This window comes from Oreochromis aureus, linkage group 11, assembly GCF_013358895.1.
Source record: "Oreochromis aureus strain Israel breed Guangdong linkage group 11, ZZ_aureus, whole genome shotgun sequence".
Taxonomy (NCBI): domain Eukaryota; kingdom Metazoa; phylum Chordata; class Actinopteri; order Cichliformes; family Cichlidae; genus Oreochromis; species Oreochromis aureus.
Window position 1 is genome coordinate 16,900,258 of NC_052952.1, and position 104,673 is coordinate 17,004,930.

The 104,673-nt window shown below is 38.9% G+C and overlaps 8 protein-coding genes and 1 long non-coding RNA gene across 15 annotated transcripts in view; all 9 read left to right on the forward strand.

Annotated features, from left to right (window-relative positions):
- LOC120442541 (myelin-associated glycoprotein-like) overlaps window positions 1–666 on the forward strand; it is a 7,457-nt gene extending 6,791 nt beyond the window's left edge. Inside the window, exons 5-8 of the mRNA XM_039619157.1 lie at window positions 1–16; window positions 101–193; window positions 326–383; window positions 459–666. The exon at window positions 1–16 is cut by the window's left edge and continues 72 nt beyond it. Of these exons, the coding sequence (XP_039475091.1) occupies window positions 1–16; window positions 101–193; window positions 326–383; window positions 459–494 (203 nt within the window). The 3' untranslated portion in view covers window positions 495–666. The remainder of the gene's footprint in view (window positions 17–100; window positions 194–325; window positions 384–458) is intronic.
- Window positions 667–10,650: 9,984 nt separating this feature from the next.
- On the forward strand, window positions 10,651–15,143 carry LOC116335439 (myelin-associated glycoprotein-like). Of its 3 annotated transcripts, XM_039619961.1 has the most exons (9): window positions 10,651–10,832; window positions 11,073–11,438; window positions 11,758–12,048; window positions 12,618–12,866; window positions 13,012–13,272; window positions 13,385–13,475; window positions 14,553–14,645; window positions 14,751–14,814; window positions 14,904–15,143. In XM_039619961.1, exons 1-9 carry the CDS (start codon window positions 10,787–10,789, stop codon window positions 14,937–14,939), a joined length of 1,497 nt encoding a protein of 498 aa, XP_039475895.1. In that variant the 5' UTR covers window positions 10,651–10,786; the 3' UTR covers window positions 14,940–15,143. The 3 variants fall into 3 exon arrangements, with proteins under 3 accessions (XP_039475895.1, XP_039475893.1, XP_039475894.1); XM_039619959.1 differs by having other exon boundaries at window positions 14,751–15,143; XM_039619960.1 differs by having other exon boundaries at window positions 14,556–14,645; window positions 14,751–15,143.
- Window positions 15,144–32,994: 17,851 nt separating this feature from the next.
- Window positions 32,995–38,991, forward strand: LOC120442829 (myelin-associated glycoprotein-like). The gene is made up of 8 exons (XM_039620137.1): window positions 32,995–33,015; window positions 33,236–33,586; window positions 34,574–34,864; window positions 35,543–35,794; window positions 35,906–36,163; window positions 36,325–36,352; window positions 38,550–38,619; window positions 38,694–38,991. The coding sequence occupies exons 1-8, from the start codon at window positions 32,997–32,999 to the stop codon at window positions 38,727–38,729; spliced, it is 1,305 nt and encodes a 434-aa protein (XP_039476071.1). The 5' UTR covers window positions 32,995–32,996; the 3' UTR covers window positions 38,730–38,991.
- A 6,607-nt stretch (window positions 38,992–45,598) lies between these two features.
- Window positions 45,599–47,090, forward strand: LOC120442846. Its single transcript, XR_005614979.1, has 3 exons — window positions 45,599–46,116; window positions 46,812–46,937; window positions 47,021–47,090. It is a non-coding gene; the product is annotated as an uncharacterized LOC120442846 (long non-coding RNA).
- A 5,497-nt stretch (window positions 47,091–52,587) lies between these two features.
- On the forward strand, window positions 52,588–55,487 carry LOC120442753. 2 transcript variants are annotated; one of them, XM_039619927.1, is made up of 4 exons: window positions 52,588–53,634; window positions 53,956–54,114; window positions 54,193–54,249; window positions 55,058–55,487. In XM_039619927.1, the coding sequence occupies exons 1-4, from the start codon at window positions 52,602–52,604 to the stop codon at window positions 55,303–55,305; spliced, it is 1,497 nt and encodes a 498-aa protein (XP_039475861.1). In that variant the 5' UTR covers window positions 52,588–52,601; the 3' UTR covers window positions 55,306–55,487. The 2 variants fall into 2 exon arrangements, with proteins under 2 accessions (XP_039475861.1, XP_039475862.1); XM_039619928.1 differs by having other exon boundaries at window positions 54,196–54,249.
- A 272-nt stretch (window positions 55,488–55,759) lies between these two features.
- Window positions 55,760–59,731, forward strand: LOC120442830 (myelin-associated glycoprotein-like). Its single transcript, XM_039620139.1, has 7 exons — window positions 55,760–55,850; window positions 56,059–56,418; window positions 57,286–57,567; window positions 58,725–58,985; window positions 59,063–59,153; window positions 59,407–59,470; window positions 59,558–59,731. Exons 1-7 carry the CDS (start codon window positions 55,799–55,801, stop codon window positions 59,564–59,566), a joined length of 1,119 nt encoding a protein of 372 aa, XP_039476073.1. The 5' UTR covers window positions 55,760–55,798; the 3' UTR covers window positions 59,567–59,731.
- Window positions 59,732–64,029: 4,298 nt separating this feature from the next.
- LOC120442779 (sialic acid-binding Ig-like lectin 12) lies at window positions 64,030–68,576 on the forward strand. Of its 3 annotated transcripts, XM_039620025.1 has the most exons (8): window positions 64,030–64,197; window positions 65,206–65,553; window positions 66,268–66,549; window positions 67,118–67,378; window positions 67,450–67,540; window positions 67,762–67,854; window positions 67,961–68,024; window positions 68,114–68,576. In XM_039620025.1, the coding sequence occupies exons 1-8, from the start codon at window positions 64,086–64,088 to the stop codon at window positions 68,147–68,149; spliced, it is 1,287 nt and encodes a 428-aa protein (XP_039475959.1). In that variant the 5' UTR covers window positions 64,030–64,085; the 3' UTR covers window positions 68,150–68,576. The 3 variants fall into 3 exon arrangements, with proteins under 3 accessions (XP_039475959.1, XP_039475957.1, XP_039475958.1); XM_039620023.1 differs by having other exon boundaries at window positions 67,961–68,576; XM_039620024.1 differs by having other exon boundaries at window positions 67,765–67,854; window positions 67,961–68,576.
- An 11,701-nt stretch (window positions 68,577–80,277) lies between these two features.
- Window positions 80,278–84,883, forward strand: LOC120442596 (myelin-associated glycoprotein-like). Of its 2 annotated transcripts, none has more exons than XM_039619328.1 (8): window positions 80,278–80,674; window positions 80,878–81,237; window positions 81,944–82,225; window positions 82,955–83,215; window positions 83,294–83,384; window positions 83,608–83,700; window positions 83,803–83,866; window positions 83,955–84,883. In XM_039619328.1, the coding sequence occupies exons 1-8, from the start codon at window positions 80,629–80,631 to the stop codon at window positions 83,988–83,990; spliced, it is 1,233 nt and encodes a 410-aa protein (XP_039475262.1). In that variant the 5' UTR covers window positions 80,278–80,628; the 3' UTR covers window positions 83,991–84,883. The 2 variants fall into 2 exon arrangements, with proteins under 2 accessions (XP_039475262.1, XP_039475263.1); XM_039619329.1 differs by having other exon boundaries at window positions 83,611–83,700.
- A 4,573-nt stretch (window positions 84,884–89,456) lies between these two features.
- LOC116335431 (sialic acid-binding Ig-like lectin 12) lies at window positions 89,457–98,201 on the forward strand. The gene is made up of 9 exons (XM_039620073.1): window positions 89,457–89,562; window positions 91,533–91,744; window positions 91,939–92,298; window positions 93,974–94,255; window positions 95,190–95,450; window positions 95,529–95,619; window positions 97,541–97,633; window positions 97,735–97,798; window positions 97,888–98,201. The coding sequence occupies exons 2-9, from the start codon at window positions 91,699–91,701 to the stop codon at window positions 97,921–97,923; spliced, it is 1,233 nt and encodes a 410-aa protein (XP_039476007.1). The 5' UTR covers window positions 89,457–89,562; window positions 91,533–91,698; the 3' UTR covers window positions 97,924–98,201.
- Window positions 98,202–104,673: the final 6,472 nt, after the last annotated feature.

Here is a 104,673-nt window from a genome sequence, read left to right on the forward strand (position 1 = left end):
TTGGAGTTAAAAAATGGTGAGTTATTAAACAAATTATGTAATATCATTAAAGGTAATGCCAAAAAACTCAAACAAAAACACCCAAACATATTTCTGCTAGCACGTGGAGATCAGGAGAGACACCACCATCTGACCTGAGCACAATGAAGTCAGAGAGACCTGTAGCGATCCCTCATCATGCCCCAGCAAAAAGGTATAAATTCTTCACCTCAATTAGCAAACAAACAAAACTTTTGATTAAATGTAACTGAAGAAGGAGCGACTGAACTTCATTTTCATGTAGATAAGAAAAAAACCTTGTATGCTTTTTTCATTGTTTCTGCAGGAAAGAGAACTATGAGGATGCCCATTACACCAATTATCATGTATATGGCAACGTAGGGGTGAGTTAGGTTTTCTTCATTTGTTATGTGCCTGCATCAAACAATGGAGTGAATTAAACTTATTTTTCTATGCAGACTGACTTGGATGAATCAGTATATGCCAATGTGTAACATCTGTGAAAGACCAGCTGCAGTCCATGTTTGTGTCTTCAGATGGAAGTCAAGGAAAATGTTTAAAAAAAATCCTTATGCTATTTTCATCTTATATCACATATGTTATTCCAGTTGTTCATTAAGTGTTTTATCATCAGTCTTCTCCCAAAGTAAAGGGAGTATGTAGTTGATTCTGTCTGTCTGTCTGTCTCATTTCCACTCTAGCTTCCAGTTTTAAATATACTATTTGCAAATATGTGTGATGGTAGATACCAATAAAAGCACAAGCTGATTTCATTTTTGTGAAAATGGGGTCAAGGTCAAACAAAATCGGTTCCCCATCTAATGAACATTTCTGGACAGCCATCATTCACCAACTCTGTACCAGAGAGCCTCTTCTATGCTTTTCTCACCAACCAGCTGGATTATGGTAATGAGATCCAGGATTTTCAGCAAAGACCTGGACATGCTGTCGTATGTCCAGAACTTTGCCAGGATGCTGAGATGCACTTAGATCTGGCAACATATTATCCCCATGCTCATAAATCTCCACTGTCATACAGTGCCACAGTGTCACATGATCCAGTGACTGAATTCACTGTGGACAATTTAATCAACACAAAAGCTCCACAAGAAGAAACTCATTGTGATGAGTGAAACCCTTACAGGGTTAGTGCAAGTACTGTATGTAAGTAAAGGCATTTTGCTCTCTCAGCTTGTGAAGAGGAGACATCCAAATTTGAAATAGACTGGGATTTTTTTTAAATAGGGAGTTTTTAGTGGTTGTGAAATTAAAGCAATTTGTCTATCTGGGATTGTGTACCAACTTCAACACAGAGTGCACAAAAGCACACTGTAATGTATGAGTGTGATTGGTATTCTTGGTGTCTAATATCTTTAGGCAAATCTTTAGGGAAATTCTGTATTGACTATAACCTGAGGTGCAGTCATTCTGCTTAAAAAAATAAAACAACCAAAAAAAAAGTAAAGTGTTTAAAATGTTACATATTTTTTATTTTTTAAATCAAACTCATCATTTACAGTGGTTTGAAAAAAATCTTTGCTCCCTTCCTGATTTCCTATTTTTTGTGAGTTTTCCACACTTAAATGTTTCAGATCAAACAAATGTAAATATTAAACAAAGGTAACATATGTGCTAGCAGCACAGATGGAGCAGTGGGTGAGACACAGGAGGTAGCTGACCACAGGCAGTAAATGTGACATGAAAGACTCCACCCAGACCCAGTCTATGAGTTTTGCCCAGGAGACTCGTGTCATTCAGGGCAGAGACTTGCAATGATTCAGACAAGGTGATGAGAAGATTAGAATAATGCTTTTGCTAATGATTGATCAAGGAACCTTTGTTCAGCTCCAGAGTCAATCAGGACATGACAAAAGTGAGTGTGAGTGTTAAAGGTGAGTTCGACCAGGCGCCTAGGTCGTGGTAGGGAAGCTTAGTTTATTTTGCCCGCTAGTGTCTCTACAGTTACTGGCAAGCAAAATCTTCTGGCCACAAGGGACAGGTGGCAATGACGTGCCCCTTTCTGCCACCATAAATACTCACTGACCATCAGCCACCTTCTCCTTACTGATGGTCAGAGACAAGCCCACCAAGCTGCATGGGCCGCGCTTCGGCATTTGTAGGCTCACTTCTCCCTGGGCTGTGCTCCTCCCAAGTCAGTTCCTCCAAACTCCAGAGGAGAACCCGCTAACTAGTTGCTGGAACAGGACAGGAATCTGCTGGGTCCATTAATGGCTGGATTTCTTCATCAGTTTTGCTGACTGGTGGAAAAACAGGACCCAAAACCAGGACTTCCTCAACAGGGACTGTGAGTTTATTTACAGTGTAAAACCAAAATGAAAACAGTCCAGAAAACGTGATTCCCTCCGTAGTGATCGTCCCAGCTTCTTTCCCAAACACATACTCTCCACAGTCCCCTCAGAAATATTTACAAAAACTAAGAGGTCTCTCCAAAACTCCACGGTTTTCATGGGCACACAAGGAGACAGAAGTTAGTTTTCTTTACCAAGACAAGACATGATAAGGTCACCTTTTGCTAAAGCCAAGGTTTCATTAACTATTGTCACTCAATGTTCCAACATCAACTGAAGATGAGCCACTTTGTTAAATAGTGCCCAGCGATGGGTTCATCACCTGCAGGTGAGTGTGATTATCAGTAGGTTCAAGGAAACAGAAACAGAAATGGCAGGTCAAGCCAGCAAGAACAGAGGGGCCATGACAAGTGCTCATGTTTAATTTGTGAATCTGTGAGTTCAGTCAAAACTAAGGGCAGTGCAGATCTGTGTAGAGTCAGAAAAGAGAAAGAATTTAAACAACCAACTAGCTAAAAATCAACTGAACTCTCGAGAAGAAAAGTCACCCTATAAAGAGCCAGGCCAAAGCAAAGCAATCTACTGTAAGTGTAGCCACTAAAACTGGTGGATGTAAATCTTCACCTCCAAGTCTGTTCACAGACAAGAGGAAGGGGAGTGAGTGGGTCAGCGCGCCGGGCACAGAGGCTAAGTTGGCCTTAAACACCATTTATTTCCATGGAAACAGACAACCAGAATTACAAATACCATTTAAAATCTCCCTATACAATAAAAAGAGTGTTCTCAATATAGGGCTGTTCGATATAACGATATATATCGGATGACGATAGAAAAACGTCTATCGTTTCATTTTACGCTATCGTTTGTTTCGTGGTGTCGCAAAATAAACTGTTTACGGCAATATTTTTTCATTATTTTGATGGTCACTGTAGTGGCTATATTAATTTCCTAAAGTTCTCTCTTTCTCTTATATTTAATATAACCACACTACAGACGGACAAGCGCTTGTTTTTATGCATTGTCGTTAGCAACAACGACGGTAAAACCACCTCGTGTCTGCTTGTTTATTTTCCACATAAACCTTTCACAATAAAGCTCAAGATCCTGTTGAGACTTTTCAAAATAAACTGAATCACGTGAAAGATGCAGAGTATTTACGGATGAGAAGCAAAAAGAGCCGTCAGGTGCTAAAAATAAACCTTAGACTCAAACGTTAGAACAGGCTTTTCCCGCAGCACGCTGTGTAATAAATACTCACAAAGAAAACGGCGGCCGTTACAACCTATGTCTAAAAATGTATGGTTTCATGCATCAGTTAAAACACTCGACTCCAGGTACGCGACGCCCAGCTGGAAACACTTCACGCAAGTCGAGCTGCCCGACATTCACAGAATTTACAGAAAATGTTACATTTTTGTGATTTATATCGTTATCGGACGATAGATGTCTTAATATCGGGATATGAGATTTTGGTCATATCGCACAGCCCTATCTCAATAAGCTAAAAACCCTGCCGGCAGAAATAACTATACACTATTAAAACAAAGCTAAACAAATGTTTCCCATATGCTAAAATTCCCCCCCACAGTCCCATAATCCCACAGTCCAGCCACACGCGGGCGAATGTTCCTTATCTGAAACAGGAGAGGAATTTCTCTTCCGGGATGGAAACCACGCTGGCCAGAAGAACAAGGAGGGGGCTCCTGTCGCAGACCTGTCTCCTCCTGACAGCGCGTCGCCGCACAGTCCCGCCCCACTCCACACCTGAACACGGCCTCCCTCGTAGCACCACCAGATGCAGGCAGAGGGGCACCCCTGCCCTGCTGTGAATTGCGGCCATCGCCACCCACTGTTGCTGTTCCCGCCGTTGGGACTGGATCGCCAAACGACTCGTGGCACGCCACAGTCAGGCAGCAGTTCCTCCAACACATGTGCGGGCTTACACACGTTTCTTTTTCTCCTGCTCACCTTTCGTGCATCGCTCTCCTTGTCTCTTCTTCTTCTTCTTCGTATTATTGGCGGTTGGCAAACAATTGCATGGTGCATTACCGCCACCACTGGTATGGAGTGTGGACAGAAATCATGCTAAAAAAACAACAAGAAACAAACAAAAAAAAAACCCACTTCATATCCTCCCAAACAATCTTCCTTCTCTCAAAAACTGAAACAATGCCTGATAACATTTATCCCCCGACTCCTTCTGTAGCAACCCTACAAGATCAAGTTTCATAGCAGTGCTACTGAGATTTTGGACCAACCGTCTCCTCTCTACCGTATAATTCCGACACTGCAAAATAACATGCTCCAAGGTTTCATCCACTCCACAATAATCACATTTCCCTGAGGCACGTTTCCCTATCAAGAACAGTGTGGAATTCAAACCCGTATGCCCAAATCTCAATCTTGACACCACCACCTCCTCTCGCCTGCTCCTTCTTGTGGCTCTCCTCACTCCCACCCCCCTTTGAATTTTATATAACCACCTTCCCCTCCTGTCTTCTTCCCACTGTTTCTGCCATCTACCCCTCATTTCTAGCTTAATAATACTCTTTACTTCCTCCTGACCAAAATTCACCACCAGATCAACTGTCTCATGATTAGTGGCTTCCTTTGCTAACCTGTCCGCTGCTTCATTCCCCCTTACCCCATAGTGAGCCGGGACCCATACAAACACTACCGATAGACCCATCATATATATCCTGTAAAGACTCTCCTTGTCTCTGCGCTCACTATCCCCTTTAACAGGTCAGTCTGGCGGCTGATAGGCCACCTCGGGGAACGCCCCCACCTCACAGGTGCCTACAATTGTCTGCTTAGTCCACAGTGGATTAAAGGAATATGGTACAACAACACTAAAACACATAATATAAATATGAGGATAAAACCATGCAATATAAATATCAATAAACAAATATGCAATATAAATATCACAATAAAATCATGCAAATAAAATCAACACTATGTACCAATACACAGATTGATAAAACATAAAAACACAAATTTCCACTGCGTGACATAAGAGCTCACGTTCAGGTCACTCGTCAAGCTGGATTTTGTTTCAGGTGTATTTGCTGAAAAAAAGCTTCTAGCACTGGTTACAGTAGTGAGCACAACACATTGTGATCTAGAACAGTGGCTGTCAAACTGTGGGATGCATAACACTGGTGGTATGTGGGCTCCCTCTAGTGGTATGCAGGAAGCCTCCCAAAAAAATTTAAGATTAAATAATATACCATGTTCTGATTGAGGGATTTCTGAAAAATTAAAACGTACAGCTCTGCTATCACTTCTGACATAAATGAACACAGGAAACTAAACAGCAGTGACATTTGTAGGGTTACTGAAGTTGGGCTAGCTGGTATATAATGATGTGCTATGTGGTGGCTAGCTACACAGCTATGGTTAGCATAATATAAACACATTAGCACACTGAAGCTGGAGGATGAACGCTAACTTTTTTCCACTCAATAAAAGTTAATGTGAGGGTTCCCGATGGTTAGGGACAAATGCAATCGCATGTCAGGATGATGTAAACAGACCAAACTTCAGTCAGGAGAACTGACACGATAGACGAGACCAAAAAGCGCCACACACCCCTAGTTGGTCGCGTGCACATTCGCACCTCAAAGCGCGTCCAAAGCGAACTGGTTGCGCTTTAAAATATGCAATTTTCACATACGTGAAGCAGAAATGTGGGAGGAAGTAGTGCCAGGCGGAATGTTTGCAAGACGGCAGCTGTCGATCTAGTGTTTGAAGAGAGAGTCTCCCTTCTCTATTCACTGTGGAGAGCAGAGCAGTGGCTTAAAGGACGCTTTACACATTTGTCATTACAAAAATTTATTTGAAATAACATTAAGATGCTCAAACAGAAAAACATTAAACATAAATATATAAAATATAACTATTTACAGAGAGACAGGAATAAAAAGGACCCAGCTTAAAGTGGAAGAACCTCAGGGAGAAGGAGGAGAAAAATAAGAACATTGTTTGAGAGCCTGCTGCCTCATCAGAAAACTACTGATTGCTAGAATGAATGGCTTTGGCTGGACCTGCTCCTTTGAACTAGGTCAGAGCAACACGTCACCAGGCTCCTGATTGGTTGTCGCGGCGTGACTTGACGCTGGAGTTCAGATTTTTCCAACTCGAGCGGTAGACGCGATAAGCGCGAATGCACAAAATGCACCACACAAACTGCAGCGCGTATTTTACTTTGCGCTTCAAACGTGTCAGTTGCGCTACTTGGTCGTGCGAATCAGGCAGAAAAGCATTTTCGCGACGCAAATCTGCTTCTGAAGTTTCACCCGACCCTCAGTCGCGCTTCATCGCGCTCCTCCATTGACTTTACATGTAAACCTGAAGCTCTGGTCGCGTCTATCGCGCTCGGTGTGAACGCACCCTCAGATAATCCATCCACAATATGAGGTTAGTCATTAATATACTGCTGCATGGGCTGGGCTGTAGTTACACTGTAAGGTTTTAAAAACTGACCTTTAAAATGAACAGTGGTACTATAAACTAAGATAGGCTGACAGTGATCACTGACTGTTTTTATGAGCTTGTTGAGATTAAATAGAACACGATGCAAAGCATTAAAACATGTTAAAATCACAACATGTTAAAAACACAACAGACCGGATATCCCACCTGCTGTGAATGTTTTAATGCAGTACAGTTGTTATTATTATCACTTGTCACATCCTGTTTATGACGGTTAAAATAAATAACATTCATATAAGACATAAAATTGTCTTGTGTAAATTGTATGTGGTGTTAAATAAACCTATACTTCTGTACTTTAATGTCGGTCATAAGGTAAGGTCATAAGGTTATGTACTTAAGTAAAAGTACATAATTCTTCTGTACTTTTACTTAAGTATACTTTTAGAATACTTAATTTAATCAGGCATTATTCAATTTGTCCTTTTACTCAGAAGTGAGAAATGTTTATAAGCATGTTGAGGCCGTCACAGAGCAGCTGTATTTGTACTGACATTAGATTATACACAGGTGCACTCTATGTAGTCATTAGCACTCATCAGGCAATGTCTATGGGCAACTGACTGCACTCAGACCAAAGGGGGCTGAATAATTACACACACCCCACTTTGCAGTTATTTATTTGTAAAACATGTTTGGAATCATGTATGATTTTCGTTCCACTTCTCACATGTACACCACTTTGTATTGGTCTTTCACCTGGAATTTCAATAAAATTGATTCATGTTTGTGGCTGTAATGTGACAAAATGTGGGAAAGTTCAAGGGGGCCGAATACTTTTGCAAGCCACTGTATATGAAAATGTTTATGTTCCTGTAAGAAGCAGTTAAACACTCAAAGCGAATCACCCACAACAATGTAAAATTTCTAGAGCGAAACAATGACTTGAAAAATTGTCCTGTCTTTCTGGGCTAAAGCTTTGCAGTTGTCTTTGTAAGGCTGTTTCCCCTCAAGGTTGGTGACTATGGTTTTGATGGACTCGATCATGAACAGTTCAGAAAAGGATTTGATGTCATCAAGGATATGGCACATTGTGTAGGTCCTCTGGTCATCATTATGACACTTTCAGCCAAAGGCCTAACTTGATTTTCAGGTGGGCAGAAGTTCCTATTCTTTGACTTAATGTGGCATCAGCCTCAGTACAGCCATCCTCTTCTGGCATTTCTTGATCTGGATCATATTTTGTGCCGTCTTCAACTTCTAACACCTTCTCCTCTAATCCATGGTGTCTATATGTGTGTGCATATGTCCATCTGACAAATGAAGATTAACCAAAACTCAGTTGTTTTTTTGTTTATTTTTCAGCGATAAAACTTTTAAAGTGCTCCAATTTGACTGGAACACAACATGAAAGTTAAGGTACAGTCATGATCCTTCATAAGACACAACAAAAACTATAACTGCACATTTTCATTCTCATTACATTCTATAGATATCGTATATTGTTGCTTTCAGTGTTAGGAGAGATAGTACATCCTCCTGTAACATCAACCTAATATTGCTTGATTGATTCCTCTTGACAAAACAATATCGCATAAACTATTAACAAAATTATCAATTTCTTGATGCATGCTCAATCATCCAGGTAAGTAAATCTCCAAAAGTTGATTCTGTTCATCTGGATGTAGCATTTTCAGTGGGAGAAACATTTCGTCACTCATCCAAGTGACTCCCCGATTTATACATCGGGGAAACCAAACAGCCTCTGGCAAAGCGGATGGCACAACACAGAAGAGCTACCTCGTCAGGCCAGGACTCTGGAATCTATTTACACCTACAGGCCAGTGGACACTCTTTCAATGATGAGGATGTAAACATCCTGGACAGGGAAGAACCTGAAAAGAGAAAGACCATCTCTGAATCGAGGAGGGGGGCCTAAGGGTACATCTTTCGCCATCGTACAATGCTGTGATTGCAGCTATTCCCCAACTCTCTGTGAATGGTACTCATGGCGGTTAATCAGTGGGCTTTGATCAGTGGTTGTTAATCAATGGTCATGAGAATTTGCATAATTATGATGAAGGAACTGACCTCCCAGCCCATTATTCCTTCAGTGGGCTGGTTTCAGTCATTATGCAAATGTACTGTTTATAAGATTGGGGAAACCTGCAGTCAGCTGAGACTGAAGAAGTCACTTGCATGGGTGATGAAGTGTTTCTTCCACTGAAGACGCTACCTCCAGATGAACAGAATCAACTTTTGGAGAAAACTATCAATTGTTTTTTCATGTTATCTTCTTTCACGTAATAAATTTATGTTCACGCTCATTATGGCACTAAATTAGGGCGTAACCATTTCAACCATGCTCTCTCTTATTCAACTTTGCTTGTACTTATAAATAGTTGTACATGAGTACTACATGAGTACTTAGAAGTAAATAGGTCTATATGCTTTATTATTTCCATTTTTTATATACTTGTTTACTGACTAAGCCACAACTTGGCATTTTACAGTATCAGAGAAAGAACCCCAACAATTCAACAACTCAAAACACTTCATGTTGGTAGCTAGGAAAAAAAAATCCTGTTTAACAGGTAAGAAGCTCTGGCAGAACCAGGCTCGAATGAGAGAGACATATGCTGTGACTCATTAGCAATGTTCCCTCTAATTTTTCATGTGTCTGAGCGAACACACAAACTCCCTGAGCGATCTCGTGGACCACTGTGAGCGACATCAGACGTGTGCACTGTGGTCACGCCAGCGTCGAATCCATCCAAGTTACATGTTTATTAAAATAATAAAATTACAGCATTTACATTTCTGTTGGACTACTTTTAATTAACTGCTTTAGCCCACTTACAATGAAAATATATATAAAAAAAAAAATCTTGTTCATGACCTGTGTAGTATGTTAACACTATTGGAAGTAAAAATAACTTGAACTCCAATTTTGAAAACACAACTTTCTTTCTTTTTTAAAAAATAAAATAAAATAAAATAAAATAAATAAAACTCTGACAACAAAGTTCTTTGCAGCTCTTTACCTAAAAATGCAGCCAAGGCTTTTTTTAAAACAAACATTTCAAAAATATTTACAGAACAATCAGGTGTTCTGCATCAAATCTGATGCCACTCCAAAAAATTATTTCTGTCCACTATGAGATAAAGGAGAACAACAGCCTGATACCTGCAGGCCTGACAACAGGAGATGTATCACTCCTGTAACACCTGTAACATTCATCAGTCGCCTCATTGTTCTGACACACACAACAAAACTATTGACTACACTACACACTAACTACACAAGATTTGCGCTAAACGTTGCAAATCTCTCACGTCTCAAAACACCATCGTCACTCCTAAAACTTCCTTCCGTTTCTTAACAACTAAATGCCGTGTTTTGATTGGTCGACATGGTACATTTTTCGACCAATGGGAAAGGGTGGAGTGTTTTGGTTTCGTCTTTGCTCACAGGCGGAGAGTGCTTTCGAGCGTTTTCCTTATAAAACCCTGTTTTTACCGTTTCTTCCCACAGTAAATATGAACAACAGTAGTATTCAGGAAGAAAACCAAACATTGCATTTTTTTTTTATCATAACTCTGGTTTTACGTGGCCTATCAACACAATTTAAAAACTGGTATAAAGTCCACACTTTTTCCGTCAATTGTTCGTCTGTCCTGCTCACATCTCCAAAGGTTGTACACGTTGTCATTAACGTGGCTTCACTCCACATCAGCCACGATGCTTTGCTAGCTAAAACACCGGTGTTGGCACATATTTACTTTAATTTCAATTCAGGTTAGAATTTTTTTTGTGTGCGCAACGCAGATTTTCTCTGCGCAGAGACCGTGCCAACAGTGCGCAATTGCGCACGTGCGCAGCTTAGAGGGAACATTGCTCATTAGTGGGTAGCAGAAACTGAATGTGTCAAATATATACAGAATGGAAAGTACGCAAGTCACTTCACAGGAAACAGAAACACCCACGCATATATATCACTTTTTAAAATTTTTTTTAGACCTGGCAGTCAGAAGAAGAGATGGACGCTTTAGAGTGGCTTTTGTTTTTGTGCATTTACTCCAAAGGTATGATATATTCTGTAAAATGTACACAATTAATTGTAATATTTATTTTTAATATGCTCTAGAAGTGAGCACTCTTACAGTCGTATAGTAGACAGTTATTTGTTTTATGATGTGCTGTTTTTCTCCAGTAAAATGTCTAATTTTCAGACGCTTTCATACTTTGTTTTATGCATTTATACTTTTCTTCTGTGCTACTTTTATGTTTAATTTTGACACATTGTATTGTTCAATTTATGACAGTGACTCAAATAGCGGAATTATCTTGGACCGCTGATGTGCCAAACGAAGTAAAAGGTCTCCTTGGCTCATGTGTGGTGATCCCCTGCTCTTATAACTACCCAGATCCACAAGGGAAGGCCAAAAGCTTCACAGGGATTTGGATGACCACTGAGGGGGATCGAGTCATCTATCATCCAACTCAGTCAAAAATTGTCAAGCAGTATCAGAGTCGAACAAAACTTCTTGAAGACGCCAGCAGCAAGAACTGCTCTCTGATGATTGAAAAGCTTCAACAAAATGACAGAGGACCTTTTTATTTCAGGATTGAAATTGAAGGTTATGACAGAGCTTCTTACAGAAAGAACAAAGTCTCCATTTCAGTGATGGGTAAGTAAAGTCAACAAATTTGAGGGAACACACTTTGTAGTTTTTATCATCCTTGCACTGTATTTTTAACCAAAACTGATTGCGGGGTAGGCCTTGAATAAATTATGAAATACTATTCTTCTTATTCTTTCTTTTCATGTTTCCTTGTGATGTATATTATTAATGCAACTATGTTCTGTGTTAGTAACCTCAGTAGAGCATCAGTAGACCCTTATTCATGTTTTACCAACAAAGACTTCAACTTACCAGTACACTAACCGCCACACATTTTGGATTACATTAAACTTAGATATATTTATAATCTTTCTTGTTAACACAGGTGAACCAAATCCCACTGATTTCTCTGTGCAAGAGGAGGTAAAGGAGGGTCAAACTGTATCTGCATCCTGCTCTGTGTCTCACTCCTGCCCCACATATCCACCTGATTTCCACTGGAGTCACCCTGGAGTGCAACATTTTCAAGCACAGAAGCTCCAAAATGGGCAGTGGAATTCAACATCTACTTTGACCTTTCGCTCAAACCGCACTGATCACAATAAATCTTTACAATGCAGAGTTACATACCACGAAGGAAAGCACCAAGAAACATCAAAGACCATTCAAGTAAAATGTAAGTGTGCAGCTTCGAATACATGTTGATGATAAAGGAAGAGTACAGTATAAGTAAAAGTATCTTTATTACAGTCTAACTGTTGCAGTATCACCAGGGCTAGTTTGATGATGATGATTATTATTGACTTATCTACATTATCACCAGAGTCAACACTAAGTTCTTTGTTATTTATAGTGAATGAGCTTTTGGGCACAAAGACGATTAAATCCTGTCTGATTCTATGTTTTTCCACTTGCAACATTTTTAAGTGGCTTCACAAATTAAAATTTATTTATTTATTATTAATTTTGTCATGGTACTTTTACTTTTCTGTAATGTTGCTTACTTGATACTGATGTCAGTCTCGTGGTCTCACAATGAACCACTAACTAAAATGTATTAACTAAACTACTGGATGGATTTTCTCAGTACATTTATGTTTCTAACTTGGGCAACTCCCCAGAGTTCTCATTAAGCACCACAGTTAGAGTATATGAAAATGTTTAATGAAACTCAGCTTTGAACACACTGCATCGTTTACTAAAATAATACAGAATAAACATGAAGGATTAAATGTTTCTATGCAGATGCTCCAGTGAATGTGAAGGTTGAGTACCAGTCAGATATGAATGAGGGAGAGACTGCACACCTGAAGTGCTCCAGTGATGCAAACCCTGTCAGCAGCTACGAGTGGCACAGTGAAGCTGGTGCTCTGCTGAATAAGGGACAAACCTACACAATGTCAAATGTGTCCAGACACTCAGAGGCTGTGTACTGCACTGCTGTCAATGAGGAAGGACGAGTCAGATCAAGCACCGTAAAGCTCAATGTGTTATGTAAGTAAGTAATAGAACAAACATAGCAGCAAAAGATATTTTTATTTTCATTCAAATACTCACACACCCATTTCACACACACATCTGTGTATGTATATATGTGTAGTTCTATGTTATTTTCTAATGATATTTGTTATTCTTACAGATGCCCCTGACATTAAAAGTTCCTCTAAGTGCTTCTCAGAGAGGGGCAAAGTAATGTGTGAGTGCATCGTGGAGTCCAGGCCTCCCAGCATGCTCCATTTTGTTCTTGGTGACAGAGTTGTGCAAAACAGCAAAGTGCAGACAGTTGGCTCTGTTACTACTGGGACTCTGCAGACAGACTTTGGGTCCTTTAAGTTTGTTCACTGCCTGGCAAACAACACGCTGGGAAATGCTAACCTCACACTCTCTTTACCTCTCGTTGGTAAGAAATTCCATCAAGAAATTTCAATCTCAAGATTACAGCATTAATTATTTTCACTTTATATTTACATGGCAAAACAAATAAATATTCAATGTGCTTTCTTTTTGAACAGACAACATGCAGAATATTTTCATAGCCTCTGGAGCAGGTGTGATTTTTCTGATTGTTTTGATAGCCACTGGAGTGGGAGTTGTTAAAAAATGGTGAGTTGTAGAAAGTATTTGTATTCCTGAAATGGTGGGCAGAAAAATCTACACAATAACAGACATTTTTAGGTTTTGACAGCCAGACAACCTAAACAAGGCATCTTGCCTATGCAAATCAAACAATATTAAAGAAAAATGTTTCCCTTGTTATTCAGTCAATAGAAAAATCAGCACATAACACAGGAGTTTAAAAAAAGTATTCAGAGTAGCAAAAGAAGAAGCAGAGCACCATGTCTCTTGGAGAGTACAGAGGTGATTAACTATGAAGTCAGAGCTACAAATAAAACACAGACACAATCCTGTAGCTTGAAAGAAGAAGTCACACACATGCATTTCTTACTTCTGCTTTGGTGAGTTATAACAGTCAATACTTTTCTGAAATCCATCTCTGATGTTATTTTCATCTTTTCTGAGTATCAGCACAGAGAGAGAGGCTGCAGCTGTGAGGATCAGCTTTTCCTTTAGATGTGTGTTATGGTGTTGAATTCTTTGTTATTTTCATTTATAGAAAGACTGTGTTAAATGAGCAGCACAGCAACATGAACAACTAGTATCAAAGACAACTATGGTATTTAAAAATGTTCCTTTCACACACCCCTCTTCCTCTCTCTTCATGTTTAGTTGGGGGAAAAAGAAAAAAAAAACAGGCTAATTGCGTTCTTCTTCTTTTTAATAAAAACAAAATCTGCTGATTATATTCATTGTGCTTTTACTTCAGTAGCATTACTCATGAGAAGTATGTTGACAAAAATAAAAAATAAAAATGTTCAAAATATAGTCTCTTTTATATAAATGAAACATGCACACATTGACTCCTCCTGAAACTGCTGCTGCTGCTCTTTCAGTACAGACCATCATAGGCTGCTATGTTCAATGAAATAATTGTAATGATGCTTATTTTTGTCACCCAACATGTACAAAAAAACTTATCTCAGAGCTTGCATCTGAAATTCATTTATTTTTGTTTTATCTGCCTATCCAAATATAGCAGCCAAATTTGGCTCTACTTAAGAGGTTGCCAAAACTGACAGCTGTCTTTCTCATGTTCTTATTTATTGTATTGTTTTCTGCCAGCAGGGGGAGATCAGGGGAGACACCAACATCTGACTTGGGCATCATGAAAGCAGAGAGATCCGTGGAGCTCCATCATTATGCCCCAACAAAAAGGTTTTAATTCTTCATCTTAAGTTTAAACAAACAATCTCACTTGTGATTAAATATGATTTTAAAAGATGTGTAACTAGATTTAATGTTTTTGCATTCTTTCTGCAGGAAAGAGGACAGGAAGGATATGTCTTGCTCTGACATTTATGCCAATGATCATGTCTATGGCAATGTGGGGATAAGTAATGATTTCATCAATAATTCATTCATAATGTGCATGCATAAACAAAGTGAGTGAGTGAATCTTGTTTCTCTGTCCAGACTGACTGCGATGAGTCAATATACAACAATGTGTAGCGTGTGGAAGACCAGCTTCAGTCCATGTTGTTATGTGAGTCAAGAAAAAAGAAAAACCTTAAACAATTTAATTTAATTGCATATTTCTGTCATCTGTCATTTTCTTTCTAAAACACAATTAAGTACATAATCTTTAAAATTGTGCTTGTTGCTCTCTGAGGTTTTCTTTATTTGTTTTCAAATGATGTGCTTTGAATTATTACCAATAAAGTACTCTAATAATACCAAAGTTGTCTGGTTACTAAACATATTAAAACTTTGATTTTTATTTAACTCATTATATAAATGAGTATATATATATATTTTTTTAAGGCTGACACATAGAGACAGACAACCATTCACACTCACATTCACACCTACGGGTAATTTAGACCGACCCCACTAACTTTGGACTGTGAGAGGAAGCCAGAGAGAACCCATGCAAACACAGGGAGAACATGCAACCTGGTGGACCTTCTTGCTGTGAGGCAACAGTACTAGCCACTCCACCACAGTGCTGCACTAAATAAATTCTTATGTAACAAAATATAAGAAATAGATCGTGTTTAATAATAACTAATAATAATAATTCTGAGTTATTAATGCAGCATAGTGTCTGACTCAATTGTGTGCTATCAAAATTTACACTTAAGAAGAATTATAAAGTTAGTTTAGTCAATAACTATTTTGTTCATTATTTAAGTTCACTTACATTTTTTATTATTTGTGTCATGGGTTATCAAAAACCAGTCAAGGTGGATAATGCTGGTCTGTCAGCACAGGTTCCGCTAAAGGATGTTTGGCCTTCATGCCATCCTCTTGGAGCCTGTTTCTAATAACTTGATCATAAACATGACCAAGCAGAATAGAAAGGAAGAGATGCCAGTCCTGCTGCTAGGTCGATGCACTTTTATGGCTGCCTAGCTTTCTTTGTGTAACAGCCTGTCTTCTGGTATCTCATCCTTCATTCTTGAGGCTGTCTTGGGAGAGGCAGCAGTAACACCACCCGTGATTGTATTCAGAGATTTGACTGACCTATATTATTTGAGTGAGACCAGTGGAGAGTGTAGCAGTTTGGAGTCATGATGCTGATACATGACTTTGTGTTTTCAGAACTGTGTGCCTAATTTCAATGTTTGTGTATAAAATGGGGCACATTTAATAATAGACTTGAAACATTTGGCTATTTTGAAGATAGCCTGATTGGAACTAAAAGTAATGGTTCCTGGGTCTCCTGAGTCTTGGACCCAGCATTTTGAGTTTCTTGTGAATTTTGGGGGATTTTGTTCATGCAGTTTTCAAAAGAGCGGGTGAACCAAAAAATCAAAATGTTTATTTTTTTTCCTCAAAACCTTTCAGACTTTGGAAACAGTTCTGCAAAGGTGCAGGCCTAATATAAATTGTTGTGTGATGTGGGGTCATGCTTGAAGTCGCCCCACCCGTCTGTAAAAGTTGATCTGAAGGCTGCAACAGAACCATTTTCATGTATTATTTTTCCATATATCCTAATGGTAGATTAAGATCTTTACTCTTAATCAAAACCATAAGAAAAATCAAAAATATAAGCCTGATCAATATTTTAACTGAGGAATGTGGTTGGAGTAGTGAACATGTCTGGTCTAATGTCTGGATTTTGTGTGTGGACATGATCCAGCTTTTATATTCACACCTGGGACTGAGAAGATAGGAACTGTGTCACCAATCCATTCATGCCCATCATTATAGATGATTTTGAATGACAGAAATAGCATTAAGTGTTGTAATGCTCAAACAAAGAATAGTTCATATGAGATTTTGCTGATGGTTAATTATGCTTCTACTGATCAGAATATAACTAGGTAAATATAAATCTGGTTAACCTGACCAAAAGATTCATGCAGTCCTTCTCAAATAGTGGGGCGCACCCTGTGTGACCCCAGGGAGCATGGTTTTTTATTGGGGTTTTTTGCCATCCTAGAATAAAGTGTAATTGCACATCCAGTACAGTAAGTTTGGTTTAAGAGGGAATACAATAAATAACAAATGGCAAAATAAATATTCTTCTGAAAATGTGCTAAGGACAAATCTAAGCAAAGTAACATAAAATGAAGACATGAAATAACTTTTGAGATGAGCAAAGGTGTGAGAGATGTCAAACCTAAAATGAGGATGTGGTCTCAGCTAGTGAACTGTATGTTACTTCTTGGTATGTTGTTTCAGCCGTGCCACCCCACGCACCACATTCCAACTTCACTCATTGCCTCTTGTACATATTGTCCCGTGCTTCCTTTCACCTTTGTTTAACAGTCCTTGTTGTCTGTGTATGTATGTACATGTATATGTGTATATATGTATGTACATATATATATATGTATATACATATACATGTATATACATCTATATATCTATATATCTATATATCTATTGGGAAGATGGTCACAACCAATCACATGCTTAGTGAATATTTCAGGCAGCAGAAACCAAAGAGAGAAGAGGAGCAAGAGGAGGAACCGCCATGGAAGGATAGGCCCTTGCATGGTATGTACTACAGGCAGATATAAGAAGTCCTACCAGTACCTGGACTGAAAGACAGCACAGGCATACTAATCATGGCAGCACAGGAACAATCTCTAAGCACAAGATCCAGAGGTGCTGGGGTCTACCACACCAGGTGCAGGCTGTGTAAAGATGCCCCTGAGACAATCCAGCACATGACAGCAGGGTGCAAGATGCTGGCAGGCAGGTCATACATGGAACGGAATAAACAAGTGGCCAGCATAGTATCCAGACACATCTGTGCTGAGTATGACCTGGAAGTCCATAAGGCAAAACAAGAAAAGCCCCCTGGGGTGGTTGAGAATGAATGAGCTAATATCCTGTGGCCAGATACATACAGACAAACTGGTAGTGGACATAGTAGTGGTGGACAAGCAGAGGAAGACGGCTGCAGTAACACGTGGCTACAATTAGCCGTAGCACCATACTCACAACATCACTTGGAAAGAAGGGTCAGGATATGGAGAGAGGAATAAGGTCTGGAAAGGGCTGACGGGCTGATGTTAATGCAGAAGTTTGTGACTGAGGCTAAAAGCTGGTACTGGCTGACGCACACTAAAGGTCACCTGCACCTAAAGAGAACAAGAGGTTTGATTCACTGATATTTTAACTTTCAAGAACAATAGATGTTGAGCCTGAACACTAATTTTTGTCATTTTAATTATCTGACAAATAGTGAAGGCATGGCTAAATAAGTAGAGAGACATTTAGGAGGTACACGTGAACCAGGACAGAGCTCATACACGAACAGTTTCTCTCACTATAAACACTGGAGAGGAACTGAAACTGTGAGCTGTGTCACTTTTTTTCTATTCTGAAATAAACGTGCAAATGTTCTTCCAGAGTTGTGTATGGTCTAGTGAATAACACATAATTTTAATTGCTTTAACTCTTGTCTTGGTAATTTAAAGCTCACACAAAAGGAGAAATGGGACTACAAGATGTGCGAGGGTTTTTTACGCATCCACAGCAGCTACTTCTGCTGTTTAAGAAACAAATGAGACGAAGATAAATTTAGTACCCAAATAAAAATGAGTAAACAACGAACAGGGCTTAAACAAGAATCTAAACATTTTAACAGAACAGTTAAAAGTGCCATTGACTTGGAGTTAAAGTCCAATCAGCGCTACAGAAAGGTTTTACTCAGATTCATGATGTAAAGAACCCCCTACAGGGTTCTTGCCTGCACTTTACCATTGAGGCCACCCTCGGTAAGATCCACAACACAAAATACAGCATCGTACAGAAATATCTTTTTGCTTTCTCCGTTACTTTGCGTTTAGTAAAAACTTCTGCTAATTATTTCTTCCTATTCTATGTAGACAAATCTAGATCTGTGGACTAATAGGAAACAGCTATTTCTTCTTAATTTCATCTACATATCATAAGCATATAATAGAATACATCAAATCCACAAACATAAACTAGTAAAACAAAAAAACCCAAGTAATTTGAAAATAATCTTTAAATGATTGTAACTTAAGTACAGATTGCCTTTGTTTCTGAAAAGCAGAAAACGCTGCATGAACCCAGCTGTAGCAAAGTCCAGGCTCCTTGTGCTCACTCATCACAGCCGGCCAATTGCTTTGCCAAAAAGTAGATCACACAAAGCCTCATTCAATAGTGCTTTTTTGTGTGTGTGTTTTAGCCTGTTTGATGACACAATAATGGGCTTACAATATCCCAACCTCTCAACCTCAGAATCACCTCAGATCCAGTTCACAAAAAAAACTAATTCCTGTGTCTTTTCAACAGTTCAAATAACATAAAAAGCAGATGTCGTGTCATTTCAGAGAATTGAGACCTCATTTGTCTTTGGTCACGTGATTTATATATGTAAAAAATAAAATTCCCCGTTTGCGGTCTATCCTTCAGGCTCAGGTACTCTACCAGAGGCCTGGGAGCTTGAGGGTATTCGTGGATGTTCATTGTCTCATCCTGGACTGTGGTCCTGATACTCACCAGTCCCTGGCCTGGTGGGGTGTTCAGGCCTATGCAGAACAGCGCTGGGGACAGAGCATCTCCTTGGTCTGATGGTGACTTGTGCTGTGGGCTTGAAGTTGGCCTCTAGTGTTGTACGCCACAACACTTTTGCTCCTTTGATATTCTTGCCAATTCCCTTCTGTGCCACGCTCATGTGCTTATGTGTGTATAAATATTGTTATATCATCTTAGGTATAGTGGTTGTATAGTAGTGGTGTTGGACAAGCAGAGTAAGATGGCCATAGTGATAGACATAGCGATACCGAATTACAGCAACATCAGGAAGAAGGAACACAAGAAGCTGGAGAAGGACCAAGCGCTCAGAGAAAAGCTCCAGAAAATGCGGAGGGTGAAGAGCCACATGGCACAACATAGAAGAGCCACCTCGGCGGGAAAAGGCTCAGCTGTTCGTCTGCATCTACAGGACAAAGGTCACTCTTTCGAGGATGCCGGTGTTCACATTTTGGAAAGAGAAGAGTTGGACCCCGTACCTGGGTCCAACTCTTCCCCGTACCTGGGTCCATCAGGTCCTGCAGAAGCGTGAGCAGTTTGGTGAGTTACACCATTTGCTCCAGGAGCTGCGCCTGGACGACGGCGGCTTTCAGCGGTACCACCGTCTTTCCCTCGCCCAGTTTGAGGACCTGCTGTCCCGCGTTGGTCCAAGCATCGCCCGCCTAGACACCAACTACAGGCGCTCAATCCCACCTGCAGAGCGCCTGTCAATGTGCATGCAGTTACTAAAAGTGTTTAATACGGTAGTCCTTTATTGATACCTGTGCTAATATATGCTACACTATCGTTTATACACTGCTAACATGGATGTGGTATGCTATCAGTGAATGCTGTCGGTGTTTACTGATAGCAAACTGTGGTATGGAGACGACTGTTTATAATATTTCTAGTGATACTCGAAAGGTCTCATCAAGTCCCGATTTAATTCGATTTATGCTATTATCAGTGTTAGCAATGATAGCATGGCTGTGGTGTCATATCAATGTATGCTCTCGGTGTTTGCTGATATCAAACTGTGGTATGAGGACCACTGTGGATAATCTTTGTAGTGATACTCCTTTTTTTTATGTAGACCTGGTTTAATTCAGGTATAGTTGAATATTTGTATATAATCCCCGCAGCTGTCAGACTCTATAACAGGGGTCACCAGCCTTTTTAAAACTGAGCGCTAGATAAAATTGTGAACAGTTTGGTTCATCTTTAGTTATATGGTTCTATCTAGCATATTCTATCTTGATAAGCTATGTCTTATCACAGGTTAATTTTTCAAAAATATTAACAATGATTTAAGCAAGGAAAGGGCTACATGTCAACATACAACTCTTTATTTCTATTAATGTCTTACTTTATTCCTACCTGATTGACATGTCTGATGAGTGATTGGCTCACTGTAGTGGTAAAAGTTGCTACCAATCAAATTATGATATGGTAAAGTTAAAACAAAACACAACTGACTGTTTTATATTATATCTAATATATATTATGTAATTATCCTTATAATTAAAAAATATTTTATGTAAGATTTATAAAAGAATTTCAACATCCATTGCTTGCTGTTAGTCCAAAATGCTGCTGCACGTCTTTTAACAGGGGTTAGAATGTATTAACACATCACTCCAGTTTTAGCAAATTTACACTGGCTTCCTGTCAAATATCGTACTGATTTTAAGATTCTTTCACTTCCTTTTAAAGGTTTTTAAATAATATGGCGCCCAGTTTTTTTGAGCGAACTCTTCAACATGTATAACCCCAAAGGAGCACTGCAATCGTCTAACCTCTTACTACAGTGGTTCCCAACCTTTTTTTGCTAGGCCCCCCTTTGTTTTACAAGAAAAATCCCCCCCGCGCACGCACGCACACGCACAAACACATCCTCCAACCACACACACCCATATTTTGCTCCATTGCGGTTTATTTCATACCTCAAACATTTAGGCAAACATTTAAACAATTAAGCAAATACAAGTAATCTGCAATAAACTACAGGTAGCAATGAAATAAACTACTAACTCTTTTATGCTACATCCGAACCTACACGGGTATTTTTGAAAACGCAGCTGTTTCATCCACATGTAAACGGCGTTTTGAATCACAGAACTGTTGCAGTATCACCAGGGCTAGTTTGATGATGATGATTATTATTGACTTATCTACATTATCACCAGAGTCAACATTAAGTTCTTTGTTATTTATAGTGAATGAGCTTTTGGCACAAAGACGATTAAATCCTGTCTGATTCTATGTTTTTCCACTTGCAACATTTTTAAGTGGCTTCACAAATTAAAATTTATTTATTTATTTATTTATTATTAATTTTGTCATGGTACTTTTACTTTTCTGTAATGTTGCTTAGTTGATACTGATGTCAGTCTCGTGGTCTCACAATGAACCACTAACTAAAATGTATTAACTAAACTACTGGATGGATTTTCTCAGTACATTTATGTTTCTAACTTGGGCAACTCCCCAGAGTTCTCATTAAGCACTACAGTTAGAGTATATGAAAATGTTTAATGAAACTCAGCTTTGAACACACTGCATCGTTTACTAAAATAATACAGAATAAACATGAAGGATTAAATGTTTCTATGCAGATGCTCCAGTGAATGTGAAGGTTGAGTACCAGTCAGATGTGAATGAGGGAGAAACTGCACACCTGAAGTGCTCCAGTGATGCAAACCCTGTCAGCAGCTACGAGTGGCACAGTGAAACTGGTGCTCTGCTGAATAAGGGAGAAACCTACACAATGTCAAATGTCTCCAGAAACTCAGTAGAGGCCGTGTATGTCAGGGTCCTGGGTCTGAGCGACCCAGGATCCCTGGGCAGTCATGGACTGGTGATAGTATATGTATTTTTGGTGTTGCTGCTGCTCTTTTCCATGCTTGTAGATGTGAGTGTGTGTGTGTGTATGGGTACAGGTGTGTCTGTACACTGGTTTACAGACGCCTTCAGGCCTGGTGGGTGTGGCCCTGCTAGGGGACTGGCCACACCCGAAGCTACACACCTGCCGCTGATCAGGGCTCGTCGGGGGAGCTACTTAGGAGAGTCTTGGAGCTCCCACCAATGTGGGATCATTCCATGAGACTCCATGTTAGTCTTCAGCTTAGTTAAGTTTGTGAGTGTATGCCTACTGGAATTAAGTGTCTTGATGGCTGCCTCTGTTATTTCCCCTCAGGAGGAGCGTGGAACACTGGAGGGCAGCAAGCACGGGGTGTGTGGACACTCGAGAGTGGAGAACACGGAGCACGGACTTTTAGAGAAGACACGACACGGGAATCACGGGGATGTATTATTGTGTGTACAGTTTTCACTGTAAATAAAGAGCACCGTTTGCATCGCAGAGTACCGCGACTGGGTCCTCCTTTCCCCACATCCCCACGGTCTGCCAGTCAGACCGTGACAGTGTACTGCACTGCTGTCAATGAAGAAGGACGAGACAAATGAATCAAGCACTGTGCAGCTCAATGTGTTATGTAAGTAAATAATAGAACAAACATAGCACCAAGATATTTTTATTTTCATTCAAATACACACACACCCATTACACACACACATCTGTGCATGTATAGTTCTGTTAGTTTCTAATAATATTTGTTATTCTTACAGATGCCCCTGACATTAAAAGTTCCTCTAAGTGCTTCTCAGAGAGGGGCAAAGTAATGTGTGAGTGCATCGTGGAGTCCAGGCCTCCCGATGTCACACAGTGGAAATTTGTATTTATCTTGTATATTGTTTTATTTTGATTTTTAGTGTTTGTTTATGAGTGTCGTTTTATTTGCATGGTTTTATTCTATTTCTATTGCATGGTTTTTAGTGTTTTATGTGACATGGTTTTTATCCACTGTGGACTGGCTGCACATGGGACAAATTAGCTGATAGGGACCACCTGCTGAGGCATGGGTGTGTCCAGAGGTGGCCTATCAGCTGTGTAAAGACCTTTTAAAAGCAGGCTAGCTGAGCGCTGAAGGAAGAGAGGCCTCAGACTGGAAGGTTAGTGCTAGATGGCCAGCGTGACACAGCGACCCAGTCCTGACCTCATGGAACGGCAACAGTAGGAGACAACGCGTGTGACTGGCAGCAGGGCAGAGGTTTACCTCTGCCTGCATTTGTGAGTAGGGTCTCTACTGTTTACTGGGTGCAGCTGGATTGGGAGAGGGTCGCCATGGCCATGAGCCAGGCCGTTTCTGGGACCATTGTTCTGGCCCCTATTTGTTATGTTACAGGACACCGACGCAAGGGGAGCTGTGGCGGTGGTCGCATAATGGATTCGGGTGCAGAACGCAAGCCGGGCTGGGAAATGATGGGCCAGCGGAAGGACAAGAAGATGGGAGGCTCTTTCTTGTCTGCCGAAGACGAGGCTGGTGTGGACTCAGCTCTAAAGAAGGAATTCCCGGCCTGCTGATGGACCCATAATGAACATGTGGCATAATTATAGTAGGGGGCTTTTAATGAATGTAGTAGTTTTACGAGTTTTAGAATTGTTTTAGTAGATAACATTTTAAGGGTGTTTTTATTTGTGCTCCCTGGCCTAGTAATAAACTGTTTCTGATGAGACCTGCTGCATCTCTGTGCCCGTGGTATCTGACTCGCTTGCTCCCCCTTGTATTTTAAAGAATCTTTCATTTTAGCGTGGCATTTTGGCGCGACTGCTTTAGTGTCGCCCGTGTTACACCAGCATGCTCCATTTTGTTCTTGGTGACAGAGTTGTGCAAAACAGCAAAGTGCAGACAGTTGGCTCTGTTACTACTGGGACTCTGCAGACAGACTTTGGGTCCTTTAAGTTTGTTCACTGTCTGGCAAACAACACGCTGGGAAATGCTAACCTCATGCTTTCTTTACCTGTTTATGGTAAAAAAAAAAAAAGCTTTAAATCTAAAGAACATAGCATAGATTTTTTTTTTGGTCTATATTTAAGTGACAAATCATTCATGATACTTTTTTGCTTTTTGAACAGACTACATGCAGAACATTTTTCTAGCCTCTGGAGCAGGTGTGATTTTGCTAATTATTTTGATAGCCACTGGAGTGGGAGTTGTTACAAAATGGTAAGTTGTAACACAATATATTACATACTATGCTATAGTATATAATATACTATACACTAATAATAATATACTATTATACTGTCTGTGAATGTTCTTTGTCATCCAGGTCATCATAGTCTAAGAAGCTTGGAAAGAAAAGCATCTGGACTTAAGTTGCTTGAAGACGTTTCACCTCTCATCCGAGAAGCTTCTTCAGCTCTAGGGTCAAATGGTGGAGAGTCCCAGATTTAAGCCCTGTGGGAGTATCCCCCCGAGAGGGACAAAAGGACCCCCTGACGATCCTCTACCTAATCGCATGAGCCAAGGCGTGAAAACGGGTGTGGGTCACAATCAGCCAAGGTTTCGGGTGAGCTCATTGTGAAATCTAGCCCCACCCTATCATGTGATTTCTTGAGGTCAGATGAACCATCTTTCTACTCCTTACATTTTCAAAACCAAAATGGTAAGTTGTAACACAATACATGAACGGCAGTCCTGTTTGTTTATTACTCCTCACAGGATGTTGGGCTATTATACTGTTATTAGTGTTTTATTACTGCTATACATGTATAGTAATAATTACCTTTTATTGTTATCAGAGTTGGGAAGTAACAAGGTACAAATACCTCTTTACTGTACTTAAATACAATTTTCAGGTATCTGTACTTAAGTACTTTTTCTGACTACTTTTTTGCTTTTACTTCCTACATTTTAAACAAATGCCTGTACTTTCTAGTCCTTACATTTTCAAAACCAAAATGGTAAGTTGTAACACAATACATGAACGGCAGTCCTGTTTGTTTATTACTCCTCAGAGGATGTTGCATAAAATGAGATCACGTGCGCCAAAGTCAGGGGTTAAAAGTGAAATTATTGTGAGTAATGACTCTTTTCCCCACACTGAGCGATTATAACCACTTTTAGGGTTCCTTCACCTGCTGAATCCCCTCACGGTACATATTTTCCTGTTTAGAGGCAAAGTCAACCTCTAACAGAAAATAGATAAATATTTCTTATTTCCCTTCTGATTCAAGCTGAGCATAATTACAATAAAAATAAAACTTGGACCACAGTTTGTACATTCATATACTAATGTAAATTATGTTAATATAGCACCAAAAATAGAATCCTCTTCCAAAGAGCTCTTTTTTACTTTCTTGCTTTAAGTACATTTCAGAGCCTGTACTTTTTTTACTTTTAACTTGAGTAAAGAAGTTGAATCAGTTCATCAACTTTTTCTGGAGTATTTTTAACAGAAGTATTTGTACCTCTACTTAAGTACAGAATCTTTCTACTTTTTCCAACTTGGATTGTCATCAAAGGTAAGTATACAGATTACAAGGAAGTTAAAGAAAATCAAATAATCAGCTTTCGTTATTACTTAAAAAAAAAAAAAAAAAATCTATCAGCAGGGGTCAGTCAGGAGGCACACCAACATCTGACTTGTGCACCATGAAAACAGACAGACCTGTGGAGGTTCCTCATTATACCTCAACAAAAAGGTTTTAATTCTCTATCTCAGTTTGTAAACAAACAAAACTTTAACCATGATTAAATATGACTCAAATATATTTGTGATTTAATTTTATTTTGGTGTAGTTAATAAACTGTTTGCTTTTTGCATTCTTCTTGCAAGAGAACTGAAAAAGAACTATGAGGATGTCTACTGCAATGACATTTTCACCAGTGATCATGTATATGGCAACATAGGGGTGGGTAACGTTTTCTCCAGTCATCCATTATGTGCATGCATGAAAGCATGTCGTAAATTTTTCTTGTTTTCTTTGCAGACTGACTGCGACGAGACCAAATATGCCAATGTCTAAGATCTATGGAAAACCAGTCCATGTTTATTTGCTCTGAGTCAAAGATATATTTAGCTACTTCTTCATCACAAAGGGTCACCACAGGTTGTAGCTTGGCACATTTGATTTGGTGGATTTTTATGCCAGATGCCCTTCCTGATGCAAACCTAAAGGGCATTTGTACTTCCAGGGAATTGGACAAGTAATCTTTTCTCCAAACGAATGCTTTTATTCCTACAATAGGATTCAAGAAAGACCAAACACAAAAAAAAATCCTTTCGCAATTTTCATTGTATATCATATAGAGTGGTGTGAAAAAGGTGTTTGCTGATTTTCTGTTGTTTTTTTTTTTTTTTTTTGTATGTTTGTCAGTTAAATGTTTCATATCGTCAGTGTTGGGGAGTAACAGAATACATGTACCGCTGTTACGTATTTAAAATACAAAATATGAGTAACAGTATTCCGTTACAGTTACCATTTAAAAGGGTGGTATTCAGTGTGTTAAATCGTTTAACATTACTGCTGCAGAGGTTAAAGGCTGAACTAATTTTACAAAATAGAGACTTGGCTTTGTTACTACTGGGACTCTGCAGACAGACTTTAGGACCTTTAAGTTTGTTCACTCTAGCAAATAACACATTGGTAAATGCAAAGCTCACGCTCTCTTTACTTATAAATGGCAAAGAAAGCTTCAATCTCAAGAATCCAGCACAGAAAAAAACTAACCAAAAAAAGTCAGAATGATTTTCTGTTTGGACAAACAACTTGCAGAAACGTTGTTACTATAAAATTTAGTTAATTATTATAAAATTATATAATATTTATATAGTAGTGTGTATACTTACCGCCATTGTCATTAAAAGTAACTATACAGATTATAAGGACTTTCAGAAGCGGAAAAGAACATAATGACATAAAATATATATATTAATGTATATATATGTTTATGTCCATTGTTGGGGTCAGTATTCAAGAAAAGCAATATAGTACACATTACTCATTACTCTTCTTAAAAGTAATGTTTTCTGTTACCTAATTATTTCCCACGGAAAGTTATTTAGTACAGTTCTCATTACATTTCTTTCTCATTACTCTGTAAAATTCCCTGTGCTCAGACTGCTCAGCATTCCTTTTGTTACCTGTTGAAGATCAGGGTCTGGCTGCTGGGCTGGAATCAGCATTTACTCAGTTTAAAAACAAAAGTAATGGACATTTCCACTCCTCAAAAGCTATATTTCTGTATCGTTCCACCATTTTCCTCCTCCACATGGAGTGTGGGTTTTGCATGAAGAAAAAAGCATGTTTATTTGATTTTTTGTAGTTACTGGATTTAGTACAGAAAAATTTATTCTGATTAAAGTAATGTGTTACTTAGTAGGACGTTACACCCAACACTGCTTATGTCATGCATGTCAGTGAATCTTTGAATACAGCATAAACAACCATCTTATAACAGTCACATGTCATCCTGACAACTAAAGAAGCATATTTTAAGATCATGAAAACCAAAGTTTAATTCTAGAGGTTTGAAAAGTGTTTTTCTGATATTCTAAATTTAATGTGACTCATGTAAATAAATTTTATTTGTATTAAGATTTTAAAAAGAAGAAGTTGCTCATTTCCTTTCTGCAGGAAAGAGAACTATGAGGATGTTCACAGCAATTACATTTTCAACAATGATCGTGTATATGGCAACATATGGGTGTTAAATTGTCTTCATTTATCAGTTGGGTGGCTGTTACCCACATTATGATTCACCCTCATTTAAAACTGAAAGATGTTTAACCAGTGGAAAAACGCTAAAATAATAGTTAAGTTATTGTAATAGATAAAGGGACAGCACAACTGTACAAAGACTGTTACCCTGACCCATAAGAGATTTTTATTTTATATCTGCTAAAATTTAGTGTTGGCTAGCTTCTGACAGCATTGAAATAGTACCTATTTTATGAGACACATCAGACCGACTAGCAATATTTTAGAGACATGATACACAAAAACAATTAAAATCGAGACAAAATTAACCAAGAACACAGGAACTGTAAACAATACTGAGCTGCAGTTTGATGTCATATGGGACCAAGGATATAAGCTAAAGGACAATGAGGTCTGCAATTACCCAGGCCTGTAGCACACACTTTCAGTGTGGCAGAGCAGGAGTACCTCGAGTAAATCCAGTGGAATACATTGTGCAGTGTAAACACTCCCTGAAGTAAAACAGGATTAAATTTCATTTTCCATCTGTGCGTATTTATGCTTCTGGAAACATTACTGACCTGTAAAAAAGGTAAAATAATGAGCAGAGTAGGGGCGGATCTAGAAGGGTGGCATAGGGTGGCACTTGCCACCCTAAAATGATCCCTTGCCACCCCAAGTGCCACCCCAGCTTTGCATATGACAGTGTTGTTTATTAAAATAAGATAGCATTAACAGTTTGAGCGTAGTTACAGTCAACAGTGAATATAAATGCTAAAACTGAATATATTGCATAGTGTCCCCCCCTCCACCGTTAACAAATGGTTCAGCCCATAGCAGGACCGGCTTTTTTCTTGTTTTCAGTAGCAAGCGATGCTTATGATTGTGCCAGAGCACATTTTGAACAACACCATTGGAATTTCGGATTTTACACATTTGGTTGGATGTTACACTCTGGAAATGGAAGGAAGGTGAGTGTTATTAACCCTCTGTGGTCCACAGACATGCTGCACCTCTAAATCACATGACTGTTTTAAGCTGACACAGCAACAAGCTGCAGCCACGCTGAGTCTCTATTTCAGCCCACATTGAAAGTTCTGACTTCAAAGTTTTTAAATTTTAATTACAGGCCAGTAAATCCAGAGTTATGATAATATATATAAGCCACGCTTTTTTCTAAATACTGTCATCACGTTTTTGTGTGTGTGTGTGTTTTAAGCGTTTTCTAAGGACAGCGCGAAAACAGTAAAGAAAGAAAAAAAGCCACCTCTTTTCCTATCGGTGGAAAAATGTACCATGTCGACCAATTAAAAAAAAAAGTCAACACGTGGGATTTGGATGTTTAGGAAGAGGGGAGAGTTTTGGGAGTGACGGTAAAGGCAGCGAGACAGAGCGAGCGAGTGTGTGTGTGAGAGAGAGAGAGAGAGAGAGAGAGAGAGTTTTTAGATGTGGGAGATTTGTGACGTTTAGTGTGGAGTGTATACTTAGTGTGTTGTGTTGTCTTGTGTAGTTGTTCTGTTGTGTAGTCGTTTTGTTTTGTGTGTCAGTGAGGGCACTAATGAATGTCACTAAGGCACATTTGTAATGTAAACATTGTCACTAAGTAGAAAACCAGCGGAGTGATACACCTCCTGTTGTCAGGCCTGCAGGTTTGTCCCTGTGCTGTTCTCCTGTCTTTTGGTGGACAAACTTTTTTTTACTGGCACACATCATTTGTGGGGCATCTTATTGCGAAACCTGATTGTTCTCTCATTTTAGTTTTAGTAATATTTTTAAATGGTTGTACAAAATGAAAAAAACGGCAGGTGTATTGGCTGCATTTTTAGATAAATAGTTGTATATGTTTACAAAAGTACAATTTATATTTGCATTTCAAGTTATAAAAATTTACTCAACATGTCTGTGGGTTTTTTTTACAGTAAAAAATACTACTAGGATTTTAAGTTCTTTGTGTGATTTCAGATCAGTAATACTAATGCAGTATGTCAGTGAAAAAAACAACTAAATTCAGTTGAGCTGAAAATAATGATATCATACAAGGCAAGGGGGAAAAAAATCAAATGAAACAATTTGAGGGTGAACTACAAACGTAAACTCAGAAGGAGTCAAAAATGGCCGGTTGTATTTCAGACCTCAGTGGGTTAATCCAACAAATCATGAAAAATTAGGTTTAAATTTTTGTTCATGACAGTGCAGATTTCTGACATTTTGTGTAATTTAAGCATGTAACAATGTGATTGTTTTCTAACAAAAAACAGTGTGAAACTTAAGTTAGACTTGTGTTTGTAAATGAACCGCCCCATGTTGTGTAGCTTTCTGGATTTTATACTTATTGGGCTACATATTTATTTATTATACAGGCTATACAGTACATAACATCAAAACTCACATGTTTTATGTAACTAAAGTGTGTAATTATGTGGGCTACAGACAATAATTAAGTTATAGACTATATTTATATGAAAACCGTGTATACTTACTGCATTTGAATCATTTTAACCATATGTAACCACCTGCATATGTGTTTGGGGGAAAAAAAAGGCTTTGATTTTGCCACCCCATTTGATTTCTTTGCCACCCTCATGCCACCCTAAGAAAATTTCTCTAGATCCGCCCCTGGAGCAGAGGCCTTTCGGTCGGTCAGTCTTGCCAGAATGAGAAGCTTATGGCAGCTATGTCAAAAACTCAGTTCCAAGGCACTCTGCTACCATCTACTGTCCACAGTGGCACACATTCACTTACAACACAAAATGGTGACCATATACTTGTGAGGGTCAATTCCCAGAAGGGAAGGATGGTCACTCGGCTTGGAGATTTCTGCTACAACCATCAGCGGTTTCGATTGTGTTTGTTTTTGAATTATTCACTCTAAATAAACACACTGAACTTGGACATTATGTCTGCATTTTGAGTCCATTCAGGAAAAGAACTCAGACATGATACATTTAAATAACTGGCCTCCTTTTGTACTCAGATATTAATACTAGCCAGAAGTTGGCAAGAGGATACAAAAAATGCATAAAAATTATGAAAATTTTAACAGTAAATTAAATAACACTGTGTCATTTATTCATTGTCAAAGACAATGTATCATTGCATCTTATGTTATAGAAGAACCTAGCACTGTAGCATCATATTAAAACATAATAATCACAATATAAGAAGGGGAGCAAGATCAGAATGTGCTGGCGTGGATTATGCTTTATTTTCTGAAAGGAGAAGCACTATTTTTATCACTGTAACGCAAGTAACATCATCATGTTATCTATGTATTAATTCTCCTTGTAAATGAAAGCTAACCAGCAGTTTTGTGTTTGAAATAATCGAAAAGGGAAAATTTTAAACATGTAATAAATTGAAACTGCTGTGCCTCTTATCCTCTTATTTTTAAAGTTAATCTTACACTCGTTGGGACTCTTGTTTTCTGTTTGTGGTGTTCTAATCAGTCTTTTTGTAGTAATTTGGGTTATCTGACATTGCAATCAAATTCTCATGAAGCTCATGCATCTAATAAGCAATCATTTATTACTAAACAATAACAGCAAAATTGATACATTTCATGAATACTTATTGTTTTTGAAAAGTGAAACCACTTTTAGATTTAAATTGCTGCATGATTATGACATTTTACTAAAATTTTACTGATCTTCATTTGTGACTTCCTCAAGTCAAGATAAACTAAATAGCTCAGCAGCAACATTAAAATTCTTTTCAAAGAGACCCTGTAGTGCAAGTGCAAATAGGTGAGGGGTTGTTCAGTGTCTCTCATTAGGTGTGGTTTCCTATATCAACTTGTGGAAGCAAAAGTGAAAATGCTTCTCTTTCTGCCATTGTGTAAGACCCGGTTAAACACACAACAGCAGAATGTATTACTTTAGTTTGGCTTGTTGGTAATTAAATATTGAAAAAAAAAGACTGAATTCACTTTGGACAGTTCAGTCAGCACAAAAATAGGAGTATGTGAGGAGTTGTTCTTCAAAGGTGGTTTTCTCTCTGAACTAATGAAGTGGAAATAAGATTAATATATAAATTGGGGATTTAATGGGTGTTTCTTTATTTATTAGTTGTGTGTGTGTGTAATAGAAACAAAACTAAAATGCTTCTCTTCTGCCCATTATGTAAGACCCAGTTAAACACACAATGACACGTTGTATTACTTTAGTTTGGCATCCTGGAAATTAAGTGCTCAGATAGGAGTGTGAGCAGAAATCATACCAGACATCATATCATGTGACAACATGTAGGCATCAACTAAGTAAAGGAAATCCTGTAGCGACAGCTCTGCACCTGTGATACAACTTAAGGTACTGTACAGTCATTCTCCTTATAGACAAAAAAAATATTTAAAATGTTTTTCTCCTGGTTAGTGAAACTCCTCACTGATGTGTTTGTTGTGGTAACTGCACCTTACTTTCTACACATATCAGATGTTATTGCTTTCAATTTTAAGGGAATTAGTTCATCCTCGTCTTGCTTGATCAATTTCTCTCCAAAACTATCGATCACTAACAAATGTCTTGTTTTTACATAATAAATTAATTATCCCACTCATTAGAGCACTAAATTAGAGCCTAACTATTCTATTTTCATTTCAATCATGAGCTCTCTCTTATTCAACTCAAGATCAACTTTGAAGACTGAGCTTGTACTAATAAATAGCTCTGTAGAAGAATTAAAAGCACTTGCAAATCAATGGGGATAAAGGGCCTTATTATTTTCATTTTATTTATGTACTGCAAATCACAGCACTTTACAGTATCAAAGAGAAAACCCCAACAATCCAACAACTGAAACACTTCAAGATAGCAAGGTAGCAAGAAAAGAGAAATGTCATTTAACAGGAAGGAAGCTCTGGCAGAACCAGGCTCGAGTGAGACAGTGATGTGCTGCGACTCACTGGAGGGGGAGAGGGGATAAAAGCAATCACACACATATATATCACTTTGGTTTCTTTCTTCTTCTTTTTTTTATTTTAGATCTGGCAGTGAGAAGAGATGTATGCTTTACAGTGGCTTCATTTTTTCATGTGTGCTTACTTCAAAGGTATGATAAGTTCGGTTAAGTATACACATTTACTTCTAATATGCTTTAGAAGTGAACTGTCAGTTTTTTGCCTTGTGATGTATCTTTTTTATCTAGTAAAATGTCAAATTTTTAGGGGAATTTGTACTTCATTTATTTACACTTCACTTCTCTTGTTGGTTGTCTTATTTTTTGTGTTTCCTTTCAACACGGCTGTGACATTCATTGGTTACTCAAACAGAAGCCTCACCTTGGACCATTGATGTGCCGTCTTCAGTTAATGGTCTCCTTGGCTCATGTGTGGTGATCCCCTGCTCTTATAACTACCCAGATCCCCAAGGGAAGGCCAAAAGCTTCACAGGGATTTGGATGACCACTGAGGGGGATCGAGTCATCTATCATTCAGCTGAGTCGAAAATTGTCAAGCAGTATCAGAGTCGAACAAAACTTCTTGGAGACGCCAGCAAGAACTGCTCTCTGATGATTGAAAATCTCCAACAAAATGACAGAGGGCCTTTTTATTTCAGGATTGAAATTGAAGGTTACAACAGAGCTTCTTACAGGAATAACAAAGTCTCCATTTCAGTGATGGGTAAGTAAAGTCAACAAATTTGAGGGAACACATAAAAGTAAAGCACACTTTATATTTCTCATAATCCTTTCTTCATTTCCAGTGTTGATATTTGATGTTTAGAATTCTGCATTTCTGATGAGTTGTAGTTTTCGTATATTGGGTCTGAGCAGATTCATTTCCATCAGTATCAGATAAGTGAACAGTGTGGAGTCAGGGTGCGGTGGTCTGGAAAATTGGGCAGTAATTTGATGACCAATTTTTTAATCCTGGTAACGGTCTCATTCAAATCTAAAACTTAATAAAACATTTGTGCAAATCAGCAAATCAACCCATAAAAGCACTTTTATGTCAATATTTTTCAGCAGTTTTGGTTTCTATGGCTTGCATCACAGGTTTTCTTTCAGAAACTCCAGAGTGACAAACTATAACCTTGAAAGACTGGTTTTCAGTTAATACATAGTCACTGGGTTTCAGATGTGTTTATTTCTCTTTCATTTGTGCTATTAAATTAGGTTGTTTAAAAAAACCTTTTCTTTTTAGGTGATATATGCCATTGCCACAAAATTTAAGTTTTCTTCGTCCTTAAGTCAAACTGAAAACCCAAATTCTGGAAAATTGCAATTTAATTAGGAAACATGTGCAAACATGGCAAAAAAAGCACAAGAAATAGCCTCCACTCTTTTCCTGTTATATTTTTAACCAAATGTATCTATTTATTTATTTATTTATATTTTGTCCTGTGGACAGCAATTCAAAGTATGCAATACTTTTCTTCTTATAACTTTTCCCACATATTTCCTTATAATGTTGTAGGTGATACTTCTGTATTGTGTGTGACCTCAGTAGACTCTGTGTGTGAATATCAAAATGTTTTAATATTTTCTTAACAAAGTTCTTAAACACAAAATGGGCAAGGTCATAATTATAATCTTTGTAAAACATAACATCAGCTGCCCAATGCTAACTAACATGTTGCATTTTTCATGATCTCTCTTGTTAACACAGATGAACCAAATCCCACTGATTTCTTTGTGCAAGAGGAGGTAAAGGAGGGTGAAAATGTGTCTGCATCCTGCTCTGTGTTTCACTCCTGCCCCACATATCCACCTGATTTCCACTGGAGTCACTCTGGAGAGCATCACCTTCAAACACAGAAGCGTCAAAATGGCCAGTGGAAAGCAACATCTACTTTGACCTTTCACTCAAACCGCACTGATCACAACCGACCTTTACAATGCAGAGTTACATACCACGGAGGAAAGCATCAAGAAACATCCAAGACCCTTAAAGTAAAATGTAGGTGTGAAGTTATCAGTACATTTTTTGATGATACAAGAAAATCATTGTATCATAAAGAAAGAGTAAGTGTAGAACTAAACCTGAGCAGAAAAATTGTCAGTATTTTGCACTGTGATATGTAACATGATTTAGTTTCACCACCAAATGTGAAGTTGTGTTACATATAAAATTAAATTGAATATAGTCTATTTTTCACAGCTTCTGCCACAGTCACAGGATTCAGAGTAATCATGACTCATCTACATTATCCCTACAGTCAACATGAAGTTGTTTGGTATTTAGACTGAGGTGATTTTGAGATTGATTTCTGTCCAATTAATCACCTACAAGAAAACGGTTTTACAGACTATCTTTAAATTCATTATTAAGGTGTTTTGTCATTTTAATTGTCATTTCACTTTTGTGCATCATTGCTGAATTGATAGTGATGTCAGTCTAGTGATCTCTAAGTGTAATGCTTACTCAGATATCTCTACTGGTGAATGGACTGTTTTGATATTTTGTCAGTACATTCATGGTCTACATAATGTCACTGACTTTGGCAGCTCCCTGAAGTTTTCATTTCGTGCCACCATCATGTCAGAATGTTTAAAAAAGCTCAACTTTGACCTGCCTATTTGTAAAATAAGATAAAACCCTGCACAGTAACATGAAGGATTAAATGTTTCTATGCAGATGCTCCAGTGAATGTGAAGGTTGAGTACCAGTCAGATGTGAATGAGGGAGAAACTGTACACCTGAAGTGCTCCAGTGACGCAAACCCTGTCAGCAGCTATGAGTGGCACAGTGAAACTGGAGCTCTGCTGAATAAGGGACAAACCTACACAATGTTAAATGTCTCCAGACACTCAGTAGAGGCCGTGTACTGCACTGCTGTCAATGAAGAAGGACGAGTCAGGTCAAGCACCGTGAAGCTCAATGTGTTATGTAAGTAAGTAATAGAATAAATATAACAACAAAATAAATTTTTATTTTCATATATACATAATAAATATATAGTTATCTGTTATTTTATAATTATGTTTGCTGTTCTTACAGATGCCCCTGACATTAGGACTTCCTCAAAGTGCTCCTCAGATTGGGGTGTGTTAAAATGTGAGTGCATCGTAGAGTCCAGGCCTCCCAGCATGGTCCATTTTGTTCTTGGTGACAGGCTGCAAAACAGCAGTGTAGAGACAAATGGCTCTGTTACTACTGGGACTCTGCAGACAGACTTTGGGTCCTTTAAGTTTGTTCACTGCCTGGCAAACAACACGCTGGGAAATGCAAACCTCACACTCTCGTTACTTGTAAATGGTAAGAAAAAGTTTCTGTCTCGAGTACAGATTATTTACAATTTCATATTTACATGACAAAAAAACCCACTCAGACAATGTATCTTTCTTTTTTCATAGACAACATGCAGAAGATTTTTATTGTTTCTGGAACAGTTGTGATATTGTTGATTATTTTGATAGCCACCGGAGTTGGAGTTGTTAACAAAAGGTACGTTATTACAGAAAATATTTATATAGTAGTGTGTATATTTAGGTTTATTATAAAGGTCAGGATACAGATTATAAGGACTTTAAAGAAGAGCAAAAGAACATAATGATACAAACAAATATACATTAAGATCAGGGATGTTCCTAGTGAATAATTTCTTAGTTGACAAAAGAAGTAATATTAGTAATAATATTAGTTTAACTGGCTAGTCTAAATCTGAGAAGAACTCTGATATCAAGTTAAATTTAAGAACTATTTAATGAATGTCAAAAACTCCCTAAACACAGACGCTTGAAACCATTATTCATATTCTTCAACAATCAATCATGTTGCTTAAGGTGTGTGGCACTTTGCTTCATCCATAAATGTTATACTTCAAGCAGAAAATAAGGAATAAGGAAAAACAGTTAAAATAAGCCAATATTAAATATGATATGAAAAAGTTACTACAAAAAATGTCATTGAAATATGACAAATTAACATTCAAATGTTTATAAAATGTGACTGAAAAGTCTGGTTCATTGTTGAATTATGAATGACACACATTGTCTGAAAATTCATGAAAATAACTTAAGTAAAAGTTGAAATGTATAATAACAAAACAATAAATCATCTAGCCCACAGGTGTCGAACTCCAGGCCTCGAGGGCCGGTGTCCTGCAGGTTTTAGATGTGTCCTTGATCCAACACAGCTGATTTAATGGCTAAATGACCTCCTCATAATGTCTTGAAGTTCTCCAGAGGCCTGGTAATAAAGTAATCATTTGATTCAGGTGTGTTGACCCAGGGTGAGATCTAAAACCTGCAGGACACCGGCCCTCGAGGCCTGGAGTTCGACACCCCTGATCTAGCCTATTCCTTCTGCTCATCTGAAGTCTCGTCATTGGAGCAACAGCATAAGCAGGGAAGCCAAGAACATACATCCCTTTCAACAGCAACATTGAGGCATTCATAGGACACCCGAGAGATATAATCTCCCTTGCATGTCCTGGGTCTATAAATGGGGGTCCTCTTGGTAGGGCATAATGATGCTCCTCAAAAGCTGCATTTCTTCCACCATTTTTTTCTCCCGCACATGGACTGAAATCGGCTGATTGCAGCAGTGTCATGGTCCTGGGTCGTTGATCCAGTGCTTGATGTTTATGGACTTCTTGACAAATCATTATGGTGTTTCTAGACTGACTCATACTTCCTAGTTTAGTTTTTCTTGTTGTTTATCTCTAGTGGTTCTGGTTTAGTTCCCATAGTGTTTTCCTTGTGTGTTGTCCACAGTATTTCCTGTTTGTCAGTTGTGTTGTCATGTCCTGTCCATTATAGTCTTGGTCTCTGTGTTCTGTCTTTAGCACACTCCTTAGTGTCTCTCTCGCTTTCTGTGTCACTCTTCAATTTTTAAGTTTGCTTGTCTTTGTCCGGGTCTCATGGTGGGTGTCACTTCCTGTTTTATTTTGAAGCTACCTTTTCTCATGTGTTTTATGTTCAGTTTTGCTTCCCCTGCTCCGTTAGTCAGATTTGGTCCTGCTGTGCTGTCCATCCTCTCGTTATCCTGTGTATTTAAGTCAGTTTATCTCGGCTCCTTGTCACGTCGTCAGTCTTCATGTCCTCCTGCCATGTTTCCTCCCTGTGCTGTGTGCTTTATGTTTTGCAGCTTTGTTACAATGCCAGGAGTTTATTGTTTTGTACTCTGAATTAGTAGCCCTCAGCAATAATGCTGTTTAAGTTACTGTTTTGTTGTCCTGCATTTGGGTCCAACCTCTGCTTGCTACACAGCCAGACCCTGACAAGCAGGAGTTTGCATTAAGAAAAAAAACACGTTTGACTTTTTTTTTCTATCAGCCCACGGTGCAACTGCCGAACATTTATCATGCAAGTGAACTGTTATATAATTCCTGAATTTAGTACAGCAATGCATTACATTATTGTATTACTGAAAAATGTAATGATTACATTAATGTGTTACCATGTAATGAGTTACATCCAACACTGCTTATGTCATGCATGTCGAAGTATCAGTGAATATAGCATAATGTGTCTTATAACAGTCACATATCATTCTGACAAGAAAAAACACCACCAGGATCTAACTGGTGGTGTTCAGATATTTACCTCAGTTTGCAAAAAACACAATTTTACTCATTATTTAGAATGATTCACTGATTCATTAACTTGAATTTCAGTATATGTTTTTTGTCTTTCTTCAGGAAAGAGAACTATGAGGATGTCCACAGCAATGACATTTGCAGCAACGATCATGTATATGGCAACGTCCGGGTGGGTAAAGCTTACTTCATCAGTTCTGTGTGTGCATGAAAAAATAAGTGAATTAATCTTCTTTTTCTATGCAGACTAAGCGGCGTGTCCCATTAAAGACCAATGTCTAACATCTGTGGAAAACCAGCTGCAGTCTGCATGTTTATAAGCTCTGATGGGAGTCAGAACAAAAATACTTTCAGCGGCTCCCTTCTCACAAGGAAAAGAGGCTAAAATAATGAGTACATTTCATTTTTTATTGTAAATCACATGCATATTCCATTACATGTTTTCTGTCATCTCAATTCACATTTTAGTTTAAAATATAGTAACTATATAGGACATTTCAAATTTTGCCTTTGTTTGTCCTGTGAAAAACCAAAGTAAAAACAATTGTGATAACTATAAATCTGATGCCAGACTTTTAACCTCCAGTTGTTTTTTGAAATTGTTATTATTAATGTTGATATACAGTACCGATCAAAAAGCTTAAAAGGGTAAAAAGGTAAGTGGTCAACTGCCAGAGGTTTTAAAATAAAAGGTAAGGTTACCCAAAACTGAAATGTATATTTCAGAATTATACAAAAAGACCTTCTTCAGGAAACACAAAATGGGTTAACAATTTAAAGCTGTTCTGCAGCAATGGAGGTTGTCAAGCTTTGAAAGCTGGTACTACTAATTGCTACAGGTGTTCCAACATTTTTGAATTACTTACAACCCGCTCTGTCTGCATAAAAGCAGTGTTGGAACACACTGTGGTACCATAACCTCGTGAGCATCAGATGAGCACTGTTGTACTGCAGAAAGTAGTGTGTTGCTACAAAAATGGCAAGAAAAAGGAAGTTGGCAATGGAAGAGTGACAGACCCTTGTAACACTTACAAATGTAAGCCTTTCCTACAGAAAAATTGCAAAGAAAGTCAAGGTGTCAGTGAGTCCAGTTTCCTTCACCATCAAAAGGCACTCAGAAACTGGACAAACTCTGACAGGAAGAGGTTTGGCACACCCAAAGCTGAAATGACTGAATCAGAGGAAAAGTTTCTGGGAGTTAACAGCTTACATGATAGGCAGCTTACAGGAGAACAGCTTCAAGCACAGCTTAAAATTAATCTCAGTTTTAACTGTAAAGAGAACACTTCAAGCTGCAGATTTGACAGGATGAGTTGCAGCAAGAAAGCTATTACTAAGATGTCAAAGTAAGACAAAGAGGCTTGGCTTGGCCATGAAACACCACCACTGGACTTCTGAAGACTGGAAAAAAGGTATGGACTGATGAATCAAAATTTGAAGTCTTTATTTATCACGCAGGATCTTTGTATGCCATCGAGTAGGTGAAAGGAAGGTTCCACAGTGTGCGGCATTAATGTCAAACATGGAGGAGGAAGTGTGATGGTCTGGGTGTTTTGCTGGATTGAGGTTCAGTGACTTGTACAGAGTGAAAGTCACCCTGAACCAAAACGGCTAGCACAACATTCTCCATCGCCATGCAACACCCTCTGGTATGTGCCTTGTTGCTCAGGGGTTCATCCTACAGCAAGATAATGACCCAAAATATAAGTCTGAGCTATGCAAGAAAAAAAAACAAAAAACAAAACGTAATCTTGAAAATATGGAGTGTCCAGCACAGTCTCTGGACTTAAACCCCATCGAGCTGGTTTGGGAAGAACTGGACAGAAGAGTGAAAGCAAGCTAACCTACAAGTGCCACATGTTTATGGCAACTTCTGCAACAGATATGGGAAGAACTTTCTGAAGAATATTGCATTTCTATTGTAGAAAGAATGCCACGGGTGTGTTCAGTTGTTATATCTGCCAAAGGTGCCTCCTTTGATGAGTCAAAAGTTTAGTGTACATTTTGTTGTATAGTTTTAACTCTAATTGCTTATTTGTACTATGCTTTCATTTCAGAGTGAAATGAGTCATTAAACTGCATAATTTTCAATACTGAAAAATTGGGGTGTTCTAAAACTTTTGAGTCGTAGTGTAATATTACACAGTACCTTTAAGCAGTAACATGCTGTTCCCCTCAAACACACAGGTTTCAAAGACTTGTTAATCAGCAGCCAACCTTGACGATTAAACCAAGAAATGTGTACTGTGGTCAGGTCAGGTGTAGATTCATATATATATATATATATATATATGTATATATATATATATATATATAGCTAGATAGATAGAAAGATAGATATATGCTTAGTATACAACATACATTTATAATATAATCTACACAAATTAAAGATGGCCAAAAAAAACCCCACATGTGCAACTGTACCCAACTGTATACACGTCTAACTGTATCTCTTTGTTATCATACTACAGTGGGATAATATTCATCTCTTATATTACATTTAATATTCAGCTCTTAATCCCAGAGGTAAAGATGCTCATGTATACCTTTACACATAACTTCAGTTAATTTAAAGAGTAGAGATAGAAGTTATATATTGGTCATGTCATGCACTGGGCTCACTGGGCTGTCATATTAGGACAGTTATGGTGCCTCAGTGGCATTTCATAAATCTGAAAGTAGACATAAAGTGGAAACACATTTAACCTCAGACAATGCTGTCATAAAGCACCTTCAATTAATATGTGCATGTAGCCTTGACATTGCTGTCATCTTGTGGCCGCAGTTTGCTATTGTAGCTGAAAGTTGAGCTTCTTTCAGTCTCCAGCTCTCTCAGTTTTACAAGCTGACTGGCCAGCAGCTTTTTTCTGCTGGCATGGGCATGCACATTGTAGATAAACTGCTGCTCTTTGACGGTAAACTGATGGGAGACCAGAGTGCAAGGCAAGCTGCTGTTGGCTCTGATTTCACTGCTCTGACATCTGTTGTAACATGCGATTCCTGTGAAAACACTGCACGTAGTTGATCTTATGTGATTTAACATTCTAAAAGATGAGTTTTATCTTGCAAACCACTCTTTGTGAACCTGACAGCTTTTTTCCTGAGACCTGAGGATGTCCTAAAATGTAAACCATACATGTCTGATGACGAGGAGATTGAGTTTGAGAAAGTTGTTAATAACAAGGAAAGCTGTGACCATGATAGAGAGGGTCCAACAGTTCTGACCATGTCCCATCTAATAAAACAGGTAAGTTGAGGAGCTCCAGACAAATTAGCATATCTGAGAATGTTTGAATGCAATTTGTTTAACCAGCTGTTTTGACAACACTCCACCTTTTTGTTAATATTTTTACTCGTCTTTTTTTTCTAATTGATATTCTAATATAGTTTTTGAAAAATGAGGGCACTCGTTACAAAAATTTCTACACTGTGTTGAGAAGAGTGCTCTGAAATATGCATGACAATTTTGTACATTCAACCAAGAAATTTGTGATTACTTTATTTACTTTGTCGTCAACTAAGTGATAGACATCATGTAGGCCAAGGTGGTTGGTAACAGAAAATGCATCTGCTAAAATGATGAATCACAGAATGATCTGTTCCCACAAATGTGTAGATGGTGACTGATCTCTAAGCAGACAAAGCAGAGTACTTTGTAATGTAATGACCCCAACACTGATCAGAATAAACATGGGAAATGCCTCGATAATCAAATTGGAATCGCTAAATTCTTATCAATTCCCATCCCTACCACCTTACCACTTTAATCACCCTGTAAATCTTTTTCTGACATGTGGCATAGTAACATGTCTGATCATTTCCTAATAATATTTGAATTTACAGTAATGGATTATACAGCACGTGGCCCTAAATTGTGTATGTGGAAGAGAATGAATGGATGTTTGGCACTAGGGAATATTTTTCATTAAAGTTAATTTCTTTCTTAAAGTGCTCTAAATAAGTTTAAGGATAAAATGTTATCTTCTTCGATGCCACGTGCCAACACAGTGTAAAGCACCTACCTAAACTGTACTCCCAGAGAGGTCAAATATGTCATTAAGAGTCTAACAACTCACCACATACAACTCTGAATACTGTGGCTACTCTCACAAAGCTAGAGAAAGATAAAAAGTACTTGACTCCCTGGTATTACTCTTAAATGCACACCCTAAAGCAGATAACCCTTAAGCTTCAGAGGAAAGAGCGTCTCACTAATTTAGAAGATCTTCATTTTTGTAGGTAGGCCTCATCTGCAAAGATGTTGCTCTCACCATGACACAGAAGAGGAACTGTAATTAAAACAACGTTTTCCTTTTCTTTAGTTAATGGTTGATACAAAATGGAAGGAGTATATAACCCCAGTGTTGACCTCTCTGCACCAGCTTTCTGTTCCTAACAGGGACCAATTTAAAATGTTACTTGTTTTTAAATCACTAAATGGTTGAACCCCTTCTTACCTGTCTGAGCTCCTGTTTACTTATGCTCCAGAAAGAACCACGAGGTTCAGCTCAAAACTAATATTATCCATCCCACGATCTAAACTTAAATCTCATGGCGACAAAGCCTTTGCTGTGGCAGGTCCCAGACTCTGGATTAGTCTGCCTGTAAGTATTAGATCTGCACAAACGCTGAAACATTTTTAATCATTTTTAATCTTTATTGGAGACACATTTTTATACACATTTTTATAGAATGGCTTTTAGCATTCTACAATATTAAAACAAATATTTTGTTTTAATAGCCTTAGTTGTTGTTATTTTAGTTGTTTTTATTATCTTATTGTATTATTTCTTCTCTTTTCCATTTTATTGCATCATTGTTGTGCATTTTACTTATTTTAGTTGCATTTCAGTTTGTAAAGCACTTGCGCAGCATGAGCTGTTGGAAATGTGCTATATAACTAAACTTAACCTAGACCTTGGCCTTCCGTTAAATCGCCATTCCATCCTGCAGTCCAACATGCGTAACGTCCATTTGGCTCTGTTTCCCATCTCTTCTGCACATTGTCCTCCTGCCTGATCCCTTTGCACCAGTCCTCTGTGAGTACTAAGAACATATCTGCCAATCACAGCCTGAGGGGATTGTGATTTTTTTCTACAGCAGCTGTCTCTTAAAGGTTTAATCCTCAGTCCACATAGCATGCACTAAAAACAGCAAATCCACAAACATTAACCAGTAAAACCAAACAAAAATGTAATGAACATCATCTTTACCTTCACATAACTTATGTAAATCTGTAGCACACAATTACAATAGTGTCTTTTTGTTGCAAAGATTTTGCACATTAGCTAAAATTCATATGTTCATATGAATTTGTTCAAATCAATTTGTTCTGTTTTTTTCATTATGCTTGCCACTCAGTCTCTCACATCATGTTTTATTTGAGCTCATCTAAAATTAGGAAAGCATTAACACTAAGAGTGAAGTAGGTTGCTGCACTGTTGTCAGTGTCACTTTAGGGCTGTGAAGTGCTGTCAAGTGTAACTCGCTGTTCATGCATGTTAGAAACAATCCCATTTAGAGGCCAGGCCCCTGTTAATGTAAAGCAAATTTCAACTGAGCTCAATCCAAATAAGATGAGAAATATTAAAACTATGTTGACCTCTTTAAAAGTTTATTAAAAAAAAAAAAGAATAATAAGGTGACTGGTATTACACTAAGTTTGGTCACATCTTCTCATTTAATGATTTTTCTTTGTTTTTGCTACTTTCTATATTGTAGATACATACTGAAGACATCAAAATTCTTTTGATCAGCTTCATGATGTAGTCACCTGAAATGGTTTTCACCTCACAGGTGTGCCTTGTCTGGGTTCTCTTGTGGAATTTCTTGCCTTCTTAATGGGTTTGGAACCATCAGTTGTGCTGTGCAGAAGTCAGGTTGGTACACAGCTGACAGACCTTTTCAACAACTGTTAGAATTCATATTATGGCAAGAACTAATTAGCTAAGTAAAGAGAAACGACAGTCCATTATTACTTTAAGAACTGAAGGTCAGTCAGTCTGGAAAATTACTAAAGCTTTGAAAGTGTCCACAAGAGCAGTCGCAAAAACCATCAAGCGCTACAATGAAACTGGCTCACATGAAGAAAGGAAGGAAGACCAAGACTCACCTCTGCTGCTGAGGATAAATTCATCCAAGTCACCAGCCCCAGAAATTGCAAGTTAACAGCACCTCAGATTAGAGCCCAGATAAATGCCACACAGAGTTCCAGTAGCAGACACATCTCTATATCGACTGTTCAGATGAGACTGGGTGAATCAGGCCTTTATGGTCAAATAGCTGCTAAGAAGCCACTACTAAGGAAAAGCAATAAGGAGAAGACATGCTCGAGCCAAGAAACACAAAGAATGCACATTAGACCAGTGGAAATCTGTGCTTTAGTCTGATTAGTCCAAACTTGAGATCTTGGGTTCTTGGAGTCTTGCAGTCTTTGTGCGACACAGAAAAGGTGAAGGAATGGTCTCTACATGCGTGGTTCCTACCATGAAGCATTGAAGAGGAGGTGTGATGGTGTGGGGAAGCTTTGCTGGTGACACTGCTGGGGATTTATTCAAAATTGAAGGCACACTGAACCAGCATGGCTACCACAGCATCCTGCAGCAACATGACATCTCATACAGTTTGTGTTTAGTTGGACCATTATTTCTTTTTAAACAGGATAGTGACCCCAAATACACCTCCAGGCTGTGTAAGGGCTATTTGACCAAGAAGGAGAGTGATGGAGTGGTGAGCCAGATGGCCTGGCCTCCAGAGTCACTTGACCTAAACCCAATTAAGATGATTTGGGATGAGATGGAGCGCAGAGTGAAGGCAAAAGACTGTTGGAAAACCATTTCAGCTGACTACCTCATGAAGCTCACCGAGAGAATGCCAAGAGTGTGCAAAGCAGTAATCAAAGCAAAGGGTTGCTATATTAAAGAGTCTAAAATATAAAACATGATTTGAGTTGAGCTGGTTGCAAAATATGATTTTTGCCATTTTTCAAGTGGTCTTAAACTTTTGATTGGGACTGTACCCTACAGAAACACACTTTAGAGAATTAGACATAAGCAATTAAAAAAGGTTTACAACCAAAGAATTGAGACCACATTGCATATCTAGACAATCCCTTAAACCATTTGAAAAGGCCTTAAAGCTGGTGTGTGTGTGTGTGTGTGTGTGTGTGTGTGTGTGCGTGCGACTATGTGGTATGGATGGACATTTGACCTGACGCTGTACCTGGGCTACAGGGACATTTCGACTTTTTGCTGTGTATTCATGTGTCCCCCTAAAACATGAATTGTAAATGCATTTTTAAGTGTCTAAATAATAATTTTTTCTACTTCTTATGAGGTCATTATTTATCTTTTGACCTGTATTTGCTTAAACTGTAGTGTAAATTCATTTATTAAACTATAATTAAAAGATTTTCTGATTTTCTTAAAAGTCCACCTATACCACTCACCTGATTTTTGTGTATTCCAGTTTATTGCACAGCGACGTTTCGAGTTAGAGTGGATGTGTGTAAGTACTACAATTTAATACACATTTTCAATACACAGGGCCAGAAGTCATTGTGATTGGTAGGCTATATATATAGGCGGTACCTACCGGAAACGATTTCGCGCGCGTGCCCTTTAACAAGTACATGTCGACGGCAATACGAAGACTGATTAAAAGCACAAAGGTAAGCCTTTTTTAATGTAAAATGCACCATGACTTTAATACTATATGAAATTATAGGTGCACAGGCTTATATTAAACTGGTTTAATATATGCTTTATGGACTGTTAGCTAGTTTTTGAAGAAGTAAAACTGCCTCAGCGTTTGTCATTGGGTAAATAAAATAGGGCTGACGACTAACCGCGTCAACGCGATAAAGCGGGCTAACCCGTGTTAGGATTTACTCGGTGTTAAAGCATTAATGTGGCTTAAACGTGTTAATGCCGACATCGCGACTAACGTGATTAACAATTAAACCAGCGCAGTCTGAGTCAAAATCCCTGATGTCGCTGTCAGCTAATTTCGGGCAGTTTGTCCAATGTCTGTCCATTCTGCTGACAGCCCTAAAATAAAAGCAAGGGGTATAAGTGTATTTAATCGTGTATTTATTTATATGCCTGAAGAAAAAACTTCTTACAGTTTTGATGCATAAGCTTTCTCAGTACTTGTATCACTCTCTGCAGTCGCCATTGCAGAAATGTCACATGTCGCCATTTTGAGAACTAGGCCTTTAACATTTTAAAAGAAGGCATAAATTAGGACTATGAATAAGTCAGCTGTGTTTATGCTGTAAACTACACTACTGCTAGTTCTACTACTACTGATGATGATGACAATGATGACGATAATCGTAATACTTTATATGCTTTATTAATACAGGCAATCAAAACGTACAGGAGAACATGCGAAGGAGACGCATTCCTCCACGGGAGGATGCAGTCTGTCATGTTTCTGCTGGAAGGGACAAACTGGGACTTGATATCCACTACATAAATGCCTTCAAAGGTAAGTTGGTCTTTAGTTTGGATTAGATTTGGAGTTTGTCACTTTGTCTTTTGTCACTCACTTGGTATGCCTCTGCAATTCAGGTCGGGGCATTTTCACGACTGTTCCATTCCAAAAAGGAGACTTCCTTTTGGAATACAGAGGTAAACTCATAACAAAAGAAGAATGTGAGCGGAGACAGAGTTTATCATGACAGCCTGAAGGTGTTCATGTTTGAATTCAAGTTTGATGGAAAACTCTGGTGGTGCGTATTATATCAGTGTAGTTTGATTAAGATTAAATTACACATTGCTTTTGATTTATGAAAAAAAAGCTTCCTAACAAAAACTAGTTAAGCTAATACTTTTTTGCCTAACCCCACAGTGTGGATGCATCTCAAGAAGATGGGTCATTAGGCAGACTTGTCAACGACAACCACATCAGTCCAAGTGCTAAGATGAAAATATTAAATATCAATGGAAAGCCCCATCTATGCTTATTTGCAAGCAGAGACAAAGTCCAGGCGAAGAAATAGACTATAATTATGGTGACTCGGATTGGCCCTGGAGATGCAAGGTATTTCTACAATTTTACTTTTTGGAACTGATAAATTGCATACCGTAAGCCATTTTTACATTTGTACCTACTCAAATTGGCTTAACGTGACTTAGGGCATCTAGTTTTCCATTGAAATTGAGTATCACCTACTGTGCCTGGGGTCACTATAGCAATGCAGCCGAGCATCCAGTGATATAAATGCCACAGCAAGCATGGATGTCAAGGTGACAAAATGCCTGCTGCTCAGTCTATACTTTAGTGTTCAATTCAGGGATCACGCTGTTAATTTTGGTAGCCATTTCAAACATTTCAGAGTTTCAAAAATGATGGCTTGGATTTTCATGAAGGAGGCGCACTGATAACTTATCGAGTGACACCATTGACCAGCCACCTGGTGGCATTCAGTCTGTCTATTTCAAATTTTCTGATCACTTTGGATCACTTGGAACCTTGGTGCAGTAGTTACTGAAAAACTACATGGTACTATAACCTACTGGAAAAACCGGGGTAGGTACTAATGGAAAACAGGCAATTGTGATTGCTGCCACATCAAAGCCCTCTAAAAGCACTAAAAAAATATCAGCAGGTATGCAGAAATAAAAAATGGCTTTCGGTTTCTAAATTTTAACAGTGATTGATGGTTATTTTGATTCTAGCCTCTTTAGTTAGATTCAGTTTAAATTTTGTCCCTCAAGGATAAATGGGCCCTAGTGATAGTTCGTTGCTGCTACAGGTGATTGTTTTACTCCTTTAGCAATGGCTTAAAAAAGATTAAAGAAATCACACAGACTATTTTTCTCTATATTCTCTATACATGACAGTGAATATTTTAAAGACATTAGCTTGAAACTTATCATTCTCATACAGTTTCTTTAATGTTTCAAAAACCTCTTCAAAAATGCACTGTATTTTCATTCTCTATCTGTTACACACGAAGACTGAGACCAGCCAGATTGAGAAGACCGTGAGCTGCCTAAAGCCGCAACCAAACTGCATTCCAAACAGTGATCTGGACCTGAAACATCCAGAGCCTGAAAGGGTAAATACAATCCAGTGTACCACTTAATGAGCTAATAATTTAATCTATCATCATTCTTTATGGATGCTGTGTGTGTGTGTTTGGCAGTCACCTGGGTGTAATGTGATTTACATGGACCGTGGCTTGTAGGTCCTTTTCATTGTTTCAAAGTGCAAGTCTGGATAACATCTGAGTGTGTGTGTGCGTGTTAACCACCCAAATGTGACTTAGGAGGACCACACTGTTATTGGGGGACTCCGTCAAAGTTTGCTTCATGGTGACATCACTCTGGTTTTAGGAGGGGTCTTCTCTTATTTTTTGACAGTTTGACCTACAGCACGCAGAACTGACTGCATGTGCTTTGTTTCTATGTTGAAATGGTTTGAAACTCAGGCTTGAACATTAAGATAGATAGTACTATACAACTGCTTAACTTGTGTTAGGCACTTTTTACTGCTGTAGTGCATGGGTTCTCTCTGGCTGTGTACTCTGGCTTCTTCCCACAGTCCAAAGATGTAGCTTATGGGGTTAGATTAACTGGTGATTCAAAACTGCCCTTTGGTGTGAATGCAAATGCCTGTCCTTCCATGTTAGACTGGTGATCTGTCCAGATTGTACTGCCCTATGGTAGCTGGTATAGTCCCCAAACCTGCTACCCCACAATCCTGATAAGGATAAGTGGAAGAGGATGGATGATTGCAAAGGAATCAGTTGTTAATTGGAGTGACAGGCTGTCGCAGGGTATCACATTGACAGACTCTAACACAGTCACACCTATGGGCAATTTAGAATTACCAGTCCAGCAAACCCCACTAACTGCATGTCTTTGGGCGGAAGCTGTAGTTTCCAGATACAAGTCGGGTGAGAGGCATTGTGCACCCACCATATTTGGAATAGAGGTTCCAGCCGCAAGGATAAGCAAATAAGGAAGGATTGTTTTTTTAAATTTTGTTTTTGTTTGTTTTTTTTACTCTGACCCACTCCACACAGATAAGAATGCATGTGCCATTTTTAAGAAGTTGCAGTGTTTTAACTCAATTAACTATTCTAGATAACAACAAAGTGAAAGAATCAATACCCCTAATCCCAGTAAAATGGTTCCAGTAGAAAAAAAGTGAAGAGGTTGATTGCGTTCAAATTTTATACTGGGATGAAGTGTATTAGTTGATATCTGCAACTGAATTGAAAACACCTCACCTTTCCAACTGTCCAAAACAAATAAATGTTGCAATATTTTGCTAACAGTGTCACAGTCATCGTCTGGTGTGCACAACAATATCATCTTTGGACAAGTGCATTCAGTGTGTGGGACCGGTTTCCTCCCTCAAGTGGCTTGGCTATAAGTGCAAAGGTGAGACATTTAGTGAATAGGTACAGTATATAGTAAAAAGCATTAACAGAGTTCAACAAGTTAAGACTACCTGAAATGAACACTGCTCCCTTTTTAATCAGTGAGTGGTCACGTCTAATTAAAGAAATGTAGTATTACCTCTTTGGTGCAGGACCTTGTAAAAATGGTATACTTGGGATTGTCCTCAATTCCCCATTCCATAACATAAACTGCTCAAAATAATAAAGGGAACACTTAAACAATCCGATGTAACTCCAAGTCATTCACACTTCTGTGAAATCAAACTGTTCACTTAGGAAGTAACACTGACAACCAGTTTCACATGCTGTTTTGCAAATAGAGTAGACAACAAGTGGAAATTATAGTCAATTCACCATAATAAAGGACTGGTTCTGCAGGTGGTGACCAGAGACCACTTCTCAGCACCTATGCTTTCTGGCTGATGTTATGGTCACTTTTGAATGCTGGCGGTGATTTCATTTTAGTGGTAGCATGAGACAGAGTCTACAACCCACACAAGTGGCTCAGGTAGTGCAGCTCATCTAGCGTAGCACATCAATGTGTGCTGTGGCAAGAAGGTTTGCTGTGTCTGTTAGTGTAGTGTCCAGAGCATGGAGGTGCTACCTGGATGTGGAGTAGGCCATAGGAGGGCAACAACCCAGCAGCAGGACCGCTACCTCCACCTTTGTGCAAGGAGGAACAAGAGGAGCCCTGCAAAATGACCTCAAACAGGCCACAAATGTGCATCTGTCTGCTCAAATGGTCAGATGGCTTGAGGGTCCAGCGTCCACAGGTGGGGATTGAGCTTGCAGCCCAACACCATGCAGGACGTTTGGCATTTGCCAGAAAACACAAAGTTTGGCAACTTCGGCACTGGCACCCTATGCTCCTCACAGCTGAAAGGAGGTTCAAACTGAGCACATGTGACAGTCTGGAGATGCCGTGGGGAACGTTCTGCTGTCTGCAACATCCTCCAGCATGATCATATTGGCAGTGGGTCAGTAATGTGTGTGGGTGGCATTTCTGTGCCTGCCAGAGAGCCTGACTGTCATTAGGTAACAAGATGAGATCCTCGGACCCTTTGTGAGACCACATGCTGGTGCGTTTGGCCCTGGGGTCCACCTAATGCGAGATGACACTGGACCTCATGTGGCTGGAGTATGTCAGCAGTTCCTCCATGACAAAGGCATTGATGCTATGGACTGGCCCGCCTGTTCCCCAGACCTGAATCCAATTGAGCACATCTGGGACATCATGTCTCACTCCATCCACCACAAACTGTCCAGGGGTTGGGATGCTTTAGTCCGGTCTTGGAGGAGATCCTTCAGGAGACCGTCCGCCACCTCATCCCGAGCATGCCCAGGCATTGTAGGGAAGTCATACAGGCATCTGGAGGCCACACACATTCAACTACACACTTTCATGCCATTCAATTACCTAAAGAACAAAGTATTTAATAAGAAGAATTCATTCATTCACATCTGGGATGTCCTTTTTTGGGGGTAGCAGTGTATGTGTAGTCATTAAAATATCCTTAAGTGTGAACAGTTTTTTTTTTTTCAGCATTTGACATTACTGCAATGCTTTGACAAAAACTACTTCACTTAAATAGAACTGCAAAGCTAAATTAAGTCTATCAAAATGTGTTTCAGTTTGTTTGGGGTCTGGCACAAATCCTGCCTTGCAAAATTGGCAAATCAGAATTGTCACCAGTCAACACAGGTGTGTATCCCATTCATATTTGGCTTGACTTTTTCAGTTTATTTTTTTTACCTGTCTAAAGTATTGATCAATTAAAATAACTTTTATTCTTACATTCCAGAAAGAAGAAATTTCTGAATATTCAGGGGAGGATGGATTGCCACATTCAGTTCTGGATCAAATATCAAGCGATGATGATGGCAACCACAGCATATCAGAAGAAGAATATGTGCCAGATTCAGAGTCATATGATGAAGATTCAGATAAAGACATCTCATTATTGCCAAGCACATCAAAAGGTCTGCTATGCCAAGATGACATCTCCAAAGTGCATGAACAATCAGATTCAACGAATTTAATCCACAACTTGACAAAGGACAAGCCAGAAGATAAAAGTGAGCTTTGCGAAACTGAATCAGAAAAAATGACTTTAAGTAAAAGAAATTACTGCTATTTTTGTGGCAAACCACAAGCTAAAATTTCCCACCACCTGAAAACGCACAAAACAGCTCCTGATGTTGTGCATGCATTTTCCCTGCCTAGAGACTCAAACGAGCGTAAAAGCCTGTTAGAGAAATTGAGAAATAAGGGAAATTTTAAGCATAATGCTGCAGTTTTGCATGGTGGAGTGGGACCACTGAAGGTGAAGAGAAGACCCAAGATTAAAGCAGTAGAGGGAAAGTTTGCTCATTGCTTTTATTGTCAAGGGATGTATGTTCGCAAGGATCTTTGGAGACATGTCCGCAGATGTCCTAACAAACCAAAAGATGACACAGATAAAGAACCTGGAAGAACCAAAGTACTCGGCCTGGCTTTAACTCTGGAGTCTCAGTGTTATTCGCAGGTGTCAAGTGGAGTGTGGAAGGTTCTTGCTGTTATGAAACAAGATGAGATTGCTTCAGCTGTGCGAAATGACTTTACTGTTATTCAGTTTGCCCAGTCCCTCTACAATAAACATGGACAAGACCCTCCAAAGTATGATTATATACGACAGAAGCTTCGTGTGAGCGGGACGTTTGTTGTTGTGTCTGCGTGCACAGAATTCTCAGTGCATAACATGGAAGAAGCTATTAAGCCTGCTAACTTCCAGAGAGTTGTGCAAGCAGTAAAGAAAGTTTCAGGTTTTGATGAAGAGACACTGTCATACAAAACTCCAAGCCTTGCGCTGAAACTGGGACATACACTGCATAAAATGTCTGACATTATCCATTGTCGTGCCCTCATGACAGAGGATGAAGCCCTAATCAAGTCCACTGATGCGTTCAAGAAGTTGTATGTCTCCAAATGGTCCGAGATGGTGTCTCACCGTGCCTTGAACACATTGAGTGAGGCAAAGTTTAACAAACCATCAACATTGCCCTTTACAGAAGATGTTCGGATTCTCCATCACTACCTTCAAAAATCTGCAGAAAGTGCCTTTTGCAGCTTGGAGAACGAAGCCACAGCTCAGAATTATGCCCAACTTGCACAAGTTACACTCTCACAGATCATTGTGTTCAATCGAAGACGTTCTGGAGAGGTTTCAAAGATGCGCCTCAAAAGTTTTCTTGAAAGAGACAAAACGGCACTCCACACAGATGTTACCATGGGGCTCTCAGAAATGGAACAGAGACTCTGTAACTATTTCTGTAGAATAGAAATAATGGGAAAAAGGGACAGAAATGTTCCAGTTCTGCTAACACCAAGCATGCTGGATGCTCTGTCACTACTGGTTAGTAGGAGGCCTGACTGTGGCATTTGTGCCACTAATATCTATCTCTTTGCAAGACCCCGATCAATGAGTCATTACAGAGGAATGGACTCCTTGCGTGTTCATGCATACCAGTGTGGAGCAAAGCACCCTGAGTATCTAAGATCGACACAGCTCAGAAAACATGTTGCCACACTCTCACAAGTCCTTAATTTGAAAAACAATGAACTTGATCAGGTTGCAGATTTCCTGGGTCATGATATTCGCGTTCACTGCGAATTCTACAGATTACCAGTTCCCACAACACAGCTGGCCAAGATTTCCAAACTGCTTTTAACACTGGAAAAAGGACATCTTTCCCAGATCCAGGGGAACTCACTGGATGAGATCGAAATTAAAGGTTTGTATTGAAAGGAGCAAATATTAGGGCAGTAGTTGAATATTATGCTTTATCAACAGAATTAAAACCTAAAAGCACAGACCATTCTGTTAAATGTCCATGATTTAAGGTTCTTGAAGTCTGTTGTTTCATCACTTTGCAACATTTGGCAAACTGCAGAGTGGTGGCCTTAAATAGTAAAACTATGTACTGTGGAAAAAGTATAAATTCCAGTATTTGTTCTGTATTTTGTCATATCTCGTTGTTAATGTGAGGTTTTTGGGGGGTTTGTGTTTGTGTTGGGTTTTTTTTTTGTGTGTGTTTTTTCCCACAATTTCTCAGATGAAATTGCATTAAGTGATGCTGAAACAAAGGACAGTGAGAGTGAATCAGATGATGATGACACAGCACTCACAATGTCAGCGTGTGGCACCAGTGAGCCTGTACATGCAGTAGCTGATTCCACAAACACAGCGCAGCTCCAAGACACTGTAGATTGTGGTAAGTTACCACTAGCTTGATTTCTGTGGATAAAATGTTTGTTACAAATATTAAAACTTAATCAAATTGTGTAATCAGCAGATGAAGAACCACTCATAATGCCTGCAGCAAGTGAGACTGCTGCTCCCTCTGAAGGTAAGGGGTGCAGTTGGTTCTCTAAGCTTATGGACACGTTCTTTGTAACTGCGTTGCAATTCTGTCTCTCTACACCACCACAATGGATTTAAAATCAAACAATATCTATATGTGTTAAAGTAGACTTCCTGCTTTAATTCTAGGGATTTGACGGAATCATCACATCACAGCCATTATGCATAGTCTATTATTCTTAGAAGCTCAAGGGTAATTGTATAGCTGACAAACAATTTAATGACTGGGTGAGGCCTGTCTGTGACATACTATGGTGCTTGCATGATGCATTCTCATTATCCAATTAAGTAAGTAAAAAGGTTGATTCTGTTCATCTGAACGTAGTTTTTTCAGTGGGAGAAATGTTTCGTCACTTAGATGTTTGTGCTTAAGGTTCTTGAATTGTTCATCATCTATTGTTTCATCACTTTGCAACATATGGCAAACTGCAGAGTGGTGGCAAAAAGTCACTTGGATGAGTGACAAAATGTTTCTCCCACTGAAAACGCTACGTCCAGATTAACAGAATAAACGTTTTGGGATTTACTTACCTGGATGATTGAGCATGCATCAAGAGACTTTTATTCATTTTTTTATTCAGTCTTTTATTCACAGTGGAACACTAAATGTTGTCTCATTTTAGAAATTTGATAAATTTTCAAAGAGAATTTTAGCTCGTTTTGATATTGATGGTACCAACACATTTCAGAAGTTAGGACAGGGTAGCATCCATTCTTTTAAAAAGCAAATGATTTTGGGGTTTTTTTTGTTAGGTTTGTTTCTTTTAACTACTACTACTTTATATATCTTCCAGATAAAAATGCTGCTCAATCCCACAATTCCCGAAGAGCTCCCAAAAACATGTGGTCCAAGGATGAGGTTGCTGCAGTGATGAGGCATTTTAAAGACCACATAAACGAAGGGAAACTGGCCACCAAAAATGAATGCAGTCATTGCAAATTGGTAGAAGATCCGGTGTTGGCAGGAAGAACAGTTCAAAACATAAGAGATTTTGTAAGAAACAGAGGATTAACTGCAAAAAGGCAGAAAAAAATGAACTAAAATAACTGTTTAGCCAGATGTGGTTTTACATCTTGGTCAGATTGCCGAACTGTTGTTAAAACTGACTTATTGTGCAGCAGGCTGCCTCACTGATGTTCTGTTTAAAGAAAAAGTTCTTGTTAATTACAGAAGTAGTTTGTATTTCATAACTTTTAAATTTAATTTATTTAGTTTTTTTTGACCGCCGGGCGGATTGACGTAGTATAGTCCCTCCATACCACATAGACCCGTGTGTGTGTGTGTGTGTGTGTGTGTGTGTGTGTGTATTTGTATGAACATGTCAAACTGGTGTTTTTTTAAGAGACTCAGTTGACCAAGCTGTCATGTCAACTTCACAAAAAAAAACTGTGAATTTACTTTTAAAAAAAGAAAAGAAAAAACTGTCCCAACCATATGGTAATGAGGGTAAAAGCAGACTGGAAACTCACAAGTCACACTTCTGAAGGAAATGAAAGTAATAACAAATGTGAGTGTGTAAAGGTGACAAGAAAAGATGACATTACGGTGGTCTTTGTCTTTGTTCGTAATGTGCATTTGCTTTAAAGGTATGGATAATTTATCTGTAATCTTTATTTCTCACAAGATGTAGACTTAAACAGTTTTTTTCATATGGCTTTCCTTTTTTGTCCAGTATTTTGTGAGTATTAAATGATCTTTTCTGTATTTTCCCATGCATTTAATCTCTCCTTCTTTCACTGGTTGTCTTATTCCTGTACTTTGCTTCATCAAATTTTACTGTGGATTTTATTACAGTTTCTCCAACTGAAGCTTCATCTTGGACTGTAAAGGTGCCATCCTCAGTGAAAGGTCACCTTGGGTTATGTGTGGTGATCCCCTGTTCTTATGACTTCCCTAGTCCAGAAAATGAGGCCAGCGAGTTCACAGGGATTTGGTACAATAACAATGATCAAGTTATCTGTCATTCCAATGCATCTCAAATCCTGGATCCGTTTCTGAATCGGACAAAACTACTGGGAGATCTCAGCATGAAGAATTGTTCTCTGATGATTGAAAATCTTCAACAAAGTGACGGATGGCCTTTTTATTTCCGGATTGAAATTAAAGGCTACAACCAGTATTCCTACATCAATGATAAAGTTTCTATTTCATTGAGTAAGTACAATTAATCAGTGTCAGTAAGTACCATTAACAATAGCACCACATTTTCTAGTTCTTGTTATTATCTCTTTGTTTCCAGTGTTTTTACTGTGATGTTTTATTATATTGATAGGTGCTGAATGAATATTTTAATGTGAATGTGCAATGCTCTAGAACAGGGGTGTCAAACTCAAATACACAGTGGGCCAAAATTCAAAACTGGAACAAAGTCACGGGCTAACATTAATATTTATTGAAAAAAAAAATCTTCCTCCAGATATAAGAATGAATCTTTTCTTATGGACTCAAACAAGTTTTGCTGAAAAACTGAATATGGAACAAGCAAAGCTTAATACTAAACGATATATATATTAGCTGTATAATACCAGTAGGCCAGCTCTAATAGTAATTTGGCATGGCTTCGCGGGCCAAATGTAATTGGGCTGCGGGCCAAATTAGGCCCGCGGGCCAGAGTTTGACACCTATGCTCTGGAACATTTTGCTCTAATTTTTCTTTCTCGGCCTTTTCTTTATTTACTGAATTATTCCTTCAAAGCTAAGATTTAATAATGCAGTTTTTTAAATTGCTAATTAATTTAATGGCAAGAGCACTTTTTTTAATCAGTATTATTTAACCCTGTTTGTTGCTATGGCTTACTTTAAGTTTAATGTAAAACCTTGCAGAGCAAATTTTTTGTCAAACTGGGTGATTTGGATTTAGATATTAAGTGCCTCCATATGGAAGTAGACAATGGGCAAAAATGAAAACAAAAAACTCATCAGCAGTTATACTGGTTAAATGCACTTGTATTTCCATTACAGTATACTTGCCATCATGATGGAGTTCAGGTTTATGATCATAACCTCTTTTGTTTAACACAGGTCAACCTGATTTATCTGTACAAGAGGAGGTAAAGGAGGGTGAGAATGTGTCTGCATCCTGCTCCGTGTTTCACTCCTGCCCCACATATCCACCTTCTTTCATCTGGAGTCACTCTGGAGAGCAGCACGATCAAACACAGCAGCTTCATGAAGGCCAGTGGAACTCAACATCTACTTTGACCTTTCGCCCAAACCGCTCTGATCACAACAAGACTTTAAAATGCAAAATAACATACCATCATGGTCTGCTCCATGAAACATCTAAGATACTTCAAGTAAAATGTAAGTATACTGTACATTAACAATGTATCAACCACTGTAAATAGTCTCATTTTTTTAAGCATTCAAAATCGGTGATACAGTATTTTTGGCAATTAAACAATATAAACAAGCAAACAAATAAAATAGGTGCAGTAACCCACATAGCAGACAGGTCTGGCCCAGATCTGGTGTCAAGCCGGCACTGCTGGCTGACTTCTGCCATGGTAAGTGGTCATCCAGATATGGGCCAGGTCTGGCAATGATGGCACTATTTATGTTCCTATTTTCATATTTTAGTTAGAAGACCCAAATGCCATGTTGCAATACTATACTGCTATGGTAGCCAACATTTCAAATGCAGGTTATACAGGTTTGTGAGTGTACACTTTATCCACAACCTAGTGACGGTTTACTCATGTTTACCACTGGGTGGCTGTAGCTCAGGAGGTAGAGCGGTTCACCTAATGATCAGAAGTTAGTGATTTAATCCCTGGCTCCTCTAGTCTTCATGTCAAGAGCATGAATGTGTATGAATGTAGTTAGGAAGCACTCAGTTGAAAAAGTGTATGATTGGGTGAATGTGGCATTTTGTCTAGAGCACATTGAGTAATCTCTGAAAAGAGATTCGTCATGTTGCTTTTGCACTATTTTGTTACGGCACATGTTGTTATTACATGGCTTGATTAAGGTACACATTAAGCTGACATCGGGGGCCAGAGCTGAAACTGTTCTGGGTCAGCACAGGGCCAGCAGTGTGTCTGCAACTGGCCTCGTGCTGGCCCATGTGTGGACTACCTCTGGCAAACCTGATCTGGCCCACCAAAGGGCCATCATTCTTTGCGGTATGTGGGCCATGTGTCAGCACATTGTGTGGGCCAGATTCGGGCCATACCAATTTTGCTATCTGGGTGGCCCGTGGCTGCACACAACTTACACATGGCCCACATACCGCAAAGAATGACGGCCCTTTGGTGGGCCAGATCAGGTTTGCCAAACATTCAGTAGGGGCCCTGTGCTGCACTGCTATCAGTGAAGAAGGGGTAGTCAGATCCTGCACCTCAATGTGTTATGCATGTTATGTTACACTAGAATGAATTCAATTACAAAACACTTTTTTTCATTCAAACATAAATAATAAATGCATGGCTATCTCCCATTTTTATTTCATGTCCTCACAGATGGCCCTGACATCAAGACTTCCTCAAAGTGTTCTTCAGAGGACACCGTGGTAAAGTGTGAGTGCACTGTAGAGTCCGAGCCTCCCAGCATGGTACATTTTGTTCTTGGTGACAGAGTCATGCAAAGCAGCAAAGCAGAGAAAAATGGCTCTGTTACTACTGAGACTCTGCAGACAGACTTTGGGTCTTTCAGCTTTGTGCACTGCCTGGCAATCAACGTGGTGGGATATGACAACATCTTACTTTCTTTACCTGTTAAAGGTAAGAAAGACTTAGGATGGATTGATCTCTCTATTTTTACATGACAAAAATACTTAACATAGTTTCTTTGTCAACAGACAACATGCAGAATATTCTTATCTCGTCTGGAGCAGGTGTGATTTTGCTGATTATTTTGATAGGAAGTGGAGTGGGAGTTGTTAAAAAATGGTAAGTTGATATGAACAAAATCATTGCAGATAAACAAGTAAGTCATGTATGCAGGAGAATCTCTAAATATAGCAACAGCTTTCAGAGCACCAGAGAGTCAGAGACCTGTCAAACTTCTGTAATGCCCGAACAAAAAGGTTTTATTATTCTTCAGCTCAGTTTGCAAACAAACAAAATCCTACCATAATAAAATAAGATTTTAAAAGATGTGTAAAAATACATTTTTTTTTTTGTTTTTCCATCCTTTCTGCAGGAAAAAGAACAGGGAGCATATCCCCTGTCCTGACATTTACCCAAATGATCCTGTCTATGGCAATGTAGGGATAATCAATGCTTTCTTAATTGATTCATTCACAATGTGCATGCATAAAAAGGGAGTTAATTAATCTTGTTTCTCTTTGCAGATTCCTTGAGATGAGTCAATATATGACAATGTGTATTGTGTGGAAGACCAACTACCGTCCATGTTGTTGAGTCAAGAAAAATGTTGTTTTGGGGGTTTTTTTGGTTTTTTTTTTTTTTTAATCTGTTATATTTCTATATGTCTGTAATCTATGACTCACGTTTTCTTGGTCAGACCAATGATCTAGTTTGAAAGATTAATAATAAAGTTTAGTCAAATTTACAAAATTACAAAAAATTTGTAATCTCTGTTTTTATTATGATTTGTTATATATGACATTTTTGTTGGTTAGTTATATTCAGTAATATTTGTTATTATGGATAGCATAGAAGGCTATCCATAAGTATTGTGGAGTATATATGGAGTTATATACTCCACAATACTGCTTGTGCCCCAAAATGTAAGATACTTGGAAAATATTATTTCTTTTTTTTGACAAAATTACCAAGAAATTATACAATATTTTAAATATTTTAATTACTTGTTCAAAACCTAAATTTACTTAGGGATAAAAGATGATAATATTAATGCTTAAATGCAGAATGGTGTATCATGGTGTAAACACTCAGTCCACCATGGGAAGCCCCAGCAGCCTGTAATAGGCTTACTGTTACAACATAACTAAGAGAGGAATCAGGGTCACCCGACTGAGTCCTAACTATATGCTTTAGCAAAAAAGAAAGTTTTAAGACTAATCCTAAAAGTAGAGAGTGTGTCCGTTTCCCGAATCCAAACTGTTTTTATTATTATTAATAATCCAAGCAAAAAATTCTATAAATTGCAGTCCCTCTACAGAAGAGGGGACTGAAAGCTGAAAGCTCTGCCTCCCATTCTACTTTTAAATACTCTAGGAACCACAATTAGGCCTGCTGTCTGAGAGCAATGTGCTCTCATAGGGTGATATGGTGTTATGATGTCTTTAAGATAAGAGGGGACCTGAATATTGAAAAACTTGTATGTGAGGAGAGGGATTTCGGATTTGGTATTGGATTTAACAGGGAGCCAATGAAGAGAAGCCAGTACAGGAGAAATATGCTCTCTCTTTCTAGGCCTTGGCAGTACTCTTGCTGCAGCATTTTAGATCAAATGAAGGTTTTTCAGAGAGTTTTTAGGACATCCTGATAATAATGGAATACAATTATTACAGTAATAAATGCATGAAATAGTTTTTCAAGATCACTGTGCGACAGGTTTTTAATTTTAGAGATATTACACAAATACAAGAAACAACTGTTACATATTTGTTGAATATGTGCATTAAAGGACATACCCTGGTAAAAAATGACTCCAAGATTCCTCACAATGGGGGCTAAGGTAATGCCATCCACCATTTCTGTCTGTACGCTTCAGGCACCAATTCATAAGCACACAATACTGTAGCCCTAACCACATCATGATCTAAGTTTTGGTCCACTGAGAGGCTAGCACACTCCTCCTGAGCTTTACTCACAAGCCTACACTGCACCAGCAAGGCCCAAACTTCCTTTTGCCAGTTCAAAGCTTTAGCAAACGCAGAAAAGTATGAATCCACCTCAGTTTCTCTAAAGGGTGGTAACAATTTAGTGTGTAAATCAAAGCCATCATGGGGAGATTGGGGGAGCTTGCAGTGTGAGCGGTGACTGGATGGAGCTACTAGGGTGGCGTTGCAGCTCTAAAGCTTTCACCCGAAAATGCATCGCTTCCACCACCAACTCCCGATTTCTCAACTCCACTTCCATAATGCAGAGCATTAGCTGGAACTCCTCAGCTGATGTCCTCATCGTAGAACTGGGAGGAGCTAAAGGAGAAGTGGTTACAGGAGTCCCAGTGGAAGGAGCTAGAGGCTCCACATCAGCTTTGCCTGCCCCTGTTCTTTCCTCACAGCCAGTGGTGTTTGCACATTAAAAAGGTTTTCAATGAGCATCAGATCTACCTTTCTACATTTATTTAACTGCTGCAATGTAGGATTCCCGGCAAACTTATCTAAATGAAACTCCATTGTGGCTAACCACACAAACCAAACAACCTTTATGTGAAACTTACACAAGCACAAACAACACAGAGAACGAACAATATCACACTTGGGTGTGAGGACCACAAACAACATACAGCATCATGACCTGGGTCATAACGGAGTATTAAGTGCACATCTGCCCGTACTGGCCTGTGGTAAGTGTAATAGTTTTTACTGCAGCTGAATCAATAAAAAACACAGCAAATCCCCAAATATAAGTCAGTAAAGGCAAACATTAGAATATCATCTTTATCTACCCACAGTCTATTTATTCATCTATTTATTCTAGCAAAGCTTATGGTGATTAGCTAAAACACCAAGTTTGAGGTGGGATGCTGCACTGTGGTTAACGTGTTGCATTGCAAAACAGAGCTGTGAAATGATGCATGACTGTCAAGTGTAACCCTTCTCATGAAAGTTAAAAATAAACCCATTTGTATTATGGTAAAAATTCCACATATAGCACTAAAGGCTGGTTTTCTTTTAATGTAACAGGACAATTGCATGCCAATTCCAGTAACCAGGGAAATTTTTAAACTAGGTTGACCTTTCTTGCAAAACACAAAAGGAATGACTTTATACAAGGGACATATAGAGGTCAGCTTGCAGTAAAGACAATAACTCAGTGTGGTAGACACTACATAAAAGAACCAATTTAATGGAAATGAAAATAAAAGTAAAAAAAAAGGGAAAGAAAGAAGTTGACCAAAAAGTGAAAACCTAAATATAATAATACATAATATAATGAAAAACTAAATAGGGAAGCAAAAGGCAAGAAGGAAGGCATGTAAGGATCAAGTTGGGATGTCAGTCTCAAAGAAACAGTGAAACTGATTATAGGGAGGGGTGGCCACCTGCTGCGACCAGTTGGGGTGAGAGGAGGAAGACAGGATAAAAGACATGCTGTGGAAGAGAGCCAGATATCAATAACAAGTATGATTCAAAACATTATGAATGAGAAAGGTGACTGATGAAGAAATCCTCAATGCATCATGGGAATCCCTAGAAGCCTAAAACTACTGCAGCATAACTATGGGGGAATTGAGGCTCACCAGATCCAGCCCTAACTATATGCTTTAGCAAAAAGGAAAGTTTTAGGCCTAATCTTAAAAGTAGAGATAGTGTCTCTCTCCTGAATCCAAACTTGAAGCTGGTTTTACAGAAGAGGGGCCTGAAAACTGAAGGGTCGCCCTCCCATTCTACTTTACTACTAGGAACAACAAGTAAGCCTGCAGTGTGAGAGTGAAGTGTTCTAATAGGGTGATATGTTGCTATAAGGTCATTAAGGTAATCAAAGAAAAAAATGAAATTATGATTAATGTGACTATTTTCTCAACCTTACAGCATATGAGGGAAAGAGGTGACAGTTTGTGTTTGATAAAGTGGCTGAGGAGGGTTTTCTAAGAGCTTGCAAAGAAAAGAGACTGGACTAAGTTTCTTAAAGACGTTTCACCTTTCATCCGAGAAGCGTCACGGCTAGCCGGGCAAGCCGTATGAGTTTTAATAAAGGACCCAATTTGCAGGCAGCTTCTGATGCGAGTGAGCTTTATTAATATGGTAGGTGAAAAAATCAGGAACGTAGCGGGCATGACACAAAACCTAAGGATAACCTAAACTGGGAAAAACTAACCAAAAACAGACTTGAAACCTGAAATGGAGATGCAGGGAGACGCAGGGAAACTACACAGGATGACCCAGGGAAATATTGCAGACGAACCAGCAACAAGCAGGAGAAAACACAGGGCTCATGTACACAAAGGGGCAATCAGGGAATGAGAAACAGGAGGGAGACACAGCTGGGATTAATTGGACATAATGAGACAAGGGGACGCAAAACTAGACACACTAAGATTGGAAATGGCCTCAGAACTAGAAGACCTTAATCGGAATAAAATCAAAATCACGGATAATGTCACACAGTGGAAATTTGTATTTATTTTGTATATTGTTTTATTCTGATTTTTAGTGTTTATTTATGAGTGTCATCTTATTTGCATGGTTTTATTCTGTTTCTATTGCATGGTTTTTAGTGTTTTATGTGACATGGTTTTTATCCACTGTGGACTGGCTACACCTGGGACAAATTAGCTGATAGGTACCACCTGCTGAGGCATGGATGTGTCCAGAGGTGGCCTATCAGCTGTGTAAAGACGTTTTAAAATGGGGGGGGCCGTGGCTCAGGGGGTTGGGAAGGGCACCTGTAACCGGAAGGTCGCCGGCTCGATCCCCGGCCTCTCTGTCCTGGTCGTTGTGTCCTTGGGCAAGACACTTTACCCTACCGCCTACTGGTGTTGGCCAGAGGGGCCGATGGCGCGATATGGCAGCCTCGCCTCTGTCAGTCTGCCCCAGGGCAGCTGTGGCTACAATAGTAGCTTGCCTCCACCAGTGTGTGAATGTGAGAGTGAATGAATAATGTCATTGTAAAGCGCTTTGGGTGCCTTGAAAAGCGCTATATAAATCCAATGCATTATTATTATTATTATTAAAAGCAGGGCTAGCTGAGCACTGAAGGAGGAAGGCCCAGAGTGGAAGAGGAATGCTAGATGGCCAGCGTGACACGGCGTCCCAGTTGGACAGTGTGAAGGGCGACAGTGGGAGACGCTGCCTGTTATCGACCGCCGGGCAGAGGTGTACCTCTGCCGGCATATGTGAGTAACACTTTTCCCACTGTCGTATGCTGGGTGCAGCTGAGCTGGGAAAGGGTTGCCATGGCTATGAGCTAGGGTCTCTTCCGGGACGCGTTTTCTGGCCCCTATTTGTGTATTTGCAGGATGCTGACACGAGGGGATCCATGGTGGCATTGCGGGGAGGATTCCGGTGTGAAGCGGAAGCCGGGCTGGGATGTGGGCGGCCCAGTGAGAGGACAAGAGGGGAATAGGAGGCTCCTCCCCATCGGCCTAAGACAGGGCTGGCATGGACCCAACTCATGCAAAGGAACTTCTGGCCCGCTGGTGGACCCATAATGCATCCATGGTTGTGGGACATATCAGGGAATTTTAGTAAAATGTAGAAAATTGTATTTTTACTAGTTTTAGCTGTTAATAACATTTTTCCCGTGTATGTTTTTAAGGGTGTTTTTAGTAATCCCTGGCCTAGTAATAAACTGTTTCTGATCAGACCTGCTTCATCTCTGTGCCCGTGGTATCTGACTCGCCTGCTCTCCCTTGTATTTTAAAGAATCTTTCTTTTTAGCACGACATTCTGGCTCGACTGCTTTAATGTCTGCGTTTGTTACGTGTTACAATAATAACAATGAAAACAAAACCACTGAGTTCGCAGACTCAGGACTATGACATGCAGTTCAGTGCAGAGGATCTTAAAAATAGAATTGAAACTTCACAATCACCTCACACATGAAGGAAATAAATGTGATGACCATCAAAACTTGTCTGTATTTACTCGAGTGACAACAAGGTGAGAGATGGCATTACGGTGGGCTTTGTGTTTATTCTTCATGTGCATTTGCTTTAAAGGTATGGATAGTTCATATATTTAGCTGTAATCTTTAATTCTCACTTCTTTTATAGGCCATTGTGGTTTTGTCCAGACAAATAATGTCAAGTGTTAGATGATCTGTTCTGTATTATTCCATGCTGCTCTCCTTCTTTCATTCTTTGTCTTATTCCTGTGCTTTATTTCATCGCATTTTATTACAGTTACTCCAACCGAAGCTTCATCTTGGCGCGCCACTGTGCCATCCTCAGTGAAAGGTCTCCTTGGCTCGTGTGTGGTGATCCCCTGCTCTTATAACTACCCAGATCCAAAAACCAATACCACAAGCTTTACAGGGATTTGGTACAATAAGAATAATCAAGTCATCTGTCATTCGGATAAATCTCAAACTTCGGGTCGGACAAAGCTGCTGGGAGACCTCAGCAAGAAGAATTGTTCTCTGATGATTGAAGATCTTCAACAAAGTGATGGAGGGCCTTTATATTTCCGGATTGAAATTAAAGGCTATAACCGGTACTCCTACACAAATAACAAAGTCTCTGTTTCAGTCAGTAAGTAAAATAAATATGGTTACCAGTAAACTCTTGTGTTCTAGCTCTAATAGTTCTCTTTTTATTTCCATTATTTTTACCATCATGTTTGACGTTTGACATTCAGCATTCCTGAGTATTTTAGTTTTAGTGAAACAGGTCTGATCTAAGTCATTTATACTGATGTGAATATAAATATGAAGTGAATATTGTAGGGTCAGGTTGCAGTGCTCTGGAACATTTTGCATTAATTTTTGCAGACTTGCTTAAGTTGTTGAACTACTCATTCAAACCTACGATGTAAAAATGTATTTGTACAACTCATCAAATGATGATAATCAATCAAAATCAATGGCAAGAGCAGTTATCTTTATACTCCAACCATGTTATCAACTATCAGTTTTCTGGTTTCTAATTTTTGCCATTATAACAGGCTGCGTTCTTCATCACTGCGTTCTTTACGAATTGTTTATTGTAAAACTACTCTTCTTCTTCTTTGTCAGTCAGATATAGAAAGTAAACAGAGTTTATCTCTTATTTTATTTATCTTTAAGCTTGAAATCAGACTCAAAACCCTTTACTGTGAACAGTTTATTAAGTTGACCAAAATTTAAAGTTGCATAAAACATAAAATCAGCAGCTGTACTGGTTAAGTGCATTTGTATTTCCATTACAGTATACTTACTGCCATGATGGAGTTCTGGTTTATGACCACAGTCTTTTTTGTTAACACAGGTCAACCCGATTTATCTGTGCAAGAGGAGGTAAAGGAGGGTGAGAATGTGTCTGCATCCTGCTCCGTGTTTCACTCCTGCCCCACATATCCACCTTCTTTCATCTGGAGTCACTCTGGAGAGCAGCACGATCAAACACAGCAGCTTCATGAAGGCCAGTGGAACTCAACATCTACTCTGACCTTTCACCCAAACCGCTCTGATCACAACAAGCCTTTAAAATGCAAAATAACATACCATAGAGGGCTGTACGTGGAAACATCTAAGATACTTCAAGTAAAATGTAAGTATACTGCAGATTTACCAGGTTATTAACCACTGTAAATAGTATCAAGCTTTTATAAACTAAAATATTATTTACAATTATATTAAAAAATAAAAACGCAATACAATCAATAGCAATCAATCACACTGCATGCTTATTTCACACCCAGGCATATCTTTGCTACCGTTCAGGGCCCTGTTCATTTGAACCCTCTTGGGTACTCCACACAGTGATCACACTCATCGAACAAACGAGAAGGGTCAAAAGTACTGTAAGAATCACCTAGTGTATGGAGAAACAATAGCATCAACAATTTATTATGTTAGAAGTAGTTTTTCTCCCAAACACAGCTGTGTTACACATGAAAACATATTTATTACTTCATAACATTTGCAATTTCTTGCAATAGTTTCATTATCAGGGGATTCAAAGTAGTCACTAAAAAACTTAATACCTGAATTGCTTCAGTGATGCTAACCCTGTTAGCAGCTATGAGTGGCACAGTTAAACTGTCAGCTGTCAGCAGAAATGCAGTAGGGCCCCTGTACTGCACTGCCATGTCCTATTATATTTCTTGTCCTTAAAGATGCCCCTGACATCAAGACTTCCTCAAAGTGCTCCTCCGAGGGCGGCGTGGTAAAGTGTGAGTGCATCGTAGAGTCCGAGCCTCCCAGCATGGTCTATTTTATTCTTGGTGACAGAGTCATGCAAAGCAGCAAAGCAGAGAAAAATGGCTCTGTTACTATTGAGACTCTGCAGACAGACTTTGGGTCTTTCAGCTTTGTGCACTGCCTGGCAAACAACAGGCTGGGATATGACAACATCTTACTCTCTTTACCTGTTAAAGGTAAGAAAGGATGGATTGATCTCTCTATTTTTACTTGTTTAAAATACTTAACGTGGTTTCTTTGTCAACAGACAACATGCAGAATATTCTTATCTCGTCTGGAGCAGGTGTGATTTTGCTGATTATTTTGATAGGAAGTGGAGTGGGAGTTGTTAAAAAATGGTAAGTTGTCATGAACATAATCATTGCAGATAAACAAGTAAGTCATGTATGTGGGAGAATCTGTAAATGTTGCATATGTCTCAAATAATAGTCACAATCATGATTACAGCTATATGAGCACCAGAACAATTTTTTCTGTCCTGACAGCCGGTCTTTAATTTCAGAGGCTGTGAAAAGTGTCAGTTGTCTTTCTCATTTAACTAAAAACATGTTACTGCCAGCAGGGGGAGATCAAGAGACGCAACAACCACTAACTTGAGCACCATGATGTCAGACAGACCTGTGGAGCTCCCTCATAGTGGCCCAACAAAAAGGTTTTAAGTCTTCACTTCTGTTTTTTAAAAAAAAAAAAAAATCTTATTCATAAATATAATTTTAAAGATGTGTCACTTGTTTTAATATTAGCTTTTCTTTCTGCAGGAAAATGAGCCGTAAGAACATCCCTTCCCCTGACATGTACACCAATTATCCTGTCTATGGCAACGTAGGGATAAGTAATGTTTTCTTCATTAGTTCATTCATATTGTGCATGCATGAAAAAGGGGAGTGAATTAATCTTGTTTCTCTGTGCAGACTGACTGGGATGAGTCAATATACGCCAATGTGTAGCATGTGGAAGACCAGCTGCAGTCCATGTTTGTGTCCTCTATATATGAGTTATGAACGAGTCAATTTTTTTCCCAATCTCATTCATTTTTCAATATTTATCACCTACATCTAACATATATAATTCACATTTTATTTGTAGAATACAATAAGTAAATATTAATGTCTAAAACTGTGATAATCTTATGATTCCTGTTATAAACTGCAAAAAACTGGAAGAAGGTCATTTCATCAGAAATCAGGTTTTTGGGGGTTTTTCTGTCATTTGTAAATATTTTGTTTATGAGAGATGGCACAATATCATGTGATCCCATTAAGTCTGGTGATTTTAGTTTTGTTTTTGTGAGTTTTTTTTTTTTAATTCCTGTGAACAGTTCCTCTATCCAATCTTTAAATGACGCAGTGCTGCCACCTGGAGCTTATTTCTCTCTCTCCCTCATTCGTATATATATATATATATATATATATATATATATATATATATATATATATATATATATATATATATGTATATATATATAAAATCAGTATATCCATGTATATATATAAAATCAGTATATCCATGTAAACTTGACTCATATTATCCAGCAACTTAAGTTTTAAATATCTGCCCACCACCTCGAAGGCCAAAACTGGTTAAGATATTCCTTGATTAAACTTTGCATGTAGATTTCAACGATAAAATGGATAATTGATAGTTTATTCTCAGTGTTAGTATAATTCATAATCCTTTGTATTGTGATCCATATATTCAAATGTTTTCTGTTCCAGTTGATCATACTGAGCAATCTTTTGACTGATGCAGATCTTTTCTCCAGATGAGTTGTTTCTTTCAGTGTGTGTCATAAGTAAGTTTGTGTTTGCTTGTTATCTTGTTTATAGTCCCGTTCATGTTACTTCTTGATATTTTTTCGTCCATATTTTTGATGACCAACACTTGAGCTTACACTGGGGATCCATTTAGTTTGATGAATATATTGCAGCTTGTAGTCCAAGTACTTTAAAAGTTTCCCAGTGTTTTTTAAAGGTTATGTGCTTCCCTGTTTGCATTGTGTTTGGTTAGATCCTCATTTATAAAGACAATATATCCTTCAGATTTCTCCCCCGTTTCAGCAGTGTGTTCTTGTGCTTCAACATGCTGCCCATGCTGCCCAGAACTGCCATTCACTGGACAGTTTCTCCTTGTCACACCACTCTCAGTTAACCTTGGAGATATTTATCTCTTTTAAGTTCTTTTTGTGTTTTTGGAATTTCAGCCCTGGAGTGAAAAAGTCCAGGATCAGGGCTGCAGATGCTGTTCATCCATGGGAACAATGAATCTGCTGACAATCAGATGCTTTCCAGATGGGATTCCAGGGTGGATCAAAATCTGATGATGCTTTTCTACATTCATAATTCCATCGATTTCATTGGTCAGTAGATGGCTCAAGTGAAGGGCCAGATGCATTTTTCAGGTCGTCTTTTTTTCTTTCTCATTTCTTTCTCATTTTTGGGGCATGCTATTTCTGCTAATGCCCTCTACCTGTCCAGTTTTAAAAGACACACTGCACACCATGCGAAGATATCCACACCTTTCATCTAATAACTTTTTGGGAATCACTTTGTCAGTACAAAAATAATATTTCATAACTTTTTATTGTTTATAAATGTACTGTCTAGACACGATTCATTCTCTGTAGATGTGCTTTTGGTCAAATAAATTCTATCCATTATCATACCACAACAGGATGACATTATTCCTTGCAACTCCTGAACAGTAAAGCTGTACAGATATTTAAAGTTTGACATGTGATATGAATTAACATTTAGAGGAAGAAGTTATATTGAGGTAATATTATGTGAAACATGAACTTGGTTCACATCATATTCGAAATATCACAGAGCTCCGTTCCTCTTCCCCTCATCATAGAGAGCTTATTTATTTATTTTGTCTTTTGATATCGTTATATTCTAACTTTACTCTCAGTTTTCTGTATTTTATTTTAATTGTATTTGTAATTATTTTTATTTATTACATACCACGTGTTTGCAAGCAGAATACAAAAAAGACAAAACATTGCCGATGTGATCAGTTGTCCCCTATTAAAAACTTTCTAATTAGTCTTCCCAGACAAACACAGAAATTCCAGAAAGAAGCAATTAAAAACCTCCTTTTTTTTTTTTTTTGTAGTGGGTTAGATTTGGCTGATGTTTGGTTATTGCATGGTGTTTGTGAACGCAGCATGAACGTTTACGCCTAATATAAGGAGCAGCTGTAGCCTACCCCCAATTCCTGGCAACTTGCACTCATTCCTGTTGAAGGCGGTGAAGATCACAAGCTGTCTTTAAATGTTGCAGATCGGCTTCATTTCTCCTGGCAATTGCTTAAAGCTTTGTAACTGTAAAAGGGTGGTAAGTAGGATCCTGACTGTCTGCAGTTTGGCTTAAAGTAGCGTGGACCCTGGCTAACTGCTTTCTTTCTCTTGTTACAGGCCTACACGCAAGGGGTGGGTTTTGATTATCGATTTATCGATTAAAATTGATTCTAGCTTGGATAACGTGATATCGATTCATTAAAATCCTGAATCGATTTTTAAATATAACTAAATTTTAACAACCACCAAACTGCTAAAACAGTAAATGAGAGCAGGTACACGGATTCTGCACTAAGATGTAAACACAAAACACGGACCCGCCGACGGATCAGAATCAGTGAGATGTCGCCTTTCTCACCCGGCAGCACGGACACGGCCGGGGCTGAAGGCCGACAGCTCACTGACTCTGATGTTTCGGTGGGTCCGCGCTTTGTGTTTACGCCCTACGCTCGATTCTGAAGCTGTAGGTTTTATCTCTCTCCGAAAAATATAGTAACGTTCTCAAGAACCAGACGTTTTGGTCTCAGTTTGTCCGTTTATTCTGTGACATAGGCAAACGGGCCGTTAACTCCGGGGAGAGTGCTCTCATACAATACCTCACTTCAGCCCCGCACAGTCGCACACAACAACAACAAGGACCCCCCTCCCCTTCCTGCACACATTAGCTGCGTCCCAAAACGTAGGCTGCATCCTTCGGAGACCGCATTTGAAGGCCGATTACGTCAAAGTCAGGCGACGAAGGCTGTCCCAATTCGTCGACTCCTTCAAATGTGACCCACAAATGCGTCCTTCATTTCCCTGAATTTGAAGGATGGGTGGGGTGTGTCCTTTGTGGCCCACCATATCCCAGAATTCATAGCGCAGCCCAGCCAGTTCCAGTTTACAACAATGGCGGCTGCTACTAAGTTTTAATATTACTCTTATTATTCTTTCTGGGTCACAAAATAAACTTTTAACATATTTTCAGAAAGTAGCCGTGTAAACTTCAAATATCTGCTTGGTTTATCAAGACATCGCATATTTGCAAAAGTGCTCCGACGTTTTCGGAGATGTCTGTTACCCACCAGCTCGATAGCTAACCGGGGGGTTCAATGGTCACTCGAGCCGGCGAGAGCAGCGGACTCCCGGCTAGATCGTTTTCAGACCCCCGCTGTCTTTCGCTACTCAGGTTAAACATGATATGTATGTTACTCGGATAACTTAAAAATGTAATTGTTTGGCTTTTTTCTGTGTTTTATTTGTTCCGGAGTAAATCAGTTTGGCTGAGATCAAAGTTATTAGATTAGATTAGATTAAATAAAACTTTATTAATCCATCGGGTGGGTTCCTCCGGGATTTTCACACAGCTGAATAAACGTCAAAAAGAAAACTGATTAAACAGAAGTGTGAGACGGTCGAGAATTTACTCCAGTGTCCTGTTATATTTTAGATAGCAAGGAGCAGACAGGTGAGTTTATTAAACTCCACTGAGACCGCGGTGACGCAAATCTGGAGGCTAGACTATCCCATTTCACAGCCTTGCACTTCTGGCTTTCTCGGTCTTCGAAGGACCTGGTCCACGTAGACCGCGAAGGCCGGGTCCTCCGAAAGATGCAGCCTATGTTTTGGGACACAACTATTAACTCCCCTTTTCCCTGCAGCACAACCAAACATGTAACTTAAAGAAACAACAGCGTGCAGAGATAACCAACCTGACTGTAACATAACATTTAACCATCATTACAATATTGACTGAACCAGCAGCAAAAGAAGATCCAAACTACGCTTCACATAAACATCGTCATGAATTCTTAGTTTTCCTCTTTTGCTTTCACCACAATAAAATCACACTTCCTGCAGAGCTCGTTGTCTCTCTCTCTCTCTGTGCACTTCAAGAACAGTTTCCCGTCTAAAAATCTCTGTTTTCTGCATTATTCGCTTGCTTATTAGGCACAAGTCTACCGTTTTTAACAGCGCTGTCGGCCGCTGTTTTTTCCTTTTACTTTTCCAACAAGAAAGCCTCATTTCTGCCGTTGAATAGATTACTGAACAAATTTAAACTTTTTAAAATTATGCAAAATTGCAAAACGCTTGGCTGTGTCTCTAATAAAACTTCTATAACTTTGCTCTGCTTCACTTCAGCAGCATCAGGTAATGTTCATGTGTTGATTAATGGTTTTCTTTCGATTTTGATTTACTGCATAATATTTTTAAGGTCATCTGCTATAAAATCCCAGGCCAGGAAAATCTCCTTCATGTTTTTCTGTGTTTTATCCTCAGTTACTTTGACACAAAGGCATCTGCTGTGATGCTTACACCTTTGATAAAGTCTCGCAACTGTCAGCTTTCTTTTTATAGACCAAGGGCGTAGATTTGGTTTTGGCATTGGTGGGGACTGATGATTCAACCACCGAACCCTGCCCTGTTTCTTTCTTTTTTTTTTTCCTTTTTGTCTTTGCTTCTTGATTAAAAAAAGGAGAAAAATACTTGCCTACATATGCTATTCTACATGCTTTTAAACCATTTAATATTACAATCCATAGTTTTATATGTGAAATATATAATGTTCAATTACTATTAAACAAATGACTAAGTATTTTAGACTTTAGTTTACTTCAGCCATATTCCATATAAATCAGGTATCATACAAAAATAAAAATAGCTTCAAATACAGTCATGACAATAAAAGAATATGACTTTAAGGACTTAACAACATTACTTCAGTTATAGTACACCAACATGTCTTATACATTAGCACTAAGGGAACCTGGTGGACATTGTACAGCCTCTGTAAACTAATATCCTGGCTTGCTCGAGGCTCCGTTTTCTCTGACAGTTTCAATCAAAATTAGAAATGCTACTGTGGGAGACTGAGATAACTAATAGTGCTGCCTGTTGTGCAGTTAGTTTCCAAAACACGTTATTCATGGTTACATACAATTTTAGACTGATGTGGGCCAAAGCCTAGCATAGCCTGTAACGTTATTGTGATGGACACATTTTATGAGTGAACTTGACTTTAAGTGACTTACAGTTTTTTTTTGAAAAATACTTTCTTATATCCAGGTTCTTCCTTTTTGCTGCCATCCTCCTCTCCTCCTTGCAGGTCCGCGCAGCGCAGGCTTGTCGCTGCTAAAACTAAACAGAGCTCCCTGAAAGGCACAGCCAATCACATTGGCCATATTTGTCACATGGAGTAGGACTCCAGTAGAGAATGTAATTTAACTCTTTCTGCACTGCTGGGTGAATGAGACGTTGACAGATCGTTTTTTTCTTTCTATCGGGTTTGTTTTTCTTTACTTGAAGAGATGAAATTATTGGTGGGGACAATTCAATAACCGCTGGATATTGGTGGGGACATGTCCCTTCCGTCCATGCCAAATCTACGCCCTTGTTATAGACAAAAAAATATGGAAATGTACTGATGCGTGATCAGAATTATAATATTTCTGACTGTCTGAGGCAAAATTTCCCCGAATAGAATCGAATTGTGGATCGAATCAATTCGGGACCTTGTGAATCGGAATCGAATCGATTCTAGAAATCAGTGACGATACCCAGCCCTACTACACACTGCTGCTGTCTTGTTGTAGCCTTGTTGTTGCTTGGTTGCTGTCGTGTTGATTGGCATTTGTTTGTTGTTTTATAGTGTTTTAGTGTTAATTGTTTGTTATATTTTAATCATGCTTTTAAAAGGAGTTGTATGTTAAAGGCTGTGTGTGTGTGGGTGCGCGTGTGTGTTTACTTACTGTTTCTGTGAATGCCTGTGAATATACACACCGGGAAGAAAGTATAACACACCATTTAAGTTGCAGAGTGGCAGTGAGCACTGCAGAGAGACTGCACGGGTGAGTATTGGGGACACCCTTGGGCACTTCTCCCTGTAGGTTGCCTCCCCAAGTGGTGTTCTCCATCATTTTGTTGAACTATTTTAATGAGCTGATATTTTAACTAGGGCAGCATCGAGGCTGCGAACTTTGTTCCTTTAAGTAATGTTTGTCAATAAGTGTCTTAATTAACTGTTCAGTATTGCCATCCCTGCAACTTAAGTTGCTGTCTTCTCTGCAGCTCTTTATTTATATTTGTTTTCTCCCGTAATATGTGAAATGGACTTGTCACGCCTCTGCTTGTTAATAACGAACCTGTGTGCCATTTGTAACTGTTACAATGCTTACACTGGCTATTGTACTCCCCCCCTAGGTGGTGTTGTCAACACCATTTAGTTACCTTTACCAGTTTTCCTCCTTCACGCTGCCACATCGTAGTCAGTAGTTTCTGTTTCATTCCTAAGTCCGAAACGTTTGGTGTACATTTGGCTCTGCTTCCCATCTCTGTACCGCACTCTGCCCTCCTGGCTTCACGCCTGCTATTCTAACACTGTGGAGAGTGGGATTTATCCATCTGAAATCCTCACTCCACGAGCACACAACAACATAGCAAGTACACAAACACCAACTAATGTAGTAAAATAAAAGATGTACTCGAACATTGTGTTTACCTACACATGTGTGTACCCATATAAACACTTTGTTTTTTTGTTTTTTTGTTTTTTTACAAGAAAGCACAGAGTAAGGGTAGTGTACTTGTAGTGTTACTGTGATGGACCGAGCAGCGAAGGAAACTTAGGCACAGGTTAAAGTCCAAAAAAAAGGATTTTTTTTTTTATTTAACCCAAAAACATAATTGGTTAAATCATGCAAAAAGAATCAAAATCTTGGGCCCATAAAAGAGGTCAAAATAAGATAGCTCTACTCAAAGTTAACAAACCATACTGATAACGGAAACAAACTGACCTAACTTAACAAGACAAAGGGGAAACTTAGATAGTGGCTGATCAGCCCACAAAAACACAAGAAGGGGTAAAACACACAAAAGCTAACTAAAACTAACATAATGAACTCCAATTCCCCCCATGGTTCCGAGTTATGGAATGAGCCAATTTGCAGTCTTCCATTAAAGCTCGCTCCGCCCCTTTTCCACCTCTTGGTTCCTCAATCAAGGGACTGGAACAGCTGCTACGTTCACACTGCAGGTCTTAATGCTCGATTCCGATTTTTTGATCAAATCCGATTTTTTTGTCTGCTTGTTCACACTACAAATAAAATGTGACAGCAAACGCGCTCTAGTGTGAACCCTCAAAGCGGCCCGCATGCGCAAAAGAAGACGTCACACACAACTTGCTCTGTTTAGACCCAGAGCAAACAGTATTGTTTGACTGATGGCCCTTAATATAGAGACTTCAGACTTTATGTTTCCCAATTTTTGCTTTAAGTTATTTTGTTATTTACATAATAATGTAGATAACCTAATAATTACCCTTATTGCTGTTTTAGAGAAACGGTGCTTCAAAGGATAGTTGCAGATTATGGGCAGAAATCTGTGCCATCAGAAACTGAATTTGAATAAGTTAAATTTGAATTTGAATTACTCGGATTGAATCTGAATTGTAACTTGAATGAAAGCTTTTGAAAATTGAATTTGAATTAGTCTAATTTGAAATTGAATTTATGGTTTGAAAATGAATTGATTTGCTTTGAAACTGCATTTTATCCTTTAAAAATTCAGCTCTCGAATAATTTCAGATTCACTTCTCACCATTCAGTTTCAGTTCTACAATTCAATTTCAGTTCCAAAATTCAGTTTTTTGGGACTTACATCCGGTTCCGGTTCAAGCGCAGATTAATAGAACTACGGACTGATAGCGTTACTGACCGGAATCTACAGCGTCTTGAGCTGAATTAAGACTTCAGAAGTCATTCGTCATGTCGAATGACCAGCGGATAAACTCTCAGGTTGGTAATAAATGTATTACATGTATAAGAACAAGCGTCATGTTAACAATTGATAGCCGTACAGTAACCTTTATGCTTATTGTAGCTGCTAGCTAAAAACGCTAATTTAGCGTAGTTTGCCCTGAATTCAGCTTTGACAAACAAATATGATCGACTGTTTCTAGTAGAATTCCAAAGTTGTCATCTTGTACCCTGTCAGAGCCCTGTATGCTTGCAGAGACCCCTACAGTAGAGAAACATGCAAAACGGTGTCCAAACCTTTGTATTTGAGCTTTATTTATGTCTTACACAGCATCCCAACTCTTTAGCTAACTTAATAACTTTAGCTAAAGTGAATAGTTAGTCTAATTCATTAGTGCAGCATTACTGGATCACCTCTGTTTGAAGTGATATAATATGATATACACCTATCACTGAAACAGCAAACTCTGTAAATAAACAAACAACACTTCTCATTCTCTAAACGTTTGGCCACAGCTGTAAATTACACTATCAGTGCTTGTTCACTCTTGACAATAATTACATTTCTAAATTCTCTTTGTGCATTTCCAGGTAAACAATATCTAATATTTTATCTAAATGACTGCTTTGTCTTTGAAAAGGTGAAGAGCCTGAGGCCGGTGACAGTCCAGTTCTACTCTAAGTACATCCTTACGGTGGCTCACAGGACAAGGCGACATTCCTGTCCTGCCAGAAGAGAAGAGAAACTTCAGTCTTCATGAAGTTCAACCACACCTGTCATATGGAATATGACAGGGGTCTCAAACTCCAGCCCTCGAGGGCCGGTGTCATGCAACTTTTCCATGCCCTCGAGGACTGGAGTTTGAGACCCCTGCTGTATGGTGTTCATGCAGTTTTCTACCCCACAGTTACAGCATGTCTGACTGCCTGTTCAGCATATGCAAAAATATATGATGAGTTTAAGCATGTGATGACTAAGGCCTTCCATTATGGTGTTTGTCATCACATGTCACAGACATCTGGATGATCATTTGGAATAAACAAAAAAAACAAAAAACTTGTTACTTCATCTTTTATCTTTATTATTATTATTATTGTTCTTATTTTACATTTTTCATTGTTAGGCATTGGGTTTATTTGTAGTAGTCCTTTCCAGCTTCTCTCCCTCTTCCATATTACTGTGTCAGCTTGTCAGCATCTATTTGGGTTTGGGAGTGGAACAGGAAGTGCCATTTAAACCAGGAGAGTTTCTTATATTTCAGAAGAAGGGATTAATTCAAAAGAAATGACCTCAATGCCATATTTTATTTAGGAACCCTAGAGAGCACTTTGCAAAATAACACATTCTTATAATTTCACCCTCAGATGAACCAAGCTACGACTGTCAGGGAAGGTGATGTAGGTACAGAGCATGTGAGAGTGGTTATGTCTCTTGTCTAGATGAAGGCACAGGAGGGATCAATGGCAAGGCGTAGAGATTCAGTATCTTCAGTCTTCAGTGGACACTCCATTTCTGGCACAAAACACCTGTAAAAGATGGTCGATTTAGGAGGAGACCCGACAACTTCAGCCTGTCAAACATAGCAATGGAGCAGCATGTTTTTTAAAAAAAACAACTAATAAGCATGCACTCAGTACCCTAAGAATTATTATGGTAGTTAAACACAGTGATAGTTGTATATCATATTATATCACTTCAAACAGAGGTGATCTAGTAATGCTGCACTAATGAATTAGACTAACTATTCACTTTAGCTAAAGTTATTAAGTTCGCTAAAGAGTTGGGATGCTGTGTAAGACATAAATAAAGCTCAAATACAAAGGTTTGGACAGCGTTTTGCATGTTTCTCTACTGTAGGGGTCTCTGCAAGCATACAGGGCTCTGACAGGGTACAAGATGACAACTTTGGAATTCTACTAGAAACAGTCGATCATATTTGTTTGTCAAAGCTGAATTCAGGGCAAACTACGCTAAATTAGCGTTTTTAGCTAGCAGCTACAATAAGCATAAAGGTTACTGTACGGCTATCATTTGTTAACATGACACTTGTTCTTATACATGTAATACATTTATTACCAACCTGAGAGTTTATCCGCTGGTCATTCGACATGACGAATGACTTCTGAAGTCTTAATTCAGCTCAAGACGCTGTAGATTCCGTCAGTAACGCTATCAGTCCGTAGTTCTATTAATCTGCGCTTGAACCGGAACCGGATGTAAGTCCCAAAAAACTGAATTTTGGAACTGAAATTGAATTGTAGAACTGAAACTGAATGGTGAGAAGTGAATCTGAAATTATTCGAGAGCTGAATTTTTAAAAGATAAAATGCAGTTTCAAAGCAAATCAATTCATTTTCAAACCATAAATTCAATTTCAAATTAGACTAATTCGAATTCAGTTTTCAAAAGCTTTCATTCAAGTTACAATTCAGATTCAATCCAAGTAATTCAAATTCAAATTTAACTTATTCAAATTCAGTTTCTGATGGCACAGATTTCTGCCCATAGCAGATTTCTGTCAGAATCTGCAGAAAATACAGTACAAATAAAATGTTCACGTTTCTCCAACGTGGTCTTCCCAACAGTTTCACCGGATGGCCAGGAAGCGTTCGCGATGTCTTCTCCGGCGCTGATAATTGGCGTCTGTCTTGTGTCAGTGACGTAAAAGACGGATTTAATGCGACATGACCGTTCAAACAGCAGTCGCTTTCTAAAACATCGGATATGTATCGGATTCAGTACCACATACGAAAGTGACCCAGATCGGATTTGAAAATATCGGATTTGTGCTGTTCACACTGTCATAGCATGATCGGATATGGGTCGCATAGGGTCAGAAAAGTCGGATTTGATGCGCTTTCGCCTGCAGTGTGAACGTAGCCAAAGACAGATTCAATGCGACATGACCGTTCAAACAGCAGAAATTAATTCCTATATTTAAAGAAAAACAAATGTGAATGCAATGTTATGTATAAGCCTCTACACTAACATGGTGGATATTACCACTGTGTGGCTGTAAGTGCAGCCATCACAGTTACAAAGTGTTATATTCACAGGTTGTTGCTCACATTACTTTAGAAAAGCCACAACATAAAGAGTGAGATCTTGATGCACTGTCATGTGACATTGCACTTTACTAAAACAGAGCTTCGAAGAGAAACATTGCTGTCAAATTATAAATAATCCATTAATATTTTGGTAGGCATTCTATATACCAAAGAAGCTGGTTCCCTGTTAATTTAATGAGAAATTTAATAGAGCTGAAATCCAAACAACCAGAGAAATATTTAAATTAGGTTGAGGTTTTTTTTTTTGTTGCAATTTTATTTCTTTAGATACACAAAAAAGAAATGTTTTTTTCCACCGTCACAATTTTTTTTTTCATAGTGATGGCCATATCGAGGCCACTAAAAATGTTGGGGTGGCACACCATACACAGAATTTCCAGTTTTATTATGCTCTTGTCAAATATAGGTCACTTTAAATATGTCAAGAAAGAAAAGAATTATAGTCATAGTTAATTTTCTGCTATTAACATTGATAAAACTGAAAATAGGTACATATGAAAACCAAATATAATTTTATAATATAATATATATTTTTTTCAATAACTTGTTTAAAGGAGGAATAAATATCAAATATTAATGTTTTGACACACTGTAGGGTGTCCTCTTCTCTCTTGTGCTCACATTTACTCTCGGGGGGACCAGTGAATTTTGGGGGATGGATGTGGGGGGGCTGTGTAACCACAACTCACTCTGAAAATGTCAAATGTGTAAATAAGGAGGCAAAGCCAGCAGGAAACCACACGCTGTGATCAAGCACAAACCATTTATAAAACCTAAAAAAATACATACAATGATTAACCCTGCCATGTATGAAGTAGTACAACTTCAATCAGGATTTTTGTTTTAAGTGTTTTTATTTATCTTTAGGCATGAAAAGGTTAATAAAAATACTTTAAAAAAAAATCCTGATCGAGGTTGTCATAATTCATACATGACAGGGTTAAATAACAGTAATTACAATGAAACGTCATACATCAGTAGTAACTTTAAACGACCAGTGGGTGGCAGGGTATGGCGTTACACATCAGTGTCCAATGTAGTGGTTTATGTGCAAGTATACCACCAACACTGACACAAATACAAGGAAACAGCCTTTGAATAGCTGTCCACTGTAGTGACCACTATGAATGAAAGGGTTAGTCTAATTTTCGCCTCCATTTTTATTTTACAGAACATGCAAAAAAAATAACATGAGTGTGATAAAATAGTTGCAGAACGTGTGAGGACAGTGGAAACTTCATGTCACGTGTTTCTGAAGGAAATTTAAAAAAACCCCACACAGACGTCCTTGTCACCATATTTATTGGTGTGGCAGTGAGAAGAAAAGATGGTCTTACAATGGTCTTTGTTCTTCATGTACATTTACATTAAAGGTATGGATAGTGTATACCTTTGAAGTATAGCTGTAATCTTTAATTCTCACATTTTCATACATCTTTGTGTAATTTGTAATTCTGTAATTTCTGTATTACATAATCTTTTCTCTATTTTCACATACATTTAATTTTCCTTCTAATGTTGGTAGTCTTATTCCTGTGTTTTGTTTCATCACATTTTACTCTGCACTTTATTACAGTTACTCCAACAGAAGCTTCATCTTGGACTGCTGCTGTGCCATCCTCAGTGAAAAGTCTCCTTGGCTCATGTGTGGTGATCCCCTGCTCTTATAACTACCCAGATCCAAAAACCAATACCACAGGCTTTACAGGGATTTGGTACAATGGCAATAATGAAGTGATCTGTCATTCTGATAAATCTCAAACGTTGGATCAGTTTCGGAGTCGGACAAAGCTGCTGGGAGACCTCAGCAAGAAGAATTGTTCTCTGATGATCGAAGATCTTCAACAAAGTGATGGAGGGCCTTTATATTTCCGGATTGAAATTAAAGGCTATGACCAGTACTCCTACACAAATAACAAAGTCTCTGTTTCAGTCAGTAAGTAAAATAAATAAGGTTACCAGTAAACTCTTGTGTTCTAGCTCTAATAGTTCTCTTTTTATTTCCATTATTTTTACCATCATGTTTGACGTTTGACATTCAGCATTCCTGAGCATTTTAGTTTTAGTGAAACAGGTCTGATCTAAGTCATTTATACTGATGTGAATATAAATATGAAGTGAATATTGTAGGGTCAGGTTGCAGTGCTCTGGAACATTTTGCATTATTTTTTGCAGACTTGCTTAAGTTGTTGAACTACTCATTCAAACCTAAGATGTAAAAATGTATTTGTACAACTCATCAAATGATGATAATTAATCAAAATCAATGGCAAGAGCAGTTATCTTTATACTCCAACCATGTTATCAATTTTCTGGTTTCTAATTTTTGCCATTATAACAGGCTGCGTTCTTCATCACTGCGTTCTTTATAAATTGTTTATTGTAAAACTACTCTTCTTCTTCTTTGTCAGTCAGATATTGAAAGTAAACAGAGTTTATCTCTTATTTTATTTATCTTTAAGCTTGAAATCAGACTCAAAACCCTTTACTGTGAACAGTTTATTAAGTTGACCAAATTTAAAGTTGCATGAAACATAAAATCAGCAGCTGTACTGGTTAAGTGCATTTGTATTTCCATTACAGTAAACTTACTGCCATGATGGAGTTCTGGTTTATGACCACAGTCTTTTTTGCTAACACAGGTCAACCCGATTTATCTGTGCAAGAGGAGGTAAAGGAGGGTGAGAATGTGTCTGCATCCTGCTCCGTGTTTCACTCCTGCCCCACATATCCACCTTCTTTCATCTGGAGTCACTCTGGAGAGCAGCACGATCAAACACAGCAGCTTCATGAAGGCCAGTGGAACTCAACATCTACTCTGACCTTTCACCCAAACCGCTCTGATCACAACAAGCCTTTAAAATGCAACATAACATACCATAGAGGGCTGTACGTGGAAACATCTAAGATACTTCAAGTAAAATGTAAGTATACTGCAGATTTACCAGGTTATTAACAACTGTAAATAGTATCAAGCTTTTTTAAACTACAATGTTATTTACAATTATATTAAAAAACAAACAAACAATACAATCAATAACAATCAATCACACTGCATGCTTATTTCAACTGCACCGCAACCCAGGCCTACCTTTGCAACCGTTCAGGGCCCTGTTCATTTTAGCACTCTTGGGTACTCCACACAGCTGATCAAACAAACTAGAAGGGTCAAAATGTATGAAGAAACAATAGCATCGACAGATTATTATGTTAGATTTTGTGTTTTCAACCAAACACAGCTGTGTTACAACTAAAAATATATTTATTACTTTATAACATTTGCAATTTCTTGCACTAGTTTCATTATCAAGGGATTCAAATTAGTCATGATGCATCTTTATTATAATCACTGTAAAGATGTCTGTTTTACACTTTTTTACACTAAAAAACTTAATATCTGAAGTGCTTCAGTGATGCTAACCCTGTCAGCAGCTATGAGTGGCACAGTTAAACTTTTGGCGGAAATGCAGTAGGGCCCCTGTACTGCACTGCTATCAACAAAGATAGATGAGTCAGATCAAGCCCTGTTCAGCTCATGTTATGTGCTACGTTACACTAGACTAAATCCAAAAAGAAAAGAGATATTTTTATTTCATTTAAACATATATAATATATGCACGGCTATGTCCTTATTATATTTCTTGTCCTTAAAGATGGCCCTGACATCAAGACTTCCTCAAAGTGCTCCTCCGAGGACGGCGTGATAAAGTGTGAGTGCATCGTAGAGTCCGAGCCTCCCAGCATGGTCTATTTTATTCTTGGTGACAGAGTCATGCAAAGCAGCAAAGCAGAGAAAAATGGCTCTGTTACTATTGAGACTCTGCAGACAGACTTTGGGTCTTTCAGCTTTGTGCACTGCCTGGCAAACAACAGGCTGGGATATGACAACATCTTACTCTCTTTACCTGTTAAAGGTAAGAAAGACATAGGATGGATTGATCTCTCTATTTTTATTTGATAAAAAAAACTTAACATAGTTTCTTTGTCAACAGACAACATGCAGAATATTCTTATCTCGTCTGGAGCAGGTGTGATTTTGCTGATTATTTTGATAGGAAGTGGAGTGGGAGTTGTTAAAAAATGGTAAGTTGTCATGAACATAATAATTGCAGATAAACAAGTAAGTCATGTATGTGGGAGAATCTGTAAATATTGCATATGTCTCAAATAATAGTCACAATCATGATTACAGCTATATCAGCACCAGAACAATTTTTTCTCTGTCCTGACAGCCGGTCTTTAATTTCAGAGGCTGTGAAAAGTGTCAGTTTCCTTTCTCATTTAATTAAAAACATGTCACTGCCAGCAGGGGGAGATCAAGAGACACAACAACCACTAACTTGAGCACCATGATGTCAGACAGACCTGTGGAGCTCCCTCATAGTGGCCCATCAAAAAGGTTTTAATTCTTCACTTCTGTTTGCAAACAAACAAAAATCTTACTCATAAATATAATTTTAAAGATGTGTCACTTGTTTTAATATTAGCTTTCTTTCTGCAGGAAAATGAGCCGTAAGGACATCCCTTCTCCTGACATGTACACCAATTATCCTGTCTATGGCAACGTAGGGATAAGTAATGTTTTCTTCATTAATTCAGTCATATTGTGCATGCATTAAAGAGGGAGGTAATTAATCTTGTTTCTCTGTGCAGACTGACTGGGATGAGTCAATATACGGCAATGTGTAGCATGTGGAAGACCAGCTGCAGTCCATGTTTGTGTCCTGTGATATATGAGTTAACAACGAGTCAAGATTTTTTTTCTAATCTCATTCAGTTTTCAATGTTTATCACCTATATCTAACATATATAATTCACATTTTATTTGTAGAATACAGTAAGTAAATATTAATGTCTAAAACTGTGATAATCTTATGATTCCTGTCATAAACTGCAAAGAACTGGAAGAAGGTCAGTTCATCAGAAGTTGACTTTTTGTAGTTGTTTTTCTGTCATTTGATTTTTTGTTAATGACAGTGGCAAAATATCATGTGATCCCATTAAGTATGGCAATTTTAATTTTTTTTTTTTTTTTTGTTACCTGTTGCTGTGAACAGTTCTGCTGGGAAAACTGCAGTTAACCCTTGACCATCCCTACATGCCTAAATGCACGGAGTAGCTGCAATGTGATTGGCTGATTATATATTTGTATTAATAAGCAGCTGAATATGTGTACCTAAAAAGAAGTGGCAAATGAGTGTATGTGAATTTATTCAACTTCAGTCATACTCTTGTTACATGCTGAGCTCTTCATAAGGATAATTATGGTGTACTCTACCTCCTGCCCATCTTTACCTCACACGGCATTCTACTTATAAAACGTTGTTCAGGGCTTCACATAAGCATGGAGAAAATTTCAAGGTTGACACTTTTTCCCACTTCCATGTGTTCATCCTCTTTGACTAGCTTTGAATGACTTCAGTTTAACTGGGCAGGAGTGAGAAACAGAGCAGGAGACAAATCATTCTCCTCCACAGACAAAGATGGAGATGTGGGATTACCTACAGAGTTGTAATATGAGGCCGGCATTAGTCATAATACAATGAGTTATGTGTAGTTTAATACTAAAACCTAAAAACCAGTTGTATCCATACAAATAACACAATTGACCTTTTTTTTGTTGCTTTTTATGTGATAGAAGTTTTTGTGTTTTGGTCATTATTGTATTTTTATTTATTACATACCACATTTTTACAAGCAGAATACAAAAAAGACAAAACATTGCCAATGTGATCCACTGTCAAAAAAAATTCTGATTAATTTTCCCACAAAAACACTGAAATTTCTGAAAGAAGCAGTAAACAAAAATGAAAGACAAGCTGTACCAAAACAGCTTAGTAGATGTCCAGATTGGCCTCCTTGAGTTTAATTATTACACATGGCCAAAAGATGGCTCTGTAAGACAAATAAATTCAAATTCAAATTTTATTTGTCACACACACAACCATACACAGTATTATAGGAGGTGAAATGCTTGTAGCTGTGCAGTGCCCGACCTTTAAATGACAGTAGGTTTACAGTAAGATATACAAATTTACAGGTTACTACAAAATTTACAGCTTTAACTTAGACATTTACAGTAAAAATGTGCAAATACCAGTTTACTTAAGAGATTATTAGTCAAAAGAAATGATAAATTATAGGAAGTGTGCAAGAAGAAAAACCAGAGTGTGTGTGGTGATGTGTGTGAGAGTCCAGTCCTACACCTGGTTCAGGGCCCGAATAGCCTGGGGGAAGAAGCTCCTCCTCATTCTCTCTGTTTTGGCCTTAAGGGAGCGGAAGCGCTTCCCAGACCTCAACAGTAAGAAGAGTCCATTGTTGGGAAATGAATAACAGAGTACCAACAGTGATTATAATTATTAATATTGAAGTGAAGTAAACATATATTTTTTATGCGAATATATAAAATGAAACCAGAAAGTATTTTTTTATTGAGTTTGTGTCGATGATATCGCTTGTTGCCCCTGGCTCTCTTCCTGGTTCTCTCTTTCTCTCTCTTCCTCCTGCTCTGTTCGTGTGCTACTGCTGCTGCAAGTGTAACTACCACTCCTGCCCCCTCTGCTCAGCATAAACACGAGGCTCACGTGCGGCGTGAAGTGAAAAAAGTGAGAGAGAGACAGAGTGAGAGGAGTTGTTCACTTAAAGAGCTGGCTCTAAGAGCCGTTTCGTTCATGACTGACACATCACTAATCCGATGAGAAATACAAACTTTGATTTATTTTTTGTCTTCAGACTCAGATATTAAGAGTGTGAGCTAGGAATACAAGAAATCATATGTGTTTCTTTAGTTGACTGGCACTCCAGCGTATTCCAGAGTTAATGGATGGTCCACCTGTTATGTGGAGTGTAGGTCCCAGGTGTCAAGGTTCCTTGAAAAATTGCCGCATGATTTGAGGTCTAGTTTCCATCAATATATTCACCCTCAAAACATTCCCATTCGTACACTGAGGGACTTCTTTCACTGGCTTGAATATGAGCTGCAGGTGCAAGTTGATACGGCACAGTTCAGCTCAAAGAAAGCAGTTGTTCCGAGAAGAGAGGAAAGGAGGAAGTTCACTGGTAAGACGACCACGATACTGTTGAAAACTAAGCCAGTGGGGCACCAGGGATCTGGTGATCAGCAATACACCTCTTCCAATTAATGGCTAATTAATATTGTGCTGAAAACAGTCCAAAAGATTCAATAAGCCACATCAGTGTCTACTGTCTGTCTACTGTTTACTATCAAGTGGCTAACAAAGGTAAACAGCAGTTTTCCCAATCCCTACTAATTACTTTTATCTTGCTTCAGGATACATAATACCTGCCATAATCCAAAGACACATCTGCTTACCTGTATCTTTTACTTGTTTCTCCTCTTCTTTTCTCTTTTTTTCTAAACCAAGGACCTGATGGCTTTGACCTTTTCTTGTCCATCTTCCATCAGTAATTTTGCACCCCAGTATCAACACCCACAACATAAACTAATAGACTAACAGACCTACACCGTGTATAGTTTTTTTTTCCTGGGATTTCACACAACCCAGAAATAATAATTAATACATAATGGGCTTGGATTGACAATATTATGAATGAAATGTGAAACTATTTAAAAGCAGCCCGCCCTCTCCGCTTTCGACAAGTTGTGTGTGAGACTTCAGCACAGCATCAGCAGCAAGAATTGCATTGCAAATGGGCAATAGAAAACCGGTTGGTGCCCAAGCAAATTCCCAAAATGCGCTGGCATGATGTCGGGGCAGCATGGGTGCGAGCAAATTTTTTTTTGCCGATGCCATGATGCTGTCCCCACCACACTGCAACCTTGGACAACCGTCCATGTCGCCCATATCACTTGTCTACACGTCATCACACCATGCAGCCCACCTTTACCCAAAGCTGATCAATTTCAGACATTCAAGGAGCTCCTTAAAGCTACAGCGCAAATTCTGCGTGAGCCAGCAGATGCCACTCTGACTGCAGAGGACTACCAAAGAGCAGAAACCCTGCTGCTACAACATGTGCGGTAAGAGTGTTTCCCCTCTGAGTTGGTTCACTTACAAGAAGCAACACCTAAGATCTTGCTGTCTGCTCACTCTGGCTCCCGAGTTGGATACAAATAAAGGACTCATTTGTTTAGGGGAATGTCTTCACCAGAGTCTCCACCTGGACCAATTCACCATCCACCCTGTTGTGCTTCATCCTAAATATAAGATCACCCAGTTAATTATTAAAGATACGGATGAAGCCTTATGCCACCCTGGAGCAGAGAGAGTGTTTGCGGAAGCTAGGAGGTGCTACTGGATACTACTTTGATTTGATTTGATATACCTTTATTAGTCCCACAAGGGGTGTGATGGCCAAACCCGTGGCCACACTCTAAAGTCAGTAACTCTTCATTTTTTCATTGGAACATAGTAACACACTTTAGTTTCCAATAACTTTATTGATTGGTTTGGATACATTTGTTCTATTTGTAAGTGCGCACATTTAGTTTACTTATGTATTCATACCACTTCATTACTTTGATTTTTGACTAACCTTTGTCTTTTTATTTCTTACCTGCTATCATCCCTGGGAGTTGCTGGACAAAAGATGGTAGCCAGGGTTTGAAACCATTAAATACAAAGAGGGCTAATTGGACCACACCACCACTTCCTACTGAAGGGGAGAATATGTGTTTTCTTTCATTTAAAAACAAAGTATTTGTATTTAATTAAATATTTGAGTTTAGGGTTTAATGGTTTTGATTTTCTTCTTTAGTATTTAGTTTATTAACAAACTAGAATGTACTGCATTGTGTTGTGATTTATGATTGTGTTTGTTTGTTACCCCTCATGTGTCACAATGGTCTGATCAGCCATTATATATACCCTTGTATGTCATTTCATGTTAGGTCAATTATGTTTGTTTGGGCAGTCATTTGGTTTGTTAAGTTTGCAGTTTTTGCCTGAGTTCAGTTTTGTTTCTTTGACCTCTTTTATGAGCTCAACATTTATTACTTTTGTAAATATAATTTTTGTGGGTTAAATAAATGGAAACTATATTTTTCTAATAATTCCTGGGACTCCTCCTGTTTTTCAACTTGGTCCATCACAAGGGGAAATTTCATGTTAAGGCTGCCGACCTATTGCACGCAATGGCGGCGCCATCTTACCCTCTGACCATACATACATTACACAAACATCACATGGGGAAGACAGGTCAGAGGGGTATAACATGGAAAAGCACAACATGAGGAAAGATAAGGAGAAAAAAATAACTCCCCCCAGACTGAGCTCCAACAGGGAGATCACTTTGAGAACAGAAAAAACACCTCTGCACATAGCACATGAAAAAAACTCTAAAGAAACACATGACAAGCAACAGGGACGGGTAAAGGGTGAGAGACAGCCAATATAGACAGTACATCCGGGCCTGCAGCCTATGCGCTGGTCTCCATGATCCACCGTCAGCATCGGAAGGGAATAAGCGTCGAAGGCGTTTGGAGGGGGGATGAGTGTATATCAGCATGTGTATATGTCTGTGTGCGTGTGTGTGTGTGTATGTCCAGAGTTCAGCTGAGACAGTGTCCTTCGCCCTGCCAGGCTAAGTAAACAGTCTTCCAGCCAACCCAGGTGGCCTTGCATAGAATGGGAAGAACAGTCTCCACACAGTCGTTATCAGGGTGTTGTTGTTCAGCTCCAGCCTTGAGACCGCAGCAGGCGCCGAAGGGGTCTCCGCGTGAAGTGATGGTGGTTTTAACTGTATTGCGAACAACTCATATGAATTTCAAAGCTGCTCTAACAGTCCAACACTGGTCTCTCAATCTTCTACCTGCATGGGAGAATCACGATTCCCACAGTGGCCAATAGCCACTCAAAGTGTGAATCTGTCCTCTCCTTGCTGTGGCAATTGAAAGTGTAGTCGGAGAGTAATGCTGCTGTAGGCATGGTATGGACTTAAACAGAACTGGACTAATGCTGGCAAGTAACCACATCCTTACTCGCCAGCGAGAGTGTGTGTTCAGTGTGGGCTTGTTGTAAATAAAGTTTTTCACTTAACACTGTGACATCATTCCACGTCTCTGATATGACTTTATTACCAGGGAACAGCACAGAATCACGTTTCAGAGATAGTGGACTAGTGTGTCCGCTATAACAGCAAGAGCAAGAGCAGAGAGCTCTCTTGGCACGTGTGGCGGAATTCCCTTTATCCATATGAATGTACACACGGGAAAGCAAGTATAACGCATCACTAATGTTTCAGTGAAAGCGGCAGTGAGCACTGCAGAGAGACTGCAGGGGTGAGTAATTGGGGATACCCTTGGGCACTCCTCCCTGTAGGTTGCCTCCCCAAGTGGTGGTCTCCATCATTTTGTTGAACTATTTTAATGAGATGATATTTTAACTAGGGCAGCATCGAGGCAGCAAACTTTGTTCTTTTAAGTAATGTTTGTCAATAAGTGTCTTGATGCTGCCTTTTCTGCAGCTCTTTATTTACATTGTTTTGTCCAGTAAACTGTGAAATGGACTTGTCACGCCTCTGCTTGTTAATAATGATCCTGTGTGCCATTTGTAACTGTTACAATGCTTACACTGGCTATTGTAATCTCTCCTGGGGTATAACTCCCCCCCTAGGTGGCGTTGTCAACATCATTTAGTTACCTTTACCAGTTTTCCTCCTTCACGCTGCCACATCTTAGTCAGTAGTTTCTGTTTCATTCCTAAGTCCGAAACGTTCGGTGTGCATTTGGCTCTGCTTCCCATCTCTATGCCGCACTCTGGCTTCACACCTGCCGTTCTCCCTCCCGAGGCGTAACATCCCGGCGTTTTGTCACGTCCCGCGGCGTTCCTGAGGAACGCGAAAGGTGACCTTCCGCGTTCTTATGGTACGCGCCGGCTTATGGATGAAATCCGGTGGAATGACGGTCCCGCGGTAATAGACGTTCCAGCCCTGTATTCCTGCCCTAAACCTAACCTTATCCCTAACCCTAACCATAACCTTATTCGTAACCTCAACCAGCACTTTAATGACGTTAAATAGTGTTTTCGCAAGCGATTTTAAGGAAAAGATGAAACGTGTAGATTGAGTCCAAAGGGTTCTCATATTTCCTCATTTTTCCGATGTCGTCATTTAGCAGCGTGTTGGGTGCCCGAAAACGTAATATGTTGACGATTTGTCACCTAGCGTAAAATGTTAGCTTTGGGAGTGAGAACGTGTTGCTTAATGGAACACTGTGGAGAGTGGGATTTATCCATCTGAAATCCTCACTCCACGCACACAACAACAACATAGCAAGTACACAAACACATCACCCAATGTAGCCAAATAAAAGATGAACTCGAACATCGTGTTCACCTGCACAAGTGTGTACCCATATAAATACTTTTTTTTACAAGAAAGCACAGAGTAATGGTAGTAATGGCAGCTGCAAAGTTAACCAGTGCTGTCAATTAATAATCCAGTCAAATAATCCATTACTATTTTGGTAGTCATTCTATATACCAAAGAAGCTTTTTTTTTGCAATAATTTGTTTAAAGGAGGACTAAATATCAAGTTAATATTTCGACGCACTGTAGGTTGTCTTCCTCTCTCTTGTGGTCATGTTTAATCTGGGAGAGCAGCAAATTTTTGGGTGTAAGAAATGCAAAGACTAAAATGCATATCTACAATAACTCATACTCTTAAACATGTAGAGCCATCAAAATGGACTTTCTGCTGTGTGTGTGTGTGTGTGTGTGTGTGTGTGTGTGGGAGAGGGCTGTGTAACCACATTTCACTCTGAACATGTCAAACTGATGTGTAAATAAGGAGGCAAAGCCAGCAGGAAACCACACGCTGTGATCAAGCACCACCTATTTATAAAACCTAACAAAGAAAAAAATACATACAATGATTAACACTGCCATGTATGAATTATGACAACCTCAATCAGGATTTTTTTTTAAGTATTTTTATTTATCTTTAGGCATGAAAAGATTAATAAAAATACTTAAGAAAAATATCCTGATTGAGGTTGTCATAATTCATGCATGACAGGTTTAAATAACAATAATTATAATGAAACGTCATACATCTATAGTAACATTAAACGACCAGTGGGTGGCAGGGTATGGAGTTACACATCAGTGTCCAATGTAGTGGTTTATGTGCAAGTATACCACCAACACTGACACAAATACAAGGAAACAGCCTTTGAATAGCTGTCCACTGTAGTGACCACTATGAATGAAAGGGTTAGTCTAATTTTCGTCTCCATTTTCATTTTACAGAACATGCAAAAAAAATAACATGAGTGTGATAAAGTGGTTGCAGAACGTGTGAGAAGGACAGTGGAAACTTCATGTCACGTGTTTCTGAGCAAAATGTAAAAAAAACAAAAAACCCACACAGACGTCCTTGTCACCATATTTGTTGGCGTGGCAGTGAGAAGAAAAGATGGTCTTACAGTGGTCTTTGTTCTTCATGTACATTTACATTAAAGGTATGGATAGTGTATACCTTTGAAGTATAGCTGTAATCTTTAATTCTCACATTTTCATACATCTTTGTGTAATTTGTAATTTTGTAATTTGTTTATTACATGATCTTTTCTCTATTTTCACAAGACTACCATAATGTTGGTAGTCTTATTCCTGTGTTTTGTTTCATCACATTTTACTCTGCACTTTATTACAGTTACTCCAACAGAAGCTTCATCTTGGACTGCTGCTGTGCCATCCTCAGTGAAAGGTCTCCTTGGCTCATGTGTGGTGATCCCCTGCTCTTATAACTACCCAGATCCAAAAACCAGTACCACAGGCTTTACAGGGATTTGGTACAATGACAATAATCAAGTGATCTGTCATTCTGATAAATCTCAAATGTTGGATCAGTTTCGGAGTCGGACAAAGCTGCTGGGAGACCTCAGCAAGAAGAATTGTTCTCTGATGATCGAAGATCTTCATCAAAGTGATGGAGGGCCTTTATATTTCCGGATTGAAATTAAAGGCTATGACCAGTACTCCTACAAAAATAACAAAGTCTCTGTTTCAGTCAGTAAGTAAAATAAATATGGTTACCAGTAAACTCTTGTGTTCTAGCTCTAATAGTTCTTTTTTTATTTTCAGTATTTTTACCATCATGTTTGACGTTTGACATTCAGCATTCCTGAGCATTTTAGTTTTAGTGAAACAGGTCTGATATAAGTCATTTATACTGATGTGAATATAAATATGAAGTGAATATTGTAGGGTCAGGTTGCAGTGCTCTGGAACATTTTGCATTAATTTTTGCATATTTCCTTAAGTTGTTGAACTACTCATTCAAACCTAAGATGTAAAAATGTATTTGTACAACTCATCAAATGATGATAATGAATCAAAATCAATGGCAAGAGCAGTTATCTTTATACTCCAACCATGTTATCAACTATCAATTCGGTGCGTTCTTTATATATTGTTTATTGTAAAACTGCTCTTCTTCTTTTTGTCAGTCAGATATTGAAAGTAATTATCACCGAGTTTATCTCTTATTGTATTCATCTTTAAGCTCAAAGTCGACTTTACTCTCTTTACTGTGAACAGTTTATTAAGTTGACCAAATTTAAAGTTGCATAAAACATAAAATCAGCAGCTGTACTGGTTAAGTACATTTGTATTTCCATTACAGTATACTTACTGCTATGATGGAGTTCTGGTTTATGACCAGAGATGGGCAGTAATGCGTTACTGTAATCTGATTACTTTTTTCAAGTAACAAGTAATGTAAGGGATTACTATTGCAAAAACGGTAATTAGATTACCGTTACTTTCACGTAGGAACGCTGTGTTACTGCGTTACTAAAACCGTGATTTTTTGCGAGAACGTCTCATGACAGTGACGTAAGCGAGTGCGACGTTCATGACAACAGCTCTGTGCAGATCAACAATGGATAATATATCAAGTGCTGAGAGAGTATGAGCATGCAGCGTTTAAAGCGTGGAAGTACTGACCTTATTTTGAGTTTGATTCCATAAAAAGTGACAAAAACATTAGTGTCCGTTGTGCGTGGGAAGAAAACTTCTTTTACAGCGAAAAAACCCTAAACTTCCAAGCAAGCACCGGCGTACTATGACGTAATGTGAAATTCACAGAGAAACTCGCGGATTCTTCCACTGACCGCTGCGGCACACCTGCACCAGGGTAAACCTCCGCCTAACCCAGTCCTGCTTTACAGGTGAAAATAGAGCAACAGGACCGCTAGTCTTTGATTTTATTTATTTTCTGCTGTGTTTTACTTGCATCTATTTGAAAGAGTGAGTGTAAACACAAAAAAATATTTTATTTTATGTGCTGGAATGTGCAGAAAATAGGTTTAAATGTTAAACAAATTTCTTCCAGTCAGAGAATGTTGCATATAATTAAGTTTTTGCTTGATGCATGAAGTTAAAAGATTTAAAGTTTAAGGTTTTAAAAAGAGACGTTTTCATTTGATTACATTTTGTATGATGGATTATGCAGAAAAAGTAGAATTGGGCTGAAAGATCTATCGCTTTATCACCTATTCAGGTTGTAAATCGTGTTTTTAAAAAGTAACTAAGTAACTGAGTAATTAATTACTTTTGAAAATAAGTAATCATTAAAGTAACGGGATTATTTTTGGGGGGAAGTAATCAGTAATTAATAACTGATTACTTTTTTCAAGTAACTTGACCAACACTGTTTATGACCACAGTCTTTTTTGCTAACACAGGTCAACCTGATTTATCTGTGCAAGAGGAGGTAAAGGAGGGTGAGAATGTGTCTGCATCCTGCTCCGTGTTTCACTCCTGCCCCACATATCCACCTTCTTTCATCTGGAGTCACTCTGGAGAGCAGCACGATCAAACACAGCAGCTTCATGAAGGCCAGTGGAACTCAACATCTACTCTGACCTTTCACCCAAACCGCTCTGATCACAACAAGCCTTTAAAATGCAACATAACATACCATAGAGGGCTGTACGTGGAAACATCTAAGAAACTTCAAGTAAAATGTAAGTATACTGCAGATTTACCAGGGTATTAACCACTGTAAATAGTATCAGGCTTTTTTAAACTAAAATGTAATTTACAATCATTTAAAAAAGACAATAAGTTTAAAAATTTGGACTAAAAAATGATAAATTAGAACAAAATAGGGGAAGGGAGCACAAATAAATTAATTTACAATTTATTTTATAGTTACAATAGACACAGTTGCCTCGCACCATCACTGAGTTTGACAGCCCCCACACTACTCACCTGAAAACTTTATTCATGCTGCCAGTAAATGAAGTTCACCAGAGTTAATTTTTTTTTGTATTGAAAGGGGAAGCTGCCTTTTTACATACTATATTTCTTAATGATCTAATAATCAATCACACTGCATGCTGATTTCAACTGCACCGCACCTAGGCCTATCTTTGCGGCAGGGCCCTGTTCATCTGAACCCTCTTGGGTACTCCACACAGTGATTACACTCATTAAACAAACTAGAAGGGTCAAAAGTACTGTAAGAATCACCTAGTGTATGGAGAAACAACATCAACAGTTTATTATGTTAGATTTATTTTTTCTCCCAAACACAGCTGTGTTACACATAAAAACATATTTATTACTTTATAACATTTGCAATTTCTTGCACTAGTTTCATTATCAAAGGATTCAAAGTAGTCATGATGCATCTATGTTATAATCACTGTAAAGATGTCTGTTTTATTTTTTGTTTGTTTTTTTACACTAAAAAAAAATTTAATACCTGAATTGCTTCAGTGATGCTAACCCTGTTAGCAGCTATGAGTGGCACAGTTAAACTGTCAGCTGTTAGTAGAAATGCAATGTTACGTTACACTAGAATAAATCCAAAAAGAAAAGAGATTTTTTTTTAATTCATTTAAACATATATAATAAATGCAGAGCTATGTCCTATTATGTTTCTTGTCCTTAAAGATGGCCCTGACATCAAGACTTCCTCAAAGTGCTCCTCCGAGGGCGGCGTGGTAAAGTGTGAGTGCATCGTAGAGTCCGAGCCTCCCAGCATGGTCTATTTTATTCTTGGTGACAGAGTCATGCAAAGCAGCAAAGCAGAGAAAAATGGCTCTGTTACTATTGAGACTCTGCAGACAGACTTTGGGTCTTTCAGCTTTGTGCACTGCCTGGCAAACAACAGGCTGGGATATGACAACATCTTACTCTCTATACCTGTTAAAGGTAAGAAAGACATAGGATGGATTGATCTCTCTATTTTTATTTGATAAAAAAAACTTAACATAGTTTCTTTGTCAACAGACAACATGCAGAATATTCTTATCTTGTCTGGAGCAGGTGTGATTTTGCTGATTATTTTGATAGGAAGTGGAGTGGGAGTTGTTAAAAAATGGTAAGTTGTCATGAACATACAGGGAGTGCAGAATTATTAGGCAAGTTGTATTTTTGAGGAATAATTTTATTATTGAACAACAACCATGTTCTCAATGAACCCAAAAAACTCATTAATATCAAAGCTGAATGTTTTTGGAAGTAGTTTTTAGTTTGTCGAAGGAGTTTTTGCAAAGAAAAGCGTCTGGACTTCTTTAAGTTAAAGAAGTCCAGACGCTTTTCTTTGCAAACTCCTTCGACTACGATGACCTGGATGACTGAGAACCTTCACAGACATAGTTTTTAGTTCGTTTTTAGTTTTAGCTATTTTAGGGGGATATCTGTGTGTGCAGGTGACTATTACTGTGCATAATTATTAGGCAACTTAACAAAAAACAAATATATACCCATTTCAATTATTTATTTTTACCAGTGAAACCAATATAACATCTCCACATTCACAAATACACATTTCTGACATTCAAAAACAAAACAAAAACAAATCAGCGACCAATATAGCCACCTTTCTTTGCAAGGACACTCAAAAGCCTGCCATCCATGGATTCTGTCAGTGTTTTGATCTGTTCACCATCAACATTGCGTGCAGCAGCAACCACAGCCTCCCAGACACTGTTCAGAGAGGTGTACTGTTTTCCCTCCTTGTAAATCTCACATTTGATGATGGACCACAGGTTCTCAATGGGGTTCAGATCAGGTGAACAAGGAGGCCATGTCATTAGTTTTTCTTCTTTTATACCCTTTTCTTGCCAGCCACGCTGTGGAGTACTTGGACGCGTGTGATGGAGCATTGTCCTGCATGAAAATCATGTTTTTCTTGAAGGATGCAGACTTCTTCCTGTACCACTGCTTGAAGAAGGTGTCTTCCAGAAACTGGCAGTAGGACTGGGAGTTGAGCTTGACTCCATCCTCAACCCAAAAGGCCCCACAAGCTCATCTTTGATGATACCAGCCCAAACCAGTACTCCACCTCCACCTTGCTGGTGTCTGAGTCGGACTGGAGCTCTCTGCCCTTTACCAATCCAGCCACGGGCCCATCCATCTGGCCCATCAAGACTCACTCTCATTTCATCAGTCCATAAAACCTTAGAAAAATCAGTCTTGAGATATTTCTTGGCCCAGTCTTGACGTTTCAGCTTGTGTGTCTTGTTCAGTGGTGGTCGTCTTTCAGCCTTTCTTACCTTGGCCATGTCTCTGAGTATTGCACACCTTGTGCTTTTGGGCACTCCAGTGATGTTGCAGCTCTGAAATATGGCCAAACTGGTGGCAAGTGGCATCTTGGCAGCTGCACGCTTGACTTTTCTCAGTTCATGGGCAGTTATTTTGCGCCTTGGTTTTTCCACACGCTTCTTGCGACCCATTTGACTATTTTGAATGAAACGCTTGATTGTTCGATGATCACGCTTCAGAAGCTTTGCAATTCTAAGACTGCTGCATCCCTCTGCAAGATATCTCACTATTTTTGACTTTTCTGAGCCTGTCAAGTCCTTCTTTTGACCCATTTTGCCAAAGGAAAGGAAGTTGCCTAATAATTATGCACACCTGATATAGGGTGTTGATGTCATTAGACCACACCCCTTCTCATTACAGAGATGCACATCACCTAATATGCTTAATTGGTAGTGGGCTTTCGAGCCTATACAGCTTGGAGTAAGACAACATGCATGAAGAGGATGATGTGGACAAAATACTCATTTGCCTAATAATTCTGCACTCCCTGTAATCATTGCAGATAAACAAGTAAGTCATGTATGTGGGAGAATCTGTAAATATTGCAACATGTGTCAATATAGTTGTAGTCATGATTACAGCTATATGAGCACCAGAACTATTTTTTCTCTGTCTTGACAGCCGGTCTTTAATTTCAGAGTCTGTGAAAAGTGTCAGTTGCCTTTCTCATTTAATTAAAAACATGTTACTGCCAGCAGGGGGAGATCAAGAGACACAACAACCACTAACTTGAGCACCATGATGTCAGACAGACCTGTGGAGCTCCCTCATAGTGGCCCACCAAAAAGGTTTTAATTCTTCACTTCTGATTGAAAACAAACAAAATCTTACTCATAAATATAATTTTAAAGATGTGTCACTTGTTTTAATATTAGCTTTCTTTCTGCAGGAAAATGAGCCGTAAGAACATCCCTTCCCCTGACATGTACACCAATTATCCTGTCTATGGCAACGTAGGGATAAGTAATGTTTTCTTCATTAGTTCATTCATATTGTGCATGCATAAAAAAGGGGAGGTAATTAATCTTGTTTCTCTGTGCAGACTGACTGGGATGAGTCAATATACGCCAATGTGTAGCATGTGGAAGACCAGCTGCAGTCCATGTTTGTGTCCTCTATATATGAGTTAAGAACGAGTCAAGTGTTTTTTTTCAATGTTTATCACTTATATCTGTCATATATAATTCACATTTTATTTGTGTAATACAAAAATTCAATATTAATGTCTAAACAGGAAGATGGTCACTTCATCAGAAGTCGACTTTTTGTAGTGTTTTTTCTGTCATTTGATTTTTTTTTTTTTATGAGAGTGGCACAATATCATCTGATCCCATTAAGTCTGGTGATTTCAGCTTTTTTGGTGGGTTTTTTTTTTTTTTTTTTTTTTGTTACCTGTTGCTGTGAACAGTTCCTCTATCCAGTCTTTAAATGCCCCAATGCTGCCACCTGGAGCTTATCCTCCCTCTCGCTCACTCTCTCGCTCTGATATACAGGGAGTGTAGAATTATTAGGCAAATGAGTATTTTGTCCACATCATCCTCTTCATGCATGTTGTCTTACTCCAAGCTGTATAGGCTCGAAAGCCTACTACCAATTAAGCATATTAAATAAAATGTAAATGTAAAATGTACAGGAAGAAGTCTGCATCCTTCAAGAAAAACATGATTTTCATGCAGGACAATGCTCCATCACACGCGTCCAAGTACTCCACAGCATGGCTGGCAAGAAAGGGTATAAAAGAAGAAAAACTAATGACATGGCCTCCTTGTTCACCTGATCTGAACCCCATTGAGAACCTGTGGTCCATCATCAAATGTGAGATTTACAAGGAGGGAAAACAGTACACCTCTCTGAACAGTGTCTGGGAGGCTGTGGTTGCTGCTGCACGCAATGTTGATGGTGAACAGATCAAAACACTGACAGAATCCATGGATGGCAGGCTTTTGAGTGTCCTTGCAAAGAAAGGTGGCTATATTGGTCGCTGATTTGTTGTTGTTTTGTTTTTGAATGTCAGAAATGTGTATTTGTGAATGTGGAGATGTTATATTGGTTTCACTGGTAAAAATAAATAATTGAAATGGGTATATATTTGTTTTTGTTAAGTTGCCTAATAATTATGCACAGTAATAGTCACCTGCACACACAGATATCCCCCTAAAATAGCTAAAACTAAAAACTACTTCCAAAAACATTCAGCTTTGATATTAATGAGTTTTTTGGGTTCATTGAGAACATGGTTGTTGTTCAATAATAAAATTATTCCTCAAAAATACAACTTGCCTAATAATTCTGCACTCCCTGTATATACATCTCCATCCATTCTGTAACGCTTATCATTTTTTAGGTTCGCGGGGTGTGTTAGTGTGTGTATGTATTTATGTATGTATGTATGCATGTATGCATCAATTGATGGATAATAAATAATTACATTTTTACTTTTATCTTTGCAGACTTAAGTGTTATACGTTTTATCAGTGACTGTACTCATATTATCCAGCTACTTCACTTACAAATATTTGCCTACCACTCTCCTCCTCCACCCATGTTTTGCTAGTTTATATACCTGAATTCATAAACCTCCATTTCAGTCCTATGTTCCTATTAACCCAGGTTTTACATATAGCAATGATACTGAATGCTTGTGAAAACTGGTTAAGATATTCCTTGATTAAAATTTGCATATAGATTTCTAATGATAAAATGGATAATTGATAGTTTATTCTCAGTGTTAGTATATTTCATAATCCTTTGTATTGTAATCCATATATTCAAATGTTTTCAGTTCCAGTTGATCATACTGAGCAATCTTTTGACTGATGCAGATCTTTTCTCCAGATATTTCTTTCAGTGTGTGTCATAAGTAAGTTTGTGGTTGCTTGTTATCTTGTTTTTAGTCCCGTTCATGTTACTTGTTGATATTTTTTCCAGATCTTCCATATTTTTGATGACCAACACTTGAGCTTACACTGGGGATCCATTTAGTTTGATGAATATATTACAGTTTGTAGTCCAAATTTCCCAGTGTTATGTGCTTTCCTGTTTGCATTGTGTTTGGTTAGATCCTCATTTATAAAGACAATATATCCTTCAGATTTCTCCCCCGTTTCAGCAGTGTGTTCTTGTGCTTCAATGTGTTCCTCATTCAAACATGCTGTTCTGCATAACTTGGCTGTAATGAGTGGTTCGCTGAATTGTGAACTGCCATTCACTGGACAGTTTGGTCTTTGTCACACCACTCTCTGTTAATCGAGATGATTATGTGGGGGAAATCCTAGGAAATCAGCATTTTGTGTAGTCGCACCATTGGACACTGGCAACCATACCGTGTTCAAAGTCACTTAAATCACATTTCTTCCCCATTTTCATGCTCAGTTTGAATTTGATCAGGTCATCTTGACCATGTCTAAATGCACAGAGTAGCTGCGATGTGATTGGCTGATTATATATTTATATATAAGCAGCTGAATATGTGTACCTAAAAAGAACTGGCAAATGAGTGTATGAGAATTAATTCACCTTCACCAGATAAATATTCCTGAAGAGTTCACAAAAACATTAAGTCCTGTAAATAATCGATAAAAATAGTGAAGACGGCGGTGTCCTCCCTACGTCCTATCTCCACCACCTCTCACCGGCAGCCGCTGAGGGACAGGTGGAAAACGGCAGTCACTCTTCTTTACCTTTTACTTATTAGCTGGGCGAGACTTACCCCGCAAGGGCAGAGCTACGAACTCTGCCCGCTGCTGTCTTAGGCTCAAGTGTGCATCAGGTATCTCATCTCCTGCCCGTCTAGCGTTACTTCTCCACTCGTCCCTCAGTCGCGAATTTCCCTCACTGTCAACCTCTCGCAGGATATCCTCCGTCCTCTCTCCACTCTGGCTGCCTCTTTCCGCTTCTGTGCCATTCTCCGCGATAACCACCGGCCACCGGGCTACCACTCCATTTCTCTCTGCTCCATCTCTCATGCCTCTTCTCTCTCATCTGCCAGGCCCTCTTATTCGCCTCTGTGCCCTCCCAAATGTGTCCAATTAGTGATTAGTCTCTTTGGCACACATCAACAAAATATACATTCTAGGAAACATGCAGTCACTGCAAAGATGAAAACACTCAACAAAACAAAACACAGCAAACATGCAAACAACACATGCAAGTTTAAAACATGTCATGCTGCTACTGTTTTGCGTGACATCCGCTGGTCTCCTCTTTCTGGCGCAAAGTGGGCGATAAACAAACAAGAGAGACGGGACTTGCAACAGAAAAGCCGATCAGCTGATCATTGATCAGTTTCATGACTGAAGTAGCATCAGGAGAGGGAGGGGGAGAGAATGAGAGAAGAAGATGCAGCTGTGCAGGGAAAAGACAGAATAACTACAGCTTTGTGTCTTTTTTTCATTCTCACTGAAGTACGGGAAAAATCACCGTTGGCAGCCCACTGGGGATTCCAGCTGTGGCTCCCCACCAAAAGAGAGACAGCGCGCGTGAGAGAGAGAAAGACAGAGCTTCCTCAGTCAGTCTTCAGTCAGATCCACATCAAAATACAGCGCCAGTCGTCACAGATACAACTACGTTTACTTCTCTAGCGAATCAACTTGGTTCTCTTTGTAGTGGTTAGATTTGGTAGATGTTTGGTTAACGCATGGTGTCTTCCACGTTTGAGCGCAGCTTGAACGTTCACTGTTAATATAAGGAGCAGCTGTAGCCTACTCCAAATTCCTGGCAACTTGCACTCAAGGTTCAAGGTTCTTTATTTGTCACACACAGTGAAATGTATCCTGACACGCTCCTCGACATGTGCAAAAAAAGGGTGGGTGGGTGGGGGTGTGTGTGTGTGGGGGGGTGGGGGGGGGGGGGTGGGGGGTAGAGGAATAACATTATAAATATATATATTTATTTTATTTATATATATACATTGGGTGAATGTGCAGTAGTAGCAGCAAGCAGGTGAATTCTATACATTAATATGAATAGACATCTGACTATTTTACAGAATGGACAATATAAACATATTTAAAGTTAAAGGAATTGAGTGTCTGGAGGAGAGTCTCAGTCAATTATAGATGATGTGAGAGGGCGGGTGTGTGTGTGTGGGGGGGGGGTGGGGGGGGGGGTTGGTTTAGGGTTCGGATGGCTTGAGGATAGAAGCTCCTCTTGAGTCTCTCTGTCCTTGCCCGGATGATGCGGAACCTTCTACCAGATTGTAGAAGTTGGAACAGTTTGTTGCCAGGATGGGACGGGTCCTTCAGTATCTGCGTTGCTCTAGTCCGGCATCTCCTGGTGTAGGTGTCCTGAAGCGGGGGGAGAGCAATCCTGCAGCAGCGTTCTGCTGTACGGATCACTCTCTGGAGAGTGATCATTCCTGTTGAAGGTGGCGAAGATCACAAGCTGTCTTTAAGTACTGCAGATCAGATTCATTTCTCCTGGCAATTGCTTAAGCTGTGCACCTTCTAACAGTCACAATGGTGTGGTGTCTCTTTAATGTAACATAAGTCAAGGGGTTATGAGGTCATTAGTGTGCGCCACTGCCCTCTCTGTGATTTATGGGAACAACTTGCTTGCATGCGAATACATGTAGAGAGACAGACTTTATATGTTTTACCTCTCCAGAAACCTTTTGCAACGTTACGGGTTGTATGAACACTGTCTGTCATGTTTGATAAGCAGCAGCCGTTCAACCGGGCCTTGTATGGTTGATGAAGAGAATGTGCATTAAAGGATACGCTGTGGAATTCCCAGTACCATTTTGATCATGTATTCTTCCTACTATCCTGCTAAGGTTTCTACCGCCTTCTCTCAACCACTGAACACAACTCAATGCTACAAACTGTAAAAGGGTGGTAAGTAGGATCCTGACTGTCTGCAGTTTGGCTTAAAGTTGCGTGGACCCTGGATGACTGCTACACGCTGCTGCTGTCTTGTTGTAGCCTTGTCGTTGTTCCTTGGTTGCTGTCGTTTTGATTGCCCTTTGCTCATTGTTTTATGGTGTTTTAGTGTTAACTGTTAGTTGTATTTGTATGTTAGTTGTATGTTAAAGGCTGTGTATGTGTGTTTACTGTTTCTTTTCTATCTCATTTACTGAGTTGTTTTTATATTGGTTGATTTATAAGGTTTTTTTTTTCTTTACTGGTGTCACGACCACTTCCATGGTGGGGCTAGGCCAGTGTTTTCAGTTTTCAGTTTTATTTGTCATATGCAAGTTAGCACAGGGTCAACATCGCAATGAAATGTGTTTGACGAGTAGCGGTCTCTCAGCAGCATGATACAGTAGGAAAAAATATAATAAAATATAATATAATAAAATAAAATAACAAATAGAAAAATAGTAAAGAACAAAATATTAGAGAGACATGGTAAAAGAGAAAAGATGACTAAATATATATGTATCTATAAATATAAATATATGTACACTAGTGATTAAATAAGAAAATCTTGAAAAGAAATATGACGGAGGGCAGATGGGATATTGCACAGGAATGAGCACCAGAAATTTACAGTATTGCACTTTTTAAATATAAATTACAATAACAATAAAGTGAAGTGACCAGTGCAGATTAATCAGAGTACTTGTGAAGCTGCAGGGTAGCTTCTGAGTCCTGTGTTGTGTGTGTTTAAGTGTTGTGGTTGAGGTGTCGTATGGCTTGATGGTAGAAACTGTTTTTAAGTCTTGTAGTCCGAGCAGGCAGACTCCTGTAACGTCTGCCAGATGGTAACAAGGAGAACAGCTGATGTGCTGGGTGGCTGTGGTCCTTGATGATGCTGTGTGCTTTACGGAGGCATCGCTGGTGATAAATGTCCTGAATGGCAGGAAGCCTCGTGCCAGTGATGTGCTCTGCTGCCTTCACCACCCTCTGTAGTGATTTACGGCTGCTGGCAGAGCAGCTTCCGTACCAAACTGTGATGCAGCTCGTCAGCAAGCTCTCAATTGCACACCTGTAGAAATTTGAGATGATGCTGGCGTTCATGCCAAACTTCCTCAGCCTCCTCAGGAAGTAAAGCCGCTGGCGAGCTTTCCTGATAGCAGTGTCTGTGTGAAGGGTCCAGGAGAAGTCCTCAGTGATGTTTACTCCAAGGAACTTGAAGCTGCTGACCCTTTCGACCTTGACACTGTTGATGTGGATGGGCTGGTGTTCCCTGACTGGTCGTTTCGGTAGTCCACTATCATTTCTCTAGTTTTGCTGATGTTGAGAGTCAGGTTATTTTCCAGGCACCACTCGTACAGTGCCATCACCTCCTCTCTATAGGCCGTCTCATCATTACCTGTGATGAGGCCTATGATGGTTGTGTCATCAGCAAACTTGATGATGATGTTGGACTCATGTTTAGCAACACAGTCGTGTGTGAACAGGGAATATAGGAGGGGGCTAAGCACACAACCCTGGGGCGTACCTGTGTTAAGGATGAGTGATGAGGAAGTGTGCTTACCAACTCTCACCACCTGGGGCCTGTTTGTGAGGAAGTTTAGAATCCATCTGCAGATTGGTGTTCCCAGCCCAAGGTCAACGAGCTTCGAGGCAAGTTTTGAGGGGATGATGGTGTTAAATGCTGAGCTGTAGTCGATGAAGAGCATTCTTGCATATGTATTCCCTTTCTCCAGGTGAGTGAGGGTGGTGTGTGTTGCCAGGGCGATGGCATCCTCTGTGGCTCTGTTTGTCCGATAGGCAAACTGAAGAGGGTCCAGTGTGTCAGGGAGGGAGGAGCAGATGTGACCTTTGACCAGCCGCTCCAGGCACTTCATGATGACGGATGTCAGTGCAACAGGACGGTAGTCATTCAGACAGGAGACCACTGATTTTTGGGAACGGGAATGATGGTGGATGCTTTGAGGGACGTG

Excerpts from the sequence above, each read along its gene's own strand:
- LOC120442753 (XM_039619927.1), top strand. The coding sequence starts at position 52,602 with ATGGAAGAAGCTATTAAGCCTGCTAACTTCCAGAGAGTTGTGCAAGCA. Across the intron at positions 53,635-53,955 it reads GGATGAGATCGAAATTAAAG|ATGAAATTGCATTAAGTGAT; the intron begins GTTTGTATTGAA and ends ACAATTTCTCAG. Across the intron at positions 54,250-55,057 it reads GACTGCTGCTCCCTCTGAAG|ATAAAAATGCTGCTCAATCC; the intron begins GTAAGGGGTGCA and ends TATATCTTCCAG.
- LOC120442779 (XM_039620023.1), top strand. The coding sequence starts at position 64,086 with ATGCTAGATGGCCAGCGTGACACGGCGTCCCAGTTGGACAGTGTGAAG. Across the intron at positions 66,550-67,117 it reads TAAGATACTTCAAGTAAAAT|ATGCCCCTGACATCAAGACT; the intron begins GTAAGTATACTG and ends TTGTCCTTAAAG. Across the intron at positions 67,855-67,960 it reads CATAGTGGCCCAACAAAAAG|GAAAATGAGCCGTAAGAACA; the intron begins GTTTTAAGTCTT and ends TTCTTTCTGCAG.
- LOC116335431 (XM_039620073.1), top strand. The coding sequence starts at position 91,699 with ATGGTCTTACAGTGGTCTTTGTTCTTCATGTACATTTACATTAAAG. Across the intron at positions 91,745-91,938 it reads CATGTACATTTACATTAAAG|TTACTCCAACAGAAGCTTCA; the intron begins GTATGGATAGTG and ends ACTTTATTACAG. Across the intron at positions 97,634-97,734 it reads CATAGTGGCCCACCAAAAAG|GAAAATGAGCCGTAAGAACA; the intron begins GTTTTAATTCTT and ends TTCTTTCTGCAG.
- LOC120442830 (XM_039620139.1), top strand. The coding sequence starts at position 55,799 with ATGACATTACGGTGGTCTTTGTCTTTGTTCGTAATGTGCATTTGCTTT. Across the intron at positions 57,568-58,724 it reads TAAGATACTTCAAGTAAAAT|ATGGCCCTGACATCAAGACT; the intron begins GTAAGTATACTG and ends ATGTCCTCACAG. Across the intron at positions 59,154-59,406 it reads GTGGGAGTTGTTAAAAAATG|GAAAAAGAACAGGGAGCATA; the intron begins GTAAGTTGATAT and ends TCCTTTCTGCAG.
- LOC120442596 (XM_039619328.1), top strand. The coding sequence starts at position 80,629 with ATGGTCTTACAATGGTCTTTGTTCTTCATGTACATTTACATTAAAG. Across the intron at positions 81,238-81,943 it reads CAAAGTCTCTGTTTCAGTCA|GTCAACCCGATTTATCTGTG; the intron begins GTAAGTAAAATA and ends TTGCTAACACAG. Across the intron at positions 83,867-83,954 it reads ATTATCCTGTCTATGGCAAC|ACTGACTGGGATGAGTCAAT; the intron begins GTAGGGATAAGT and ends TTCTCTGTGCAG.
- LOC116335439 (XM_039619959.1), top strand. The coding sequence starts at position 10,787 with ATGGACGCTTTAGAGTGGCTTTTGTTTTTGTGCATTTACTCCAAAG. Across the intron at positions 12,049-12,617 it reads AAAGACCATTCAAGTAAAAT|ATGCTCCAGTGAATGTGAAG; the intron begins GTAAGTGTGCAG and ends GTTTCTATGCAG. Across the intron at positions 13,273-13,384 it reads ACTCTCTTTACCTCTCGTTG|ACAACATGCAGAATATTTTC; the intron begins GTAAGAAATTCC and ends CTTTTTGAACAG.
- LOC120442829 (XM_039620137.1), top strand. Across the intron at positions 33,587-34,573 it reads AGTCTCCATTTCAGTGATGG|ATGAACCAAATCCCACTGAT; the intron begins GTAAGTAAAGTC and ends TTGTTAACACAG. Across the intron at positions 38,620-38,693 it reads ATGTATATGGCAACGTCCGG|ACTAAGCGGCGTGTCCCATT; the intron begins GTGGGTAAAGCT and ends TTTTCTATGCAG.